The following is a 144,179-nucleotide window of genomic DNA, read 5'->3' as shown; positions in this document are numbered from 1 at the left end:
CCCGAGCTATCGCCGTTTACCCTCTCCTGAGAACAGGAAATAGCTGGAGGCCTCAGATATCACTTCTGGTAAATGCTGACTTGTTAATGGTGAATAAGAACCCGGTCCAAAGCCCACTGAACTCAGTAGAAAAGGTGTCCCCTGACTTCAGTGACCTTTGGATGAATCTCTGACATGCTGGAGCTGTAACGCCTACAACTCTCTTTGTCGGAAAGAGAAGGGAGACGGAGGCTCATTGGCAGAAACACGCTGCTTCTCTGGCAGCGGCTGGGTGCAGAGATTTATTGACCTGCTAGCAAATCAAAATGGTCTCAGCTGCTGGAAAAGACAGAAGAGGGGGCTTCAGAGCCTCATGCAATCCCCTGGAACTGCTGCAGAGTAGTGGCAAGGCAAGACGAAAGAAAGCCGAGCTTTTGCTCCTCCCTGACTTGTCCCTGTGATGCAACCACCTTCAGGGTCCCTGGGACACACAACCTCAGATAACATTGGGCTAAGGGAGGACATTTTCTCCTGCAGTGACCTTGGGTCCATCCTGTGAAATGAGATACCCAAAGCCATGCGGGGCCTGATCCAAAGCTCACTGAAGTGAACAGGAATGTTTCCATTGGCTTGCTTGGGCACTGGATCTCTAAATATTTGGTAACTCAAATCTAGAATGAAAGCTTTTTATTTTTTTGAAGTCTTAATTAAATTCCTGTGCTAATTCAGAAAAAGGATCATTTCAAGGTCAAGGACACTGCAATTACTTCTTTAAAATCTTGTTATGACTGACTGTTTATGGGGTTGACTCTTCTTTTTTTAAAGTTACTGCAAAGATCCTTATTTAAACTATAAATTGAATTAAAAACTCGCATTTAATATTTAGTTATGATGTGGTTAACAATTTTATGTGCCAGGCAGTTGCTCTTTTATTTGCTTACAATGTTGTCTTTAATGAATGCCAAAACCATGCAGCTCAAATGAGCAAGCAGATGCCAAGTTATTAACAATTATTACCTTTTACAGTAATTTTTGGCAGCCTTTCACTTTTTTGGTGGTCTAATAATTTCAAAACAGGGAACTTTGAAATATTACACCAAGACCAAACAGCACTGTGGATTGGTCGACTTCCTCTTTTCTGACTTATTCCAACTTGTTTCGTATTGTGAAATATTTTTCCACCCAACATTTGCCCAGCATGGAGTGAGGTTTACCCCTGCAGCTAAAAGCCATCTTCCTGATGAAAAATAACAACAGCAGAGGTCTACAGACCATGTCCAACTACTGTGTACAGCGTACAGAAAGGACAGTCAAAAGCACAGTGCAGGGCTCAAAGGCAGTTCTGAGCTCACTCTCAAAGTAAACAAAGGTGTATGAAATTAATGAGCCTGACTCTCCTCCCAAATCAGGATTAACTCTGCTATGTCAAAGCCCAGATTTAGAGCCCCAGGTGAGGCCCCTTTACTCTGCTAAAGCAAAGCAAAAAGTCCTAAGGCCAACAACAAGAGAGGTGGTTAAAGCTCATGTGCTTTCCAGAAGTGAGACACGACTTAAAGCTGGCTTGAAGCTAATTACTGCTCAGTGGTGTATGAGCAGGGCCAGGTAGTGCTGTGTCATCTACAGAGGCTCTGAGGATCATTTTTCTATCCCAGCTTTTTTAATGTTCAATTCCTGGTCTTCAGAGCCATTTCTTCACAATCCTTCAGCATGTTGTCTGGAAGCATCAAGACTAAGTCAGGTTGCACCCCCATGCAATAGGTATCTTATTTTCTGCTGTGGGAGCACATTGCTGTTAGTCTCCTGCATACTTTTCAGTTTCTTAATTCATCGCTAATAGTATTTTTTTCTGATACAGATTTTTTATCTTTTCAAGGGTTTTGCTTAATTTGTTTGTGGTTCTTAAATTTTATTATGGAAACAAGCATGAGCAACTTTAATGTGTCTTCTGCTTCCTCTTGGGTGTTGCTTCTTTCAAAAGTAAAACTTTCAGTCTTCATTTCTTCTTGGGAAGAAGAAAATTAGTTAATTGTATTTATTAAACTACAGGTGGCTGCACTGACAGTTACACCTTATAAATAGTACTATTGATAATGGGAACAACATTTGAGAAAAAAAAAAAAAAACAGAAAATGTCGGGAAGGCTGTGGTGTTGTCATATTCTCTGTATGCGTATGCTCACACACAAGTCTTTGTGTGGGCAATGGTATTTAATAAATATCTTTTCCTTCCTCTCTCTCCCCAGTCCTAAATTGCAATTAGCATCCCCTTGTCTTGGGACCTTGTTTGTGAAACTGCAGCAGAATGGAAAACAAGATGAAGTGCAATGTTGAAAGTCACAAAAATAGTGTTGATCACTCGTGAATGTCTGTAGGCCTTGTGCTTACTTCCAAAGAGCACAAGAATCATGGCCAAATTCAACCTTGGTCTAAATGGGGGGACCTCCTCCTTTTCTTGGGTTTGAATTTGACCTATACAGCTTACAAACCCTGGTGTCAGCATTACTTCGGATTTGTCTATTTTTTTTACCATGATGCTCATTCCTTTCAGTGTTGTGTCTCAGTTTCCATAGGTTCCCAGAGGTTTATTAGTTTTCCATCTGCCTCTGGAGTCAGCACAAATGCCTGTTTTTCCATGGTGGAAACCAAGGCTTTGCGGTAGCATGGCCATCCCTGTGGACATTGGTGGTAGCAGTCACAAAAGGCAAAATTTGCTCATCCACACCCCAAAAATTATCACCATATTAGCAAAAGTAGCAGTTAAATTTTGGGTCCATAGCCTTACCTACTATAGGAATAAGAGAAGGGCACATCTGTAGCAGTTATTTGGCTTTGAATTTTTTTGTTTCTCCCTAACTTCAGGTCCTGGGCACTGACATTTACTAAGAATCTCATACAGGGTGGGATTGTTTTAGCACTATTTAAATAACTTGATTCTTTTTTCTTCTTAATTCTCAGGCTAGAAGATTTCAGGCCAAAACAACCTCTTCAGTGCTTCACATTTTTAGTTAATTTGTCAGTGTCATAGATATTAGATTTTTAGGACAAAAAACATATGCTGAATGAAAAAAAAAAAAAATGAAAAAAATGAAAATGAAATACTGACCCTTTTTATCAGATATCAAAAGTACTTGTCTCCCTTTTGTGTGTGTCATATTTCATTCTGAAGAGAGGGTACGTTTTATTTATTTATTACACTTTAAAATAACTTGAGTGGATTAAATTCTGTTCCTCTAACCTAAACATTTGAAGGATGTTTCCTATTGCAAGATGATGTTGCATAACCAAAGTGAGATTTAAAAAGTCACCGGGGTAAAGTCTGTAAAATTTATGGTGTAATTTATTAAAGGGGCACAGTCTGCTACTTTTTACAGGGATGGGTGTATGCGCCGTGTACAAGGGTAGCAGTACCCCAGTGAGAAGCTCCAGGTGGGTATTGAGTCAGTGAACGGTTAGCATTTACACATGGTAGCACTTTATTAGGAAAGCAGTTTATTAGGGAAAGAGATTCAAATATTTAAAGTTCCACTGGGGGAAATCCTGAACCCCTCTTTCCCAGATTTATAAAAGAACTAGGGAGGCAAGCTTGGTTCCTGAGCTCTCCCATACTGTCCAGACTGGACCCTTCCCATGCAAATTCATCTTTCCAACAGAAACCTTCCAGACATCAAGACAAGAAATTGCTGCAGGTTTGCTTTCTCTGGAACATGATGCAGCCAATGCAAAACCTTTATATAAAATCCCAAGAGAAGAGCATAAATGACAACCACTGGGTGTGTGGCATGGCTCTGAACATTTATTCTTCTTTTTTGGTCCCTTCAACTGTTCAGAATCCACATGGCTTGATTTCCCAAGAAAACCCTTCCAAAGTTAAAGTCTTCCACTTAATAGTCCCTTACTAATATTGTTGCTTTTACTATCGTTATGCTTATCAATAATAATGCTCCCACACATGATGTAATTAGTTACTGTGTTACAGTAGCACCTACTTAATCCAAGATTAAGGCTTCGTTGTGCAAAGTGTTGCATGGACGAATAACAAAGAGGTCCCTTGTAACGATTCCTTTGAAAACAACATTTCCTGTTTCTACGCTGACCAGAAATGAGACCACACAAGATTTACAATGAGGGAAGAATTGATTACAGAGCTTAGCAGCCATTTTCATTTTTTAGGTTTATTTTTATTGTTCTTGTTATTATTAGTTCTAGGCTAAATAATTCAGGAAGAATATATTTCTCACTTGGACTTTCTAGCTCACAAAGAGCCTTTCATAGTACTTTGCATAATTTGCAAAAGTAATTTGCAAAGATAATTTGCAGAAGTATAAGAACAAGCTATATGCAGTGAACTACCTACCTTTATTTCACATGTGGTATTTGCACTCTATCCTGTACCTACTGGGGGCTTACAAAGGGTCATGTTCGGTCTTTGGTAAATTCTTCAGCTTTTGAACACCAAGACACCAAAATTATAGTTTGGACTTGTCTAGAAAATATATTTTAGACATTTAAATTACCCTTTCTGTAATTTTAAGCCCTGTATACTTACAGAGTCATGAACTCCACTGCAAGCAACAAAAAAATTTACCACTGACTTCAATCAGGGCAGTATTAAATCAAAGGTTATTGGGGGTGTTGGCTCTCTTGGCAGGGTTATAAGAAAAGTAGTTTCAATGGCTCTGCAGCAACCTTTAAAAACCTCCCTAGAAATGTCCTGCCGTGCACGCTGAGGTTGTGTCTTGGTTCACTGTGCTGTGTACCAGCTCTGTGCTTTTTGGAGTGCTCCGTACCCCCTAGATGGTTTCAGTGTCTTAAAATGCATTTCCATCCTCCTGCTGCCAGTCTGCTAGCCCCCACGTCCTAATATAGCTGTGTCCATCTGAATGCCTGACATCCATTCTCACCCACTAACAAACCCAACATAGATCTGACATATACTTTATGAGGAAAAAAAAAAAGAAAAAAGAAAAAAGAAAAAAAAAAGAAAAAAAAAAGAAAAAAAAAAAGAAAAAAAAAGAAAAAAAAAAGAAAAAAAGAAAGTGTGTTGTTATCAGAAAGGAGGGGGAAGTGATTTCTCCCACTCTTACCTTTGGAATGACTGAAGAAAGAGAAATTCACCAGGCAGCCAAATCTCACCAAATTCTGTTGAAGAACTGAAAATGGAATGTGTTTATTTAGAGAGAGACAAATTAAACTCCCTGCAATGGTACAGGATGGGAGCAGGAGGATTTCTTGTGTTATCCACAGGAGGTAAATAGCACAAGAAAATCACTACTAATTGCTTGTTTGTGTCCCTGGCATTTTGCAAAACCCTTCAAGGTGAGAAAGTCACTGGAAATGTGGGGGCCTTTGTAAAGGAGACAGATTTAGTGGAAATTCCCATTCTGTGTCCTATTCCCAGGCCTGGACAGGAATTTTCTGTCTGATTCATAGACTTAGCAGCCACACTTAGCAACTCACTCTCCCTTCTTGTCATGTTTCTTTCTTCTTTTTCTTTTTCTTTTTCTTTTTCTTTTCCTTTTTCTTTTTCTTTTTCTTTTTCTTTTTCTTTTTCTTTTTTCTTTTTCTTTTTCTTTTTCTTTTTCTTTTTCTTTTTCTTTTTCTTTTTCTTTTTCTTTTTCTTTTTCTTTTTCTTTTTCTTTTTCTTTTTCTTTTTCTTTTTCTTTTTCTTTTTCTTTTTCTTTTTCTTTTTCTTTTTTTCTTTTTCTTTTTCTTTTTCTTTTTCTTTTCTTTTCTTTTCTTTTCTTTTTCTTTTTCTTTTTCTTTTTCTTTTTCTTTTTCTTTTTCTTTTTCTTTTTCTTTTTCTTTTTCTTTTTCTTTTTCTTTTTCTTTTTCTTTTTCTTTTTCTTTTTCTTTTTCTTTTTTTCTTTTTCATCTTTTTCTGTTTTTTTTCTTATCTTCTTGTCTATTATTACCCATTTTTCTGCAGAGAGGGGATAGAAGGGAGAAGAGGTTTTTCTAGCCAGCAAAGTATATCACATCACTATATTTATAGGCAGAAAGGGAAGCAAAAATACTAAGCCGATACTTTCATACAGCTGCCTGGAAGAGGCAAGGTGGTCACTCTGGTATAGCTGGATCCATCACAGCATCTCCCTCCAGGGTCTGGGGGATGTGAGGGAGGATGCTCCCTTTATGGTCCATCTCTGCAGCCAGGGAATGGGGAGAGAAGCAAGAGGGCAGCGCTTGGGGAGCTTGTTATAACAGATTTCTCTGGGGCTGGAGGTTAAATATTTTATAATGCTATATGATGGTGTAAAATTGTTTAGGGGCACATTAAAGACTCCTTTTATAGCAATACTGGTAAAAATTTGCACATCCATAACCAATGCTTTTGTCACAAAATCAAGGCTAGTTCAGGCCTTAAATATTGCACTAATCCTTTTCCATTGGAGACTCTGTCTTCCAGAAAAACTGAATAAAGAAAAAATAAAAATCATGTCACTTCATTTAGTAATGAGGACAGAGAGCAAATAAACAATTCAATTATTTGGGTATCTAAAATCTGTATGCAGTAGTCATATTTTATATTAATGCTTCCCTTTGTAAATGACTTATAAATGGCAAATAAATATTTAAGAGATTTTTATAAGAAAATTGCAAACATGACTAGAATGTGTCAAACATCAGCTTAAACACGTCAAACAAGGTTTTATAGCTAGTTATAAACCTGGGTTATAAGCAAGGTTCTGGTCTCTATAAAAATGATTTGCCATTTATTAAGATGGTTATTTGGTACAAATAAATAAACTTACCCTTTGTTAACTATTTATAAATGCAACATTAATAGAAAGTGTTATGATACCATAGCAGAAATGTTGAATTTCTGACTTGCTCACTGCCAACGCTCTCAACCTGTGAAGAGCAGCAAAGCAAATTCCTTGCTCTAAGTGCAGTGTGACGAACTTCTGAACAGCAAAGGCTCCAGCACAAGCAGGGGCTACAGGCTTGAAACCGAGGGGAAACATCTTTGGCCTACGTTTTGCCTAGAAATGATCAAAAACATCCCTTCAAACCTACCGCAGCTCAGCTGACCGCAGCAATCTGCGAAGTAAACTGATCAGTAATCTGCTAATCTGTGTGCCAGGTTTTAGGACTCGAAAATTTGCTGTGACAGGGAATATGGTGTAGGGTACTACTGGTAGGCAAGAATAAAGCTAATTGTAATCCATAAGGATTTATTCCCCTTGTAATTAATGGTAAAAACCCCTCAGCTATGGTGTTTTGTGAGCAGTTTTTCAGTGTTTTGCCAAACCTGCGTGGTGGAATTTGCAGAAGGGCTGTGGACAGAAGCTCACCCATGGATTTCAGGATATATCTTCTGCCCCTCCCTAAACCCTGCGTGGCCTGGAAAGCAGCCCTAAGGGCACATACCATTGTTCTGAAGTCAACCTTTTTTTTTTTTTTTTTTTTTTTTGGTAAGAACAGGCTACTTGAGACCTCATCTTGTTTTGAACTAGGGAGAGCCCATATGTGAAGTAAAAAGATACGATATATCACCCTGCTAGTAACTTTTCCCCAACCATTGTTAAAGTTCAGTGTTAGTCTTCATCTGGATATGCATTATTAACAAATTAATACCACGGACTAGGATATGAAAAGTGCCCTTTCAGCCACAGTACAAACTTGCCTCCCTACCCCAAAAAGAATTGATATTTCAGGTCACATAGCAGCAGGATTTCAGGGCTGTGTGTAGAGGACAGAAGGCTTGGAGGGGGGTATTTCAGTCTTTTTAGCCACTGAATAAAAAATATTTTATAGGCAATTTTACACAGGAAACCAATTAAAACTGTTTTAATGTAATTGCCTTTTCTACAAATCTACAAATTTATCACAAGAAATAACATAGAGAAAACATTTTTATGATGAGCAGCATCCTCCAGTTGAGGAGGGGAATTGGAAGGTCACTGAGATAATTTGTTCTTGGAGATGTTGACACATTAATAATTACAGGTTGGCCACTGGTAGTAGGAGAAGATTGAAGCATTTTTTTTCAGAGGATCTTGCCACCATCTGATTTCTGATGTTACAGCAAACACGGTTTTGATCTCTTTGATATCTTTTTTCTCTCCTCCATTTTCTTTGAGGGAAGTCCAAGTTTTTAGTACTGGGCTGTGAATCAGGACTCTGTTGTTATGCGAACTGCAGGGAGACCTGTGGAAAGCCTCAGTGAAGGCTCCAGGGTCGTAAATCCACTCAAGCCCATCTTAAAAAGTCCTTGTCTTAACATCTTATGCTTCGTGGGTTCCCAAGGCACAGTCTGAACCCCCTGGACATGGAGCACATTTTTCGTCTAAGATGACAAGCCACCCTTCACAGCTTGCTTTCATCGCCATTTTGCAACTGAGAAGTGAGGCTTTGTTGTTTTTTCATACATTTCCAATATAGAAATGGAGAGGACTGAACTAATCTCAAAGAGCAACTTGGCAAATGGGATTAATATATAACGTGTTAATATTCACATAAGTTGCTTTCTCAAACACTGTGTCCTTCAGCAGGCAGGTTTCAGATGCTTTTGTGCATCACACACTCCATCACGCTTCCTGTTTTAAGGGTTCCCAGGCTGTTTAAGCGGAGATTTTTGATGGCTGGGACTTCTCAGTGACAAGGCCATTTGGAGCTCATCAATCCCCCTCTGAGGGCCGGCCCACGGCAGTGGAGATCCAGCAAAGCAGGGGAACTTGCTGGCCAGCACAGAAACATGCTGCTATAAATCCCAGCAGGCAGTCTGGGGAGCCCATACAGGAGCTCACCCGTATTTCTCCAAGCTATCATTTATTTTACAGTGTGGATAATAGTCCCATGTTATCTCGGAGAAGAAAGGCAGAATATAGCCCTTTCTGTGCCCTATGTCTACAATACACTTCCCAGGCTGTTTTGTCCCACGACGATCCCTGCTGTTGCCAAACCTGCTCCAGGATAAACCATCTGCCTGTAAATGTAGGCTGGAAATTTCTAGCCATTACAGCAGGAGCTGCCTTTCAGTGGGACGCTTGTCCTGCATCCCAGATGACCTCAGTAGTTAAGGACGGTGCAGTATGAAAGGTGCTGTGTGACACAGGGAGGACTCCTGAAGGTTTGGACTTTCTGCCTCTGGATAGCAGGAGATCCAAGGTGCTTGTCCAAGGCTGGATCAAGGCTGTAATTAAAACAATAAAACCTCCTATGCCATACCGTTCCATAATTATTGCTTATAGCCCCAGATGTGTTTAGCCATGGCTCATGATGTCAAACATATAACATGCATAAACCCAGTGGTGACAGAAGGCCTTTATAGCAGCTTGTTTGGCTTTGAAAATTGAAGATGTTGGGTAAAGCCGTCTCTTCCTCCACGAGTGGAACAAAGCAATAAATAACATGATGAAAGGAGTGGAAAGCTTTTTGATGGGATGTGCCATCTGCTGTGCACTGGAACAGGATGGGCTCTTCCCTGGTGGGGGGTGCTGAGCTTTCTGCATAGAAGGGGACTTGTTTGTGTGGGATACCTCGGGAACCCTCTGCTTGCCTTCACACAAGGGTTGCTGTCTGCTGCAGATAGTTTTCCAACCGAAGCCTCCATCTGTCTTAGATGCTTCCCAGTCTGATTACGAAATTCCCTTTCTACTGAGGTGGACTCAACATCGGGGAAAATAAGCAATAGCAGTAGTCATGGCAGGGAACAGGCAGAACATCTTCCGGTCTGAAAAGCATGGAAACCACACCAAAAATAATCCTCTGTTATGAGTGCTGCCTCTGTCTGACCCATGAAATGTGGGACAGATCCATGATCTTGAAGAGAGAATCTTCTTCATCTCACATGGGCTATGTTTTGGCAGAAATACATCTTTTTTTTTTTTTCCTGATTTAGAATTTTCAGGAGATTTAGTGTGGAGATGGGCTCTGGCCCCTGGATGCCCATGATGTCCATGACACTGGGCAACTACAGAGAAGGGAGCTTTCTCAGGGAAATAACATGATTTTCTCCTGATTAAACAGCCAGCTTTACTTGCTTGTTTACCTCTCATGGAGCTGCCTGATGGGAAAGGCTCAGTAGCACCGTTCCCCTTACGGAACACCCCAAATGACCATGAGATTGCACACACATTAATAAACTTTTCTTCACACCTTAAAGCATATTTATTTGAGTGGGAACACAGCAATATAGGGACATAAAAAATACCATCAGCTGTGCTCCACTAAGCTGCATAGAAGGCCACCTAGCTCTTTTGGCAAGCTCCCCTTGCTGTTGGCTGAACCTTGAGGTCCCTGTTAATAGGATAGTACTGTTTATTATCTCGTAGAGATCATTATAAATAGATGCTGTTAAAGATAATGCCACATTGTAAATAAAGGCGCCGTATGAAATCACAATATTTAACTAGCTGCTGTTGAGATATTTCTTTTCAGGAGAAAATATTCAACAGCCAACAATTTGCTGAGGTGAAACCATCCAAACCATGTCGGTGACAGATCCTTCATAAAAGTACTTTGATTTATATTTGAAATGGTTCCTTCCATGTTCCTTTTTTATCTAGTTCAGTGGACGTATTGATTTGGAACCCCAAAATGATTCAAAACCTGTCACTTCTAACAAAGTTTGTTCCTCAAACAGGAAAACGGAAACATAAGGAAACATAAACAGGTCATGTTGGCACCAGATTTTTTACAAGGCTGCAAATTCAGATTCAAATTTATTAGTCTGGAGACAAGTGTCTCTTTGGGGGGAATGGAAACCAAATGTTGCTGGCTTTTTAGACATCACATTCTCTACAGAAAACACAAGCTTAGCAAAAACTAGGAAATGTACCCCCTAAAAATGGCTACTCCATTTACCTCAAAAGTGCCAGACTTCATCAGACTCCCAAAACACATCCCATCCCTTTCTCCTCAGTTCCTAAATGAGCGGAAACCAAAAATTACTCGCAAATTGCCCCTTCCCTGGGATTTGATTGCATGCCCTCGGAACAGTTTGGCACTGCTATGAAGAGTGCGGGAAGCATCTTGGTCCCTGGCAGCCCGTGGCTTGCCAGGCACACGCACGCAGCAGCAGTCCAGCATCCCTAGTGAGGAGCAGCGAGGATTTGCCCTGAGCTGTGCAGTTCTCACTGCAGTTCACAGAGATGGCAATCGCTCCAGGAAGTCTGATAGCACCGAGAGGCTCTGGCTTCGGAGAGGGCAGGGGAGCAGAAGGGAGGGGAAGTTAACTCTTGCATCACTTGGACCAGCTCTAGAAAGCTCTTACGGGGTCAGCAGAATATTAAGTCTCATTTGCCTTTGGAGTTTTTATTGTTTGACTTGAGCAGAGGCAGTGGTGCAGCCCTCCACCATGTGAAACTGCTCTGTCACTTGGTGAAGAGCTTTACATAGGTAGGACGTAGCTCATACATCTATCCTTGTCAAATGATACCAACCGCAGAGACCAAAATCCCCAGCTCATATTCTTTGACCTGTCAAGACAGCCTTCAGAATCAGGATGAAGTTTTAATTATGCAGGATGAAGGATTTCACTTAACAGACCCTAGAGGAAGCCTGACTCAGGCAGAAGCAGCAGTATGATAAGTCAACCAGGGCAAAAGGTCTGATTGCTATTTCCCTTCTGGAGAACGGGAAGAGTCATATGGGAAGGGAGAAACAGCTTTTGTCCTGAGACAGAGTGTGCCTTTTCACTGTAGAATACCCACCACACCAAAAACGAGGCAGATGTTTCATGTAAATCTGCCATAGGACATGAATGTCCAGAAGGTCGGATGACCAGATGTACAGATAGGGATGGGGAGACAGAGGAAACCGCCTTTCCCCTGGAGGAGTACCAGGAAGGAGTTTTCATTAGCACTCTGGATGCAGGAAATGCAAAGCCTGAGAGCTATTAATAGAAATGGCCTCACACATGGATGCTGGAGAAGAACAGGCCTCCAGGAATGAGGAAATGACAAATCATTATGGATCTGCAGAGGCTGTTTCACCCAGGAGTGAGGCTGCAAGAAATTCCTACCCGTGTCCCTCCACCAGGAGTGACGGACTGGGCTGGTGTCATTCAGTTAACTTGGCAAACTCTCCGACTGGTCAATGTTCAGGAAAGAAGGGGAAGATGCAATTTGGCCACGGAAATGCTCATAGGGACATTTATCCAGAGCACACGAGACTGCTTAGTGCTAAGGCAGAAGAGATTTTGGAGAAAGGCAGCTGTCTTTGGGGAGTGAAGCAAGTGGTCCTGAAGATGGGGTGTGGATTTGAGGGGAATAAATGAGGGCACTGGATGAATCTGGGCACTGGATGAATCTGGGCACTGATCACGAAAAGAATTTAATATGGGTTCTTGAAAACCAAATAAACCCCTCTGCTTTGTCACAAACATCCTTGTAAACCTGCAAAGATATTGAAGCAGGTTGATATGTCTGTGTCAAGATTAAAAAAAAAAAAAAAAAAAAAAAAAGAAAAGCTCAGAAAGTTTTTTACTTTCAAAACTGCATAAGGCAGATGAGCATTCTTATGGATTGTCTTTTGCTCCTCAAGAGAGTATTCTGTGCTCCTAGCTGTGCTGTAGTGCTAATATTCTTTCAAGACTCTTGATAATCCTAGAGATTTGCTCTCTTCCTTTCTTTCCTAATCTGGGAAATGGAGATAATATTCAGCTACTGCACAGATTAATGTCACACTACTGCAGAGATGTAAAACATCCTGCGAGTACTACGTAATTACATTATTATGGTATTATAATAACACAGGCAAACCTATTTCATTTAAGTGTTGGCAAGAGTAAGATCCCACTGCATGCTAAAGATCATTCAATTTCTTTCCAGTCTGCTAAAATGGCAAAATAATTCTATTCCCTGTAGCAATAGCATTCATAGTAGTTAAAAATAGCAAAAGAAAATTAGTTCAAAATAATGAAAACAGAACATTATATTTTTATGCTACCTACCTTTCTGTTGCTGAAAGTTGGCAAGTTGGCATTGAGGAAGACAGAAAGGGAAAAAAAAACAACAACAAAAAAAAAAACCTGACACTGCCAATGGACCGTAGATATCAACAACCTTTTTGGGCAAAATTTCAGTTTTCCATTTTTTTGTGTACCTAAGTTGTTTCAGATACCTACCCTATCTTATCAGAGAAAAGATTCTTTGCCATTCTCATGTATGTCATCATTTGCATTTGTCACTTCTCCATTGCTTTACAGACCTGCCTCACATACCAAACTATGCTTTACTATACCTGCTTCACCTGGCTATCTATAGGCTAGGAAAAGAATGAGAAACACAGTAAGAATTAGGATGGTGGACCCTCCTATAGATTGAGTGGGGTTCTGGGTGGTGGGTGCCAGCCGGGGGTGTCTAAACACCAGTTGACCTGACAAACATTCTGTCAATTCATCTTTGATTCATCCCAAACCTCATCTAAGACGGAAAAACTGTGCAAAGGGGAAAAATCTGAAGGTCAGGTTTGCTAACATTGATTAATAGTGGACATCTTCTGCCTGGCTGATGTGGTTACCTTCATAAACTGTTCTGTGCCGCAAGGAGAAAACGATGCAGGAATGACTAATTCAGAGTAAATTAGGTTTCTCCAACCCACAGAAAGATGTGAGATCAATTGTGAACTAATTCTTTTTGTTGTGAAAGAAATCTTGCCACTTGTCTATAAAGGGTGTTGGCAGAGGAAAATTTGAAATCCATGGCTTTGGGAGCTATTGCAACATCAAACACTCAAGTATTACACACCTCACACATCCAGTATGCTGTCTACACACCCTAACATCAAGAAACAAGGCTCTGAGGGGTGTGAAGTCATACTTTCAGCTGGTGTCAGTAGTGACACCAATTTAAAATGCTCTTTATGGTATGAGAACAACTCCTGCTAATTTTGGTGACTCCTTTGCTTTGAACAATTTGCTCTGGTTGCAAACTGGATATTGAACTACAAATGGTTTAGGGTGTATTAGCCAGTAGATTTGTGACTTCCTGCTTATTTTTCTGGTTATGAAGGTGTTAGTTAACATTATGTGCTTTTTGAATCTCTTATTGAATTCCAAAAGTGCAAATAACTGCTTGAAATTTCAGATAAAAGTATTTTTCTTTTAAATCTTCCCTTTCTTATTCAAGGCTGTGAATTACACTGATTTGAGCCATTAGCTTCTAGAGCTTCTCTACCCATGTGTCATCCCATTCTGTTGCATCTTGTCATAGATCAAAATCTGAGTCTTTTCACTCTTTCTGTGGGTTTTTGACCAATTCTGTGAATCAGTGGCTGAACTTCATCTGCTGTGGTAGAAGTTCATGTGTAAGGTCTGATCAAAACCCTGCTGGAACCAAGGATCATTCAGGTACAAAATAGCTTCAGGAGCCCAGGGATTTTGGCGTGGACTCTGTGATATCAGACTGCCCATAGGGGCTACCAAGGGGTTGTGGATCCTTTCTCTGGAGACATTTACAACTTAACATCTGATGTTCTTCAAGCTATAACAACTCTTGGGTGCTACCACACAGAAGTCAGGCTGCTGAGGGCCACTGCGGTTTCACTCTCTGGCACTGAGGCTGTGAGCCACTGAAATGTACTTGCAAAATCTTGCAGGTCTTACATCCACATTCATGTTGGGGAAAGAAAAGAAAAAAGGAAAAAGAAAAAAAAAAAAAAAAAGGAGAGTGGAGAAATATGGTAAATTTTAGGAAAAAGAGACTGAGTATTTTTCCATCTTAGCCTGGCCCTGTTCAGAACGTGTGATTTTATTGGCCTATGCCAAAGGCTCATTTTTTGGGGGTTATATTTGTTTATATAAAGGAATATATTTCGCTGTTAATATTATAGCAGAGGAGAAAATCCTTTGGAAGAGACAAACCTGTTTGGTTGCTGGGCTTTATATCCTCTTCTTTTTTGTGCTTTCTATTTCTCAGCAACCTCCGTGCTCTCTCACTACAGGAAGTCACAACAGCTCTCATGCCAACAACCACCTTTCTTTTTCTTCTTCCCAAAGTGCTTTCAACTTCTCTCAATGTCTTCAGCAACTCCGTACCACCAGAGGTGAAAAAAGCCTTTAACGGCTTCCTATGCTGCAATGGCATGATTGAAGGATGCTCCATTCGAAGAGGCATCGCCAATCACGCCTCTTGGGTAGCTGATTGACATCGGTATTGTCAGCTCCCAGCTGGCTCCGGACAGACAAGCACCTGAATTCACCTGCGATCGAGGAACATGCATCACTGCTTGACAGCCTGAGCCCCATTAGCGAAGGAAGGGTCATTAAAGAAGCAAACTGCTGGCTTGTTCTTGCCATGACTGTGTTTCGTATGGTCCAACTAAAACAAATGTCCGAATTGACATTCCAAACATAATAAAGAGGTTTCCATATCCGTTGCACTTTCATTGCACAACACCCTTCAATAGAAGTGTTCAGCTAATGGAAAACCAAAATCGCTCAGCACAAAAAAAAAGAAGAAAAAAAAAAAAGAAAAAAAATTGTCCACTTTTTTAACGTCCTCTTTGCTTTCAGATGAGAAAGGAAAGGGGGATGTTGAGAAGAATGCAAAGAGCAAACATCTTAAAATGCCAGCAAGAGCCTTTTGGAAGCTGATTAGAACCATTTGTGTGTGGTCAACAAAAAAATTGGAGTTTGCAGAAAATGGAAGGGAGACAACCTCTGCTCTGTTCTGAGTCACAGAACAGATGCCAGCGTTTCTTCTGACTTTACAACTTTTTCTTGGCCTATCCATGTGAAAGACTGATTAAAAATGGGGGCTGAGAATGCTTGTTGAAAAACCTCCCAGATTGTAATCCTAGCACAAGGGCAAAGGCAGACTCACAGTAAATCATTTCTGGCTGTCTGGATTACTTATCAAACATAGCAAGCAAGGACACCCAGTCATGGTTGTAGGAAATCGCACGTCCAATGGTCTTCTCCTGAAAGGGGTTTTTGCCTTACATTCTGTGTGAAGCAGGGGGCAGAAAACAGATTATCCAAATTACAGCTGAAGGCCAATAAATAAATAAATAGAAATCATGAGAGAGAAAGAAAGAACAAGATTTTCTGTAAAAAAGCCATAGACATGGATGGAAAGAGATTTATCTCCTCCAAAACCATTTTTCCTTCAGTGGTGTCCTAGGTAAAACAAAATAAACCAAGAGGATTGAATTTCACTGGGAGAATGACTGTGAGGTCTGCTGTGCAAGCCAGATTTTCCAACCATACATTTAAAAGCGGTTACTCAAGTTTGGGTAAAAAAACACTTACCCAATTTCCGAGCAGTCTGTGAATTGTGAGGTTCAGTCAGAGGTGCAGAGAAACAGAGCGCTTATTTACAACTTGCACAGAGATCTTTCCGAAGGACAATCGAGTCAGGACTTTTTTTCTGCCCTCTTGACCTCTCCAGGGGGTTTGTGCCCCGCTATGTTTTATTTTTCACCATCAGGGGCTTTAGCAAACATAAAATTCCTTTCCCCATGAACACTCCCAAGAAAAACGGGCAGCCAACGCAAGCTGCCAAAGGTCTGCTAGGTGCAACAGCCATGAGCATTTTGAATTACTGGAGTGCCAGTTAATCAAAGGCGGCTCAAACTGGAAATATCATGCTCATGGTAAATTTAGCATCCATTATATCCACTAGTAAAACCAGCAGCAGCTGAAAACACTGGAGAGCGAAGCTTAAACTCCAGAAACCGAGGAATCCCATTCAAGAAATGTGTTCTCTATAAACGCAATAGGGCTGAAATATGGAAAGGTGGTGAATATGAGGGTAAAACTGAGAGCTCAAGGAGCATTGATTTATCGGCTGAGACCCATCAAGAAGTGGTGAAGGAAGGGTCTTTTTCATTTGGTTGATTTCTACAGGATTACAGGAGACAATTCACTTGTTACCATTTGTTACCATTACAACTTTTTAAAAAAGATGTTTGTCCCCCAGAACTAGTGATAACAATGTGACAGGGAATTAATATCCATCCAAAATTCAGACCTTTCAAATTATCCATAAAGTATGCTAAGTTTTTCATTAGCAATTAGCAATTCAGCCACGCTGCCTCAGTCTGAAACCAAAATGCAACAGTTATTGCTTTTTTTTTTCTTTCTATTTATTTCCAAATGCATCAGTATTGCAACAAAATGCAAGAGATTGAAACCCTGATTGTGGTTTTCATCTTTAAGACCTTGTTAACCTTTAAAACCTAGCTTCTATTTTCATGTAACATACCAGTTTTCCTTGTAGCACCTGTGCCCCTGTATGGACCAGTCAAACGATTGCATGTATTTTTCTTGTTGAAAGTTTTTTCCTAGCAAACCTTGTTTCTATTTTTAACCTGATTTTCAACAGCGTCATCACAGATTTTGTTTTTATACTGAATGTTTGCAACTTTTTGGCATATTATAATCTCTTGGCATGCCCTAATACTTCTAAATGGTGCTAAAATAAATCACTCCTTAGTCTTTTTCATCCAATGTGTTTTATGACTTGATCTGAAATAAAACAGTTGCTCATACTGTCCAGAAGTTTTTTAATGGTACAAAGCAAAGGAAGAAACCCAAAACGCAAGAAGGGGACAGTGCTCTTCATCTTTTTTCCCTAACTTTGCTGCTAATAGATATGAATTCAACAACGGTGAGAAACATATTCAAAACCAGAATGTACTGTAACAGAAAACAAGAGGGGCCATCGTTCAGTTTTTATTCAAAGAGAAAGGTAAAGGCATTGTATGTTCTGAATCTCTGAGCCCGTAGGTAAGTCTGTTGTAGAAAAAGTCTACTTGCTACCACTGCAAAACAGGAATGCACCGGGGGTTCTCCAGAACAAGAACTTTATTTTTAACCAGATAAGTCTTTTTAACCAGACAGAGCCTTTTATTTGTGCAAGCCCACCCTGTGTCACATTCGTGCTTGGAAATGCATTAGGTGGGAGGAGGGGAGGGGGAGGACTGTCCATCACCTCTGCATGCCCCACTGGTAGGTCCACAAAGCTGCTTCCATGGCTCACCACTGTTACTAATTAATTTCATCAAACAGTGAGAGCTTGGCATCAACATGCATTATTGACAAAGCAGGTGGGGCAGGTTTGCAAAATAATTGCTCCTTAAATGTAGCTATGTTAATGAGGAAAGGGGGGGGGGGGGGGGGGGGGGAAGGAAACGAGGGCATTACCCTTCTGATCTGTCTCCATAATTGCCAGCTGCTTAGATTTAAATGAGGTATTTATAAATTTGTGCAATGCTGCTCTTTGCAGCTTCTGCCTGAAAGATTTACGGGGAGGTTGTGCTGCTGCAGGGTCACCTCAGCTGAGGCTGCTCCTATGTTAGTGGTAGGCATATTTTCCAAGTTTTGCTGAAAACCAGCTCTCAGGAAGCAGGTAACAGTTCTCTCTTCTTCTTTCATTCTGATGCAGAAAATCATCTCTCTTCTCTCTTGTTTCCAAGGAAGTAGCTTTATTTTTATAAGCATTGCAGATAGAACTTAAACATCCTAAATTTTATTTTCTAGGCTTTCTTCTTATGATGATTTTTTTGTCTGTCTTGACAACATTAACCCAGCTGCAGTAATACTCTAACAAATAAATAACACCTTCAAAAGGGTGAGTTTTTTTGTTTTAATTTTTTTTTGTTGTTTTCTGGTAGGAGAGTGAGGGAAGATTTCAGCTTTTCAGCTGTTTCTCTTTATCTCTAATGAGAGATAAGAAAATTGATGGGTATATTACAATTTTTATCTTATTCCCTGCATCTCACATGCTTATGTTGTTGGAGGGAAATTGGGTTCAGGGAAAATGCTAAAAATAAAGGAAAGATAACTGTTCTGGAATGGAGATGGAATAGAGAGGCTCCTCTCATGAGAGGCTGGCTGCAGAGAGGTACAGCAGGGATCATTTCAAGTTCCTACTCTTCTTATGTGAAAAGAAAGAGCTGCCCCTTCCACTCTTTCCTTTTTTCCAGCTAAAAAGAAATTTGCTATCTTGCTTCCTAATTCACCAAGAGTGCAAAGTGCTGCCTCTCAGAAAATAAAAGCAGTGAAAACATCTACTTCCTTGGAAATATTGCTGATGGGCTCACCTTTTGTAATGAACCCTAGAGCAACATCCTGTTCTCTTTTTTTTGTATGTCCTTGGCTGCAAAATTTGGCTTCTATTGAATGGATATGTACGAAGCTTACTGATATATGAAAATATACATTTTTTTCCTCTGTCTTAATTCTGCAACACAACAACACTCTGAACTTATGTCCTAAATAGTCTCGCTATTGAAAAGGAAAATATTGGCACACATTAGGGTTGTAGCATTTATTCTTCTGGCCAGTTCAGAAACACCCTAATCTATAGCACTATCCTACCAGCCAGCAGAATGTATCCTATACATCATCAGTTTGCTCTCCTGAGGATGGATATCTTTGCTGTCCTCTTCGAAGAGAAAAAAATATTTTGCTAAGAGATATTAAGTCAAGCCTTTGATGGTTTTTGCTGACTTCTTGAGAATTCAAGAAACCCTGTCACTGCTGGGGGGGGGGAAGGGGGCATTCACTGATATCAGCCACAGAGCTGTGCAAGTAGTTGAATTACAGATTAAGGTTTCCAAACACACCTCCTTTCTAACACTCTGCAGAGTACTTCCTATTCTTCATATTGAATATTTTGTAAATATTCTGGTAATGGGTGAATAGAGTGTGAAGATTTGGAAGGAGGGGTAGAATCCTGTTTAGAAATAAAATATCATCCTGTCCAAAGAATTTTAATGTTTGTTTTTGGGGGAAAAAGTATTTCATGTGAGTTCCCCTTTCTTACTAAGTTCCATGCCATAATGTAGAAATCTGATGGAAAACTTTGAAATCCTGTAACATGGAGGAATGTTTTTCAGTGAGGAGTTGTGTGTTGATGCTCAGATACAGTGCACTCAAAACAGCACCTTTGGGCTGACACCAGTAGTGGTGCTTTGTCGATAAATTTGGCACCATAAATGTTTGCAATGAGGCAAAACTTGCTACCTCTGCCCTGTGAATGCAGACAGAGCTCTTAAAACTGTCAACTTTCCTCTCACTGCAATATCTTTTGCAGTAACAATACTTTCCTAGAAGGAGAAATCCTGCAAGCGAGGTCTGATTGTATGTGGAGCGCTGTCAGTTGTAATGGCAGTCAGGAGCGTGTGTCAGCACTTCTGTGTTTCTAAGCCACCTGATGTAATGGTATTAAGATGCTAACATGAGAGTCCACCTCTGCAATTTGCCAGCTGCTGGCTGCTCGAGTCGTTCTTGGTTCAGAGTTTTAACAAGATGTTTCTGGTCTGTAATCAATGTAAACTTCCCAAGCAGAATCTGGTGGAACATCCCGATTTCTGGATGAAACGCTTAGTGCTTTACTTTGATTGTAATGTTGCCCTGCTTTAGCTAAGGCATTGGAACAGAAAGCGGCTTCTAATCTTTGTCATCTATGCTTTTTAAAACAGGATAGAGCTGTCAGGTGAGATATCAAATAGAGACCAGCCAGTATGCTGGAACCAAAATGCATTATCAGAATGGTAACATCTCAGAGCATGTACTATTGATACATACCCTATGCTTTGGGTTATGTTTCTCATGCCAGAAAGCTGTTGGCATCAGTGGGACTGAGGCACATGAAGTTATTCATGTGCATAAATGTTATCTATCAGATTTCTACATTATGGCATGGAATCAGGGTTGTTCCTGGTGCTGGTTACAAAATCCATGAAGCCTCCAGCAATGAGCAAGCTGATGCCGTGCTCCTAATGTCTCATAGCATATTTGACAAAGTCCCATCCCTTCAGGCAGGCTTCGTGAGACAGATTTGCTTTTGCCCCTTCTCTGAGGGCTCAGAGGAGAAAGTGCTCCCCCACTCAGGGGAGAGAGGCTTGGACACCCCGGTAGGACTACAGGAGTCCCCAACCATGGTGCTCTCCCAGGATGTGTTACCGTAATACCGAACTGACTTCTTTCTCCTTGGTCTCAAGCAAGGCAACTTGCCTTTGCAGTGTTGCCCTCTCTCTTGACTTGAACCCAGGCCTCCCATCTGCAAATTCAATAGAAAGTGCCTGCTTTCTATTGCAAGCTGCTTAATTGGCTGCTGTTCTTGCTCCTTCAGCCGAATTTGCATTAAAGAAAGACCTGCGATCTTTGGCATTCCCTATGTAAAACTCCATATTTAGTGTATGGAGCTGGCAGTTCTCTTAACGCCCACATCTGTCTCTGCTCACCACAGCTGATTTATGTTTAATATCTTGAAGGCATGTGGTGCCAGTCCCACGTTGAGCTCTGGATTGTGGTGGTCCGTCTGTATTTGTTGAAATTGGGCCCAAAGAAGCTGGCTTGGAGCAGAGACTGCGAGGAATGCGAGCCAGTGGCCGTCCAGACAGCTCTGTCAGCAAGCTCAGGAAACTGGCTGAAAAATACTGGGAAGAGGCCCAGATTTCAAACAACCTGTGGAGCTCTCATGAGAACACACTGTTTTAAAACAGAAAGTTGACTGATACTCCTAATTACAGATTTTAAAAAATGAAGGTTAATGATGTCCCTGCCATGGCAGAATGCAAGGCATGTTCCCTAAATTGCAGTCATCGAACAAGCAGGCTTCGTCCTATTGCGCAGAAAGCACGTTTTTATGTGCTACGTTCTGCCATTTTCTCAGGCAGAGATAAAGATCAGGATGCTCTTGGGATCCCACAGCTATGGGTTGACCTTTAACTGCAGCAAAACTGGCCATATAGAGAAATCTTTGGTGCAGGGTTTGGTTTTTTGTGTGCCTGCCTGTGCAGGCAATGGTGGGTTTTGTGTGTTAAAACTGTCATTCCACAAAATAAAAAGCTATCAGCATGAGAGCAGCTTCATCTCCAGAATTAATGAGCTCTGTGGTCTTATATCAGGGATGGGGATACCTCGAACACGGAATGATTTAACCAAGTACAAGCTATAGGACTCAACAGTGGAGGAATGGGGTGAAATGCAAGAGTCTGGTTGTTTGCAAATGATCAGATAGTTCCTTTTGGGTCTTCAGTTTTATGCATCTAGAACATGATGGAGTCTGGTATATTGTATTGATCTAACTCTAGCCTGAGAATGAATTGCAACTTTTAATTGCAAAAAGACAGCTTTTACCCTGACTCCACTGTTAAAATAGTACTTAAATGTTTTCTCTTGAGAAATTCTCATTTTCTTAATTTATTGGTCTTGTGATTGGGTCAGCATATCTGGAGCTTGGGATATTGCACAGATTTAATATTGGGCTGCAATTCATTATAGTGAGTATTTAAGTCTATATACTGTGGGACAGTGCTTCATTGCTTTATCGAGTCAGGAAGCGACTATCCAGCATCCTGACTTGGACAGAGCTTACAAAAAAAGATCACTTAAACCTGTGTTCCTGAGATTTTATTCATAGTTCACTTCATTCTAAAAGATTTTATCTCAATTGAAAATCACACAATGTGAATTTTAAAACATTGAAACAGGCTGCTCATGACATGTGAACTGGGAAAAACCAAAAGTGAACTTCAGAGTAAACTCCTTTATTTAATTTGAAAACATTTCATATGAATGGAAAGAGATTTTTCTATCTTTAAAAACTGATCTTCTCATTATTTCCCATGTCAATGCTCTACAAACTTTTAAATGTTAGTGATGACATTAGAAAGGAGAGTAAACAGAACAACAACAACAACAAAAAAACACATTAAAAATATGCTCTTGATAGTGCCTCGAGGTTAAACAGGGTAAAGCTTTCCTTCTAATATTTGTTAGAGGCTAAAATTATGTAGCTCTTCAAAACTGTAAATATCACTGTTCCACAAAAATTATCTGTTAAATGTATGTTTCTTTTGCTCAGCAGCTTGGCTGCAATGATTTATGCCAACTGGCTTAGAAACCGTGAAAATTAATTTATGGCTCATTCCTAGTTCTCTGTTAATATGTCTGTTCAAAAAGTAGGGGTGGGAAGGAGAGGACTTCAGAAGTTTCAGAAGGAATGGAAACCCAGTGTTTCAGAGCACTAGGCTACTTAATAGCTATATTTAGTACCTCCTGATCCCTGATGGCTGTTATATGGACAGGTATAAAATGCTGGCCTTGACAGAGAGCAATGGAAGAAATTCTGCACAATTTAATAAGCTCTGGACAAAGCTTCCAGTTACTGGTCCAGAAATAAGGAACTGCAAAGAACTTCTGGGGTCTCTTTAGGCTTTTTAATTACTTTGCTCCTTACTCCACTACTTCTGCAGGAAGCTTGTTCCAGGGCCTCTTGCTGCCAATGGAAATGACTCGGTGTGAAGAGACCACTGCATTCAGTGAGCTAGATGTTCTCAGATTGTTTCTGCTCCTTCTGAACATGTAAATGCTTTTCTGGCCAGCAAGCGACACTTATGCTGATGCTGTTCTTTACCAGAGTGTTCTCTGTCCTCACCAGCATGTTTCCCTGGATGCAATGTCAGGGAATAGTTGTCTGCTCAGTCTCTGCTTTGCCAAACTGAAGAGGGCAAGATTGCTATTCCACTGAGCAGCCACACCCTCTGCGTTCATTCAGATCAGTGACTTGAAGGTATGGTGAACTTTAGGTGAGGACCAGTATCTTTCACGATTGCATTCCTGTCTTCCTCTTGGTTTGTTAGTGTTCCCCTGCCTCTCTCATAATCAAGCCACTTTAGCAACTGGTAGTCTTATTGAGAATGAGTATATACCTCAGGTCTGTCTTTTCTCACTGATAAATTCTGACTTGAGAAAATTTGCACTCATTTCCTCAACTTTTTGTATACCTTGAAGTCTTAAATCTCTTTTCTACTACTCCAATTGTCCAGGTCCTCTAGTTCTTTCTAAGTGCTTTCTTGAATTAATCATTACAGAAGAGGCTCTCTAGGGTTAAATTTGGTTCTTTGTCTAATTTTGTCTGAATTTTGGTACTACGGTAGATAGAACAACACTGTATTGGTCTCATGATTGATCTTTGGGAACAGCCTGTAACCTCCTACCATTTGTTTCAGACAATGTGATCAGTTTCTATTTAGCTGGTTTCTTACTGGGTTGCAGTCTGGTGCCAGCTCCCATCATCTTTGCTACTCAGGGACTTCCTCTGAAGCACTGCATGCTTCTTTAGCTCTGCTCAGAGAATGGAGAAAATCAGGGAAAGATGGCATGTTAGAATTGCTCAGGTAAACTCACTTCACATTTTCTTCCTTTTGTGTTTACCTTGATGTTTGTAATCACTCATTTTTTTCTAAAGCTTTTCAGATTACTGAGGACAGCAGCAGGCACGTGTAAATGTTCAGGTCACCCCAGCTGAATGCATTTATTTCTATCCTGACTAGTGGACTGTGCTAGCTTTCCCACTCTTCTGGGTGACCTTTTTTCCCCTCTGTACACTGATTTCAGCATATTGAGTCCTCTGAGTTTTCTTCCCTTCTCAGATGTGGTAACAACCATTTTCAGCCACTAATTCCTATGAGTGTCCAGCTTTTACCCTGTATTCCATACACTCTCACTGAAAGCACGTGTAATGTGTTCATTTAATTTGGGAGTTATACGCGCTTTCTTTTAATCTCAGCGTCATCCTTACTGCACAGCCAACCCATGTCTTTTCTTGTTCTCTTTTATTCTTCTGATTATAGAACTTTGTTTATTTTAATATCCTTTGCAAGGTCTAACTCAGCTTGACTTTTGGCAATTCTTACTTTACCCCTATGCCTGCTGACCTCTGAAATGCAGCTTCCTTTGCAGATTCATTTTTTTTCCCCATTCTTGTCCCTAGCAGAAGCTAACTAGTTCCCCAGTTAGCTCTGGACCCTCCAAGTTTTTCTCATATTTGCAGTGTAAATCCCACATCAGTTTCCTACTTCTGGTGCACAGAATTTCCAAAAATCTTACAAACATGTCACCAGAAGCTGTGCTGGAGCCAATTGCCCTACTCAGAGCCTTTGATTATTAAAGATCATGCTTTGGAATAAAAGTATGCGACCAGACCTGATAGCTACACACTTTTGGATCTTATTCCATCTCACAGTGGCTGAAATTTTATTCTGTCTCTTCTGCCAGAAGGTCCCCTCTAAGTGCCAAAACAAAGCTGAAAATTTATTTTATTTTGTGATTATTTGGTGAAGGTATCTAGTGATAATGACATCTTAGACCATCCAGGTCTTGCCATCACTAGTAATGTTTGTCCTCGTGTATATGGCAGTTAGATGCTCACATGTCGAAACAATTTGTGTTATATTTTCTAATACTTCAGATCTCTATTCAAACTCTGAAATGTGAAAGATTTTCTGAGAATTAGGTTTGTCACTACTTTGGTCTTAACACTAATTTTGTGATGATAGATAACATGGCAGAACTTTAATCAATGGACTAGGGTATTACAAGGGAAGGAATTAGGGTGTTATAAAATGAATAAAATAAAGGTATCTTTGGCTCAAGAGCTTACCAAATACTAATGATGCTAGTATTGAACTTGGGAATAATCTTCACATATGGCTGTTTACATCCTCTGTAACTTGAATCTCTATGCTTAGAGATTAAAAACAATTTCTCTTTAAATCTCAAATGAAAATGCACATAGAGCAAGTCTGAGCTGTATAATTATTAGTTTCAGAGGTGCTTTTGCATTTGAGCTATGGCTGTCCCAACACCTGAAAGCAGAACTACTTTCTTGGTTGAAAGAAAATTCTATGATACTGTCAAAGGGTTTGATTCCTGTAAGGAAGTAAAAAAAAAAAAAAGGCAAAGATGTTTCTTACTTGGGTTGCCTGAAAATATTCTCCAAACAACTAGTTAACCAAAATTACAGGCTTTAATACAGTGAGTTTCTCCAAAATGTGTCTGTGTTGGCTGCCTTCTTTTTTTAATTAAAAGCTTACAAACTTTTTACATATTTCCAATGAAAACCAAGAGATGTGGGTTTTCTTAGTCACTTTTCAATTTTTGTATTTACAGTAGCATTTTGATTTTGTGGCAAAAGTTTGTAAATGCATGAGTAACTTTCAGGAAAACATTTTTCCATTTTTTAACAAACACATCCTTGGGGTAACAATGTGCCAATGCCCAAGTTCTATACGGAACTGAGCTCCATTTTTCCTTCCCGGTGATGCCAGCTCAGTGTTTCTCAAACCTGTGAGGAACAAACAGCCCCTGTCCTACAGAAAAGCCAAACTGCAAATGAAGCTGAAGAGCTGCAACTCCCATTGAGATACATGGGAGATTGGGTTGCACAATCACGACTTAATCCAATGTTACTGTTTGTTTTATGCTTGCAAAATCTCAGCAAATATCCAGAGATCATATTTATTCAGCATCTCTGCCACAATGTCTTGGGGGCCAAAAGAATGCATTCAGGAAGGGATTAGACAAATTAATGGTGGATAAGTTCACTGGTGGCTACTGAACATGGGAGTCTGGATGCAATGTCTGGTTTGCTTTGTTCCTAAGCTGCTGGGAGTTGGAAGGACAAACCAGGGAAAGGATCATTCTGTTCCTGTCCTTGGTTTTTAACCTTTTTCCCTAACCAGTAAGTGTTGGCTGCTAACAGAGGCAGGATATAAAGATAAGGCCATGTTGGTTTTTATTCTTCAAATTTAAATAGTCACATAATACATTAATGGTTTATGTGGCACCTCTTGCCCAGGCTGTATCCTAGTACAATCACCCTTAGCACCTATTGCCCAGCTCTCTGAACCTTAATGTAATTGCAAGATCAAATATCTGTGGAATACTTTTCTTTGGTGTAAATATCTCCATTTGGTTTGTTAAAATTTGCTTGAATTCTCCCGTTAGCTCCTCCTTTGCAAGGTGAGTCACTAATTACATCACTTCTTTCCTTGCAAAGACAGTTTCACTTGAAGCATATAGGTATCATATCTCTGGCATTTTAATCTTTTCCTGAATCTTGAAAATGTCTTATTCTAAACAATGTGTTTATTTTAAATCTAAAAGTAATAGTATCCCACTGCATTGTCAGAATTATTTGTATTTTCTTGTGCCTCCTGAAATTCTGTAGTCTTCTGATCAAGACTAAGTTCTTAGTCAAAACATAATTTTATTGGGGAAAAAATATATTCACAACAGCATAATAGACAGCCTAATAATCCAATTTAACTTCAAATATCTTATTGTTTTTCATCAGAAATCATTTGTTTTCATCATTACTCAAGCATGAAAATATTTAGATGGAGGTCCTTCCTGATTTTGGCATTGTCCAAACATTCTTGGAAGTTATTGATAAGGCTTGCTCCTACAGCTGTTATTTACCTCATTGTTGCTCTGTCCATGTTTTTGTCCTAATCTATGTGAAAGTATACCAATCCTTGGATTACATTCTATTCTACTGCAACTCTGTCTACTATAGAGACAAGATCCAACCCCACAGGAGCTGAGCAGCATCAATACAAAAACAATGGTAGATATCCACTCTTAGTGTTTTGACTATTCAAACTGGATTAAAAAAGAAAACATAGAAAATGCCACCTTCCACTAGTCCAAAGGATCCTGTGCTTTACTGTACATAACCCATTTTCATACTCCTAAAATGTATATAAATGTTTGCAGTACTTGACTGAGATTAGTAAAACTGTTTTCAGAATGTATAATGAGTAAGTTGGTTTCTGGTTTACCAAATAAAAACAGAACAGAAAGAAACTCCTTTTTTAACTGACTAACATCTAGCCAGACAAAGCTGGATTGGCAGCCACAAAATACCATTATAATCAAAACTGATATAAACAAAAGGGGTTTTTATTTGCTAAATACCACTGGTAATTTTATGTCCACCACCACATAAAAATTAACAAATATCTAAGATTTCTTGAAATGTGCTTTTCTATTGGCTCATGGAATATCTGAACAGTTCTCAATACCCTCATATCTGTTCTGCTATTTTGATTGATAGCAATTTATCTGGATATCTTATTCCATCAGCCCCCATGTTTGTTCAGAAATATTGAAATTAGAACTTTGTTCACTTTTGACAACCACATATACTTTTTTAGTAAAAAAAAAAAAAAAGCTAGCAAGGACACTTGAACATGCAAATGTTTTAAGGTCTGGTTTCTATAATACCTTGCAAATTGCTTTCCACAAATATTTTCAGTATATTTCAATTCTTATAGCCTCTTATTAAGCCAAGTGCCTAAGGATTTGTTTAGATATTGAAGTGTTTTTATTAAAAGACTTAAGAACCATGCTTAAAGTAAGTACATAAGGAAATACTTTGAATAAGCCAAGTAACTACAAAGTGTGATTTTTATATTATTTTTGCCCACAGATTTGTATGAATACTCAGGGAAATATTTTTGCATTAATTTCCCTATCTTATTCGGATAAGAAAGCAGGGAGGCAGCACAGTCTGCCACACCACAAGTAAATATTGCGAAGCAGGCTTTGTGCTCTGGACCCATACTTTGCATGGACATGCAGGGAAATGGGGAGCCCAGCATGTTCTGGCACCAGGGAAGCAGCAGCAGTCCTGAGGGACCTGTTTTATTACTAATTACCTGGCAATCACCAGTGAAGGAACATTAGCTTGATTCAAAGAAGACTCATCTGAAGACTTAAATACTTTCATTTAAATATAAATATAAGATGATCCATAGAAAATACTGGTCGTATGCATGGGCATTAATGATGTGTTATTTAAATAACTTGCTTATCCAGGAGCTAATTTTGTAACTAATTGTCATGTTTCACTGTGGTATGTTTTGCTGCACAGTTGCACAGGAGATGTAAAATTGTGCCCCTGCTGGAAGGAATCTGTTGGTCAACAAACTTGGTTCAGGATGAAACTCGATGGCTGTGGGCCCACTAACATCATCCTTACACAGGTGAGCTTTCTGCTGGCTCTGAAGAGCATTTTGCCTTAGCAAAAGAATAATTAAGAGCCTCAGGATCAGGCCCGGGCCTACTTCCAAATCATGCAGCAAGTCTTTTTGGGCGAGCCAGTAGTTTCTGCTGTACCTCCCCTGCCCCAGTAGTTTGTTTTGCAGCCCCTTGGTGGAAAGAGAGCAGAAGGAAAGATTTGTTTCCAGCAAATGGATTCCTTTAATCCTTTCTGCAGTCTGTGCCTGAAGCTCAGCGGCTCTAGCTCCTACCGCTGGGCAGTGGGCATTCACTGCTTTCCTTTATTAAATTGGAGGCCTTGGTGGGCTGCTGGGGAAAAAAAGATTGGGAAGGGGGTACTGGGGAGGGGTGAGCGTGTGAGAGAACCACATGTTAAAGCTGCCTGTGTATGAACAGCAAGCTTTCTGGCTTGACATTTATTGAAAAAATAGATCTTAGGCTGTATCCACCCAACACCTGTTGAGAAACACTGACCCCATTACAGAGGTTGGATTTACACTGGCTCTGTATAACACCCTATAAAGGAGGCCACTGGTGCAAAAGATTAAAGAATGCTGTTAAGTAAGTTGTTTTATTTCTTTTGAGACTGAAAGAAAGCTGCAAAGTGAGAGAAAGCTTTCCTCAGTTATTTACTCTTCATTACTGGGGATCTTGAAGGGCCTTGTATAAACTGCTCTAGTCGGGTCATGACAACACTTTATAAGGTGCAAATGTTGAGGTGGAGCCAGTGCTATACTGTAGGGGAAGCAAATGGAACGGTCCCTCCCGACTAAATGGAAAGTTAGTGCTAATAAAAGCTCATGGCTTTGGCACAGCTTCCTAGGCACAAGGGGCCCATGAACACAGGCCTGCACTGGGCCTGCTGAGCCCCAAGCAAGTGCCCCCAGCCGGCACATGGCTGAAGGCAGGGCACGCTGCAGTTGAAGTTTCTCCATGTGAACTTCGTAAAGTCCTTGTTGGAGCTCAAAATCATATGTTTAAGGGCTAGGGGGAAAAAAAATCCCTTCTTTTTTACTAGCTGTGGTATAATGAATAGCCCATTTCAAGGAATGTGTGAGTTCCTATTAGGGCTGAGTGAATGTTGCAAAATATTTGCAGTCAGTGTGTCCCAGTTTTCAGACAAATGGCTTTCTGTGTGCTTGTTCCCTTCTGCTCCCTGCCTTCCTGTCATCTGTGGGAACTGGTTCTACCTGGGCAGAAGCTGTTGGGGACAGCTTGCATACTTACAGCAGCTGTAGGCCGAGGCTGAGCCTGCTCCTCATCCCCTTTCCATTCAGTGAAATTAGTGTTCATGAGGGGAACCTCTAGTTTTTCAGAGTTAAGCAGAGTGCCTGGAAGGTGAAACATGTCTTGTAAGGAGTTATGGACACAACAATGCCCAAGCAGGGCCATGGGGGATTGACCTTGACACAGCCATATATAGTTGGGCTTGAGTATATTGCATTGAGACATCCTGAAGTGTCTGAGACACCTACATGGGGCTGCCAAACTTGATACAGAACCTGTGTGAGATCCGTATCCTTTAGGAGTAACTGTTTGGTCAGGGAGACCCCTGAGGACATCTCAAACCACATTAAACAGCTACTTGGGGGTTGCTGACTTCAGCTGCTGTCTGAAGGCTGGCTGGAATCATAGAGGCTCAAAATCCCCAGCCAAGGAAGATAAACAGAAAAGAGATGGCCACTACTCAAACTGGGCAAACACAAAGGAGGCACAGAGGCAGGAGATATTGGCCTTCATCCACAAAACAGATTCTTTGGAAAGAGCAGGATGCCTGGTAAGGGACTGTTTCACTCAGTGTCTGCAGAAGCTTCAACTCTCCAGCAGTGCCTCAGGAGAAGCCCTGATGTAAAACCTAATTCTATTTCCCCTGTGTGCCTGGAAGAAGGAAAAAAAAAAAGAGCACAGCTACAGGAAGCTCTGAGGTGGGCAAGGCCCTCAGGAGCTTCTCTGCTGCCCTCAGGACATTTCATGTTTGAGCTGCCACATGTTGCATCAAAAGGGCCATTTTAGGCAACTAGTTCCTGTCCCTTTGCCCCCTGGCCCTGGGTGCTCCCATCACCATGTGCTCTCTCTGGTTATGGCCAGAGACGGATGGACTCTGGGCAGCAGATGTCCGGGTGTGAGAAAGTCTCCCTTTATTCAGCCGGCCTCTGAGGCAAGCTTCTTTCTCACCCCACCCTTTCCACAGCTCTGTTTGGACACAAACACAGTTTCTGTGCAGGAATAATTCCTTCAGAGCCAGGAAACATGCACTCAATGAGACCTTCTTAAAAAAAAAAAATTACCCATTTGAGTCCCTCAGGGCTGGGAATAGTCCCTTATTTCCCATGTAGAGATGTAAGACTGGCATGTGCTCTGCATTTGCAATAATCAGAGCAGCTGTGTGAAGCTTCCAGATTTGGGCTCCTTGTGTGTTAGGAGAACCAAGCCCTGCAGGTTCAATTAATAGGCTTTGGAAATGAACCAAAGCCTGACGATCCCCAGGCTTCTTTTAAGTGAGGGAAGGTGGCTGTTGGAGAAGAATTAGACCTGCCAGGGTCTTGATGCAGCTGGGACACACAGTGAGAGGCTGAAAAGCTGTGAGTCTGGAACCTGTCCTGTGATGGCTGCTGAGCCAAAAAGTCCCATTGCTGGGACAATAAACAAATGGTCTGTGTGGATGAATGCCTCGGCTTTTGGTTTGCATGGGCTGTAAAATCCATATGCTTCCCAAGTCACAAGTCCCAGCATTTCAGTCTGAGGTCTTTAATGAAAAGGATGAACAGAAAATAGTTTCACAAAGTGGGAAAAGGGTGAGATTTATAAATTTAAAAAAAAACAGTGCTTTTCAAACACTTACAGGCCCGTTAAGTTCAAAAATCTTTCCATTACTAAATTCAGTTAATTACCATCTTAAATAAAGACCTTGGTTACCAAGATCAAAGGCCAGGGCTTCAAGCTAAGGTGAATTCTCTTGAAGTCACAGATTCGGAAAAGGGCCTAAGCACACAGTGTGGAGCTGGTGGTGTAGGAGGCCAGAGAAGGTGAGCATCATGAGAGTTGACAGGGAAGGCAGCCCTGGCTCCATAACCCCTCTACCTCCACCTGGAACATGGGCACTCTCCCCCCTTGTTTCCACCATCCAGATCCAGAAGAAATCACAGGGCTACTTGCTGGCTGCTGTTCAGTTGAGTGTTTCTGTTCCCATCCTGCCAGTTAAGCCTTTAAATTTTGGCTCCAGCAAAGCCCAAGGTCAGAGTAAAATGTACGCGGCTGTTGATGATTGATGACTAATTTGGGGTGAAAAGTCCTGCATCAGGAGTTTTCCACCCAAGAACCTAAATTCTCTGTTTTGGCACTTCTTCTCTTAGAAGAAGGCCATTCAAAAACCAGATTTCAGGATGAATCGACTGAGCAAGAGGAAACTTGAGATGCTGGCTGCATATTTATTTGTTGTATCTGTAACAAGCAGTAAAAGACCAGGAGGAGGGAAGCAAGGACGGAGGAACAGAAATGCTCTGGGATGACTGGGAAATGCACAAGCTTTTATTTATCAATGTTGTTTACTTTAAAATACATCCAACTGGAGGGTTAGGTGCAGACATAAAAATTAAAATAGAAAACATCCTGGGCCAGACTCTTGGAGAATGCAAATTGGCATGGGAGTTCCCATGGCTTCCAGCAAAGCCCGCCACATTTACACCACCTGCATTTAGTTGCTCTCGGTTAAATAAAGTCAGCTCCACCTCTGCAGTGGATTTTGTGAGGAGAGGGAGGGAGAAAGAGGTGAGGTCTCTGAGGTACCTGTGAGCTAAACCGCGGGGGCACAGCGGGTCTGAATGAGACCAGCAATGAACAGGAAGCCACAGTATGGGTCAAGGAGCGCAGGTGGGCTCCAGATATGAGCAATGCTATGAAACACATGGGCAGCTGTGCTCAGCTTGTTGCTGTTCCTGGGTGGTCCAAAGGTGTAGTCCCACTGAGGGCTCATTGCAGTAAACCAAGCCCTCGCCTCCTGGACCCACCATGGACTCAAGGGAAGCAAGTTCAAGTGGGGTCACCAGAAATAATACGATCATTGAGTGGTAACAATGCATACAAATTACCAACAGACCATGAAATTCAGCCTCGGTCTGTTAAAAATGCTGAAAATGCAGCAAAAAAAAAATAATAATAATTGTACAGTTAAACATTATGTATCCAAAAGGTGACATTGAGGTATGTCTTAAAGTCTGCTTGACATTATTTGCATATTATTTATGTCATTTTAATAGAGTTAATCCCATGTTTCCTTACTGCATGGGTTAATCCCACGGTGAAGCATCAGAACGGCTGGACCAGGCACTGATGGAGCTCTGAGGGGCACCAAAAATGCTTCCCAATCTGTGGCAGCCCTGGCAGCTTTGAGTGACCACAAATAGCCATATCTGGAGTGGCAAATACGTATTTCCTCTTCTCAAACGGACAGGAGTCTCTGGGGAGACTGGGGTGGAGAAAAGCTGTTTTCCGCAGGAGTCTGGATTGTAAATCGTGGCTTAGTCCCATCTGGGCATTCCTATCAGTTTATAAATACTTTGCTCTTCTCCTAGCAGGGATTTTACACTTGCTGTGGATTTCTACAGAGCTTTTGATGGGGGACATGTGGACCTTTTTGTATTACACCATCTTACATACGTGTTAGTGGTTGTGAAGAACGGAGTTTCAGACACACAAACAGCCCTTTCCCCAATGAAACCTCTCTAGTTTATAGGTAGAGGAAGCAAAGCAGAGCCATTTCAAATTGAACAAAAGATGCAAGAAATAGCATGTTTACATTACCAAAAAAGCTCAAACGAAATTACGGTCAGTGCACGTTTGATCAATTTTGCCTGCTTAATGCACCTTAATTAGCTGAAGATAAGAGCCAGCCGACTGTGCTTGCAATAATACAGTCACAGAAAAATGCCCCAGTGAACTCTCTCTGAGATAACATCTTCAATAATCTTTCCGGTGTTAAATAAACAGCCAGAAAGGAAAACAGGAATGGATCCAAATATTCATTTCTCCCTGGCAGTTGTGTTTCTGGGAGTGGAATAGTTCTGGATGGAGAATCCTACATATGGCTTAGTTAATGGATCGTGATATGAGTGAAAACCTTCGTAAAGAGGAATTTAAAGATGAGGGCTCAAAGAAGAGTCTTGCTTGTGTAAAGAATGCAAATAATCCTTAGCAGACGTGACTGCCATTGACATCTATTAGAGTAGGAATTGCAAGAAGGGGAGCCAGGTCTGGCCTGCAGGGAGATGTTAGAGAAAGGTGGTGGCATGTGGTAGTCCCTTTAAGGAAACTATTAGCTGAGGAAGCAAATCACGTTTCTATAATTTTATTAGTATTGGCCAAATCTGGGAGTTCTCACCTAGACTTTAATTGGCCAATTTTTCTTGAAGTCAGTTGGAATTTGCTGGAGGTAGGAGATCTGTAACAGCTGAAAAAGGTCTTCAGGACTAAAACCCACTGTCTTTTCTTGTACCAGATGCTCTGAATAAGTGTCAAGAGGTCCCCATAAGGCGATTTATAGGCACGTAAAGTATATGGGCTTGTGAAGCTGTACAACCACTGTGGCTGACAGCGAACAATATTTTCCCTTGTATCTGAACACTATTAGTGGTAGAAAAGAAGACAGAACCGTACCTGAAAATGTGAAACAAAACTGAGATGGAGACGTTTCTGGGTATGCCAACACCATTAAGAGCATAAATTTTGCTATTTAGTCTCCATTTCTACCATTTTCCATAAAACAACATGTTAGCTTATTCTGGTTCCCAGGGGTAAAATAACCTCTAGGTAGAGAAGTAACCTCCATGAAAATTAACCATTTGAGGAGTAATACTTTTTTTTTTTTAAATGGGTTTCAGATTTTTAATCTCTGTGGTGAAAAGGTTACTCCTCCAAACAACTGCAAAGAAGAAGGATCAGAGTACAGAGCAGTAGGGGCTGCTCCTTCTCATGTACATTTGTAGAAGGGGACAACGCATGATATCTGTGACATGGTCAACACCCTCAAGGATTCCCTCTAAGCTGGATCTGAGTTAAGTTTGAATTAATTTGTGATAGACCCAAACTACTGAGCCATTTCTCAAGCAAAACCTTTTTTTTTTTTTTCCCCACTCAAGTGGTTGTACTTTGGTGTCCCCTTAGAAGCTGCTTACATCTGAGGTTTGAAGGCTGTGGAAAATGACTGACAATTAATCCAAATGAACAAAATTTGGAACCAAAATGCTATGGATACATTTGGGACTTGCAATGGAATTTTTGAAAGGCCTATAAAATACTGATGAGCGCAGTTTCAACTCTGTTGAGCTATGCTACTTGTACCACTTCTATGTTTGACTGAAACAGCTGTTTGATAGCTTATATTTCAGCATGCTTTATACACTCTTGATTTTATTTCATTTCCCTATTGATTTTTTATTATAAAAACATCAGTGCATGTGTTTTGATTTAAACAGCTAAAATGCTGGTTTGCATTGGTTATTTTAAATGGTCGAGGCTTGTTCAAATACTTGAAACTTTTCTTTCCTTGTCTATGGAAAATTGTAGTAAATTAAGAAAATATTCTTACTTTGGGCTCTTTAAGCTCATATAAAGATTTGGATATTAGTTGTGAGTGCATAGGAATATACATATAAGTGAATGTTTGCATGCATATGTGCATGAATAGAGAAGAGCCTTGAACATATTGGGAATTTCCTAGTAGTAGAAGTGATAGGCCATTTTTCTTCAGATTTTTATTGGGATCTTTTTTTGGGCTAAGGTGTGAAAATTGGCAGCTCGTTGCATTTTCTGACAGAGTGCTGAAGATTGGCTAATTAGAAATCAAGTCCGATTCCAAGTCAAACAAGCTGAGGCCACTAAGTCTTCATAGGATGTTTGTCTGAAGCATTTGAGTGAGCGCTAATATTTTCAGAAAGAACAATATTGTTAACCCAAGTTCACAAGTCCAATACAGCACTTGTTATAAAGCAAAACTGGTGTAAAATTTGCTCTGTGTGAGTGATCAGTCTTCACGATCCTTCCAGCCAGGAAATAGGGCCCAAATCATATGATTTGTTTGTTATTTATGTAAGTGGTAACACTGATTTAAGTGCAGGAGCTGGCTTTTTAGCAAGGTCCTGATGGTTTATTCGGTTTCCCAGCTGGGGTGATTAAGGTCAAAGGATTTCCCAAAGGTCTTTGGGAAAAGCACATTCAGTGATGCATCAACCCTCATAGAAGTCCCCCACCCTCCATCCGTTGTCACTCAGGCGGCTCCTCTCTGCTCTAACAAGCACCACACCAGTGAGGCTGAGGACAGAATTTTGGCCCTGTTTCCTCAACCTTATTAATTTCAAAGTGCTCTTCTACTAAATACACACCGCAGGCTTCACGAGTCCACATTCTGGCCTGAGAGACATGGCAAACAGTGAAATAATTTTCCCCAAAGACATGATGGAAGCTTCATAACTCAAATCAGGCAGAATTAGGTCTGACAAAGCATGGACGAATACGCTGGTGTGAACAGAGTTCCTTTGGCAGAAGGAGTCAGAGCAGAGGACTTAACATGCAATGGGCTCTCGTGCACCATTACTCACCCTGTGGTCTGCAAACCACTGGTGGTCCACGAGGCATCAAAACATGAACCATGAGATGATTGCAATTTCTTTGTTGTGTTTTTTTTTTTTTTAAGCATATTGAGAAACAAAATAAGTGTAAAGGGAGAAAATGTAAGCCTGAAGCATTTAAAATGTAGCCTGATTTTTATTTGGTTGCAAAGGAAAGTTCTTACAGCAGCACTACACACGATGGTCCTTGGATTATACATCCTGCAAAAGTGAGATTGATTGTGGATTTAAGTGCTGAAAAGCACCGGGGCAGTGGATGAAAATGAAGACTGGATTGGGAGAAGCTTTCTGCTCTTGTTCTGCACTGGGAGCAATATCAAAGTATCCAAACTGTTGGGCTTTTGTCTTTTCTGCCTTCTCTATCGTACTGAGGTGTTGGGTATAATACTATGTCAGCTTTAAGAGTCAAGAGTTCTGCTTTCTTCCCACCACAGCTGCCTTAATTCACTTGTCACTTATATGGCTTCTTGTGCCTCTGTTTGCTTGTTGTAAAACCAAGAACATTTTATTGAGGCTCTCCTCCTTCTGCTGTTTTCATGACTGTCTAAATAGTGCAAATTGATTGCAAATACCTGTCATTTCCATACCGATGGAAGGTCTCTTCCAGTGGTGCTGCCTGAGTACCTGGTTCATCACAGCCCTTTCATATTACATTGGATCCTGGTTGTAAAGTTTGTAGTGAAAATCTGGGGTTGGTGCACAAGGGACGAGTACTGTGAAAAGTGTAAAAGAGCAATGACAATTCTGTACTGCAAGTGAGCTTTTCCAGAAAACAACAAAATAATTTCATGAAATGTGAAGTTTTCCTGGATTCATAGTGGCAAAACAGAGGGGATTATTCTAAAGTATTTGAAGGATGAGACAAGAGTTTGGGAGAAAGCAAGGAGGGTAATTCTTTTTCTCTGAAATCAGCTGTTTTTATTCACTCCATGTTAAGACTGAACCCACAGAGAAAGAAATATCCATTTTTTCCAGTGTGAAGAGTTCACCAAAATAAAGCCGAAAGAATGGAATCCTCCTCCATCGCCTCAGCTCAGAAGTGATGGATTCCTTCAGCTTTGTACACTCTCCGATGATATTGAAGTGTCTGTGACTTCATGGCCACCACAGAGCCAAGCTGAGGTGGCCTTGGAGGTGATCTGCGTTCCCAAGAAGTGTGGTCCATACCATCCAGGCTTAAGAATGCTCTTCATGGTGCAAACATTAGGCCTGTTTTATTTATTCTGACCATTTAAACCACTATATGTTTTTGAATGTGGCCATTTTTTATAGATTGCGGAGATCATTATTTGCACGGTTATCTCTTCTCTCTTTTGTTTTCAACTGTTTTTCTTATATACATATGAAGTACTTTGGATCCAGCAGAGTTCATAGAGTACAAAGACTTGTGCTGGAAAAAAATATTTGCATTTCGCTAGTATTCACGAGAAAGGTCAATAAAATAAAGCAAGATGAGAAATCATGGGGTGAAATGCTGGCCCCACCATAGTCAATGGGAGTTTTGCCATTGACTTTAACAGGGGCCAGAATTTCACTCGTGTTGCCTCAGATATGGAGAATGACTCCTTTTTGTCCACATATTTCAAGCCTTAGGAGGCAAATGGAGTAGAAATAAATCAATACCCCATCAGAAATGCAGATTTCACTTTGTCCTCTATGTTTCTGAATCCATAAAACATAAATTCTGGGTAAACTTTGAACTCTGTGTTTGACTTAGATTTTTGTTATTTGGATTTCAGGAAGACTGACTGTTACAGGGGTTGCCTGGATGGGCTCTATAGGTGGAACAACCTGAACAACAGAAACACAGGGCATTCTTATAAGATGAAAGCATCCCTCTTATAGATCCAGGACCGGACAGGCTGTCTGCTCCGCACAGTAACAAAGACTTGAAACCGTATTGGCGCGATGCCTGATACAACACTAAATGCTTCCCTGTGGCTTTCTACTCCCAGGGAGAAAGAGCAAAGAAATCAGCAGGGAGACCAGTGGAAGTCATGGTTTGACAACATCAAAGAGCAGCTTGGACCCTATCCTTATAAAGAGAAAAAGGTTGCCAGGATCCCATGAGTTGGCTGACTAATAAGCGAAGTGCTGCCAATGCTCCGATTCAGATTGGCTTGGGCTGACCCAGTGAGTGATGGCCATTGCCGATGGAAGAAGTTAGCAGAAAAAGCAGGGAGATAAAGAAAAATAACCAAGCAAATACAGGAATTGTGAACTCATGGAGCACAGAGGGAGTCGCCTCTTGAATCAGAAACGTCTGTGTTAGTAGTAAGGTCAACAGTGACTTCTGAGAAGGCATTTGCAGCATTCGTTACCGCTTCCGTCCTCTGACAGAGACGCATTGGTGTGTGGTGCTATTTGTCTTGTCCACACTGATCAGAATAATGGACAACGTGGCGGGGGGAAGGAGGAAAATACATCATTTAAAAAACCAGGATGGCCAGATGTACATGTACACTGGGATTTCACATATTGCATGTGGGTCAGCCCCTTCCAGTTATTATAAATGACCTTGTGCTCCTTTATGAAGACCAGATCCCCAGTGAGGTCTGAGTGACTGGATTCACTCGTTTGCGCAACAAAAAGCAGTTACAGCACGAGGCAGTCCAAGTCACACTGCTTGCAGACAAGGGACAGGCAGCTGCCTTCGGGCAAGAAGAAGCTGTGTGACCATTTACTGGCTGAAGGACTGCCCAGGGAGTGTGGAAAATGTTTCCTAGTTCTCCTAAGGTGGAAAAATCCATAAAGTCAGCCTAAATGAATTGGATGAAAGGCGCTATAGTCTTGAAGATCTGCTTAAATGAGATATTCTGGGGAACGTGGTGAGCAGGGTGGCTCCCAGTTTGCTGTAAAATCATTTCTCCTTCCTCACTATGCCCGCATGCTCTGTCCCTGTAGCTCCTGAATTTTATCTCCCACTGAACGTCACTGCAAGACCTGGTTTTCCCCAGAGGGGTTTCCAGTGAAGCATTGAAGCCAACATCTGAGGAAGAGGAATGATTTTTGTGGAGGCATTGTGGTCACAAACACACATGCCTCTGCCACCTGGGTCTTGTCTTAGCTTGACCATGGGGTGACCAAGATGACAGGGACAGAGATCTGCTCCCAGCCTCACTATAATTTAGAAAAGTCACTTCCCTGTATTTCCCTATCTCTGATTTTTGCCTTATCTGTTTAAACTGTCAGCTGCTCAGGGGGGTTTTGTAAAGCACCTATTGCAATAGGGCCCCGATCTCTCCCGAGGCCTCTGAACACCATGGTAATATAAATAATAAGAAAGCATTTATCAAAGCATACAAAGGGAACTCTCTGTGCTTTGATTTAAAGCATGTAAAATGAGTCTTGGAAAACATTCCTCCAAAGGAGCAGAGGATTAATTAACACTTGTCCAGCCCGTTGCGACCACAGGCAGTGCTGGGAGTCCTCTGCACCGCTGACTTACCTCCAGAAAGAGCTTTCATCGAGGCGGGACACGGACAGGCACCAGAAATTACAGGACCTCTCCTTGCTTTAACTGGGTTTGCTTTTCCACACAAAGAAAAGAACACAAAAGACCCGAGGGAAATAGAAGGGACACAAAATTATGTCGTATTTACAGAGGTTGGGAAGGAGTAGTTTAGACCCTTGAGGCTTAGAGTGCTTATTGCTAAGCTTCGATGCCTTGCTGCACATTTGATTAACAGCCCCCCTGGAAAAAAAGCAATCCACGACCGCCCTCCTGGCCTGAGGTGCTGCCCGCAGAGCATCCGGCTGCTCGGCCGCGGGTCCTGGGGGAGCTGCGCTGTGACGCCGAGCGGCAACTGTGGGGACGTGGGGAGACCTCGCAGCTGCAGAGAGCCCAGTTCCCAAACGCCGCCTGGTCAGAGTTCATCAGTCTTCCTCGCTGAAAGACTCGAGAGTTGGAGTTTATCATCTCAGCTGGTTCAAATTGCAGAGCACGAGAAGGGAGAATGGTTTTCCAGCTTTTAAGCCAGGATAATTTGTTTGCTTTATTATTTTTTTTATTGTAAAAATGGTTTAAATCCATCAAGTCACTCTTCAGAGTTACAGAGTTGCAATAAATCCTAATCTGTTTGGACTCAGTTTCCGATTAATTTTTTTGCCAAACACCCTAATAAAAATGGATTAATTTAAAGCTATGCGGACAAAATATATATAGAATTTTACAGCAGCCATTTCTTTAGCTGGACTAAACTTTTGGGATATTCATGTTTGAATCATTACAATAACAATAAAAAGAACAGGTAATTACATTGCCTGTAAAAAGTCATTAGACGGGAATGGAAAATGGAAATTTATAAAACACTGCAATTATCGTTACATGAGTACATGCACATGCACATACGCATATGTACTTGAAAAAAAAAAAAGAATATTGAGGATAATTATGGGATATGGAGAGGAAAGGAGGCTGCTGTGAGGTCTGTATGAGTTATCTTCTAGCTTTCTGGGATTCTAGCAGTCTGATGGAGCCTCGTGTTCCCTAACAACGAAATTCTTGCTTCCATTTCCCTGCAGCAGACTCCTGGGCAGGGAGCAATGTGGAGTGCATGGGGGTGAAGAAAGGGTACCCCACTGAAGTGCAAGGAGCATCCTACCCTACACAGCTTGCTGGACATTGGATGGGAATGCCCGTGTCCCCAGCAGACCCTGAGAGCAGACGGGAGGGGTTAACGTGAGGAGGGAGCAGCCATAAGAGCAACCTGCCCTAATTTCTCAACTGATCTTTGTATAAAACTGCGAATGTCAGGGCTCGACATTTATTGTCCACAGTCCCGATCACTGTCTCGAATCAGGGACAGCAAATAAACACTCCTGGCCTGAAAGACTCTATTGTCTGCAGAGAGCTGAGCATTTCTCCGTGAGAGGATTTATGAACTGTGCTGGGACAAGGAGACAGTGCTCAGCATAAGGTTAGAAGGCAAAAAACATCCTTTGGGTAACCCAGGATCAAACCCAGCATGATGCAGGCTTTTTTTAGCATGTGTGCTGACAATGGGGAGCGACATCGTGGTGTTGCGGTGGGGCTACGGGGCTGGAGTAGCCACCCCAGCCGCTGGAGGGGAAAGTGGGAACGGAGCCACAAGGCTCGGGAAAGCAGAACCTGTGTCATCTCTGCTCAGCCACCCCGCTGCCACCTCCCCAGGGAAACGTGCTCGGGAAAGGTGGGGAGATACATTGCAGGGAGTGAAACTGTGGAAAGAGACGGGCTCCCGTCACCTGAGAGCAAAGCAGGGAGACCTCCGGCTTTCCCTGCACGTAGGTGGTCCTGGCCAGTTTAATGAATACATGGGAAATGCAAAGAAAAAGGCCAGGGGAGAAAAATCATCCCTCTTTCACTCAGACATCACAGCACAAGAGGATTATTCATAAACTTATGTTTTAAAAGCATTGTCAGATCTCGAGGCCAATTATTGTATTCTAAAAGGAGCAGCAGATGCTCAGAAGTTGAAGGGGGTTCATTTACATGTTCAATTCAAAGATTTTTTTTTTAATGTCAAACTTCAAGAAAAATAATCTCAAACAAGTGAGATTTTCTTGCCAAATTCATTCAAAGGATTTTTTCCCTCCTATCAGCTGCTCTTGTATCCAAGGACAATGTTATTTTCCCATTTTTAGAAAAGCTTTGGACAGACGTTTGTTTATAATGTCTTATTAGAATTTACTAAAATATTTTCAGCATAAGACCCGTGGCGTCAACTCATCTTTCCTCACTAAACCAATAAGCACGTATTAAGGCACAACGCGTTGGGCTTCCTGTTTACATCCGCAGATGGCAAATTAATGCTTGCTCATTCCTCTTCTGCATTAATCTCGCCTTTTCCCACATAATCCATAAATGAAGCCCAGATGGAGAGAATTAGCTTGAAATCTCTCCCTCTTTCTACTCCCCCCCTCAAAAAAAAAAAAAAATTGTTGGGCGAGGGGTTTTGGTAGCACTGATTACATAGCAAAATTGTTCTGTGATTCCCTAAGTCCTGGAGTATATTGTTATCTCCCAATCGCCATATAGGATTATCCTGCTGGTATAATGTACAGATTATATATTATGGTTTGTACGCTACTTCTCTTCTTGCAAGACCAGGGATATTAAAAAGAAACCATTGAAAATCTGAAAAGCAAATAACTAGAAATTAATAGACACTAATCCGAACTCAGGGAATCCAGCAAAGAGACTCTCAGACATGGGATTAAACTTCTCAAAGCCTCACAAAACTAGACTCAAAGTAGCTCGTAGGCTCTTCCATTGTTTATGTGCTTTTGACAGCGCTCTCACTGGATGTAAAAACATGTTCTGTGTTTGGTTTCCGGGGGAAAAAAATTGTCATGAGACGCCTATGATGCCTTCTGTCAATAGCTGCTGTTTCTTAGAGCATCTTTCCCAGGTGACGGACTGCCAAATCACTGTTAGCAGTTGTGCTTTAACCACCTCCAGGTTGTTGCACTATGTATTTCTCTCTGGTAGCTCACAGGACTTAAAGAGGGATGCCTTTCCCCAGCAACTTGGATACAGAGGGTTTTTTTAACACCCATTAAGCAAATGGACTGGGATTGTCCAGCATCCCTTCAGCATCACTGAGAGCAAATCAAAGCCAACAACAAATTTGTCTCTCTCTCTCCCCTCCGTACCAAATTCCTCATGCCTGTTAGGACACACCTGCCTTATTAGCAATATTCACCACTTTCCAGGCTTCAGGGGTCTGCCTGGACTTGTTGGTGCCCTGTCCCCACCTCCTGCTCTGCTCAGACCTCTCCAGCTCCCGAGATGTTGACTTGATCAGCCCTTCATGGGTGGGGACATCCCGCAGCGTTCATTTTATGCAGCCGCAGTTATGTCGCGGCCAATTCCTCATTCCTGATTCACACTCACCTCCTTGTAGTAAAAGCAAAACCACAGCCACATTATTTTAATCTGCAATTGTTAAATCGCTTAAAGGAGCTTACTGGAGCACCTCCGACGTGATGCCAGCATGCTGCTGGGAGGAGGGATGAGAAATGCTGGCAGGTGATGAGAAATATAAACCAAGAAGTCACCCCTTTTGGCTTTAGGTCACCATACACACCTCGAGGCAGGGCATTTTCCTGCACTATTTGTACAGAAGTTGGTGAATCTATGGAGAAATGACTCTTTCTTTAACAGCTGATGAACAGGAAAAGCTGAAAGATCAGAATTGTCATGAAAATTGCAACATTTTTTTTTTTTTAATGTATTGGTGATTTGGTGGCTCTTTTGATTTTTTATTTTACGTTATTGGCATTGTAATAGTCAGAAATGTTGTGCTGGTTGAATTTGTGAGGGTTTTATTTCAAAACATTTTTCTTTTTAACTTGAGTAACATCCCCCTTGGTGAGGAAACTGAGAAACCCATGTGGGCAATGAGGAAAACAGATCCAAACAAAACCAAATGAAAAATGAAAATCAAACTGAGCAAATAAAATTATCAAAAATATAGAAGTAAACTTAATTTTACAATAAACTGCGATCTTTGCTGTAATCACCAAAAAAGGGGGAAAAGTCTAGAAAATAAAACATTTGTGAGAAACTTATCTCTAGTTCACTAAGTTATCAAGATAGGATCCAGGGGAGGGATTTCATTATTTTTCATTATTTCTCATCCATAAATGCTCTGGAAAAAAAAAAAAAGAAAAAAAAAAAGGCAAAAGAAAAGAGTTACGCAACTTTAGGCTGTGTAGTTAGTTAGTTGTTGAAGGAAACAGATTTTCCTCCAAGGCTGATAAATACCATAAGCTATTTCAAACAACTGAGCAGTAAATCAAGGAGAAGTGCTGTTACATTATACAATGAAATCAAAGCGATCTGCAGAACCCTAAATGTTTCTTCATTATCCTTAATCCTATACCATTAAAGTAATGAGGAACTCTGATAAGGTTTTCAGACAGTGACAAGGGAACAGGAAAATTGTGGGCATTTTTATTTAAACCATTTCTCTCACTGCTTTTGGTTTAAAATATAATGAAATATTGTAAATACTCTATGAGGTCATAATAAAAGAAACTGGAAATGAACCTAAAACTGAAAGCTGTGTAAAAAGCTGAAAAAAGGACAGAGTCGGCTGCTAACCTGAATTAAAAATAAAAATAAAAATAAAAATCTTAGCATGCTTTATGCAAGGCAACAGATGCGGAATATTTTCAAAACCAAAACCATTATTGTGCGGTGGCACTTAAAGCATATTCAAAATGGAGATAACTAAAAATTAAGGGTTGTTTAACCAGTATGGAGAGGACAAGTGAATAATATTACGAGAGTTAGTTTCCTTCAGTCATGGATGTCGAGTACTTTCCGTACAATGCATAATGCACCAGATCTCTGCCCTACCGAGACTTGTCCGTCATCACCTGTAAGATATGATATAGCTGACACGTGCAGTGCGTGTGCCAGGATAGAAATCCCACCTGTTTTTATACAATCTCCTTGTGTGTGCATTCACTGTGAAAAGTGTATATTATGCTTCCTTTATGTTATGGGCAGGACGACAATATCCGTACTGACTTTTTCATCTGTGGGACTATATATGTACAGAGACACAGAAAGCAATTCAGAGCATCAGGCATGGCTTGACTTTCCTTTTTTTTATGAAGCTGGCTTTATTTCCCTGGCAGGACAGGGCACTGCTTGCTTTCTGGCTCAGTTTGGGCTCTGCCAATTGCTTGGAGATGGTCACGATAGCAGCTGATTTCTCGTAAATCAGAGCGGGGCCGCGAGCTCGGCCGAGCCCATCCATCTCCTTGCACGCCGCTGAGCAGCGCGGGAGCACCAACAGATCTTTCTCCCTGCCTTTCAGCACAAGCAATTCCTTTTTCTCATTCAGTGCCACCCGTCCAGCTCTGTGCAGATCCACTGGGAAAAGGGAGAGCAGGAGCCGGCCCTGGTGGGGACCAGAGGGCATTTATTTCTGACCCGTGATGGGAACGTGCAGCAAGACGGGCCCGCGGATGAATCCTGGTAACTATTACCTGGATCGTTTCGACAACCCCCTGCTCCCCGACGTGGAGAACACTGCTTTGATTCTTCTGAGCTGGCTTAGAAGGAACATGTGCCAATGGCGGGCTGGCTGTCGGCGCAGCTGCTGTGCGCGGCCCCGCGCAGCAGTGACAGAAGAGCCATAACTCACCGCTACCAGCGAGCTCACGGCTATTTATTTATTGAGTTCAGCCAACAGACTTCTAAGTGATTTAGATGTTCCCCAAGATAAAAACAGTATAGTAGTCAGGGGTTTTTGCAAATCTAGCGTTGCAGCAGCAACCGAAAGGGAACGAGCGGGAGGGCAGAGAGGGGGAAACGGCTTGTGTATAAATGAGCACGTTTCGGTCTTTCTGCTGACCAGCGTTAGCAAAGACCAGCAAGTTTTACTGCTCTTTAGGCACGTCTCCTGTGTGTTTTCAGTACAGCAAAGGAGACAATATAGGGATGAAGGAACGGAGCAGCACGCAAGATGTCAAATCAAAAGGAAAGTAATAAACGGCAAGAGTTAAAACAAGGGAGGCCTTGGGGAAAGGGAAAAAAAATCAGCTACTAAAGGGAATAAAAACATCACCCTCAGAGGATGACAGGAATTCCTAATATAAGGGATTTAGCAGTGAAGGACAGATTCCTTTTTTTTTTTTTTTTTTTTTTTACTTAAAGGCAAAATATATGTTAACTCTGACGAGCATTTTTGAACTTTGAACTCTCTGACCTTTAAAGCCTCCAAAATAAACCCGGGGCGACTCTAAAGAAACGGCACCAAATGGCAGAGTCAGTCCCTTGGTTGGCTTTGTCTCTCCTTTGCAAGCAATACAAGAAAGGCCCCTATTTTGCCCCATTTTGTACCTTTCTTCCCTCCTCCAGTTTGCCCGGTTTATGTCTGTATTAATCGCAGAAGACTTTATGCCCAGGTATAGAACACACAGAGCCATTTTACATTAAAGATCTTTTAGTCCAGCACAGCTGAATAAAATAAATAAATAAATAAAATACTTGCAATAACAAAAAGCTAATTTTAGCAACTCCATCAGTAACTGTGAGCCTCAGGGGAATGTTTCACCTTTTTTTATCCCAGTTTTAGCAATTTTCTGGGAGAAGACATCCTCTTACTAGTTTTGATGCTGACATTTGCTGCTGCCTGGGGCCAGCACACGAGACCATATGTAGTGGTTTAGGGATATTTTCTGAACACAATTAGCTCAGAGATGTTTAATAAATACACAAATTCATCTCGCAGGAATGGGAGCTTATCATCCCATAACAAGATCTGTAAATGCCAGAGACCATTCTTCAACCTGAGCCTGTGCAAGGGGCTCGGTGCAAGAACGAGTGGCAGCTGCATGGAGCAAACCCCTCACCTCTTTGTCGCTGGGTTTGCTGGAGCATTTTTGCATTGAGAAAGAGGAGACCGGTGTTTGCAACCTCTCCTGAGCTTTGCTGCTCGCTCCCTACCTGTACTGTCCTCATAAAGTATAAAATAGTGCCATCTACTGACATTGCATGTCCACGCTCTCCCAAACATCTGAAACAACCGCTGGGTACTCAGCAGGAAACCTCAAGAGCTGATTTTTCTATCCCTTGCTCATTGGGTGAACTCTCAGAGGCATGCTGTTTGGCTGGTACTAAAACAGCCATAAGCTAACATTTGCAAAGAACATGAATTTCTGATAACACCAAAGTCACGGGGTAAGCATGAGATCAGCCCCAAAGGTAAAAACACCCGGCATGTTTTCATGTCTTAAACCCCCAGTCACCCAAATGTCAACCCCAAGAGCAAACCAACATGATGTATGCATGCCTACTAACAGTAAGGAGGGTTTATTTTGAGATACATGTATAAAGCAAGTTTTTGAAGTACACAAACTACATAAAAATTGTGCACTCATCTCAGAAGAGCCTTGGTTTGGGAAAAACTGCAGCTTGCAGCACCTACAGCAGCATGTCCCAGAGGGTGTTTCCCAGCTCCCTGCAGAAGCTGGCATTTTCTCTATCTCCCCACGTGGGCGAGGAGCATGCAGCCCTCCCCAGGCTGGCTCCTGCAAGCCGCTCGGCTCTCCACGTCCCTGCTCCTCCGTCCTCCCACCCATCTAATTGCAGCAGGCTCCGGATCCTCGGCCAGAAGTCCCGGCGTGACAAATGAAGCTGTGTAACTTTCCATTTACCAGCCTCCTCGAAGAGGATATGCAAGCGCTTGATTACAGCACGTTATCAGATACCAGCACTGGGATTTTTCCCTCTCCTGTTGTTTTTACGGCGACGATAAGTTGTTACGATCTTTATTTTACAAGACAGCGCTCGTTGGCCGGGCCGACGGAGCGGGGTCGCTGATTGCCATGACTTCCCTGCAGGTATAAAGACCGGTGATTTATGGCAGGGGAAATTCATATTAACCATAAATATCTTAATAACCAGCCGTCTGGGGGAGAGAGCGGGCTGTGCATCCAGCGCAGACTAATTGCTGTTTAATGGGCAGCATCTACGGCACTCTCCAAAACAATGCTCCTGGCAGAGGGTGTTGCTGAGGTTATAGAAAGGGCTTTTAATCTGCAAGAGGAAACAAGCCACGGCAGTGCAGGCTGCTGCTCTGGGCTCAGCCCTGCTAGCCTGCAAGAGCTGGTTATCTCGTAGCAAACACAGAGATGCTGTCTCCTGCCCACAGCCAACAGCTGGACCCAAAACACCCAACTACCTCCAGCTACCGCTTGCCAAAAAGGGCCCTCAGACCTCCTGCACATCGAGATGAAGACTGGAAACACAATCTCTGGCTAATTTTGTAATATTCTGGGTGCTTTTCAGCCAGGAAGGCTTACCGGGAGCCTGGGGCTAAGTTGGAAGAGGAGGTGGAAGGTGGACGCCAGGATGCTGCGGTTTTCTACACAAGCTTCCTGCACAGTTAGGTGGGAGGTCTGGAGACCTCTCTGCTGTTTGACCACCTGCTGGGCCTCGTGTCCAAAAATAGCTGTTGCTCACCAGCTCACCCCATTGCTTTTTTGTTCTTAATTCAGCAGAGACTGCTCTTTGGAGCGCTGCCTTCCCCCAGGTACCTGCCTCCCCACTCCTCTCTCAACTCAGACTTCAAAGAAACCCAGTCCTTGTGGCACTTTCACTGAAGGGGGAGATAAATGAGCCTGAGGATAGCTCTCATTTTTTAACGTAAATCCCATGGCTTTTGGTTCACAGGATCTCTTTCAACCCATAGGGAGGTTTCATCTGCATTGCATCCTCTGCAGAGCTCTAAGCCAAAGGACCTCCTCAGGGTTTACCCCCAGATTAAGGTACTAATGAAAATAAAAGGACTAGGATGTGACCCATGGTTCTGCCTAGATGTAGGATCATTTACCGTTTCTTTGAGATCAGCTGGCAGGAAACACCACTCATATTTTAAATGTCTCCTGCCTTTCTATCCAGGATCGTTATTACGAGAGAGCTCTGCACAGAAGTGAGTGATGAGGAGCCACAAAAAGTAGTTCAAAGGTCTGGCCGTTTCCCTGTTTAGCCACGCTATTTGATGGTGTGTAGCTGAAAACATTGTTAAAGTACCTACTGTTTTAGCAAAACTCTTCCAAATTCCCTGGTTCAAGAGGAGCACAGCTTTCCACCGATCTTCACGTTCCTCAAATCTGATAAATTTAAAATCAAGAGCGATGAAATAAATGTTATCAATATTCTTGGACTTTAAATGATAGTTTGGGAAATACTCCACAAAAAACATTGTTTGGGTTACCTCTGGTACATGAATGTTAGGAGCAGCTGAAATAACGATGTTCTAGGGTGATGAGAAAAGTCCCTGTCTAGGAAAAAAAAGAAAAAAAGAAAAGAGAGAGAGAATAAAACCGGTGTACCCCAGGAGAGCAGAACATGCCTTACAAGGTGCCCATTGCATCACATTTTTTTAAGCTAATGGTTAAAACGAGATGTCACCAGCGAGCACAGCAGTTGGTGAAATGCTTGTGGAAGGTGATAAATGCTCCATCGTGCTGTATTTGTTTTCCAGCCCTGCACTCAGTCTGCATAAGCTGCACACAGCTCCTGGAGAGCCCGTCCTCAAATGCACCAGAGCCCTAAATGTGGGCTGCAGATGCTGCTTTACGGGACACTTGCATATGCCCAACAAATCCTTTCTGGGAAACATGGAAAGTGCAGAGATGTTGCTCCTCCTTTTCTATGTCTCCTTTTTTTGCTACTTGTCTCTCAGTTCTCACTCAATGCCTCCCATTTCAGCACCGACAGACCTGTGTGTTGGCTGCAGATAATTATAATTATTTAGGTGTTCAAATCCTGTCGGTCTCCTCAGTATCACCCGGAAGAGTTTAACAAGTCAGAACCTGATAGGAAAATTGCTGCCTTCATCACCACGATGTACAAAACCAGCCTCTTCCACGACCACCTGGAAAAATAAAATCCAGACCAATCTGCCCAGCACAAGTCAACGTTTCCTCCAGAGATATCAGTGCCTCGTGCTTCACTCTGCAACTCCGGCACAAGGCAATGGCAGATGCTGCCACCCCTTAGGGCTAGTTTTCACGGGCCAAAAAACAGCTTTTTCAGCTCTGCTGAAATCAGGCTGCAATGCAAAACCTCCTCAAGCCCTAACTTCTCAAATTGAAGTCCCTTTTCTATGTTGAAGGCCAATTACATGCATGAAGAAGCTTCCCTGCAAAATCATTTACTGGAAATGAGCACTCCACTTCCCTGCCCCTATTTAGATGATCAAAATGGAAATGACTCCAGTGCAGCTGCACGTTTGCCTTTTGGAAGCAAAGCCACTGCGAAAGCCCTGAGAATTAAAATCGCCTGGTGCACAGAGGTCAAACGTGCTCCCACCCCACGGCACACAAAACCACGTGCCAGGAAACAAAAGGGTGGTGAAATCATATCGTTTCATGTCAGGGCTTTTTGGCACGGCTCTCCTAGACATCAGAGAGGGCATGTGGTCCCACCCAGGTGTAAAAGCCCAGCCATATCTATTTCTGGTAGGTGCTGTGATGCACCCTGATGCGGAGCAGTGGTGGAGGGCCCCCGCTGCCGCACCTTGGGCCCACCCTCCAGCTCTTACTTAGCGAGGTGCATCAGCACAAGGCCTTCCGCCCCCTCTTGTTGTCTTGTTTTTAAACACTGAGATAACAAATGCATTATCACGGTGTAAAATGGGAAATGGAGGTGGAGGTTTGTGAAGGGAAGTTTTGCTCGGCTTTTATAAGACCAAGCGGGGAGAGATGAGCTCCAGGCGTGCTGACACCATCTGGGGGATGGACCAAGCTCCATCAGAGCTGAGCTTGCCCATTTTACTTCCCCAAAACACTGAATTTTCTCATCTCCGATAAAGTTTTGCAGTGGGAGAGGCAGTGTTTAACCCAAGGGATCAGAAAACCGACCACATCACTTTCACTAGCCAAGATGAAGACCAGAGGGTAGAGGTTTACCAAGCTACTGCCATCAGATGACCTCCCAGATCCAAGTGTCAGCAGATCTGGAGGCTGCCTTTCAGCACACTGCCTGAATTTCCAGCACATCCCAGATTTCTTCACCAGCTTTTCTTCTACCCTGTGATAAATGCACAGCAACTGCATGAGGCAGAGCAGTGTCTGCATGGGGTACGTTAACCTCTGGAAACCCATCCCACACTGCAAGTGAGCAGCTTTGTAGCCCACGCCTTGTTTGTTCTTTGAAATAAATCTGACTTGAAGAATTGGTATGATAAATGAGCACGCAGATTCGTGGCATGGAGGGTGATCCTTAAGAGGAGTGGAAAGAATACAGTTTGGCAGTAAAACGCTGGGTAGTTGGTGCATAAATTTCTCACAAGCATGAAGACAACTGGCAGGCAATGTCAAAGGCATTAACACCTACCATTGAGTGTAATTATTTCAGTCTGTTACCAGTCTCAGGGTTCATATGCATTTCAAAAACTCTGCGAGAAATCAAAGCCTGGGAGGTCTGTGCAAGCCATTTCAGGAGGCTGTAAATTTTATTTTAAAAGGAAGAATTTAGACTTGCATAAACAGTGAACCTTTTTTCTACCAAAGAGCAGAGCATTTTACAGCATCAGCTTTAGCCCATAATCAAGTTGTCTTTTGCATTAAAAAAAAATAATCTTCAAATTCAAAATTATATGCATGTTTCAGGGGAAAATACCTATAGTAAGTCTAAAACTCTAATGGAGAAAGCCTCGACAAAAAGTCTCCTCCCACACACATGTTTTTCCCATTAAACACAGTGTGGGGACTGTGATAAGACCCAATTGTAGATGCTTTACTTATGCTAATCTCTCCTATTCCCCTGAAAAATGTTATCCTCAGATACAGCCATCTCAGCTATGTATGACCTCCAGGGACCTGAAGAGCAGCCTGCTCATGAAAATGTCTTTATCCAAATAACAGCAAGGATAACGTTTTAACAACAGATACAACGGGAAAAACTCAGCTGATGGCTGCAGGGAGGATTCTCCCCACTGGATATCCACCCTGCAGAAGAGAGCCACTCTGCCGTCATTTTGACACTAGTTTGGGCTAGTTTTACACCTGGAGGTCAGATATAGTTAGCTGTGGCAATATGAAGCCATAGGGCAGGCTTTAAAACTTTTCTGAGATGTGGGGTACATATTTTGGTGTTTAGTTAACAACCAGTTTGAACCTGACACAATTATGGATACTATGCTATGGTTGCAGCCAAGGGACACAGAAGGACTTGAGCATCCACCTCTCAGAGCTTGGACTTGACCATCCACCTCTACTTAGAAGTGACGTATTCCAAGCAGTAATTTAAAGAGTCTTTAATAAGTGTACGCATAAGGAAAGAATGGCCAGCTGTCAGAGGAGATTATTTTTTTTAGATAGAGGATTTAAAAAATAAATAAAAAATCTGACACACAGCTTTTCCTCTCTTGTTCTAACAACAACCTTTTTGTATGTCCGAGGGAAAATCTATCACGTCTCTAGCAGTCTTCCTGCACTTTGTCCTCCTGCAATGAGGAATCACTGAAAGGAAGAGGAGAAATCTTTGTCAAGACTTTTATCTCAGCTTCTCCATTTCACTTCTGGCACGGACAGATGCAGTGCATCTTCGCCTTTCAGCATCCGCAGCCCCAGGGTTGCCAGTTCAAGGCTGCAGCATCACCAGTTGCAAAAAGCTGTATTTATCACTCTCCACATAGCTTAATTTCTCAAATCCAAGTGTTTTCACATGGTTCAGAGGCCACTTTTTCCAAATACCCGTTTCATCACTTTTCCTTTTTTCCCCCCAGCCTGCGACAGAGATCTGGCTGCACTTAAAACACTTCACTTCCCATCGTTTGTCCCTTCCAAAGGCACTTTGGGGATTCATTGCATACCAGGATCTTATCACCAGCTACTCCAGCACAGTCCTTGGCAGCAAGTGTGAAGGGGGTCCCAGCCCATCACAGCCTTCTGCAAAGTCCCTCTGTACCTATATATAAATATATAAATTTAAATATAAATATATGAATATATAGAGAGATATCAATCATTCTTTTCAAGCAGTTGTGCCAGTTTATTTCAGCACCAAATGGTCACTGGAATATTTTGTTGGGATATTTATCAGGGCTTAAAGCTATTTTGTCAGAGTAATGGTGATGTGGCACTGCACGCTGAAAGCCCCTGCAGCTATGGCAGCTACAGCAAGAAGAAATTCATCTCCTTGTACGTTCTGTGTCATTAATTGTCAGCAGAGCCAGTGGGTTGGTTAGCCTTCAAGTATCATTCACCCTTGAAATAGGTTTAATCTCTGAAGAGCAAGGCTGAGGAAGGTAATAAAGCACTCTGAAAATTATCTTCTTTCAGTGCTTTCAGCTCCCACCAGCGTCTGTTGATGTGTGGGAAGATGTAATTTCTTGTTTTCCTGTGTATGAATTCACCAAGATTAAACACCGCAAGCTAAATCCTTGTCTGATGGACGCCAAATTCAATGGGATAATGTTGATTTACACCGGCACAGGAGCTAAGCCTCTGAACCTGGACAGAAAGCATTTTCAGATCTTTGAGAAAAATAAAACCAACAGCAGCAATTCACTCTATTTTTTTAAAAAAAAAAAAGAAGTATAAATGGATAGATTAAATGATGCACGGGAGGGGAAACAACTCCCCCAACCAAAATCAAAGCTTGGGGCAATAGCCAAAAAGAAACGGTATCATTTAGGGGCAGATGAAAGAACATGTAAGTTCAGCATGATGTCATGGCTGTTTATGCAGTTAAATCGCTCTTTATCATACACCAGACACATAATGACTTTCTAAGGCTCCCACTGGACGGATGGTCCGTCTCTGTAATAAATGTTGACAAGTTTTATATAAAACTGTATATCATTTTCAATTCCCAGTGTAGCCATTTGAACCTGTGATTAATAGCCTCGCAAATCTTATCTGTTTGAAAATAAGAGGAGCTGGGTTTGTTTCCTTCAGATTAGGGTTCAGGGCTTAACAACAGGAAAATAGCCTGCTGAGATCACTCTGGTTTTCATGGCACATAAAAGTAAAAACCAAGAAAATAGAATTTAAAAATACGTTAAACACTCATATCACAAAGCAAATAAGATACTTCATGAGTCGTGATAACATTGATTCATGAAGCCTGTAACCAAACAATTGTTTTATATCAGGCAGAATAACTGTGAACGGAGAGATAGGCACTTGTACATTTAAATTAAAACAGTAATTGGCCGATAAGATGTACCACAAAAAATAATATCCAGACCCAAACTTCTTGGTGGTTTGTCAAAGTGAAATGAAAAAGCTTTATGCATAGACAGAGAGCAAAATGGGGCAAGAATTTGGGATTCCAGACCCAGATCTGGCCTGGCTAAGGTCGATACACAGGACTGCAAAAGGGAGAGTCTTTGCGAATCAGAGTCCCTGGGATGCTACCACGTCAAAGGCAACATTTTGGCAGAGGTAAAGCTGGCAGGTGCTCCGTGGTTCCTTTAGCTTAATCTGGGTGTCAGAACTTCCCATCCTTTCCCACTGTTCCTGCTCGACCAACGGCGGTCATAACTTTGTTTTAGTTTAGGCTTAAAACTCAGTATTTAAAGCATTCCTAGCGTGCTTTCAGAAAAGGAGAGCTAGCTCTCAACCTCGACAACTTTATCCCGTTCTTCCAAATTCCTCCATTAGCATTTTGCACTGACAACCAAAGCCACCACTTGCCAATGGCCGATGAAAAAGTGCTGCTCGGTCCTTTTCCCTGTAGCGAACCAGCAGAAAATATATTAAAAAAAAAAAATCCAATCTTTGTTTTTCCCCTGGCATGTATAAAAATGTATTCAGCTGAAATACGTCCCGCTAGTTTGGTTTTCAGCTCTCCGCTACACTGCACTTTTTTCCTGAGAAATCAGGCACTTTGTGCCAAGATTTTAATTTATTTTGAAATGCTGCTTTCTGCCCAAAATTGTCAGCAGATTTTCTCTTAAAAGTGCTTAGAGTTATTGCAATATTAAAAAGAAAAATTACCTTGCTTTTTTTACTTGCTCCACACAGTGAGCTACTCACAGAGGCCGAAGATAAGCACTGAGAACTGAGTGCACTTTTTAATTATATCTCCTTAATATAAACCCTCTTGTCTGCCGTTGGTTTTATGGCACTTCCATGCAAAGCCAGGGTTGGGAAGAAAGCAACCACTTCTCCTTTTGCTTTCTGTTAAGAGAAAACTTTGAGTGTTACCAGTAATTCACATCGGTGAGGACACGATGGAACTGAAAAATGAGGTGGATTTTGGAAAACTTGAATAACTTCTGGAAAAAAACATAAATTATCCCTGTACGGACAGAAGGGTGTACATGTGGATTTGGGGACAACACAGTTGTCTCACAGGAGGCACCTCTCAGGGCCCAGATCTGATCACCTTCACACATTTCTCAGTGAAAATCTTTGAAAAAATTTCATCGGTAAATAAAAATTTAAACGCCGATTTATTTATTTTAAGACTGCTGTTTTTCAACCATATAACACCTCTTCCTGGCAGCCTGAGAAATGCGCAGTAACCTCCAGGTTTCTCCCTGGTTGATGGTAATTTTCTGCTTTTTGACAGAGGAAAAAATATCATTGAAAAATGGTGGGAAACAGTCAATATAATCAGCCTGCTTGACTATGAGTGTGCAGGAATAATATTTAGTATTGCTGTTTTAATTTGTCCTCCTGTAGCATCTGTATTGTCTAACAAGGATATATATATATATATAAACATAAATATACAGAAACTCTCAAACCCATTTTTATCAAGGGCAATATGGCAGCTACATAAATCTGAATTATTTCACTGCCTATACCACTTTAGAATACAAAAAAAAAAAAAAGTATTCTAAAAATTGTAGAATATGGTAAAGTGAGAAAGTAGACAAAAATATTCAAAGATTCTTTCGCCTGAGCAGCACCACAGGACCAGGATCAGCTGTTGTGTCACCATGGACCACCAATGATGCCAAACTGGGTTAAAGCTTGGGAAATAAATGCACCCTATCTCTAATTCAAACGTAGCGTGAAGGAAACAAATGTGTTTGTCCACGAGAGGTCCCCAGAGCCCTTTATAATCGCAGGATATTCCATGAATTCCTCTTGTCTTGAAATGCGAGGGGTGTTTGAGATGTGTTTAGCTTTGCTCACCCATGCACCTTTGGAGGGAGGAGAGCAAGAGGCATTAGAGGTCCTCACAACCACGCACTCATAGTGATGGGTTAACCCTCAATCCTCCTTCATGTATGTGCCCATAGCATAGCATCGAGCCAGGCATGGTCTGAACCCACCATGGTCAGCCCACCATAGCCTGAGACTAGCCACTGGGATGCAGAGGGAGCAGCAAGTTTTGGGGCCTCTGTTCATTGCACCAGCACTTTCCCAGGGGGGTTTGGATGCTCATGCCCCCTCATCAGCTCATGGTGAACCCCATGCGAGCCCGCTATGAAGCCAGCTTGTTTTGGCCTTCCTCAGCTGGGAGGAAGAGGACGGATGAGGCATGTGAAGAAGCGGTGGGGAAATAACACCAAAAGGGGGAAACAATTTGTGACAGCAAATGGTTGCATCTCTGCTGTCCAAGGGCAGAAAAATACACATTAGCCCATGGTTTTTTAAAAAAGCAGCTAAGGAAGAGAGCAAATATCACTCAATATTCCCAGTTTCTGGGATGCATTACTTAATTACACATTTTATAAGTTTTGGGGCAGTTTCTTTAGAGGCAATATTAGCTTTAAGATTTGTTTTGATGCTCTCTAGGACCAGAACAAAGCAGCACATCATAAAGCCAACCCAGAAGGAGCAGGTCACTGAAAGCTGCCCATGGCATTCACAGCTAGCCAGGGGAAAAGGTATTCTTCCTTGTGAAAGCATCTCAACTAGTACGAAATAACTGGTCAGTCAATGGTGGCACTGCAAGCTGGAAGAAGTGTCAAGTCCTTTTTTTTTTATCAGTTTTAACTGGTCAGTGGTGGCACTGCAAGCTGGGAGAAGTGCCAAGTCTTTTTTTTTTTTTTTTATCAGTTTTAACTGGAGACTTCTAATATGCTGCAGGACGTTTGCAAAAGATCCTGTCTTAACAAATAAGCTATTACTTTAGCAATTTCTCTGCCAAAATAATGGTAATTCCCTAGAAGCTGTTGACCTTTCAAGACTGTCAACATTTTTAAGAGTTTGCAAAACTTTATTATTGAAACATTAATACTGAATTCCTTACAAACATTTTTTTTATACATCTTGCAGAATAGTCACATATGGTACATTTTGATTCATAACATTTAAAAATCAAATGGCATTAAGTTTTGTTTCTATAATTGCCAAATATTTCTGCTTTAATTAGTTACTGACCAGGAAGCAGAGTTCCTAAATGTTTACCACGCAAACATTATTATATGTAAATCCCCATCCAAGAAGACTTTGTAGAACAAACATGTTCTGAAAGTATTTATACATGATAATGTGATGTTTTGAGGATCTATTCTCAAAACATCACAAGAAATGATTGTGTTTCTTTCTGTCTGTCTAAACTTTAAGATCCATATTGTTTGCTAGTCCCATCACTTACTTCCTGAGGCATATTGTTTCTTCAGCCTCAGTAACTGCTCTTCTGAGTAAAGGGAAGGACGAAATCCAGCCTACGTATATGATTCCCACAAAATATATCTCTGTCCTGAAGAGCCACCTTTCTCAGCACCTACAGATTCCTTCTAGCATCCTGTGAACAAAGAGTAAAACAGAAGAAACAAATTAAATAACTTATTTTTAAAAACAACACAAGACTATTTTTGTAGCTCTTCATTTTCTCTGTTAGTCACAGTGACTGGGATTCACAGACGGTAAGAATCGAGGCCCAAAGGGGCACAGGAGCTGCAATATGCTGAATTAGCACTGGTTTTACCAAGTGCAGGTGATCTCCAAAAAGCCATGTAAACATAGATAGAATATGGATATTGGTGACCATTTCAAACTGAGTTTGGGCTACGGTTTGAAACTTGAACTGCCTGCAAAAGGCCCAGAGAAAAGGTGGGGAGGAGCTCAGCTTTCTCTCACCACAGGCCTCAGACCAAGACGGAGGCCTTTTGAAAGGCCCCGCAACCATTTTTGCCTTTGGCCAGCCTTTTTAATCATAAAGTTTCATCAGACAATGCCACAAGGACAGCAGACCTCCACCCCTCGAGTTTGAAAGAGGAATAAAATAAACCTTTACCTCCTGTAACGCTTATTTCACCAAATCCCTGTCGGCTGTCGTAAGCAGGGCATAAATCTCCATAGCTAATACCTTTGAATATTCTTCCCTGGAAATCTTTTTGCTCGTTTCCTTTACCGAAAATGGAAACAGATCTCTGAAAGATAAACACGGTGTGTGAGAGCGTGGGCTCGGCGCACCCGCAGGCCCCAGGGAGCGGTGTCGCGGGGCTCGGTGCTCAGCACCAACTTCCTCAGATCACGGCCCTGTGGAGCCTTCACAAGGGCAGAGGCCCCCCAAAGATCTGGGCTTCGAACAATGAATGCCTTAAGTGTGGTTTTCGACTTTTTTTTTTCCTGATTTGTGGACCATTAAAAGCGTTCCAGCAGGGATACAGGATACCCTTTAAAATATGGAGATTTCTGTGTAGCATATGTGAACTCTTCTTTCTTTCTCCCCTTTCATGGAGCCCCAGGGAGCTGCTGAAAATGCTGGCCCTGGGAGATCAAACAAGCTCAGGCTCTGTGAATCAGACAGGGGAAACAAATTCAAGAGACAAGACCCTACCGGAAACACCCTCCGGAGTTGTTCGAAAAGACAAATTGGAAGTGCAGGTCCCAGCTGGCCAAAGGGGGAGAGACAGCAAAACCATCCTGAACTCGTGGAAGGAGAAGGCCGCAACCTGAAGGAATGCTTTTCTGTGGGACCGCATTGCCAGCAGTGACTGTGCAGTGACAACTGCTGACATGGAAGGCAATGAACACATCTGGGTGTTTTCCTGCTCCTGCACAAGTTCGTCCATCCACTTGCACAAAATTATCTGAGGTCCTTGCTCCTCAGTCGGTGCGAGCTGATGAAGTGCCACAGACACCATGAGAAACAGCTGAACAATCACAGCAAACAGTACTTAAACAAATGTACCGTGTACATGTGAGCAAGAAAGGATTTAAATTTAAAAAAAAAAAAATAATAAAAATCAGAAAGTCTTCAAATAATGCTTCGATATTTTTTCCTTGAGAAAAAACCCACTTCCAGAACTTCCCTCTTCCAGTCCTCTTAGTCAGTGGAGCCGGGGCATGGCAAAGCTCTGGGCTACACTAAGTTCCTATCGGTAACTCCTGAATATTAGAGCAAAATGAGTGTCCTAAGAGTTCAGCCCAGACTGGTCCTGGTGAAGGAAACTCAGCACAAGCTGGAACAATGGAAGAACCAGATGTTTCAGTCAGACGAAGTCCATGAACCCAATTAGCATCCACTTGCCCTGTCACAGCAGAAACATTTGCTGTTTACTTGGCTTGTCCATGGGAAACCACCAAGTTTTGAAGGAAGAGATGATAAATGTAAATGCAGAGCTGAAGTATTCCTGTGAACATCATCTCATGCCTGCTTGTGTCCAGAGCTCTTTTGCATTTTGCATCCTTTGCCACTTTGTCCTGCTAGTGATGATCAGGAAATGTTTATATCATTACTATCAAGCTGTAATCCTTCCAAAAATACTTTAATAATTGTCAGTGCTTCATTGCACATCACCCTTGCAGAGTAGCACATAGCACTTCCATTATCCTACGGGGCATGTGATGAATATTTTCTCTCTGAGGCAAATGTAACAACATGGAAATAATGTTTAAGGAACATTTTATCCACAGTTCATTAAGATGAGGGATAATTGAGCTAATCATCACTCATTTCAGTACTTCTCCATTCTTTCCAGGGTACCGGATCATCCAGGAGCAAGTTGCTGTACTAAATACCCAGAAAATGCCAACTGCAGCTTGAGCTGATCCAGCCATCACTATGAAACCCAAACACAGTAGTGATTTGAAGGAAAAAAACCTTGGTATTACCATCAGGGTGTATTCAAAGTGGACATTCGAAATGGGGGATTATTCATAACCATTGGGCTCTCCACAGTCCAAGACAATAATTTCCCATCCAGGACATGCAATACAACCTCTGCAAAAATAGTTTGATCATGACACATGTCCCACCCCAGAACATGTAAAGGCTGCTGTAGGTCTGGGCAGAGCTCACCAGAGGCCACGAGGGCCCACAGGGAAGCTGCGACGAAAGGAAAGTAAACTCTTGGGTTAACTTCTAAAGAATGCTGCTATAGAATTGGCTAGACGGTTTCTTCTCTAGAGTTTTCCCATGGGTAAAATGCAGACCATAGCTCTTCCTTCCCATGAAAGGCACTTTGATCTCCTTTGATGAAATGCTTTATGTATTTTGGGAGTTAGTGTAATTGGCTCTGATGGCTCAAGGCTCTTCCTCATCCCCAAAACTCCTTTGTGTCGGTATTTGTTCTGAAAGCCTCACACAGCACATGGCTGCTCTAAGTGCACACCAGATCAAGAGCAGTGTATTTATGGCTTTGGGAAAATCTCATTATAGATCATTTAAAATATTATGAAAAGCGTTTTGTGTGGCTGTCTTGTCTTCATGCGAGTCAAACCCCATGTAGTCACAAGGCTGCCTGACATGTACAATTAGCCAACCTCCGCATGAACACCAGAGTAACTTGTCATGCAAATGACAAATGGATTCTGTGTGTAGTTGTCAGGCATTTTTCACCTGGGGACTTTCTTAGGTCTGGGCCTCTGTACCAGGAACTCCTGTACTTCATAAAAGGAACCGGGCTGTCCCCCATATCCAGAGACAGAGGCTCACCAGGGGGTTGTGAGACCCTTCACAGTCCCAGCTTCAGAAAAATGCCTTTTTCAGTTTCTGCCTAAATTTCTTCCCACTCAGGCTTGCTGCATTTCCACCATGAACACGTGGCAGCAAATCGCGCTGTTAGTCCTATTGACCAGATATCCCACAAACAGCTGCAGAAGGACCCAGTCATGTCTAATGGGACTTATCCTTTGGTATTTGGACTAAACAATGCGTAACCCCTTCTGTCAGCCCAGCAAAAAGCAGCAAGGCGATACTGGGGCTCCCACGAGGAGAACACCATCAGGAGAGCAGAACATTTCTCGTCAGAACTGAGATGCACAGATAAGTCTTACATCTGCATCGATGCCAAGCAACTCTGATTTTCTCACCTCTCTGTGAGTTATGACATTTATTCACAACTGTTGTTTTGGTGTGGAGAGTGTGGTAAACAAGGCTGTATCTGAAAAGTCACTCATTTTGTTAATCTAATAGAGGAAGCAAAACATTCCTGGCATTATGGTTTTATCAGCTTATAAACATGTGGTAGAAGCCTACATGCCTTAGAATAACAGCAGAAACAAGACTGGGAAAGGAAACATTGAGCTCTGGATGCTTTGGTAAAGACAACCAGCAGCACAGCACATCGTGTAACCTCAGAGCGTTTCCCACTCCTCATCTCTGCAAAATACGATTAAATATTCCTAAAATTTAGGGGCCCCTAATTAATTTTTTTTTGAATTCCTTATCAACTGATTATCCAGCCTTTACTTGAACGAATTTCCCATGCTTCATCCCAAAGGAAGGGTTAGAAAGTTAATCAAAATGTATTAAGTGTGCATAATTTGGGCCATTTTGCAGACGGAAAAAAAGGATCTTTTCCAAGGAAAACGTTTCACAGAACCAGCAGCAAATATCTAATGCCTAATTTTTTTGAATGCAGCAGAATGCAACATTTTTTGAATGTTGACTGAAGAGAACTGTTCACAGACTTAAACGCATTCATGTTTGAAACAAACCAACAAATGAACAAAAAAACACCTAAATATTTTAACTTTTATTGACTGCAGAAAATAAAAATACATCATTATCTCCTTGCTTGGTACCGTGCCTTCAGCCGTGACATTGTTCACGGGTGCTCCTGCCCCAGCTGCTCAGCCCTGTGCTTTTTGGGTAGCTAGATATTTTATCTTCCTGGAGCTGGGCTTAAGGCATATCGAGATGTGTTGTTCCTGGCCCTTCAAGGTGCAAGCAGGATGAGACCAAAGGCTTTCATCCTTCTCCCATCCTTTTCATCCTTTCATGCCTCCTGACACATGGAAATTTGCTGGGTTCGGTGAAGCAGGGCTTGCTCAAATGACAGTCGTGTGAGGGTTGAAACCAAGGTAGCATCTGTGCTGAGGTTTATTAGCTTATAAAAGTGATGTTCCCTCCTATCTGAGACTGAGAGGTTTGGGAAATTACAGGTCTCTTCTTCATAGCACCCAAGGTTACCTCTCACTTCATCCCAGGTCTAGGAGAAACTCATTTGTATGGTGTTCATTGGTATTCAAGTCACTCATGTAGTAGCAGGAATTTTTATATTTTTTAATGTATAATTTAACATTTATAATTTTGTTAATTTCCAAAAAAATCTTAAATTATGGTTTGGGTTGCTGAGTTTAAATTGGTCTTTTCTTAAAAGACAGGATCAAGAGTCCAAGAAATAACAAAGAATTTGAAAGTCTCAATTTTTGGTGGTGAATGGCACCACCTTAAAACTACCGGAATTAGCTTATGCTGTCTTCTCCTTGTGTGGGTGTTTTTTTCACCAGTGCTGAGTTCCTGCTTTGGCAGAGATTGGCCAAGATCCCCTTTCAGCCCTGTTTTGAAGAGTTGAACTTTACAGGGATATGGGCGGCTATTTATACTTGCAATTGAAAACTTCTAATTAACAATTTTTAAAGGCAGTTTTACGGAGTGAGCTCTCTGCGTGCCACAGAAGGTTCCTCCATAGTCATGAGACCACAAAGGCTATAAATTTACAATGTATTTTAGAAAAAATAAAAGACAAACAGATGACAATAAAGGGAAAAAATAAGAAAGAAAAAAAAAGCGAAAAAAAAAAGCTTTCAAGACTAAAGGCTGGGTGGGAAAACTAAGGCCAGCTCTCAAGCAGAAGGGAAAAAAGGAGGGCAAAAAGTTAGTCGTGATGGAGCCTGGATATGCTGGAGATGCCTATGAATGTGGAAACCAGAGTCACTTGGTCACATGCAAAAGAAATCTCCACCTTTTTGAGCCTCTCCAGATGGCAAGTCATTCTGCAGAGGCAAAACTTCACCCCAGGGCTGGCACAGCATGGGCTGCAACCATCCCTTCTCTTCTGTCAACATCGTCTTGCTCAAATCACATCCAACGGGCGTCCGTCTGCAGACCCCAGTTCTGACACCTCTCCCAAGTGGGTGGCATTGCTCCAGAAGTCCCTCACCAGGCTCAGATGTCACAGGGGATGTGACAAGAGCCTCAGCCATGAACCAGCCCCAGGTTTATCCTGCACGGGGCCATTTCTGAGTTGCTCTGACCAAAGCGTTTGGGGTCGTCCCTCAAGACGTGCTGTCCCACATGCAGCTACCGAGCAATATATAAGAGGACACTCCAGAAGAGCGCGGCACTCCTACTTTCCACTCGATATCTTTCCTGGAAAACACGATAAATATGTGAGCGAAGCTGCTGGGACATGTCAGATAAGCATCTCCACCCCCTGCTGCGGATTAAGGAAAAGAAAAAAAAAAAAAAGCCATTCACTGCTCAGCATATTTGGAAAGTCTCTTGTACACAGAGCAGACACCTCCAGACGTCTCCATCGGTGACGTTATTTATAAGTGGACCAAACAGCTTGTTAGGCTAATTGCTCCTGGAGGGATTTAACTCTATTGAGAAGGCCTGAACAGGGCTCAACTGTTCCAGAGCATTAGCTGCCACTCCTCCCTTTGATTTACATCACTCGTAAAATTTTATGGCCAGATTAGAATGAACTTCACTTGCACTGTGTTTTTAGGAAGGTTTTTGTGCCGAATAAAAGCAAAAATCAATGCTGTAACTAATTACAACCTCAACCAGGAAAGGAAAATCCCTCCAATGGAGGGGGGGACGACCCAAAAACCCCCAGAACAGATGCCTTTGGAGGCCCTGCTTCGGACACCTGAGCTCTTAGTCTAAGCATGTTAGGAAAGCAGCAATAATAAAAAAAGCCACAATTTAGGGAAGAGCAATTTTGGACAGAGAAAGACCAATGTGGCTTTTTATGGTAAACAAGAGGGAGCACAAGGGTTCCAGTAAATAGGAGAAGGGAGTGGGTGGTTATCAGTCACTTAGTCTGGAATGTCTTTGAGTCATTTGGCTGCTGAGCTCATTTTTATGGAGGGAAAAGTCTACTTTTGAAATAATTGGTTGCTTTGCCGAGATAATTTGGCCATAGTGTGCATTTTTTTTTTGATAAATTATGGAACTCCCTGGGCTTCAGTTAATCAGTCACCTTGCTTCACCAACTGTAAAGCTAGGACATAAATCCAAACAAAAAAAATAACTTTTTCTCTTCTTTCTTTTTACCAGTGAAATACAGCATCGCTGCAAATGGCCTTTATATCTATGCATACATGAAAGGCTGCAAAAAGGAAGGAGAATAAATAAGCCTAGTAAAATATTTACCATTCTAGACATCAGTAGCCAGGGCCAGATTGATGGGAAATGCTTAGTTTGGGGCTGACAGCCTCTAAATGACCTCGTTACAAGTGTCTCAGTCTTGAAATTTAACGTGCACACAAGCTCCAGAGGGACGTGCAAGCATTTTGTGCAAGGATTTTGCCGTGTCAGGCACTGGCCCATTGACAGCAGCAGGAATTACAGGTGCTCGGTTCCTCCCAGATGTGCAAAATGCAGATGCTGGAGAGCAGCTCATCCCGACAACGCTCCAGCTGCCCCCCTTCGTGCCGGACGAGAGCAGATCGTATGCTACATTTCACTTCTGGCCAGGATTTTCCTCCATTTACTGCTTTTTTGCTCAAAATTAATGCTTTTGGGCTGCAGAAGCATTTCCCAAGATGGATTTTTCCACCAAGAAAGGAGCCACAAGAGAAGGACCACTTCATACGGTCAAAGCGTGGGGCTTGGTAGATTTATTTTAAATTAAATAAGTTCTTCCATGTGTCCTGGACACAAGCTCACTATAAACTAATTTGAAATCCATGGAGAAAACCCCCAACAGTCAATTTTTCAGTCCTTCAAGCTGAAATACCTTACCAGTAGTTCATCACCTGGCAAATAAACCTGCCAGCTGAAAACTTTATTAATCATTTTCTGTACCCTACTTGAACTTTTCTAAACTGAACTCGGGAGTACTCTAATTCTCCATCCACTGGTACCAAAAGAAACAAGTAAAAAGCACATAAGGAGAGGAGTGAAGGCATCATCCTCCTCCTCTACTTCCTCCACTGCTGGAACAACTTCAGAGATGATATTTTGGGGGAGATAACTGCCGTGTGTCCCACGGTATTCCTAGACGTAGCCCAATTACTGCAAGTTAGAAAGCCAATACCTTGCTTGATGAGATGGATTTTAAGTTTTTGACCTGGACGGGGAAATTTTTTACATCAATTTCTCCAATTATGACTCCAGCGTAACAATTCACAATTTTTCTCATTATCTACGTTCGCTGAGAGAAGCACACCTCAAAAGACCTTGCTTGATTATGTGCCTATATATCTTCTTCTAAATTTTAATATTTTAATCTAAAAAGAAAAAAAAAAAAAAAAAAAAAAGGAGAGATGATAAAAATTCCACAGAAAAAGTAGCAGATGTTCCTGAGATCATAGCAAAACAAAGCCACATACTTAGTAGGAACAAATTGTGATGTACAACATTGTTATTTTTCTAACCTTTCTAAAATTACCTATTTGACTGATTTCTTATGTGTAAAAAGAGGCATAAGGCCTTTGCTTCTGTCAAAGTACCATTGTCTCGAATAATTTAGAAGCTCTCTGTTTCAGTGCAATGAGGCTTCCAGCAGACAGACAGATTTAAGACACCTTTAAATTTGTGCAAGACTCCCAAGAATGTGTTTCTTAATACCACTGTAACCAGAGATGTATTTATCGGAGAAGTCCGGCTAAGATCCAAAGCTCTGAATCAATGCCTGTCCCAAAAGAGACGCAGTCATAAGGCTGCTTCATGCACACAGCCGATGGCTCGGGGGATAAGGAGGGGCTCCATGGCCAAATCTGTGTGGGGTGCAGCTCTCGGCCACCAGTTCCACCAGTATAGCACCACAGCCTTGAGAAACTGCTAACTGGGAGGGCTGTATAAATGACAAAAGCCATATTTGCCCAAAGCCCTTTGTTCAATAACACATACCAAATTTGAAATCATGGCTGTGGTATACATAGGCTCAATGATTTTACATTCCAGCACTGGACACCTCTTCTGCTATAACATTGCTGTAGCAATAAGTGCAAAAACTCTTTTCAAAAAGGAGAAAGTCTTCTTAAAGTCTATTTAAATCTCCTTCAGTGTTAACAGAAGCAGATATTAAAATATGTATGTAATGTATATGTACATGTATAAAATATATGTATATAATCTTCCATGTAACTATTTTCTGTTTTGACGTATTATAAGTAAGCTTAATTTGCAGTACATAATGGCAAGATGTAACTGGGTAGAGAATGGACTGTAGTTTACTTTGGCCAGTGGCTAACATGGACGTTGTGATGAATATGGCATCTAAGTTCAAGTGAATGATGAGAAATTCAGCTTGTTATTGTAATTGAACTACCAGACCCTGGCTTCCCTTCAGACAAGGGAAAATGTGTTTGTATCACTTATTTCATTAGCCTATACATAAACGCTTTTCCTAGAGGACACCTCATTTAGATGCATTTTCTCCTAGTTCTTCAACTTCTCATGCAGTTATAGACAAGACTGTCAAATCAGTGTAGTTTCCTGTAAAAGCTTATGCCCATGTTTTAATGACTGTAACAACCAGAGAGTTCAGAAAGACAGAGCTTTTATTTCAAAAACAAATCTGAAAGGACAGAGGAACTGCTATGTGGGTGAGAGTTCCATGTAGCCCCATGTCCTGGTCTTCACGGTGGGGAGCAGATGGCAGTTCAGGAAAAATACCAAAAGACAGAGCATAGAGCAATCCTTCCTTGTGCAAACTTTCTGCAGTCAGCTGTTCAGAAATTTCCTCTAAATCGCCTCCAGACCACCACGGTTAGCAACCACTAAGAGATCCACAAGTAAAAATGTATCTCATTTTTCTCCAAATCCTCTCACAAATTCTTTTTCTCCAAATCCTTCCACACCCTTGACCTCCTGTGACTTTGAGTCCCATACTCAAAACTGTGCATTTTGCAGGAAATAGCATTTCTTGAAAGCTGCTGCCTGTTAATACCGCTGGGACAAGCTTGCAAAAGCTCACGGAGGAGAGCCGTCGCTCACAGGGCGCTGGGAGGAAAGGTTGGGTCCGTTGGCTTTGGAACCGAGCTGCAAATTCGGAACCAGCTGGGCGGCTTCATCCCTGCAAGAAGAGCAGAGATGCTGAGCTGGCATCCTGCAGTGATGGGGTAGAACCAGATCCCCCCTCTCGCCCTTTGTATTTTCTGACATGGTTTTGATTTGGAAGTAGATATGAGATAGGTGACTAGGCAGATTTTGTCAGTATTGTCAAATTAAGCCTGCCTGGGGTAGGTGTAGAAATCTCCAGGACAGTCTGGACTTAGAGAGCATGCCTTGTTTAAGTTGTACCCAAGACTTTCCATGCTGGGTCATCTCCTCCACAATGCAGCATTTAACAGCCCATGAAGGGAGTGAAACAGATACCTGGCAGCATCTACAGGCCAAGGTTTTCAAGTTCAGTCAGTGTGCATTTTGGGGCTTAGTGGCCTATTTTATGTGCTTTAGAAGTGTCTGCTTTTCAGAAGGAGCTGAGCTCTCAATTTTCTGAAAGTCATCCATGGCATCTGCTCTGACAGCCAATTATCGGTGTTTATTTTAAAAGGCACTCTAAACGTAAACAAGCAAACTTGTCTTTTTTATGAGAGAAAAGACTCAACAGGGAAAAGGCTCCAGTAAAAGATGGAGGTAATTGTGGCAGGAGAAACAGCAACTCACTGAAAAGCATGTATTTTGTCGATATAACCCTCTCCCCTAGAAGAGGCATTCCTGTATTGATTTTCTGAACATTTATCTGTTGTTCTCTAGCCTGACACATACTTGTGTGAGCAAACTTCACCCCATAAATGGTTAGCCTGCTGTTTCAGGTAGAGAACTCATTCTATTTAAAATGTGAAAGATTGCCTAAACAAGATTTTCTCCAGAGTAAAACATCCACTCACAATACAAACCTATATGGAGACCTATATAAATACCTACATAAACCTATATAACAAACAGCTGAACAAGTGCCTATGGTTTGTTTGCATGCACAAAGTGCTTGCACAATCATTCTTTTTCAAATAAGGTATTTTTCAAATTAATAAACACATTAAGCATTAAATAAACATTTCTTTACACAAAATAAAAAATCTGTGCACGTACACTTCAACTATGTATGGAGCTGTAGCCACATGGGTCAATGGAAGAGGATGGGAATTCTCTACCTCTTCTTGCCCATCATTATTTTACCTGTAATAAAATTCAGCCAAGCCCCAGCCGTGCGTTAACCCGTTCAGCTGGAAATCTGCAATGCACTCATGGAAAACGCCACTTCCAGTCAGGCCATTATACACCACAGGGCAAGCTTGCTTATCCAGCCTCGCAGAAACATCAAAGTATTTGCCACCTTTGGTAAGAGTAAAAAGGGAAGAGTGTCTCCAGTCTTCAGTCATGTTTAATCTACAAAAATTACAAGACCTACTATTTCTACTTATGGTTCTCTTCTGATGCTTTAGTAAAGAGCAATACTTTTCCTCTCTGCTTTGTAAATTGCCTAAGATCTTTGACCAAGGCATATTTTCAGAACCGCATTTAGCTTACCAGCCGTAAAACTGACTCTGTATTCATCCCTGATAACACCATCATCAGCCATCTCGGCCAGCGAGGCGTTGGACCACTCAATCCCGGCCTTCTTCCCATCAGGGAAAAAAACATAACCTACAGTAAGGCTGAAGGGGAAAGAAATGGAGCAGAGCTAAAGTTCAATCAAAGCTCAAATGGACCAGCACGCTGGCCTTCCAGGGGAGCTCAACATCAAGCACGGCCTTCACCCTGGCCAGCAGCAGGAGTACATAAAAATGGTTATATTTTGGGATCTTGTGAAGGCTGAGTAGGGGATGCCATGCATGCAGAAAAGGAGATGAGGAGCGCAGGATGGATTGTGAAGTGGGAAGGGTGGACAGGCAGGTCACTTGGTCCCACTTGGTCACAGAGCTGAAGGGCCAGGAATGCAGGGATTTAAGCTCTCCACCCTTCCCAGAAGCGTAACATTAGGCTGAAAAATAGCTGGAAGTGCTCGATTTGTAGCTCTAAATCATCTTGACAGTAAGACAGACAGCTGCATCAGCCAAACAATAATTGAGTGGAAAGGAAGCAATCAGAGGTAAAAGCTGTCCTTCTAACTAATTGCAAATGGAAAACTCGGCAGAGGGAGTGGAAGGCATGAAAAAAAGGGTGTGGATGGAAATCTGGCTACGCAGGTTTAAAGCAAGAATGTGCATAAAGTTATCTTGCAGAGCAACTTCTGTCACCTTTGAGATGCATGTTTTCATCCGTGTAAACTTCCTTGGTTACTTACTTAGTTGTGGTAGCTGGCATATTTATAACTGTTAAATGTGCTGCAGTCCCATCCTGAAAGACAGCAATAAAGAAAAAGCAGCCTGATTTGTATGGATCATATGCTGACTTGACTAAGAAGACACTGGATACAACTCAGATTACGCAGGGTGCTATTACTTGATACTTTTAAATCTTCTCAGTACATCTTCCATGAAAATCTGGCTGCAAATGAGAGTCCAAGAATACAAACCAGACACATTAAGGACAAATTAAGGACAGTAATGCAATTAAAAGTCCACAGAAGGCAGACATAAAAGGAGGGAAAAAATACGTGCAGAGATCTCAGCTAGCTGCATTCAGAACTGCTGGGCAGCCTCTCAAAATTGGCCCTGCTTTGACCAGACACCTCTTCTAACCTTACTATTCTATGCCTCAGAGCAGTATGCAGGAAAAAAAAGTTAAATAAGAAGGAGCTGGAATCTCATGGTTTTATTCATTTCTATTCCGTCCTTGAGTCTGAATCCCTCCATGCTCTGCTGGAGCTGCTTGAAGGCAAGTCTAAGCCTATGCTGCCATGTTACAAATGTACACATACTCCAAACTTCAATCAGTGATTAATTCCTTTTTAACAAACAGTCAGATGGCTTTTAATTAGGAGGGGAAAAGCAACAGCCATTTTGAGTCCTGAATAACTATAAAGAAAAAGGAGAGGTTAATGACCAATTAGGCACACCACAGCACAAATCCAGAGTCTTATTACAAGGTACACAGGCCTAAGTTCAATCACATCAGTGACTGGATCTGCACGTATGTGGGATTTTCCAAGGTGTGTTTTTCTCTTGGCCAACATATACCCAGGAAAGATTTTTTCTTCTGCCTTCTGTATTAACTTCTGTAATGCTGCCTCTAACAGTGAGTTTAGACTTCTTTACGCCTGCACTGGTGAAGGAAATGCCTTTTCAGAAGCATCTGCTCGGGTTTCATGCCAGCTTGTATTGCCAGGGTTCAGAATTTCCCCAGGCTGTGCTCCCAGCGGCCACTCCTCCAGCACAGCCACAACGGCAAAGCAGGGAATTAGAGCTGAGCACAGGCAGAAATATTTGCTGACTGTTGTCATAAGGGCTTAAGATGCTTACAAATATCTCAGGCTCTCAGTTACTGTGAATCAGCACTGCATTACCTCCACTGAGCCCTGGGTATCTGCAGCAGGAGAGAATCTGTCCTGTAAAGCTGCCTTTTTTTTTTTTTTTTCCTAAAAAAGCCAAACCAAACAGTTTCAAATTGCCAAAACAATTCTTGGTTCAACCCATGTAGCAAAATCTCATTTTTTACACACCTGGCTCTGCTTTTGAGAGGTGCTTGCAACATTGATACGTGATAATGAGAGCACCAGTTAGCACTGCTGATTGCACACCATGGGTGATCCCAATGCCTTATGTCAGGATACTCAACTATGACTGATAAGTTCAGAAACACCTCCAATGCCATGGTTAAATAGCATGTTGGCATGTTAATACCTACCTCAAAACGTGCCAAAATCATAACATAACGGTAAATCTCAGACCAGTTCCGGACACCTGCAAAGAAGAACAAAGTCACCGACCCTCAAGTTTGCCATTGCTGGAAAACATGAAACAATATACCTGAATTAACATTAACTTTGGATAAAGAAGTCCTCCACTAGCTGATACATGCTAAGCATCTGCACGTCCCCAAAACAGCAATGGAATTGTTCCTCTTTTTCCATTAATTCAAGGTTACTAGAATTGAAAGGGGAGCAGAGTAACGTGCCAAGTCAGACTGGCAACAGGTTTACATATTGACCAAAACTAGGAAAATGTCACCAAAAATACTTTAATATCTCCAAGTGTGTCAGTGCCTTTGCAGCAGCTCAGGAGGCTTGAATGAACCAAATTCCCTCCATCGCAAATCTCTACGTTCATCTGACCCAGCTGACAAATGACATTTAGCCATCAAAATAGAATTTCCTGTGAAATGTCTTTATTTATGCCCCTTTGTGAAACTGGCTATTTCTAAAGACAATCTTTAGCCTGACTGTCCTAGCAGTAACAGCAAGCAGTAAAGGCTGCTGAGCAAGGGAATTGTTTCTGCTGCTCTTACCATAAGAGTGGCTCCGAATGCCTTTGAGGGAAAGTTCAGTTTTCTCATGATTTTCTATTTCAATTTCTCCAACAGACTGGCCCCACTGCTCATGTCGGAAATGTTGTTCCCTTTGTCTAGAAGAAAGAAAACAGTGAATTGACACAGGCAAAATCAAAAAAGCTGCTGGTAAGGAGGCCACAGTGATGATCTGTTGGATTTACATCCCAAAATGAAGGAGAGATTTCAAGAGCATCTGGACCACAGCTATGCCAGATTCTACACATTAGCAACCACTTTCACATTTCCCAGTTATAGTACAAAATGCCTGTTACCTGTAACAACAGAGGCCAGACCCTCAAGAGGTCTGTAGATTAATTACTATTAACCCCAGAAGACCTTACTCTTGCCTCTCACTTTTTGACCCTTTGGAAAAACTCAATGGTCCATGGTTCCTGGGCAAAAGCACGGGCAAATGTGCTGGGGTGACTGTCGACACTGAAGTTGAAGACTTCTGTGAAGTTCTCCCAGCTAGGAAAAGAAGGGAAAAACCAAAAGCCATTATTAGCTTGCAGGTCGCACAAGGCCAAGTTGTGCACTCGCTACTCTGACCATGGTGACCATTGCATGTTATTGTGTTAGGAAATTTCTGATTTATGTAATTTTTAGTGTTTCATTAGTTTTCAAGAAAACAAATGAAAGGAAACAGAGCATGGAAATGATGGCCTGTAGAACAGCACAGCAAGGATCCACAGATTACCAAGGAAGGGAAGCTGGAAGGGCAGAGCTTCAAGCAAAAGGATAAAGATGCTGTTTTCTCTCATGTGGTCTGTTCAGAGGTACACGTGCAGCACTGTGCCAGAAATGCTGAGCTACTTTGATAGCAAATCATTTTTAATCAGACAACTAGAGTCCATAAAGCAGGTAGAATTTGCATTGCTGGGAAGTGATGGCAGAACAAGAAAGCAGAGGCAAGGGTTTACTTTGTACACATGACCCTTTGAAAACAGTAACTATGTGGAAAAGAGAAACAAAACCACAAATAAATATTTCTGAATAAAGAATGTGGTTTGGAGCTCTCTTTCTTATGTACTGTTCCCTAGTTGTGTGAACAGAGCCCCTATGGAAATGTATGCTAGAATCATTCCATGACTGTTAATTGCTCACATTTTATTTCTACTATTAATAGGAAAAATGCAGGAAACAATGCCGGACAACAGCACCAATGTATTTTGGGACTATAGCACTCTGTAGAAGCTCTAAAATCCTTTTAAAGCAGTTTCTCCAAATAAAAATACACCAGACATTGAAGTCTTTGGTGTGATAACTTCCTAAATAACAAATACTGAGGTTACCACTTTGCAGTCAGTTTGGTTTCATTTCCTGAAGAACCAAACCTCTAACCACAAACCTCCTATACATCCCAAAGCAAAGTGAAATGCTCTTACTGAAAAGAGAATTTAACTGGTACAAGTTCTCCTTCTTCTTCACTCCACTGCTGTCGGTAGGGACCTTTTCTGTAAGACAAAGCACTATAATTTTGTAACATCCCTAGAGAGCTAAATGTTCCTTACACATTTGATAATGGAATCAACAAGACACTGCAGAAGAATGATGTCATTGTGTGCTAAGGTAGAATAGTAATCCTCTATTACAACCCAACACTGGCTGTAGATATTACCAGCTGTATTTTCATTGCATAGAAAGCATCGTGTGCTATTGTTACCAAGTTGCATTTGGTTCAAGTTGGTTAATTAAATTTTCAGGTAGTGTTCACAAAGCCTTGGTCTTCTGTGTATGAAACGATAAAGTGCTGTAGTACCTAAGTAATCCATCGAAGCTTATTTTCCAGCGTGCTTGGAGCTCTAAGTACTCAATAGTGAGCCCTCCTCCACTCCAAATCTCTTCAGATTCGTCACTCACCATCATGTTTGGATGTTGTGGGTGCTAAAAAGACATTTCAGGGAAAACATTTGTGTAAGTCATATGTGGGGATGCAACACGGGTGAATTTGTCTCTGATAGTCCTCTGCAGGAGGAACGTATGATTGAATTGGCTTTTCAGTTCTGCCTGCTTTCTGGTAACCACATATTGGAAAAGGAAAATTCTATCTAAAACACCAGAGTTATCAGATAGCATGTTATTGCTTCAAATGATACAACTGAATTACTTGTGTGGAGGGAGGCCACTGTAAAAGCCCAGCTACTTATGCTAGTGACTCTGTCAAACTTACATCCAAGCAGATACAGGACTCAGGGCCTGTTTTTCTGCCAGTGACTGCTGCTGTTATCTCTGGAAAGGAACTCCAGAGACAGGCTTTATGAAGCAAGACAAGACCAAGCATCACTTGTAACATCAGTGCCTTTAGTCACAGCACCAACGCTTTACTGCTAGGATGTTAATGTAGTGAAGATGCAGAGCACATTAATTTTTGCTCGGGCCCCTAACACAAGTTCAAAATAGGAGTTAAGCACTGCTTTTGAATGTCAGCCCACTCCACCACTTACTTCAAACTCTCCTATTCCATCTACCCTCAGGAACAGCCACATCTCACAGATCCCATGAGGACGTTTGGCAAGGCGAGCAATCACAAAGGTCTTGTTGGTCTCCACAAAGCCCGTGAAGTAAACCGAATCGAACGCCTAGGGAAAGGAAATGGACTTCAGCTCCAGCTGGAGGCAGGAAGGGAGGGGGAGAAGACGAGTAATTCTTTGTTTTCCATGTTTCTTTTTAGGAGCTGAATTTTACTTTCACTTTCTCTATCTAATACCACACCGTTCATTGACCCAAAAGCTTTATCCCTTTCTTCTTTGCCCATTTCCTCATCAGGACCAACACGGAAAGCAGAAAGGGAGCAGGTGAGAAACAGTTTTAGAGAGGGACCATAATTATTGCATGATAGCCACAGACAAGGAGAACTATTACTGAGAAGTAAGATGACTATTTTGCAATGGGATTTTCCTTCGACCAAAATCCTTACAAAATGTGTCCTAAAAGACTGTCTGTGTAAAGGGAATTGAGCCTCAAATATGCTGCTCCCCCATCTAGCTCCAAATTGAATACAGGACAACTTATATTTACAGGAAACATAGAACTAAAAGTGAAAAAGAAAGGAAAAGAGAGCAAGCCATAGAAAACCTAGCACTTCACTACCATGATTACCACTTGGGCTATGGACAGAAGTCCACAACTTCAAATTCAGATGTGTATTTTAACGTATATGTGCGGAACACAAAGTGAACTTTCCCAAGCTGGAACGTGGAAATTAAGATTTATGTATGCATGTTTGGGCATGGATAAAGTTCTGCTTCCGAAAATTTATCCATCGTAAGATGCCAAAAATACTAAAACCTGATGATTATAGTACTTATGTACACAGGTAAGGGGGTATTTTGACAGCACAGAGTGAGCCTACTGGATGCCAGAGGGATCATTTCTGGAAGGTTTTTCCGGATCATTTTTTGGCCTGTCTTGTAAATGTTGCTCCAGGTCAAAAAATGATCTGGAAAAAACTTCCTTCTGGAAGGTTTCCTTTCTGGAAAAAAACTGCAAGGGACAGTCAAGGTGAAATGCCCACCGTGCCCTCCCAGGGATGTGTAAAGCGGAGAAGAAGGATGTGGGTGAGGCGGTGAGGGATGCCCAGCATCAGGATGCAGGGGCTGGGGGCTCCTGGGGGTGCAGGTCCTAGAGGTGCTGGGGTGCAGGGGATGCAGAGGGGTGCAGGGGACGCAGAGGGATGCAGGGGACGCAGAGGGGTGCGGGTCCTGCACACAGTGTTCCTAGGGGTGTGTGTCTAGGGGGAATGGGAGCTCTGGGGGTATGTGCATCCATGGGGATGGAGGGGATGGTGGTGCTGGGGATGGGGTTGCAGCGGGATAGGGGTGCTGGGGAGATGGGGTGCCAAGGAAAGGGAGTGCCAGGGAAAGGGGTGCCAGGGAAAAGGGTGCCAGGGAAGGGGGTGCCAGGGAAAGGGGTGCCAAGGAAAGGGGTGCCAGGGAAGGGGGTGCCAGTGAAAGGAGTGCCAGGGGCGCTGCAGGACACTCACATGAGGGTCAGGCCAGAGCAGGCGCGGCCTGCGGGGCTCCTCGGTCCCTCCGGCGACCACCCGCTGCCGCCAAGCTCCGTGGAAGAGCAGGAGCCCGGCCAGAGCCCAGCGCTTCAGCGGGACCCGAGCTCCGGGGCCGGCCGCCCTCAGCGCCCCGAGCAGCGCCAGCAGCGCGGCCGCCAGCAGCGCCAGCAGCGCCGGCATCGCGGGGCCGGCCTGGGGGGGTCCCGAGCCGGGCCGGCGGGGGGGTCCAAGAGCCGGGATGAGGGGGCTCAGAGCCGGGCTGGGGGTCCCGGAGCCGGGATGGGGGGCTCGGAGCCGGGCTGGGAGCCGCAACAGGGCCTCGCCCGCAAGGGCAGCGCCGGCTCCGGCTGCCGCCAAACCCCGCCTCGGAGCCGGCGCTGAGGGCGCTTTCGTCGGCTCGGCCCTACGGCTGAAGGTTGAGGCCGTTCCCGGCCCCTGGGTCGGGATATCAGCGGCTGGTTTGGGGTTTCTGGACCGGTTTCGCTCGGCTTTCAGCTTCTGTGGGTGCTCATTGCCAGCTCCAGGCGATGGGCATGGAAAAGGCTTGGCAGCGCTCTCTGGACAAGCCACGAGCAAGACTGGCAGCAGGCAGCGTTTCAGCCTCCTTCGCAGGTGCCATTTCTGGAAGCCGTATTTTTGATGGCTTTTGGCAGGCTGCACAATAGGTCCCTTTATTCCCCCTCTCATTTCCCTGCTCTGCATTAAATCCAGTCTCTGGAAAGGTTGAAGTGCAGATGCTCTTGCTTTGGAGAAAGATGGGGCTCACTGCTTCCACGCTTTCATTTTCTGAGTGTCTGGGCTCTGCTAGTCCTACAGATTTCTCATTGGGATTATACAGTTTTTAGGGAACTGCAGTGCATTTCCTCTGCCCCTATGTTCATGTTTCTATCCTTCAAAAGTCTTTAGTTGCTTAATGTTCATTTTATCTTCTTAAAAAGCTTCCTTACTTCTACGCAGTTCCCTTTTTCTGAGACTGGGCACAACAGCAAATTATTGCTTTATTGCTATCATCAGGCATCAAGAGTAGAAGGGCAGGAACTGAAACGCAGAAGGCACCAGAGACAACAAGGTTCAGAAATTTATTTCGGTAAATCGCCATCGCTTCAGTTAATATTCAAGGAGCAAGTGTTAAAGTTAACCACACAACAGTAGGCAGAGAGCCAGAGAGGAAAAAAAAAAAAAGAAAAAAAAAAAGATTATTTTCTTGTTTCAGATTGTGCCACAGAGGGACAGAAAACAGTCACAAAATAGGAGATGTGTCACAATGTTATCACTCTGTACCTGCAACAGAGTAGATAATAGTTCAAAACAGAGAAAGGCTGCAAGGGAACGGATTATGAAAAACAGCTTTTATTTTTAGTTAAAATGTAAATAAAACATTGACACAAAGCAGCGTTTAATGGGGAAGCATCCACACAAATAACAAATCTTTGGCACCTTGCAAACATGCATAATTAAACCTTCAACAGTGCTAGTCGGCTTGAGATGTAAGGGCCTATGGCAAACGACATATTCCTGTAAACACTTTATTTTTTTCCTAATGCAATCTGCGAGCAGCTTTACTGCCCTTTGCCAAACCGTTGGAGTCCTTATACAAATCATTTGAATTTCAGTATTTGCATTTCTAAGGGCAGGGACAACGGGACATGCATATTTCATATGTTCCTCTGATACGTGAAGTATTCAAAAACTCCCGCAATTTAAACAACACGTTGGTTAAGGTATTGTGGCTGTCTCTGTGGAATCTATAACAGAGATAAGCCCCGTTCCTTCCTACGAGGACAGGAAGCATGGAAACAATTTGCTTCGTACAGCATTATGTTTCAACATTTCTTAGGTAATTTGTTTGAGGACTTGAAGTTATCTCTGGCAAACAATTTATCTTGGCAGCATTGCTTGCCGGAGAAGTGGGTTCCAAAACAGCAGGACTTGCAGAAGAACCGAAGTCCTGACATGTCTGGTAATGCTTTTCACATGGCAAAAACAACACCGTGCATATTAAAATGAGCCTGCCTAAGCTCTGCTCTGCACACTTAGCAAAAATGTGGGGAGGAAAATATTTGACTGATTTGTTTGTTTTTGAGTTCAGGAGGAAATGAGAAACCTGCACAGTGCTAAAAATACAGAGAACAAAGTAAGATGAATCTAAGGCTTTCTGGTTAGCATAAATTTGCTGACTTGCCCTTAAGCATCTGCCATATTGACTGTGAAAATTCCCATTGTGTAGTCAACATAGTGAACACTGCGCCTTTTAAAACCATCTGACTGGCAACAGAAATTGGTACAGTACAACTATATTCTATCAAAATGCCTCAGCACCCTCAGAAATTGAGGTTAAAAATTCTGCAATATCAGATTGAGTCCCTCAAGGAAGCTCTGAGGTCCAAACTGGTTCTCTAGATCTTTGCACAAACTATTTGCTGTTCGAAGCTATCCAATCTCTCTAGCAGTGTTTGAGCAGAAATCAGAGCTAACATGAAAAAAAATGCTTCCTGGTCTCGAATCCTTAGAGAGCTGCAAATGAAAGTGGATTTTCAGAACTACATCCACAAATAATGGCTAGTGTCACGTGTATAGTACAAGACCCAGATGTGACTGAACTTTGAGAAGGCTCAGATGTGGGAGAGAATGTCCTAGTTTCAGCCTAACTTCACGTCACGTGACATTATATAATATATTTTTTTAATTGTCAAATAACTGCTTTGTCTTTACACCTTTTCTCCTTCAATTTGCATCTGGAGAAGTGTACACTGTCTGCCAATGTCAGCACGGCATAAGACTAGCACATTTTAAGATGCCCTACAGCTGTGGAAGTAAGTGAGACACCATCCAGTGGACAAAAGCAGTGACATGAAGGGACACTGAAGTGACAAGTTATTAAACATCATTTCCACTGAAATGGATTGCAACACTTCCACTGATTTAGAAGCTCTTCCTGGTAAAGCACATGCAGGAACCGCTGGAGCAAGTAACCAACCTTTTGGGCACAACAACATGCAGAGTCCTGTCTTGTCAATACTGCTAAATATTAAAAAAAAATAGAGAATTCATCTTTTTTTGTGTCTTCTGGGTAACTGTTGTGTATCAGTCATCCTAACATAGAAGCACAAGCAAGGCAGTATGCTTCAGTTTTCTTGAGGGGTAAGCTTATTGAGCGCTGCATCATCTTAAGTATCTATCCAAGAAAATTTGTTTTGCTTTATTTTGTTTGGATAAATGACGTATTCGTTATATTAAGGGAGAATATGGAGAGAGAAGGAAGTTTTAGGAAAAGGTCAACTCCTATGATTTTGTGTGCATACATGTTTGCATACTGTCATTTCAATAGCAGAGTTTGGCAATAGAATAATTTCTTCCAGCTGAAGCCCAGCTGTTGGGAAATAGAAGACTACACACAAAAGCAAGCTCTCCTGAAATCCTTAATATTTCAGGACAGAAGCAGAAGAAAATGAAAATAAATAAATAAATAAATAGGAACACAGAGAGACATGTAGGCGGCTGTATATTATTGCACTTATCAGCATGCAGAACTCGTTTTGCACTTGCTGCCGATGTCCCACTAGATGGTGTTCATGCTACAAGAAGAAAAAAATCAGGATGGTAAGTGTACCCGAGTTGTGATAATGTCATCCTTCAGCATTTTTTTTAAATGTGTTTTAAAATGCATCTTCAGCTCACACACTGGCAAGATTGCTATTTTGCATCTCATTTTCAAGGCTACCGGGTATCTACTTTTCCTAATACGCTGTGGAAAATACTGAATGATAGTCATGTGCTAGTATTTCCCTGTGAAACAGTTCATCTAATTTAACTACAGATGTTGAGCCTAAACCAAATTGGTTCACCAATTTTGGTTCACCAAATTTAGTAAACGGGAACTGAAAAAGCTGCTGACTTAGGTGCCTAAAATCGTTCTCCTGAGACTCCCTGAACTAAATAGCCATGAAGAAACAAGGTTTCTCCTTAACTAAAGAGGAGCCGCGAAGAAACTCCACTGTGACACTGAGCATGGAACATCACGCAAAAACCCTTGGTGGACATCCTGAGGTAAAACCCCTGGGATCTGCAGCCAGGTATTACAGGGGCAGGTAGATGTGATGCTGCGGGACTATAATGCCACACAGAGGTATCACTGTAGAAGCTGTGAACACACTTTTAACCCAAAATGATGATTTTATTGAACATTTGTGGGGTAAAACGCCAAGCTGCTAACTTAGGCGCCTCAAATCCTTCTCCTGAGACTTCTTGAACTAAAGAGCCACGAAGAAACAAGATTTCCTGAACTAAAGAAGAGACACGAAGAAACACCACTGCGACACCAAGCGTAGGACATCACAGAAGAAAAGCCTTGGTGGACATCTAAAGGTAAAACCCCTGGGATCTGCAGCCAGTTATCACAGTGCCAGGTAGATGTGGTTCTGCTGGGCTGTAATGCCATACAGAGGTATCACTTTAGAATCTGTAAACACATTTTTAACCCAAAATTATGATTTTATTGAACGTTTGCGGCGAAAAACGCCAAGATTCTGGAGCCACAAGGAGGAAAGCACCCCATTTCCCCCAAGCTCAGACCCCCTCCTCCCCACCACTGAGGCGAAGCCCCGCCCACACGGGCATCAAAACCTCCCCGCCGGCGTCGCGCGCTTGCGCAAACCCCCTCCGCTAACCAACGCCTGCGCAGCGCACAGAGGGACGGACCCTGCCCTGCGCCGCGCATGCGCAGCGCGGGCTGGTGGGGAGGGGGGAGCTCCGGGCTTCCGCCTCCCGCCGGCGCCGCCCCGGCCGCTTCCGGGAGTCGTCGGCTCCGCCGAGCGCCCGGCCCCGGCCCCGGGCACGGCGGCGGCCCCGGCCCGGCCCGGCCCGGCCCTGCAGCGGCGGGGCTCGGCCCCAGGAGGCCGCTGAAGGAGGAGCCGGGAAGGTCGGTGAGGAGCCGGGAAGGTCAGTGCTGGAAAGGAGAGGGGTCGAACCCTGTGGGAAGGAGGGGGGTCGAGCCCCGGAGCGCTGCGAGGGGGGGAATCGGGCCCTGAGGGGACGCCGGGTGGTGTCTGCGGTGCTTGCAGCGCTGTGTGACGGGCTCGGGTGCTCTGGCACGGGGATGTGACTGCGAGCCTCGCCGCGGGTGTGATGGGGTCGGAGGCTCGGTGGCTGCTCGCGTTAACGGGGTTAGAGGAGGTCTTTGGGAGCTGACGCTCTCCTGCTTCGGAAATGTACCGGTAAAGGAGGGCTGTGCTAATCCGTCAGTAAATTAAATGGGAACTTAGGGCTTTTAGGTCAGATTTTAATGGCAGAAAGCTCGTGGTGGCCAAAAGAGATTGATAACACTTCTTATCGCTCTTTAAACTTCTCTTGCTTTTGCCCTAGCTTAATATACTTCGTGCCGTACTTTTCCCATGAATTCCCTGTTTATGCTTTTTCTCAAAGCATAGGGAAACAAATCGGTAGTGTACTGCAGCAGTTGGAAGGCTGAAGACAAAGAATGGAAAGAAAATGTGAGAGTTTATTTTTAATTGCTGTGAGGAGCCGTTGAAAACAAAGGCTTTAGCGTTCTCGTAATCGATGTTGAAAATCGCCAGTGCAAATATTTTAGCTTTGATCTGTGACGTTACTTTCTGTAACCTTGAAGGAAAAATCATATGTGGATATAATAAGTGGCAGTCCCTGGTACTGCCACCTGGATACTGCAGTGCACTCAGTGAATGAGATACCCAGGCTCATCCTCAAGTGAACGTGAGGATATGGAATAAATTTATCGATGTAAAAACCACAATAAAAAAAAAAATAAACTCTAAAGAAGAACGTGAGGCAGTTGCCATTGGCAAAGGAGTAAAACTTACAGTTGCCACATAGCGATGTGATATTTGCTTAAGCTTTCTGGAGTCTAATCTGAACTTGAGCCTGTGGCCCTGTTCCAGAAGAGGTAAGACACAAACCCCAGCCGTAGCTCCCACATACCGTGCTTGTGTCCTTTCTGGAGTAAAGGTTGTTTGCTAATCCAGAAGTGTTCTGTCCTTGCTGTAGAAACTCAGTGAACTCGTCGTGTATTGGATCGTGTACATCTTTGGTGGGCTCTGAAGTCTTGTGAAATGTGTTCCCTTTGATTTCCATATTCATGGAGGGGAAAAAATTATTAAAAAAAGATGCCTTGTGCAGCATCTCAGAAGCTACTTGGTATTTTGCTGAATATGGAAAAGTGACTTGGTACTGCAGATTTATCAGGTTTGTTGCTGACAAGCAAAGCGCTTTAATACGTTTTATAGATGTGTGTTCTGAAGGTGTGAAGAGTTTTTTTTCTTTCACTTTGCATTTTTCATTTTTGTTTTACCCAGAAATCACATTTCTGTTTTTTTGTGGATGCTTCTGAAGATGCTGCCAGCATAAAGACACGAGCAATTAGACGAGCGGCTTACCTGTAAGACATCCATACTTACGCTGAGTTACTGTATGCCTTTTTTCTGAGGTCATGTAGCACATCCCCTTTTCAGAGCTGAAAAGAAACTCTTCCAGTGTTTTCTGTGGCTTTCCGCTTGCTGTAGAGACTGGCGTAAGGAGAACCATTACAATAGTTTTAAACTTGCCTGTGAAATATGTAATTTACTGAAGATCATCTCTTGAATTCGTCCACGGATGTGTGCATGTAGACAGCATCACGTTGGTGCTGTGTTTCCACTGTAAATCGTCAGTGTGCCTGCAGCAGAGCAGGTGGGTTTCAGTAAAAGGAAGGGTTACAAGGCATAAACGAGAAATTCCCAAGATAAGTACAGTACAAAATACGTTAGAGCAAAGGCAAGAAGGTTTTTAGAGAGGTGATGAGCCGTGTCACAGAGGGCATGAGACAGGATCGGGGTTGTAGTTGATGGATTTATTTGGATTGTATTTGTTGGACTGGTCCTGCTGAGCGCTGGCTGCTCCAAGCAGTTCTTGCACATTTCATGGTTGCTGAGAAAGCTTAACCTTGAAGTCGTAGTACCGAGCAGAGTTCCCTGCTGCAGAGCTTCCTGCTGCAGAGCTAGGCTGTTGCTGGGGCTGACCTAAAGGCTTTTCAGTACAGTTAATGGTCAATGTAGTTATTGGAGTAGCTTTATTTGTTTGCTGGGAGGTTGTTTGCCAGGTAAGTCACTGAGCAGGGGTTGAAATGAGCCACAGTTGACTTAAGTGGCTTTGCAGTTGGGATTGTATGTATCTGTAGTGAAAAGTAAGTTACCCAAATCAGGCGTGATTACCTCTAGATGCTGGCTGATGGATATTTATTTATCTGTCAGCAGTGAGTGGTCCAAACTGCTGATGATTTCAGATACAGTAACAGGTTTGCCCATTTGGCTTACTTCTAAATTCTGCAGTTTTATTGAAGTTAATGTTTAAGCTATCTTGTTTTAGTGAGACTATGGTTCTGTAATCTCGATTTGCCACCAATGCTGTGTTTGCTCTGTAGGGTTTAAATCAATCGTATGTGAGTGCTGCGCAATTGTTACCCTAGTGTGCGGTATCTGACAGCATCCCTACGACTTTTCACTTATCAGTACTTAGTCAGCAAAGTTGAAATAAAAGCATTCTCTTTGCTTCATTGAAACTGAAGTACGAGGAATCATAAGAACTGTCTTGTTGTATAACTAGAAAGAAAAAGCAACCAAAAAAGATTTGGGCTTTAATGACTGATAGATTTTAAACCTGTACGTTAATTCTTATCTGTTTATCTGTTAAAAAAAGTGTTTTTCTTCTAGATCAGTGTTTTTGCTTTCTTCCCCAAAATACGGTGGGGAAAAGGACTGTACTTAATTCTAAAGTGCTCTTTTTTATTTAACTGACAGCAGAGGGGGCTTCGTGGTGCAATAGTTGTGGATATCATTCATCCTTCTGAAGCCTGTAGTACCCTTATTTCACTAAACCTACTGAAGGGAGACTGGTGCAGTGCTCTTTAGCCTCGTTGGAGCCCTACAATCACGTTAGGCCCAGTCATTTTACAAGACCATCTTTCCAGTGATCTCGAGTTTGTAACGTAACATCAGATTTATTTTTTTATATATTGCCACGTGCTTTCTAAGCAGTCCTCTTGTCACTTCTTAGTAGTGTTATTCCAATGGTCTCTCTGCTGTTGGGGCCTGTGTTTCATTAACAATGAGAGCAGGTCAGATAAGACATACTTAACCTGAGAATTTCAAATAACACCTAAGAGGGGAGCTATATCAGATTAGATTTAATATAATCACCTGTGCAAATAGAGGACATTTTGCATGAAATGTTGAATAATTCAGTGTTATCTTCCAGTGCCAGCTAATGACTTTTAAAAGGTCAAATGAAAATCTTTGCTCGGAGTATTAGGGTTTAAAGCATCACGCTGTGCCTGGAGATTTGGACTTCAAACGTGTAACAAAGATGCGATGTAGATTTTGGTTAGGACAGGCGGCAAAAAAATTCGCAGTCAACGGGAAAGCTGTGAGCATCTCAGTGGGGGCGCAAAGCTCTTTGTAAAGTGTAAGTGCTTTTCAGACGTTGATCCCCTTCCCCTTGAAGAGGGACCGAGGTGGGGGGTAACGGTGGAGACAGCCAGAGAGGAGAACAATGTGCAGGAGCAGGGGAGGTGGACGTGGAGGGAGGGATCACATGAGAATGAATCCGTTCTTGCACAAGCTGGAGCGTGATGGCGCTTCCATGTAAACCAGTCGGGGGGATGCTACGAGGAACCTTGACATTTTGCACAGATGATTAGGGAACTGACCAAACGAATCATGTCCCTGTCTTGTCAATGAGTTCGCTGCTCATAATTTCAAATGATTACTCTGACTTCAATATTTCACCTGCAGAGGCTTAGCAAGTCGTCTTCTATTGCTTGTCATCCTCAGCTCGGAGAGCGGGTGGGTGATGCTGCAAATGAATGTGACATACACTCAGCGTGTCTTCTTTTTGTGAGTTTCTGCTCTGCCTCCACAAAATGCCATGTCAATGACAACTTAATGACTGTGGGTTTCACAACATTGTGAAAAGTTGTTTAACAAAAATATAAAAGGTTATTTATAAAGCAAAACAGAAAGCAGTCAGGAGCCTTGCTTAGTTATACGTGCATAAAAAGCACTCCCTTACCTTTTAGGCTTCTATAGATTATACAAGTTTGTTTAAATAAGACACGAGTCTTCTAATTTCCAGGGGATTTCTGTCTTGGTATAACTTTCTTTGAACTGGGAAAAATTGAACATGAGTACTGAAGAACTCAGTAGTGTTGCATTTGAAATAGTCAACTACTTTCAGAAGCTTTCCATTAAAGTGGCTTCATATTTGCTTTAGCTGTTAAATGCCAGAATCCTTACATTACTCTCAAAATGCCTTAATTTAAATCCTTCCAAGTAAGAGTGAAGCTTCACAGAGGTTATTTTAAATACTATAAAACAACAGAGGAAATAAACCTAGGTACTTCCTCAGCCCTAGTTAGACACAAATTTGAAATTCCTTCTACAAGCTGGTCATCTTACCCTGTACTACATAAAAACAAAGGAAAAAGTCATCCTTGGTTGGGTATGGGAGATTTAATTGCAAGGCAGATGTTTGTTTGCAGCAGTAGGACTGGGTAAGAGAAGGGCAATGGCAATAAAAGTCCTTGTGCAGGGATCCCAACTTAGTTTTTGGGAACAGCAACACTTTGTGAGCGTGCGTGTTCTCGCTAACACTTCTAGTCAGAAACTCAGACTCACACCTCTGCCGTTCTCTTCCCCAACTAGGCATTTAACTCAGGGTTTTGTTCTCCAGTCCTGCTTCAAATGCCACGTGGCGATTTCCAAACTTTAACCACTGAATTTTTCAAGCTTTGAAGTACCTGGCTCTCTAAATAAACTTTCTCCTCTTCTTTCATGATGGAAAAAAGTAAACCTCTAGACTGCTTAAAAAAATGTCGTCGCTTCACACGGTCTGTGTGTTGGGCTTGAGTATTGCGTCCTTGTGAAAAAGAAGGAATGTGATTCAAGTTTGCGAAATGTTCATGTTGTGAAATCAGCATGGTTAGAACAGCTCCTGCCAGCGTTTCAGTCCTTATGCTGCCCTGTGTAGCGTAAGTCTCGTGGTAGTTATTTGCCTCTCTGGTGGAATTCCAGCAAGGAGAACTTTCAGAGTGGATATTGCCCTTTGCATAATTGTGGGCCATTTTCTTTTATATACAGATTCTGGAAGGAGTAGCTTCTTTATTTTAAATTGGCCATAGCTGGGTCTAATAATCGTTTAAAATAAATTTTCATAGTTTATCTTAAAATTACAAAAATAGTGCTATTCATGCCTGTTACCAAAAAAAAAAAAGCTTACTGTAAGCAATGAAGTCAGTCAAAGTCTGGGATTTTTTGGTATACTTTAACTCCTAATCATAGGGGAACAGCAAACAGGAAAAACAAACTTTTTGACTACGTTAGTTTGTAATGTTAAAATCTGGATACCCAACTCGTCTAAAACAAAAGTATGAACAGGATAGATCTTGTTTAGTGTTACCCGAAACACTGTTTAGAGTTTTTTAGAATGTTGTTTATCATAGCTTAAGCAGTGTAAAAATTTTTTCCTGTGGTCAGAAACTTGCTTGCTGTAATTACATGCAGCATATTTCAAAGTGCTCCTATCATCGTGCATTATTTGTGCTTGACATTTTCCTGACGAAGCGAGAGTCCTTTACTAATGAGTTTTTTGACGATGTCTTTTCAGATTACATCAGATATGACTATGTGAATAGCCTAGTATAGCCCAAAGGAAGGACATGATGTCAGAATAACATACAAAACATTTGTGAGGTATGCAGTTTTTTTTCCTGTTGTGTTAAAAATTTCTCGTTTGCCTTTTATGCGGTTAAACAAAATAAATACAGTAATTTCATGCCATTCTATTTGCATGCTGCAGTAGTTGTTTGCAGAATTAATCAAAAATTCATGTCATGGCGTACACAACTATTGATTTATTTCTTTTCAGAATCTTGATGTCCCGATTTATGATAACTTGTTGGTTTGAGCAACTGAAAACTTGCCTTGATTGAAAAATAATTGCATGTTTCTGCTGCTGTCGCACCCTAGGTGGAGGGAATTCCAAATTTGTGTTCTATATGAGGCTTCAGATTGGGAGCTTGATTTTTTTTTTTTTTTTTGGTTCATTGATTCCTCTAAAACACTTCAAAGCATCTATACAGCAAGAGGTCTTGGAGGAATAACAGTTAAAAATGTTGTGTTTGAATCTTCACACTGCAGTCTGCATGCGTTGCTGTCATTTCTAGTCTTTAAGATTATCCCAGCCTGGTTCTAGCCATTAGACCTGAAGGATCAGAATATGTTTATCTGACTTGATTCCCATAGATAAGACTGGGAGTGTTTTAAAGGGTTTAAAACTGTATAGCTTCATCTGAAACCTATGTCAAATGTGAGTCTTGGTGATGGTCACTTTGACCATTTTAGACTAACAAAGTGATCCTGTATTCAAGGTCTTGGGATGTAACCTGAAGTCTCGTATAGGCTGCTATTATTATGGGGAAAGACCTGAGACTTCTACGTAGCTGCCAGCAATCAATATAATGCTTTCAAGTTTCCCTTCGATATGGCCTTTAATAGGATGAATCAATATAATTTTTAGAGCACAGTATACTTCTAAGGCAGCAGTCTAATATTGATGCATGCTATTTAAGCTTTAATTTGTCTCCAGTTTGTTGGTAGCACTTCAGTTCCACCATTCCGTGTCTTTGCCTGTTAGAGTTGTCTGGAAAATAATCCTGTTTTCCTGAAGGCTGTTAAGGCTTCAAGTCATGTTTTTGTTCCACATTGGAACAACAACAAAGCCCTAAAAGCGTTTTCATGAAATTAATTAATATGTTCTTTGAAAATCTGATTCATGTAATCTGTTGCCACGTTAATTTAGCCACTGCCATTTGTTTCCCTTAAATCTGGTCTGATCTGAAATCGTTTTGTCAGTTATCCAATGTATTTTTGTAACTGTTTTGTTGTCTTTTTTTTTTCTTTAAATACAATAGCACTTTTGTCAACAAACTTACTTGCTTTCTAACTTGCTCTGTTTTCCATTAACAGTGTACTGGAACAGCTTTGTTTCCATTCTGTTTTTTCCTTCTGCTTTTTCCTCGGGTTGCAGAAGCAGTACAAAAACTCAACAGGCTGGTGCCATAGTTTGCTGTTTTCTGAGAAACATAAGCTGTAATTTTAGGAAGAGCTTGCCATTTGGAATAGTCCGAGATAAAAGAAAGAGGTTGCATTTTTAACACAAGGAGAATGGATTACAGGCATAGCAAGGTGGAAATAAAATCATTCAGGCATTGAAGTAGCATGATAAAAAAAAAAATATAGTTATGGGATTATAACACTCAGTGAATAGCTTACAGAAACTTTGAAACTTTGTAAATGAGTCTCTTCTGATAACAATTTTTTTCTTCTGATGACAAATATTTTATCCTTATGCTGTCGCAGAACTGTTTAGTTTTTGATCAAAAAAAAAATCCCATTAAATATTTTGAAGCTGGATATGTTTTATCTTACAAAAATAGGAAAGGAGAGCGCCCATATTTCTGGTTTCCTCACGCGTAATAATGGTATCTTTGCTTCCTGCAGGGCAAGTCTGGAAAACCATGCAGTCATCAGGGCACAGGTTCCGTGATGTTGAGCACCACCCGCTTCTCGCCGAAAATGACAGCTACGATTCCTCTTCCTCAGAGGCTGACATGGCAGAGAGGGTTTGGTTCATCCGAGATGGCTGTGGTATGGTCTGTGCTATAATGACATGGCTTCTGGTTGTCTATGCAGACTTCGTAGTGACTTTTGTCATGCTGCTGCCTTCCAAAGACTTTTGGTACTCTGTGATCAACGGTGTTCTCTTTAACTGCTTGGCAGTGCTAGCTTTGTCATCGCATCTGAGAACTATGCTAACAGATCCAGTAAGTATGCGATCGCTCCTTGGTGTTGGAGTACTCTTTCATATAGCTCATCGGCTGCAGACAGATTTGGAAATGTGGTATCTGTGCCTTCCTGCCAGGGAAAGAAAGTAGTGTTAGATGCAAACTCCTCGAGTTGGAGGGACCGTATTTATGCTTTGCATATTGTTCTGTCAGTGAAACTACAAATAAGCTTTGACTTGAGGAGCAGGCGGCGGCGTAAAATGAATTACAAGGGAGAGGTAGGCTTATGAGAAATGCATTACATTTGTTAAATATTAACCCAGTATCTGAAGACGCTGATAAAGACACTGATAAAGCTTTAGGCTTTTTTTTATTCTCGCTTCTCCTTTTTTCCCCAGATTTATTTTCGAAACTTCATAAAAAGCTGTAGTTACATCCTGTTGATCGTTTGAAATGTCTTCCATTTATGGCATGTGGAAGAACTTTTAGACATAAACATGCTGAAAAACCTCAGTCACATACCCACATAAAGTCACAAGTACTGTACTACGTCGCTTGTGTTATCTCATTTAGATATGTGGAGTCATTGGGAAGCAAGATGTAAGTTTAACAAGCATGTGGTTGTAAGAATTGATGTGAGAGGTCTCAGAAGCATTCATTTCTTAGGACTTTTACATTCAGGAATTCAAGAGGTTAAATTGTTTATGTTGTACAAAAATCTATCACTCTTCTAGGAAAGAAATCTGTGGAGAGAGGATTGAGGGGGAGAAAAAATATTTTCTCCATGATTTTGAGACAGTAACAGTATATAAAAATCAGGGAGTGGCCCAAATACACAGCAGGGTGTTACAGCTAATGGTTTACTAGATTGTTGATTTATTTCTGAGTCCACACCCAGTGATGAAAATGTTATGACTTCTACAGACTGTGACAGCTACGAAAGTTAATAGTTTAAGGTTAGGTTACTTAAAAATACGTACTGTTAATACTGTATGTCTTTCTAGACCCATGTTTTTCTTTATGGATAAAACATGATTGAAACTGAGATGATTCACCACCTTTTTTCTTCACTCCTCTCCCATCTCCCAGAACGGAAGACATGACTATGTGATAGATGCTAAGATTGAAGGAAGGAGGAATAAACCACCTGTAAACACATGTGAATTATAACATACTCTCATAAATATGTATTTTTCATTGAAAACAATTAACAGTCTGAGATTAGAAAAGATATTATGGAAATAGTGTATTTTATCATCAAAATGCTAAAGGCGTGACCTGAGGATGCAATCCTTATTGACAAGTGAATAGGTGAATTTGAGAGATGTTTTTTAAGGCTAAATTTACCCAGAACAAGATAAGTTTACGCATTTAGGAATTATCTCTTCGAGATAATTCACTATGTCTACAGTAAAGTACTTTCCTAACTTAAATGTGAACATTCATACTGAAAAACAAAACACAAAAGCAACACACCATGGTGTTTAGAAGCTCTCTCTTTTGTACCCCTTCAAAGACAGCTGGCTCAAGTTTGAATCACCATTTAGCCAAAGAGCCCTGTTGTGGTGCGAAGAGTCCGTCAGGGTCAGGACTTGGACTGCCTCTCAAGCAGGATAAACGCAAGGTTGTTACTCCAGGCCATGGACAACAAAAACAAGTGAAGAGTCTGCCCAAGTCTAAAGTTATTTTACAGTTGAATGTAAAGTGCCTGCTGGTTTGTTAATCCTGTCTCAAAAACTTAAGGTGTGTACATAAGTGATGATGTTGCCAGTGGGCTTTTTTTTCTACTGAGAGACAATTATAGACCATTGCAGTTGGTTCAAGCCAAGCTGGAGAAAGTTATCCCTGTGTGAAGTAAGTGATGGCCTGGAGGAGTTGGTACAGAAAAGCAGTAGCACTTTCGTTTCACATCATGCTTTATTTCAAAATCACTTCCTGCCACAGATATGCGTTTAACTCCATAAATAAGCAAAGTGACAATGGTACTTTGCATTGTTTTCTTCCTACTAATCCAAAGTTATATTCTGATATCTTGAGGCTATGGACCAATAGTGTTATTGGAAGAAGCAATTCTGCCTCTTCCTGGCTGTTCATCGTCATTCTCTGTGTCAGAGCAGCTGCTAATGCAGCTCTGAAATGCAGCAGTGAAAATTCAGAGAACTAATAACCTAAAAAAGAACTTTTTCCTGTTGGCTTATTTTTCTTCTGGATCAGTTCCTTCAGCATGTTTGCCGTGCATATACGCAAACTTTAACAGTAGCAAAAGGCAGAAGGAAATGCTAGGTGCAGGCTGAAGAAGCTGATGGTGGTACATGACAGCGTACAAGTCAAAACTTTGAGTGTAAAGGGGGAAAATAACGGTGATTTGTGGTTCTAGAAAACTTGGGTACATGGGGCAGGTGGCAAAATCTTGGGTTTGGAGAGTTGAAGTGAAATCTTACAAGTAGCTGTGGCTGAGCTAACTTGTGGATGGCTTGGCCTAATAACGGAAAGTCACAATTAACATGAGAAATCATAGTGCTGAGTAGTGCTCGCTTGGAGTAACTTGTAAGCAAATAGCGTACCTGCCATGCCTATGTCTGCATGTAAAGATGCCTTCCTCTTCATCCTATTTAAGTGACTACAGATTCCATCAGAATTATGCTAATACCTGGCCACGGGTGAGACTCGCTGAAATGAAACTGAACTTGAGGTCAAGCAGAGGTAGCTTACTCATTTGGAAGTGATTCTGGCTTATGGCAGACTAACTTTAAGTAAATTAACTTATTTCAGCAGTTATGTGGAGATTACTGGCCTGAAGTCTGTAAAATGTATTTTTAAATGGTCTTATACCATTTAAGCAGCTTTTTCTCTTTTAATTGAAATGATTTCAGGGGGCTGTACCCAAAGGAAATGCCACTAAAGAATACATGGATAATTTGCAACTAAAACCAGGAGAAGTGATCTACAAATGTCCAAAGTGCTGTAGTATCAAACCTGAACGTGCACACCATTGCAGGTATGGCATAGTTTTTTTAAAGCAATTACTCATGTTTAATCTTGGAATAATGTTCCTGTTTTCCATGCTAATTTTTGCCCACAAATTTCTTTCAGTATCCAATAAACTTTTCAGATCTGTACATTGCAGAGTGTCTTTTAGCATATTATGACTGAAAACATGGATGAGAGGAAGGAAGCAAGAGATACAATAATAAAAAAAAATCTGTGTGGCATCTCGAATATTTTTTGATCTGCGAATATTTCCTGTACATCATTCTAATTTAATTGTGCCATACTTGTGATAACGCAGGGCAAAGGAAAGAACGTCAAAGAATTTTCTGATAGAAGCAGATTAAAGAAGACTCCTGCAATCTTAAATTAAAAAAAGATACAGATGGGTTTTTAACTATTGCTTTAATTTGTATTCTTCTTGTCTTTTTAGTGCTTCATTTGAAACTGTATGTGAATTGCTTGGTTATTTTCCCAAAGTTGCATGAAAAATCAGTTAAATGTGCTGCTGCTTGTTGGAGACTTCATTTTCATTGGGACAGAAGTGATGATAATTTGAACTTAGTGTGCTATGCAAGAGATAGTAAATGTGTCCATTTTTAATTCTCAGTCTTTTGAGTTTTCAGGCACTGTGGACATGCATTTGTAATATTTATAGTGTGAGAGTTGAAAATAGATATGCCTGCATAATTAAGGCTTACATAAGTACGTAAATATTCTAGTGGCCCTTCCTAGGTGTGAGGGGTGATGTGTATTGAATTGTGTGGCGTATTCAATTTAAGTCTCTGAGTTAGTAGCCGTCAAAAGAACAGAAGTCTTGTCAGGGCTCTCAAATATTCTGTAAATGTGTGGTTTCTAAATTAAAAGTCTCAGTGTATGTCACTTATCCGTGTGAAAGTTACGGCTGAGAATCCATTTCCACTATAAATATTCTGCCTTGGCACTGAAATCTTGTTCTCATCTCAGATGTGAGTGGGTTTGTGTATCTGGAGCGTGAAGGGAGAAGTTTCATATATAATTGAGTAGAGAATGCTCTTCAGTTAATTTATCTGTGTTCCAGGTTAGCTGCAGCATGGATACAGGTACCGGGCCTGGCTTCATGTGCAGTGAGCCGCCTTGATGAGCTCCAGCCGAGCATTGTGTGAACACAGCTGTACTGCTTGCTGGGCAGGCTTGGGGGCAGGAGCAGGGCAGCTGCTTTCTTGTGGCAGAATGTAAGCCGTTACCCTCTGGGGATGCAAAATAGCTTTGTGCAATCTGCTCACGTGTCTGAGCGTTGTGTTCATGGGATGCAGTAAAGGGATGCAGAGGCTCTGCTGCATGTAGGTTGGATCTGGTTGATTTGCTCATTTTAGATTTAGGCCGGCTTCCACGGGGACTTTGCAGGTATCTTTGTGAAGTGTTTCCCCCATCTTCGTTCCCTATAGAATTGGCTAATTTTGAAATAACCCTAAATGAAGACATCTTACGTTGAACTCTGCATAGGAATAAAGAAGCTGGAGGACTGGAGAGCCTAGAGCCTGTACAGCTGCAAGGCTCTGCTTGTGTGGTGGATGTGCAGCTAACAGCTACAGAGGCTTCAGATGAGTACTGCAGAGTCCCTGGGCTACATCTGGGCTGTCAACCTCGGGAGCCGTTACGTTGGGTGTTGCAGTAGCCTGTGATCCCAGAGGAGGCAATATTGATTGAAAAACGAGTATTTCTTCACGGAAAAATAATAAAAGTATGCTAAGGAAGGACTTCATATGCCTGGAAGTGCACATGCTATCTGTTGTAATCCTGCTGTCATCTTTTCCTCAGGAGTTGGATATCTGGTTTAACTCCACTTATTTGTTACCCATAGCATGCTGCTAGTAATTTCAGTTAACTTTTCCAAAGTAAAACAAAGGATTTTTCTTGTAGTTTCTTGAATGTTGGATACATGATGCCAGGACAGACAAATGAGCTGGAAATCACATACCAGAATCTGCTTCTTTGCTGTATATTTAGCGCTGCAGAAGTGTATCAGATAGCAAAAAAAGGTTTGCTTGATTACACTGCCAGCTTTTTATTGGCTTACAAACCCATTCCGAGGATATTAAAAAGACAGTCTAGTCCCAGATAGTCAAAGTGGCAATTTTGTGATAGAAGAGAGTTGAAAATGGAAATTGAAGTTGGTTCCTGTTGGGAAATAGTTACACTCAAAGCCACAGCGCAGGTTTTGAGTAGTAAATTATTAATAGAAGAGGCTCTTATGCTGTAGTTATCAAAACTGTTGTGCAACGCTGCAGAAGTTCTTTTGAGGAAGAAAAATAGTTTCATAACACACATTAGCAATGGGAAAACAAGCAAGAAGCCTTTATTTACAGCTAAGTAGCCTCCATGAAATACTTGAAACTAAGATTATACCGAGCAGTTAACATTTTCAGCATAAGAAGGAGGCTTAGCCCACGTGAATGTTTTATCAGTTTCACCGAAGGAGCACAGCTGTCGTTATTTCCAGCCTGTGTTTGTGTGCAGGGAACTGTTATTCAGAACCAGGTCACTGAAATGTTTGCATGAGTTTTTCTGTGAATTTCTGTCACCCAGACAAGCTTCTTTTCAGCCACTAGCTGTGTCTTTCTGAAAGGTACCTTCGGCATTCAAGTATAATTTCACCTGCAGTTGCCTGAGCGTGTTCAGCAGCAGCACTGAGCTGGAGAAGACCTTTCTTTGACCACAGCTGCATTTTCTCACTGCCGTACTGCTCCTTCCTCCTGAGTAGGCGTGAGGATTCTTGCAGCTAAAGGAGCGAATTCCCCAAACTCTTTGCTGCACGAACATCTGTGCTGGGAGAAGGGAAGGAGCAGAATACCGGCAACCGGGGTAGGAAGCAAGCTGCCCCGCTGTCGGCAGCATCACTGCCAGTTTGTTTGTTGGCTGGAAGCGTTGGCTGAATCGTGGCGTTAAATGAGAAATGAAGGCAGGGTTCCAGACATCTGATGTCTTGGAAGAGCTGAGTAGGCTTGTGAGAAATACTGAATGAGCAAAAGTGAGTCCTGCCCACTTCGCATCCTTCATGTTTGGCTTGGTTCGAATCCGGGTATGATTTTATTCAGTACTTTACCTTAATAGTCGTATTAATAAATAGTAGGGTGACAGCATATCTTCTGTGTTACATCAGAAGTTTTGCATGGCTCTGCTAGCGTTAGCTCACCTTCCCCAGCCTCTCGGGAGGTAACGAGGGGCTGACTTACAGGCTCACGCTGTGAAAAGAGAATCTTCTGGAGAGCCTTCTGAATGCCTCCTCTTGAACAGTACCTGCTTCTTCCGTGCTAGAGAATGGTTGCAGTGTTTGCTTGTGGTGTTGGTTTTCTGTGTGTGACTGGCACCATTTGAAAAGCAATTTGCATCAGCGGAGTTATCGTCTTCAGTGCTGATAAACCAAGAGGCAGCAGGAATACAGGGACTGGGTCATGATAGCCCAGAGCGATGGGAGCTTTGGAAGAGCAGTTTGAGATTTGGGACTCCTTTCTGTTACCTGCACAGGAGCACGTTCTGCCTCTTGCTGAATTACTTTGTAGTCATGCACATGCAATGACTTAAAAATGATTTTATGCCTGTGAGTACTGATTATTTTCCACCTTTCTTCACTCTAGTGACAATCATCTAGCCTTGCTTTGTGGCTTGTTCCTGCAGCACTCGTAGATATTACACACAAATATTAAAAACAAAGGGTTTTGAATAACGGTGTCTGAATTTGTGAGGCTTATTTGGCTCTGTTTGCTGAAATGAAAATGCGTAACAGTTTGGATGTTTTGCAGGGGAATATGAAACGCTTTGGGTCTGTGCCTATCCAAAGTACAAAGCTAGGAAAATGAAGTAATAGCGTTATTTAAGCTATTGATGATACAAGGAAGAAGTTCAACACGTTGCAGCTGTTCTGTTTTTCTTGCATAACTGTTCACATTTGGTCGCAGATGGGCCTGAATGTAAGAGTAATGAGCCCTCCAGTGCCTTATGGCCTAGCAGATGCAAAATGGAGTTATTGAAATATTTGACTTTTTCTGGAAATAGCCGTGACTCAGAACTGAGCAGAAACTAAGCAATTAGTTGCAGAACTAACAAAGAACCATTAGTGTTTAAGTATCCATTAATAAGTAGACAAAGAATGTGTGCCGTGTATAGTTTTAATTTCTTGTTTTATGTTGAAGTGAATTGTGACATAGTAAGCAGTTGTTTGTTGGAGATTTTGATTGTATGTGTTTGGAGTTGTATGGCCAGTTGATACCTTGAGTAACGTTTTTTTTCTTGAACGTGTAAAATATTTTTCCACATTCAAAAACTACTCTTACAGCTTGTAACCCTATAGATTGGAAATAATGATTTCGTCTTTTAAAAAAAAAAAAGTTTTTTAATAATCTTGAATCTAGAAAAGACTGAGGCTTTGTTCATTCAGTGCTGCAAGTGTCTAAAACAAGTTACTGGATTCACTTGGTTGTGTGTTTGTCTGCAATGATTCTCTGGAGTAAGTGAGAATACATACATTGTTTATCTTATGTGAAGAGCATCTTACCTATTTGGTCGGCTTTAAAACAGGCAAAAGTGACCAAATATTTTATTTGCATTACTTTAAAGAAACTGGTAGTGGAATCACTGTTTTCAGTTTGTCAGGAAAATATATTTCAGCCTGTTGTATTTTGGCAACTGGATTTCTATTTCAAAATCTTACTGTTTCTCAACAAATGTCTCTTTTCCTTTCCCTTAGTATTTGCAAACGATGTATTCGAAAGATGGATCACCACTGCCCATGGGTGAATAATTGTGTGGGGGAGAAAAATCAGAGGTTTTTTGTTCTGTTTACGGTAAGTGAAAGTCAACAGCAGCATGATCTCAGTTTGAACCTACCTTGTTTATAACTATTTTGGTTATGCTTATTAGAGAGTAATGGCTTAAGGGCACAACTGCTTTATGTTGTTTGTTTGGTTTTTTTTCTCCTTCTACCCAAGATATCCTCCAGGTGGGAAGATATTTCTACCCATATTCATTTTAGTATGTTTTGTAAAGTGCTGTTCTAAGTCGTCATGGTTTTGTATAGTAAAAATTAGTGAATTTGTAGTGTGATTTAGGGACCTGATCTTTATACACTTTCATCGTTGCCCATGTTTTTAGATTCAGACTTAATTAAAATTTACATCATTGTAAAATGATTGGATTAAAAATTGAAGTGGGAAGGTATGTTCATTGTGCAGTGGTGAAGGCTGGCTGAAAAGAATCTTTAGTTTGCTACCTGGCAGCAGTCAAAATTAAGTTCTCTCTCTCATTTCCAGATGTACATAGCCCTAATTTCAGCTCATGCGCTCATACTGTGTGGGTTTCAGTTTTTCTCCTGTGTCCGAGGGCAGTGGACTGGTAAGCAAATACTTAACTTTCACTATCTTAATCCAGCAGGTACTAAGTAAAAGTCATCATTTTCCACTTATTTCAGTCCCATGTATGAAGTATTATGGGACTTCAAGTGAGGTCCTAAAAACATTTTGAAACCTGTTAAGTTTCTTAAAATTGTGAAATGTTGCTTCAAGTGTCAAATAGCTAGCTTTTATTGCGGTTTGTTGAAGAGATGTCTTAGCATGAACATAATCTATAGATCTATTTTTTTTATAACAACATATGTTGTTTTCACAGAATGCAGTGACTTCTCCCCACCTGTAACTGTGATCCTGATGATCTTCTTGTGCCTTGAGGGTTTTCTGTTTCTCACTTTCACTGCAGTCATGTTTGGCACCCAAATCCACTCAATATGCAATGATGAAACGGTAAGGACTGCTACTTCTATAAACTGTGACAATTCTACTGGGAAAATGTGATAATATATAATTTTTATTTACATGAGGGAAAATTCTTATTTTGTAGGAAAATAATTTGAAATATAGTGTTTATTTTCTACAGTTGTAAAATGGTGAGACGTCTTTGGTATTTGCTTTCTAACAGACATTCTTGTATTGTTTGCTCTTCTGACAAATTCTGTAGTTAGGTTTTCAGTTACACAGATTGCACAACTTCAGTTTGGACTTCTAGTTCTCAACCATCGCGAACTCCTAAAATGTCATGAGAAGTGACTGCTTTCTTCAGCTGTTCGCTTAAACTAGCTATCTTGTTTCAACTCTTCACCCTTTCCTACTTTGATATATTTTATTAGAATATACCCATAGTTAGGACATTTGGCTCCCTTGCCCTGAGATCTGCAGTGTTAAGCCTTGAGAGGATGTTTTGCGCCAGATAATTGACTAGAAACGTAAGAAATTTGAGTATTGTGACTGTTGAGAATTTTCTCATCTGGGGCTGTTTAAAAATGTACTTTGTACTGAAGAGCTTTGTGTGTTACAGAAATGAAAAACAATGGGTAAATATCCAGCTTTCATTAGGAGAAAGATTTAAAAAAAAAAAATTGAAGTAATGCATTTGGGAGAGTAAGCCTAGCTTCAGTAATTAGAGTACAAAGTCGTCTTGGAAGCCTTATTACATGGTTTCATTAAATGAGTAAACAACTTTTAGTGTACACGTATCGTGTGCAGATGTTCTGGTTTCCAGATCAGCTTTTCTGCTCATTTTATCTTTCAGTTTGGGAGGCTGGGGGAAAAGGAAGGGGTAGACCAAGCTGTCCTGTATACACTGTACATTCCAAGTCTTCTGCCTCGTATCCACAAGGCTAAATCAGCCATTCTTATTTCTTCCTTACTGAATAAATAGTAAGAAACTAATCGGCTCATAGCTATTAATTAAAAGAATGTGAAATTGTCATTGGCTTTGATAATTCCGATTAGATGTCATTAAACTTTGGACTTTCAGTGTGTCACTGCATGTCTGTTTACATACAGGAGATTGAAAGACTGAAGAGTGAAAAGCCAACATGGGAGCGGAGACTACGCTGGGAAGGAATGAAATCTGTTTTTGGGGGTCAGCCTTCACTCCTGTGGATCAATCCTTTTGCAGGATTTCGAATCAGGCGAATTCTACTGAGAGCAAAGAAAGGAGGACCTGAATTTTCTGTTTGAGTCTAGTTATGCTGGAACTTGCAAGAATACTATATAATATTTATTTGGGGCCAGAAAAGGCTGTCTACATATAATCTGTGACCAGGTGAAACTGATATCAGACATTTGCTTGTAGCAAGCAGAGTTTTATACGTTTATCGTCACAGACATCTCATTAACTTTCAGAGAGACAAACTGGATCTGTAATGGTCTTAACAGCAAGATAACAAAGGAAAAGCACGTGGTCACACTAAAGAAGCCAAATGTTGTCATGCTACTGTAATTTATTTTATGAGATTAATTATGCATTTTTGTTAAACCCTTTTTATTTGACAAATGTTTGGGTAATTACCAGTGTGTTTTTATAAAAATTATATACTTAGGTGCAGTTGTCAATCAAGGAGGAGCATTATGGTGAAAGTTGATCTCAAATGAGACCTAGCTTTCTAAATCCAGTTTTCAGGGAATAGTGGTTTGTTCAGTTTTGATTTCTATTTCAGCTTGTCCTAATAAACAGAGCTGTACTTGTGTCCCACTTCAGACACACATTCCTCATATGCAAGTGATTCAAGGGACTTGTGCACACGACAGCATAACACGTCAGAGGCACTATTACACCCCTGCCAAATGTCTTCCCAGGCTCACAAAAGCATGTCCTGTGTTTGGCAGTTTTAATCTCGTGTGGCATTTCGGTAAGTTCTAAATCCTCAGTAAACAACACTTTTAACTAACAACTGCGGGCCGAGTTCTGCCCTCAGATATGCATCTCCAATTCTTAATGCATTGATTCTAGAGGAACTGAAGTGTATGTGTTTGAGGATTGTATCTTGTCCTTTCAGCAGGGGTAAGTGGGACCAGTGGCTATATCACCCTGTGCGGGATTTAAATGAAAATACTGGAGATTGGAGTTAATCGACTGAAAACAGTTGTCTATAAGATCTTGTTGTGCCCTTTTTTTTTTTTTTTTACTGTATAGGCTTTTCATAGATGGAAAGCTATTGACTCAGTTATCCCGTGAACAAAGAGTGGAAGAACAAGGAAGGTTCCTCTAGTGCTGACAGAACTTGCCTCTTTCTCAAGGATTTTAAATGTAGAAGAATCTGCAATAAAATTATTTTTAATTTCACCGTTTTCCAACCAAAACTAAGAAAAGATCTAGAACTGCTTTATGTGGGCCTGACAAACAACAGTAGTGCTAAGAAATGTTTGTAAATCTTCAAGTAATTAAATGCAAACTGCAAGTAATGAAATTCAACTAACAGTGGATTCTTGAAAAATTACATTTAGACTATTTTTTGTATTGTTAATTTGTTCTATAAATTACTGACAATATAAAGGATAAAACAGGAGCCTTGATGCATAGCTTGAAATCGTGCCTAGAAAGTAAATAGCTCCCTGTTCTGGGACTTGCCTTAAAATTGTCCTGTTCTTGCTTTTGCTTTGCGAGTTGCACTGATCTGTCCCACCTCAAGCAGTTCAATGTGCTGAAGAATCTTGCATTTAGTAAGTTTACTTACTACAGAAGTTATACCTTCTTTTTTCAGTTACCGGCTTCTCCATTTCTTTGTAACTGTTTGTGGCATCTTGGTCCCTGCTTCATCAGGTTTTATACCATTAGGTGGGTGAACTTACTAAGGGGTCCATTTATTATCGACGACCCTGCAAACAGAACCGTGCAATACTACGTAGTAGGTTCACTTTGCTTGGGGGGGATGGTGTGTAAGGCTGGAGAATCTGGAGGTGGACACATCCAATGGAATTGCAGCCAAATGAACAAAAGTACATCTCATGTAAGTCAGGGGAATGTTGGAACTTCCACAAGAATCTTTGCATATTCAGTTGCACATCTTAAAGATGGGGAAAAAATGTGTCTGGCTTTGTCATGATTGTCATGAGGCTCTTAATGTGTATATTGTTTAATAAAATATCCTGATGAAAATCAGAAAATATCACTTCAAGCGGATGAACTCTGTGACTTAGCAAGTGTGTGCGTGTGTGAAATCAGGTTTACTTGGCTTTTCAAACCCTTGTTACGTTGTAATTTTTTAATGTAAAAAAATAAAGTAATGAATTGAAGACTTACAGTTGATTAACTTCTGCTCTGTATATGTTGCGTTTTTGCACATATACATCCATATTCACATGTATTTAGATTTCAGAAACTGCAGAGTAATGGTCTTGCATCCTTTGGCCTGTAATCTATCAACTAACAGTAGATACTAATTACAAATTAAGGATGCTACTCTGCTTAGTAAGGATTTTAGGCTATGCTAAAGGCTTAACTGCGTCCTCTGGAGTAACTCCTTATCTTACTAGTATCTGCTTGTCTAAGGCAAGTGTGATAAACATGCAGTGAATGCTTTCTGTTTGAAGACGCTTTACACCTTCAAGGTGTTTCTGTAAAAACAGGTTTGGACTCCCTAGTTTCTCTACCCAAATATTGACCTTTTTCCCCCAGTTCTGTAGTTTGAGATGCAAACTATAAACAAACAGAGCCAAATGTTACAGTTGGCAAGGAAATGCATCCCTTACAGAGCAATAGGTAAGACTTTATTACTTGAGATGCATGGTGCATGTTTTCTGACAAACAGCTGGCATTTTACTGGACTACTAAAATATTTTTAAGTTATGGTTTTGAGCTTTTCATTACCAGAAATTATTAGTCCAATAAAGCAGAAATTAATGAAGTACTGACTTCCAAGAACATAGGTTTAATTTAGAGTGGGATTTGACATAGGAAAGCCAGGAGGAGATTTTTGCTATGAATCTATTCTGGCCCTAAATGCAGGCCTGTTGTGAGTTAATGACATCAGTGTCAAGTGAAATCAGGGCTTTGCAGCCACAGATTATTATTTTTTTATGAAACAGGTGAAAATCCCTAGGGTATTTGTGATGGAGAAATCAACAGAGAAACTTTAAAACTTGGTTTTGAATTAAAAAAAAAAAGCCAAGCTTTCCTTTGAGAATTGTGGACCATATGGAATTTATTTCCACTCGATTTATTTTCTTACCATTAATGAGTATAAATGTACATTTAATTTCTAGAAAAGTAATCTGCATGATGGAGGAACTGGAAGCAATGTTACACAAGTACAGATGCAGCAGGAATGCTTGCAGTGGGACTTGTTTTCCAGATATAGCTGTTTCTAATCAAAGTTATCAGCATTTATATCAGATCAAGTTCATCATAGACAGTAGAAAAATAAAACATTGTGATGTTAGGTCAAATTCAACCCAGTCCTCAATGGTTTTCAAATCTCTCTTATGCTGTAGAATGGCAACTCTAAAATATCTCCCCGACCACTGAAATGACCTGAGTACAAAGTGTTCCCCTTTTGGTGCAGGTTCGGATGCTCTTCCCAACTCCTCTTTCACTCAATCAGACTGCATTGTCATGGTGTCCTCCATCCGAGGACCTCAAAGTGTTTCACAAGCGTCAGTGAAAACAAGCCGTGGCTGGTCACCATCGTTTCATCTTTGTGATGAGCAGGGATGGTGCTTGGGGGGTGGCAGATCTGTGTGATGCGACGGAACAAAGAATTCTCCATCATGTCCTAGATTCAGTGTGAGACCATCCTTAATGTATTGAGAGCTGCCCGATGGAGGTCATTGGACTTTGCAGAAAAGAACATAAGCTTTGTAGAAATCCAGCAGTTGTCTTTCTAATGATGGTCAATTCATATGAATAAATGCTGTACCGCAGAGACTGCTCCTTGGGAACTTTAGAGGTTGTATATGCATCTATTGAGATTATTTTCAGTAGCTGTAGCACAGTTAATAACTGGTCACTGCTGACTGAGATTTACACTAAATTCAGAAAGATCTTATGTTTTAAATACAAACATTTTTAAATGCATGGATCACAAAAGACCTGCCTCCTCCTTATCTGGCAAATTCAGAGCTATGAAGTTTAGGTTACAGACATTACAAAGATTTAGAAAACTGCAGCAAAATCACACCTCTGTAGTTGGAAAAGCTTTTTTGGTATTTTTGCTAGGACTGTTGCTTCTTCCAAATATGGTTGCAGTAAAAGTTTTCAGGAAAGGCAAAGAAGTGATTTGGTAAGTCGATGGCTTCTTGAGCTTGCTGCCAGTTGTGGGTTTTACCAGACTGGGCAGCCATGGACAGATGCAGAGGTCTTTCTGCCATCTCAGAGTGGTGTTAGACATACACACAAGAAAGTAGGATGCAGCAAATGAATCACAAATGGACTCCATATATGTTGGAAATCATGGAATACAACAAAATAATGACCAGCACTAAAGGTTGGCTGGTCTACAGGGGATAAGCATTACTCACATCACTGTGGAGTAAGAAAGCGTGTAAGGGTTATGAAGATATTCATCCTAAAGCTTAACTTGCAGCAAGAGAAATGGGAGTGTAATTAATTTTTTAATGGAGATAGGCCTTTCCATACTGACAATTCAAGACAGACTGTATTCATTAACAATTAACAGGAGCTGTGTAAGGCATTTGTTTTTACAAGATGGCAGCCAAAGGCTTCAAAGGGGTGGTGATCACACTGAGCTAGGTGACGATACATGCAGTCAAAAGCCCTGCTCCAAAGAGCTTACAGTCTTGGTCCTACTGAAAGGAGCATTAACCCCAATCCCTTGTGAACTGGGGGTGACAAATGAGGGTGGCAGAGGCGGGATGACCCATGGCGAGGCTCCTGCTGCAGTCTGGTGTCTGGTGCTTTACTCACGGTCAGGAAAGAGTGTGACCGACAGGTCCGGTGACAGGCAGGGGGTTGCCGTGCTTTGCCTCTGCAAAAAGAAAGGGCCCGATTCACTTTCAGCACGGTTTCCACATTGCTCCCAGCTTCTCCTTCCACTCTCCCTATAAAATCTCCTGCTTGGGTATAACTGTCTGAGGCAAGAGCTGCGCTACAGCGCTGGGGCCTGCGCTAGGGCCTAGTTTATAGTCTTCACTGCCTGTGCTTGTAGAAGGAGATGGAAGGGATGGTTCAGGAGATGCTGTGGGAGAGAAAAGAAACAGAATTAGAATGGTCTTTGCTGCTGGTCAATAGAGCAGTGCCCGTACAAAATCAGCAAACCATCCTATGAACCAAGGAGCAGGAGCTTTGGGGTGGTGGGGGGAATCCAGCCCCAGTTCAGGCATGTTCTTCCTTCTTGGGTTGTAAAGAGGCCTAGGGGGGTGCTGATAGGCACACACCAGCTCTTCCCAGTATTTTGCCCTTGGGAAATGCTTGTACCCAGTTGCTTTTTATTCCTTATGCTCTTAATCAGAAGAAAGCTCAACCTGCTGGCAACTAGACTTCATTTACAGAACTCAGTGTCTACATCATCATTGCTCTTAATTTCCCTTGCTGCAAGGTGGCTTTAAAAGAAAGAAGAGACAGAAAGCTAAAACACACAATACCTGCATTTATATGGCCAAGAAGCAGGAAAATACACTATAAGAGGTGTATGAGCAAAACTTGCAAGAGGAAACTGTGTAAGACATTGTGATTACATGGCAGCAGTAATTGTGAAACTACAAATCATGTTCTGCCTTTTTTTTTTTTTTTTAAATAACATAGTCTGCTACTACAGTGGATAAATGCCTTAACAAATAGCGATTGCCTGGCAGCAGTGTCTGGAGTTGTTGAAGATGGTCAGGTGTTCAGACTGTATGGTATTGTGGCTGACAGCAACCAGGATGCTTTACTTAAGGAAACTCTTGCCACTAATAACTGTCTGTGCACCATTGTGGTATTCCCCAGTGCTGTCTACATTAATAGACACTCACCGTCACCACTATTGATTTTATTTATTTATTTGTTTGTTTGTTTGTTTGTTTGTTTGTTGTTGTGATGTTTAGTAGCATCTCAAAATCCCTTTGGCTCATGCTATTAATTGAAAATCTCAGCTTCTCTGTGGAGCATGTTTCCAGACTTCACGGTAAAGGACGTCAGCAAGGGGGAGATGTGAACTCAGATCTAAGTGTAATGCTTAAATATATAAATAAACTTAAACTTCATTTCCTTAACCATTTCTCCTATCCAGTCCCTTCATTAGGCTGACACTAGTAGCGTAAAAATGGACACATACGGTCTGGGACAGTGTGAATCACAGAGCTCATGCTGCTTGGGAGGACGTGTCCTGGCAGCGGTTCCAGGTTGAGGCTAGAAGGTCCGGACTGGTACTGGAGGTCGATGGTGGATCCTGCAGAGGAATTGGATAAGGACATCGTTCTTTGCATAGTTACCGAGAAGCCAGATGCTCTGGCACAAGCCTCTTTTTTTCAGGGAATGCGGGAGACCTCTGTGGGTGGGGGTTAATGTCTTGGCTCCTCTTTGCTTCCTTCCTGCTCTCAGCCCTTTCACTGTCCAGAGACAGCCCTCCCGGATGGCTGGGGTTTCAGCTAATAACCAACTGCGCTGTTCATCTCTGTGTGTGCTTTGCAATTACCGCTCATATCAGGGTTTCCCATATAGTTATGACTTTTGCATAGTGCTAGCAAAGAAGTGTTGTCTCCCTGCAAACTGCATCAGTTTCGCAGGTTGCCAAAAAGTCAAGCTCCCAGTGGTGTGAAGCACACAGGGTGTACCTGCTTCTAAACTGTCCCTGGGTCAGATTTTCAGAGATAGATTGGAAGAGAACAGCCTGGGGATTGGACTTGAGTGAGAAGATCCCATGTTTGAGCTAAAATTCAACCTGAGCCTTCACTTCCTCTCCTCCCAGGACCGTGTTCTCCCTACCATACATCTGCCAGAGGAAAAAAACCCTGGCAAGAAGCCCCATAATGGCTTCAAAATAAAAACAGCTCTGCCGTCCTTTCTCAGCAGGGTTCATACCTCCCAGCAGCATCTCCTGCAGCAAGCTGTCGATCCTTGCCACGCCAAAGAGCTTCACAAACTGGACCTGCTCTATCATCTGCCAGGTGATGCTCTGCAGCGGCGGCAGCAGGAGCAGGATGTCGCTGAACCGGCCTCGGGAGTCGTACTGGCGGTCGTTGATGTAGTCCTCCAGGTTGACTTGGACCTGGAATCGCATGTTCTTCACCTTCCCGGGCTCACTCAGGCCTTTGCAGTCTGGGGAGGGGCGGAAGAAATGAAGTTAGTTGATGGCCTTTGCAGCCAAAAAGTGTTACTCTGGCACTCGGGCTCTGTAGAGGAAAAAGGTTGAGACACAAGTGACTCGACAATTTCTCTCCGAGTGTACAAGCTTATCTGATAGATTTACATTAGGCTGTCACTACTTCATATCTTACATGAAATAAGCTGTTTGAGGGGAAATAGTAAGAGCTTGGTTCAGATGGATATGTCTTGCAACTGCCATAAGTGAAGAGGAAGGATTTAAAAGCTGAACTGTATTTGTCCTTCTAAGTAAACAGCCTGGGATTTTCACCTGAAAGTTTTGAGTCCCAACTACTGCCGCTAAATCCATGCAGGTTTAGAGTTTATCTGTTGTAAACACATGAGCTCTAGCATCAGATTCTTCTCTGGATTTCCTGTCTTTGACCTGTGGTCAATCCATTTTCCATGCACAACCAGTCCAGTTTTGCTTAATCAAGTAAATTTTCAAGGGTAGGCTGAAGTGTCAGGATTTACAGCTTTCCTGTCCTGCTTTTCCTGCTATCTAAAATTGAGATTTCTGGCTCGCTGGACCATTTCCTTCAGTCTACAAAGAACCGCCAAGCAATACATTTTAGGGATCATCATGCCAAGAGATTAAATAGAGTAGTTAGCAAGTTATTGTATGTCAATGTGTAACTCCATGGACAAGCCTACTTGTTAGCATGAATGAATTTCACTTCTGTAGAACTTTGCACTTTTTCCTTTCAGATGAAATCACAGCTCATTGTTGCAATGATCTAAAGCTTCATTGAGATACTAATCAGCTGAGAAGGTAATTTGTCAGACTACTTTTGATTACACCCATCCTCACACAGGTTTGCGGCCAAACTTTAGCAAGCCAAAGTTCATGATGTTTGTAAAACTCCTGCATCTCGATTTTAAATCGGAGAACACAGCAAAAAATGATTAATGGGAGATTATACAGTAATTTTCCATGCTAATAGATGCCAAAGACAAAAGGGTGTTGTTCTCAACTTGGTATTGTTTCCCATCTCTTCTCCAAGCTACAAGGCAATACACAATAAAGGGGTTCAAATGCGGTACCAAGGGCATCGTACCTAAGCTGGAATGAAAACCCCCATGTTTGAGGAATGAGAATATAGCAAAGGCTCAAAGCAAACTTTTCTTTGCCTCTGTGTGTTTCCCTGCTCCCCTCTCCACCCTGAGCTGCTCAGCCCTGCCCTCGGCCAGGACTGGCTGCCAGAAAGATCCATTAACAAACATCCTTGATATTTCTGCGTACTCAATACCCCAAACAGTCCAGCTGCCTGTGGTTTTTAAAACTCCTTTCTGAACTCTGATGGATGCTTCAAGCTGCCGCTCAATTGATTCGCCTAGCTTATGCATAATTCAATATAAGCATATATATCCTCAGTAGGCATCTCTTTCATTTCAGACTGATGGGCTTTCCTGAAGCCACCCTACAGAAGCAGAAAAACTCCTCTAAGGTCTGCTGAGACTTGCACATTGGTCTGGCTGGTGTTACTACTTGCTAAACAGTAAAGTGCTCGGGAAGAGGCCATTTCCAACATGTCCTCACTGCACTGCTAAATATTGCTCATCACAGCAGAGACAGAGTGAAATACAGAGCTGCTGCCAAGGGGGTTTTCCTGGTTATCAGAGCGTCCTCAACCTCCCTGGGCTTCACAGCCTGTACCTCTGGCAGCTTCCCCCACTGCTTCTGCTGCCTCCTAATATCACTTTTTTTGCAAGTGTGCTTTTCAGGGCACTCTGAGGGAGAAAGGAATGTAGCTCAGAACCAACAAGAGCAGTGTTTTACAGAAATGTCATGAAAGATGTTTCCCTGCCCAGATATTATGCTCCACACTGATGGGTGAAACAGTAACTCCCTGCATTGTGCCTGTGGCACCCATCGCACTCCAATCCATGGGGTGAAGCTCTGTAGAGCTCCTGCTTCACCCAAGAGGCAAGAAAGCAGTTCAGGGATTTTCCTTTACTCTGCTGAACAGATCGCTAACCTTGATGTGAATCTGAAGTTAGACATTACATTTAGGATTGCAAAAGTAGGAGGAAGAGCTGCATTTCCCCACCTGTTGCCCCATTTCCTGTATCTTTCTGTAACACAGCAACTCCTTCTCAAGCCCCGAGCTTGCCCTAGCAAGCAGGAAGGAAGCTCACCTGGATCGAAGAAGATGATGGCTTTAAGGCAAGCATACTCATTGTCATCGATCTGGATGTCCCGCAAGGGCTTCACCAGCTCATCCAAGATCCTGGTGGCCACGCGAGCGATTTCCAGCTCCGGGCAGTGCATGGGGATGATGAAGTCATTCCCTGGGGAGACGAGAAATCCGGATTTGGACATTTGCTCCAGCTCTGCAGACACGGCCTCACCCAAAAGTTACCCAGACCCCTATTGCCAAGTAGTCCCACTGCCCACGCACAGCAGATTTCCAGTATGCAGATTGCTACGCAGATTGATGGAGAAGCAAGCCATGGATGTGATTCTTTGGTCCTTAATTATCTATTTTGCACATGTCGGTGCAGTCACACCATACACAAAGCCTGCTCCATCTTCTGCTCTGATTTACCCTCTGTTATACCTAGCATCTGTTTGCAAGTGGTGTTGTATCTTTATTTTTGGTGCATTTTTTTAAACAATATTCTCCCTCCCACTCTTGCGTTAACATGTTGCTGTCAAGGGCAGTATTCTCCTATTCCCAAGAATAATCCCATCTGTATTTTTGGTGGCAGAGAGTTACATGAAAAGGCTACTTATTCGCACTATAATTTTTAATAGGCCTGCGCGCTAAATTTTTCAGCACCGATACCCAAATAGCTCACTGCCTGGACTCTGGCAATTTGTTATAAAAAAAAAAAAAAAGGCAAAACAGTTTGAGATCCCACTTAATATTGGGGTTCTCTCAGCCACAATTTCATGTGTGCAAATTATAAAAGCAGGAAAGCTTTCACTACTTTACCTAGTAGTAGAAAATCAGTGTACGGTATGGATCGCTTGGCTACCCCCAGGAGCAGGTGTTCCCCTGCGTGGGCTCTGAGCAAGGCGACCTGGAGGTGGCACAGAAGACAGAAATGGCATTAAGTTTTAGAAGCAGAGAGCAAAATGGTGAGCTGTTGCTGTTTAGAGTCAGCCAAATTCAGTGGTTATTTAGTCATGTCAGTTCGACAGATTAAGTACTATTAAGAGCTAGAAATTATTAGGAAATCTTCACTTTCCAGAAGTTCTAGAAATTATTGGGATATCTTCACTTTTCAGAAGTGCTATGTTCACGACAAATAAAAAGTTTTCAGCTGAAAGGGCAGAGAAGAGTTTGGTTTATTGGAGTTATTATGAAATAAATGGTTTTTATACTCATCCACCAGGTTTCAATAAAGGGAACACCTTTTTGTCTGGGTCCTTGTGCATCTTGGAGTGATGAGCTCTATATTTTTGGGCATTTTGGCTACTGGACTCATTGTTAATCACTCCCTTGTCCATTATTCTTCTTCCTCTCCTGCAAGTTTATTGCTCTGTGCAGGGTGGAAGGTAGGGCTGGGAATTTGTGTGGAAGGCAGTAGGTGTGCAGGGGCAAGGCATTTGCACGTTACCTGGTCGTCCAGCGGCAGCTCACAAAACGCCGGGATGTATTTTGCCCATTCGACCAGCACCAGGAGCTGCTGTTTCATGGATTCGCACACGTCGTTGATTGTCGCAACCTTCTTCATGGCGATGTCCGCGCTGTGCACCGGGCTCAGCGACGCGTACTGAAAGAGAAGCGACCCCGTTTAGCGCTGGGACCGCGATCAGCATGATTTTCCCAACCGAGCATCCATTCCCATGCTCTTAACCACATCCTCCCTCAACAGCAGCCATCCACGGGTAACGTGGGGAGCATTCCCGGACAAAAACCTCATCGGGCCGTTGACCAGAGGCTTGCAGCTGGGGCTGCTCATTTATTCCCCAGCCCAGGGCGAAGCCTCCACGAGGTGGTGCTCGGTCCCAGCAGACACCCGCCCTCCGGCTTCTTCCCCCCGGCTGCCTCAGGACAAAATTTGCTTCATGTTCCTACTACAGTAGCCAGCAAATATGGGGCTCAGCTTCACTGCAAGCCAGCAAAATGCATGAAATGCATCCAGCTTTTCCCCCCAAGGTGGCTGTCTAGGACACAAAACATCCATTTTGCTCTCTAAATTGCTGCAAGCAGGGGAGAGGGTTAAAATGTAATAATTTTTGGGAAGGAAGCGGACGCATTGTTGCATGTAATATGTAACATCTGGACCATGTGTCTCAGTGGAGAAAGGCTATTTGCATAAGAATTTAAAGGCCACGCAGGGTGAGATTCATTGTGGAACGTGAAGTAAGAAAGCTATCAGCGTTAGTTTAGGCCCAGCGGTTTTATTAGCTTTATTTTTCTCCCCTAAAATTTTTGTCCTGGCAATAAAAAAAAAAAAGAAAAAAAAAAAGTAGAAATGAAAGATATAATTGAGCATGACAGGAACGTTGTGTTCAGACCAGGGCACATGAAGAGGGCTAAATTTCTGCACGGGATGCGGGGAGTTTTCAGGGGGGGTGGCAATAATTTAGGTGGGGGCAGAGGGGACCTGGGCTCTGCAGCACCCCTCAGCCCTTGGAATTTCAGTTCTGCATCTCACACCCCAAAGACCCCACCTGCTTCTTTCAGGACAAGCTGTCTTGAGAAAACGCTGAGGATTTTTGCTGCCTGATTTTGGGTATCTTTAAAGCATTTTCTTCCCTCTGGCTCTGTGCAAGAGAGAGCCAAAGGAGGAAAACGTGGTGGGTTTTAGCGAGTTCCTAAGCCGGGAGGAATAGCTGAAGGCCATATACTTATCTAAGGAGCTGAACCCAAGTTTCATACCTGCTGCGCCATGGCCTCGGCCTGGGTGAGCACGTTGATGGACAGCGAGCCGTTGTCCTCGTAGCTGCTCCGGCGGATGCTGATCCTGTCCCGCTCGTTCTGCACGGCTGAAACGAGAGCGCGCAGCGCCGCTGTTAGCTGGCAGACCCTGCACGACTGACCGCAGGGTTGATAGGGCTCAGGGGGAGCTGGGGCTTTTGGGACGTCTGCTCCCAAGCCTCATCTCATCTCACGGCATTGGAAAAGTCGTTCTCTGATCCCACCTCACAGCCTCCATGTCCCCCTGTCCCTGAGGCTTCACAGGGGGGGTCCTCAGGGGACATCACTGCTGCTCACAGGGGGCAGGAAGAGTCACTTTGTTAAAGCAGCTTAAAGGAAAGAAAGCTTCAATCCACTGGCACCCCCTTAGTATCATCCCTTGTTCCTGAGACCCCCAAGGAGCCCGTGCCTTACTGACAGTGATGCAGCAGGTTTTGGACACCTTACAGTGACCCTGCAGACTGAAGATCAGCCCCAGGTCTTTGCAAACAGAAAGGTACGGCTGTTAGAAAAATTAGAAAATAGGCTGATTTGGGGTTTAAGATTGTTCTACCCTTTAAATCACCCTTTCCCAGAAACACAAGCTGCATCCAGCTTCTTGCTCTGCCAGCCCTGCATGTGGGACATCAGGGATTCACTGCACGTCAGCAGCTTCTTTTTGCACCATGCAACTGCTTCGCCTCTGCTGCAGCCATCGAGCAAAGCAGCAGCAAGGGAACGTGCAGGGTTTAGACTTAAAGCAGCCGTGGCTTCAGTGTTAGTTTCTCTCCTGAGCCCTATTGGCTCTGTCCAGCAGCAAACAAGCCCCCAGGGGCTGGGGGATGGAGCCAGGACCTGGGCTTGGTGTTTTCCTGACAGCTCCTCCATCTCGGCCACGTACAGCTCCGAAAGGCGACTGCCATCAGGGCAGAGGGAGCGGGAAGATTGAGTATGTGGTGCTAATAGAGCACAGCCCTCCTTCTTCCTCCAGCAGTTCCAGGCTGCTTTTCTTTTTTTTTTTAGGGGGAATGACTCAGGCTGAGCTGTCACAGCACTCCTTAATGGGCTTTAACTCATCGGACACCACCAACCAGTGCAGCATTTGTCTCAAAACTGCTGCAGATTTTTCCAGCAAAGATTTTTTTAGTTTATTTCTTTTCAGATTCAGCAAAATCTGTCCCATTTGCCCGCCCCTCTTTCAAAGAATTTGCCTCGATGTTGGGCCTTGCTTCAGAGCGAGAGCCCTTAATTTCTCCGAGTTCCCAGAGGAGACGTGGGCACCCTTTCTCACATGGGGTGGGAAGGTGGCTGGTTTTATGGGCTTCTTTTGCCTGCTCAGGTCAAACCTCTTATCTCTTTTCCCAACTGGCCTCTGATGGGAGGCCAACAAAGTGAAAGGGCAGAAAACAGGCAACAGCGACAAGATCAATATTTCCCATTATTGGCAGAAGCGCGTTGTTTGTTTTCCAGGATTTGGGACACAGCCTTGCTGGCAGCCTGGGCCTGCTGGCGGCTGAACAGAGCGTGCTGGGCACGGGGCTGCTGGGATCAAAAGCCAAAGCCACTTTTGGGCTTTTTTTCACCCCCTCCATGAAAGATTGAATGATGGGTACATCGATTTGGAAAAGGTGTGATGCACACTTATGTAGCCATGGAGCCTTTTCAGTCTACAGATACTTTCTGGAGGCAATTAAATATTGATTTAAACAAATATATATATATATATATAGTAGGTTAAGGTAGGAGGCTCCACTAACCTACCTGAGATATCAGCATGTGTTATCATAAGCATGGGGGCAGTGGAAGAAGGCACTCGGGCAGGGCTTCCCCCAAGTCTGAGGGTGGTTATAGGAAATACACGCGTTGCCTATGATTAATCTTCAGCACAGATTAAGCCCTCACAGCTTTTCTCTGTCCACCAAAAAGCATCCAGCCTTGACCAGAAGCCAGCCCGCCTGCACATATGGCATCGCTGCCATCCTTGGAAAGTCCCTGCCCAGCCTTTCACGGCTGCCTTAGTAGCAGATGCTCTCTGGGGGCGAATGGGCTCTTTTATGCAATTCCAGAAAAGTTACCAGTTCTGCCTTTCTAATCAAACAACACACATTACACGGGTCCCACAAACCAGTCCTGGGCCCTGACAGACTCCTTTAAGAGCCTGCAGCCTGTTTTTCTCCTGGGTGCTTTTATGGCACATATTTGAGTGCTTCCCTCATGCCCTGATAAGACCAATCTTCAAGTGTAAGTGGATGGCACCGGCCGACTTTCTCAAGGTGATTTGGGTGTTATCACTGAAAGTACCCAAGATGCTGTGGAATTAGATACAAAAGGGAGTTAATATTTTACCTGCCACAAAAATTAATCTGTTGCTGTGGGGTAATTATATTGCTATATTTATTGTGCTTGTAAAAGGGAAGGGGTAGGTCACCCGTGGTGAGGCATTGCTGGTGCTGAGGGCGCTCAGGCTCAGACGTGATCGTGGCTGTGCAGTGAGTAACTTTAAGCAAACATGTAGGAAGAACTAAAACCCCAGTGCTGTCTCCCACTATTTCCAGAAGAAGAAGCTTTTCTCCCCCATCTTTTTTTTCTCTTCCCGTCCTTTGCCCAGTGCTCTGGTTTCCAAAGCCAGTACATCCGAGGGTCATGGTCAGGCTCCCAGCGGAGGGGCAATGCGCAGCCCATGATGTCTGCGGTGTGCGCGGCTCTGGGCCCCAGCCCAAAATAGCTCGGGGGCCCCGCAAGGAGTCCAGAGCCATGCAGCTGGGTGCCAGGGATGGGAAGGGCCACTGCAGCCCCGCGCAAGGTGACGTCAGCAGGAAAATGTCCCTGTGATACTGCTGGCCAGAGACAGCGTGTCCCCAGCCCGGACTTTTCCCCCAGGGAATTTAGAGGGAAGGCAGGACGATGCCCACAGCGCTCTCCAGGGAATTTGACACATCTCAGCTGTGGGAAGCAAACGGGAAAACAAATATCTCCTCCATCTGACATTTTAATATTCAGAGCAAGCCCAGGCCCTTTTGCCATGAGCACATCGAGGATGACAGCGGGTGGGCTGTGGAGCTCGCTGCAGCTCTTGAGCAAACAGCAGTGTGTTTGTGGGATTGCAACAAGCCCGCATTTCCCAAACATTTTGTCCTTGCTACCTTGGCACATCGGTTCAGAGCATGTGACAAGGAACCTCCGGGGAATCCAATAAATACGAACAGAGGCATTGATTTGATGGGAACAGCACCAAACCAGTAACTTTCCATGGTAACTGCTGAGGTTAAAACCCTCCTTTGCCACCTGCCTACATGGGAGGTACCATTTCTATTATTAATCCGCTAAAAAAAATAATCCCCATTCAGTGTTGATGGGATTGGAAGTGTATTAAATGAGATGTGCATGTGTGTGTGCACAAATGGAGAGCAGGAGGAGGAAGATGCAGTGCCCCAGCATGGTGCTGGCACTCACCAGCTCTCACAGTGCTTCCATCTCCACTGACAGATTTACTCCTTCTTGCTGCTGAGTTAATTTATATGTACAAGTTTGTTTTTTTTTTCCCTAGGCTATCTCTGATTTTGTAGGTGTGGTATATTTTATTTGCACGTAAAACCCAATGGTACATGCACGTTTAATCCTTTCACGTGCTGTGGGCTGATTTATGACTATCGCAAAGTGGGGAAGATCCTTCAACTCTTCCATCTCCCTTTCCAATAAACTGTGGTCCCAGACTGCTGCAAGCTGGCAGAAGAGACTCACAAAGAAAAGGCACGAAACAAGATAGAGGCCCTGTGAAACACTAATAAAACCACTCCATAAACCTATCCCATTTAACAAGAATAAATGAATAATAGCCTCTAGTCCTCCTATTGTGATGTGGCAGTGATACAATAATTCTTTCTACTTCTGCATAAATCTAAAGGATTTCATCTACATTCATAAACTACTTTAAAGGGGATGAGAGGTTAAATATTAACCTCTCTTTTTTCACCAGCAAACTGAATCCTGACAGTGCGGTGTTGGACATTTCAAAAGGCTTCAAGGTTATTAGGTGCCCAGCTCCATGTGAGCTGGTAGCCTGGCTCGTTGGAAAAATCACACCCTGCTAATTTATTCAAGGTTAAACATGATCTCAATAAGATGCTAAAAATAGTCTCCTGTTGTATATTTTTTTGAGGGGTGGTTAGATATCAGATGCACTCCTCATTCACTGGCACCGTAGTGACCAAAAACCTGTCCAGTAGCATTGTGCAAAACAATAGAAATCGAACCTTCTCCTGTGCAAAGAGAAAAAAGTAGAGAGAACAGACAGAAAAGTAAAAAAGAAGAATAAAGAAAAGAAAAAACCAACACCCAGCCCTGCCATTGTTACACATCGACCATCCTGTGGAACTGTCCCAGCCCTAATCACAAAACGAGACGAAGGGAGTGAATCTCCTGCAGAAACCCTTAACCGCAGTCATAATCATAAGTCTTTTCCTCCTCATTTGTCTCAATTTTAATGATTGGTTATTTATTAAAATGAATTATTGATATCAAAAATGTAATTGCGATAGGAGTGTTTCCGAATGAGCTAATTTCTAGGAAATCTGGAGATGGGATTTTCCACAAGCCTCAAGTTTTGGCCCTTTTTGCTCCTGCTGGCTCCGATGGGACCTGGATCCCTTCTGGCACGACCAGTAGCTGGATGCTTTGGACATTCCTTCTCCAAGATTTCTCACTGGAGGCGTAGGGTTCATGTGGGACATTCCTGGTCCTTTCCAAAAGCAGAATCAAATCCAGAGCATACAACCAGGACAATCTAAAGAACCCTACTGATGCTTTTCTCAATGAACTCTGCCCAGCTGCCCCAAACTTATGGTGAACATACAGCCTGGAAATACCATGCTCCCAGGACCAGCCCACAACGATACCTTCAGCCATGCACCTACATCACTGCCACTATAGAGAGCCAGTCTAAAGCTAGTTCAAGTTTTTGCATCATCCAGCTTTTTCATTAGGCAGAAATTTCCATTCTGCCAGGCTGGTTAATATAGCCCCTCTCCTTCTCATATGCATTAGAGAAGTTTCCAGCAGGGGAACAAAGAGAAAGAAAGATCCAAATGTGTCACGTCACGTCTTACAACACAGGAAGACTGGGGAAAAATAAAAAACAAAAAAATCTCAGAATCCAAATCTCCATTTTATCAGTTAGTTTTTCCAGGATGAGAACATCTGGGGAGCAGCAAGTTTTCCAACATTGCACATAAAGCCATCGAGCAGTGGGTCAGCAGGGTGCTGGTGGTGGGAACGGGTGAGGGTGACACAACCCCACTGGCCCCACCCCAGGTGTATTGTCATGCACAGGCCGGGAAAATGATCATTTCCAGCTTCTTCCCCTCTACAGTGAATAAACAGTGTTGTTACCACACCCTGGAAAGTCTGATTGCTATTACACGGGCTGTTTGAAAAATGATGCGACAGAGAAAAAGTTTCAAGGTGCTGTGTGCCAGTGCTGGGACAACCTGACATAACAACCTGAGTGTGGATGTCACAACTCTGACATAAATCAGTGAACACCACTGGAAAAAGATTATGTACAAACATTTGTATCATCCTTATACTGCTCTATCCTAAGACGTGGCTTCTCTTTTTTCCCCCAATGCTTTGCAATACTGTTTAATATTAATCTAGAACCACCCTAAAGCAAATAACTGTGTTCTTTTTGTGCACACAATTGTGCAAGAAATATTTTTTTTTTCACAGTTCTGCACACGTTTTGGATACAGCTCCGGTCAGCTAAGCTAATTTCTGCAAAGCAGTTGCTCAAGGTGCCTTAAAAATCTTCTGTACCAAACACATGAGCACTTTGCAAGCACACAACCTGACCACGCACTCATAAAAACGTTGCAAAGAATGTGGCTATGTGGAACTTGAAATGAGTCATCTTCCATCAAGCTGCAATCAATAATGGAGGAACGAGCCAAGGTTTTATAACTTTTACTATAAAACCAATAAAAATCATGCTTCAGCTGAAAGAAAGGAGCTGATAACCAGATTTCAGCTTTTCCAAGCTGTAGAGCATACCGCATTGGCAATTGGTTTTGTCTCCATCTAGAACTCACCAGATCAGCTTTGGTTTGTTAATTTTACTATGAGGGTTACGTTTTTTCCCTGATATTGTATTTACTCCATTTCTCCTAAATTAAGCCAACAGACATTTTTGCTACATCTGTGAACTATGCCAAACTCCAAGACACCCTGTTCTACAGAAAAACATATGTTCAGAAGTTTGGAAAGAGATTCTTTTCATCATTCATGAAATCTTATGGATTACCAGAAATAAGTGACAAATTTCTCCCTGGTTTCAGTGGAATTGTGATTTAACCCCTTAGGTGAGGGTTATTTAACTAGGTAATATGGATTTTTACTGTCTAGTTTCCTCCTAGCTCCCTAATTCTTACACTGCTGGTGGGCTGGAAAACTGCCCAAGTGAAGAGTGAATTGCTGTAGCCATCACCCAACTACCTGCATGTCAGGGGGGGGGATGTCCCATCTGCCATGGGTTTGGCCCCTACTTTGCTCAGTACTTAGCACAGTAGGTCGGTCTCTGCCCAGGAAGCTTGGAGTAAATAAAAGAGTATCACCCATTCTCTCCCTCTGTGCAAACACCAAATGACCAGAAATCACAAGTGCTATGATATGTCCCGAACTTTTCCAGGAAAGGTGCTCGTAGGGAGCTAAGGACTAGGTTAACTGGAAGGTTTTTCCCCTCACTTAAGCATTAGGCATTATAACATCTAGTATTTCCTTCAGTGCATTGGAAAGACATTTCCTGATGGTCACTGGTATACCCAGATGTTCAACAACACCTAACTCTTAGTACAGCCAGTGTGAATGGCACCAAAAGGCACCAGACGATATTGGGCTGGCCCATCAGTACTGGTACTGCTTGGCCCTGTAGTCATGCCATAGACACCACGAGGACAGCACTACTGAAGGGGTTGACTCTGGCTCAGATCCCATCTTGGGTGGGTACGCGAGTAAGCTGCCTCCAGGAGTGCTGCCTGTGTGCCCTGTGCCATGGAGGAGCAGCTCTGGAGCTGCAAAGCATCGTGTTTGGGCTGAACCTCTCTCTAGCGGTTGCACCAAGCTAGATCTCTAGATTCATCTAGTTGAGAAATGCCTCCTACAGGCAGTCCAGAGCCAGAATCTGGTTTTAGGTGCCCTGAAATATTCCCTGAAGATGACAATCCCTTTCCCAGAATTAAAATATCCTGAAGAGACCAGCCTCCCAGGATGTGTGAATACTGGCACAGGGCTGTAGCTGAAATTCCAATCTGAAGAGATGGGAATCAGGGTTTTCAGCCGCAACACGAAGATATCTCTCACTGAGACACACAAGCACCACTGTGGGCCAGGGCTGCTGCTGCTCTCTGCTATCCTCCGCAGTGGGAGTAGGGCCAGAAACAGCAGCAGGCAGTTTTAAACAGCCTCTTTGCACCTACCTTCCTTCTTCATGCCAGCTCTGAAGCACTTCTTCAGCCTGCAGTACCTGCACTGGTTCCTCTTGTCTTTGTCTATCACACACTGTCGGCTGAACCTGGGAAGAGATGGGAAAAGATGGAGCAACCAGGCTGGCTTGTACCCTGCTCCCCCCGAGCAGCCCCAAATACAGTCCCAGTCCTCACTGGGCTATACAATGCTCTAGCCCAGGGAAGAGCCAAAGGGTTTGCAAGGAATTAATTGAATCAGCGTTGGCTTGGCCCACTTCCTCCTCCTCCCCACATCCATCTGGGAGAGCAGCGATTTCAGACCACCCACCCTGTGAGGACTGTGAGGATTTTGGCTGTGAAAGCGTGACTGTGACTCAAGTTGTGCTGGAGCCTGGTGGTGCGGGGACTCCATCTCCTACTTTCAGATGGTTATTGGGTGGTTTTTGTTGAGGCTGGTTGGTCCCTCTTGTTAACACTGTCTTACTTTGCGTAGAATAATTGTACTGTGGCCTCCAAGTCCTTTTGTATCTATAGCCTAGGTTTGAAGCAAGTGGCTTCCCAATTCCCGTTGATTTCAACAGGAGATTTAGGAGCGCATGTGCTGTTCAAGGGGTGGCACATGTAGATTGGGCAGCTCTTGTGGGTGAAACGATAGAAGAGGAATCTCCCAGGCAGAGAGCAGACAATGCAGGTTGCTCTGGGACCATCATTAGGCTGTAAAAGCTGAGGCACTCTCCCAGGCTGGTAAAAAGCCAAAGGTACAAAGGCCCGAAGACTTTCCAAGGAATTCATGTCTGCGATAAACAACAGAGCTCCGAGCTGGGCTAAATAGAGCACGGCTCACCAAATAAGGATTCCCAGACAGGCAAGCATTTACCATTCCCTTGGCTTCGACCCTGCATGTCCTCCCCAAACTGCCAAATATTGCAGTGATTCATCGATTCCTGGGGAGGGGCAACAACTCCGCTCCCGGGAGAATAAGAGCCAAAATTTCAAAGAAATCAGTAGTAGCTGTTGCTTCCTCCTGCTGGGATCCCACAGTGCCAGGGATGGGCCCTGTGCATGTGGACACTGATATCAGACTGGGTGTCTTTTGTGCCTGGTGTGTCCAAGGGTGATAAGTACCCCAGGAGCATTTTGAAAAAGGAGGGTGACTCGCGCTGCAAAAATGTGAAATGCCTGGGAGGAAGAACCCTGGAACAGAAAGAAAACTTCCAGGTTTTAATTAGAGATGAAAAGGTTGAGGGTGGATCATTGTGTGGTGTTTTTTTTTCTTTTTTTCCTTTTTCCTCTGTTAAAATAAACACCATTTTTCTAAGGTCAACCAAGATATAGTTTTAGATATATAAATTTATACTTTGTAATGTCCTCCTGGTAAAAAAAAAAAAAAAAAAAAAAAAAAAGTGTCTCAAATGTATACCTGTGTGCCAAAGTGGCTGTGAATCACCTCTGGTCCATGCTACATTCTCAGAATGATTGTAAAATAATCAGTGATATGTCAGTGTACATAGTTTAATGTGTTTGAAATAAAAAATGGAGAAGCTGTGGGGGAGGTAGCGGCTCTGGGAGTGACACGTTCTAAGATATTTCTTGCTTTCATGTTGAGTGTCACTAGGAAAATCAAGACCATTTTGAGAAGAAATCTCTCAAGTTTTGGTCCTTTGCCAGCACATCTTTCCCTTGCTGGGCTGTGACGAGGTTGCGGTGTCACTCCACACCTGGAAGCTGTACTTGGGTTTTACACACACCAGTTAAACCTCAGGACTATGTTTCCCCTGAGTCATAGCATGAGGAAAGCAGTGACAGCTCACAAAATGGATTGTGCAGTGTCACAAAAGGTGTCGGCATCTAAGATGAGACAGGGCTTAGCTCCCTGTCTTCTGGCCAAAGGCTAAGCTGCAGTATTGATGCTTGCATTCATGGCATGGTGATTCAGCTTCTGGGACAGGAGCCCCATTGTACAACCTGATCTTCACCCCAATTTATTTACAGTGTCAATAAATTGTAGTTATTTATCACAGAGAGGGCAGGTACCTGCAGGAATAGACGTGGTTCTTGCGGACGCTCCTCCTGAAGAAGCCTTTGCAGCCGTCGCAGCTGGATGCCCCGTAGTGTTTGCCGGTCGCCCGGTCCCCGCAGATGGAGCAGAGGGAGCCGATGCCGTTGGCGAGCACGTTGGTGTTTGCTGATTCGGCTGCGATGGTCTCTGCGGGCAGAGAACAGGGCCCATTAGACGTCTCTGTGGTGGAGACCAGAAGGAGCTGATAGCAGGTTGGTTTTTTCAAGCAGATCGTACACTCAGCCTGCCCTCCCCACATGTGTGCACGCATTGTGCTGCTGGTAAAGCCTCCAGATCACAGCCCTGCTGTTCTCAGCCTCAGCTGAGCGTTGGCTTTGCTTCTTAAACCAGTATTTACCTTCACCTCACTGAACAGAGAGATTTCAGTGCACCTAACCCAGCTCACTCACAAGAACTGAATGATTACTACTACTTTTTCTTGACAAGTGCAGTGTATCCATAAAATATAGTGGAAAAAACATCATTAACTTGAATAAATAGAAAGCAGAGAAGAGACAGAAGAGACAGAAAGGATGAACTGCTTCATGCACAGGACAAGTGACAGAGAAGAAAAACACCTTGAGACCTCCTCTTGAGACCATCTCAGGAGAGACAGCAGCTCCTACAAGAGGCACTTGGGTTCTCCTGAGTCTGGTTCCTTCTCCGATTTGCCCTCTGAAGGGTGCCATTACTTTCCACTGGATACAGAGGGGTGCAGGAAGATCCGCCTTCTAAATTAGGCACCTAAAATTAGGTCGCATGAATGCCCACTGTCATGTCCCCTGTTTGCAGCCACTCATTTGGGGCAGGAATAGCTCTGCCCGGGCCATGTGTGTACACCACTGAAAACTCCCCTTTAAACTTCTCCCTTGGCCTTAACCACCAGACTTGCTGCTCTCTTAATCCTCCTAATTTGAGGCACAGCTTGGGGAAAAAAAAAAAAGGAGACACATGAGAAGGCGCAGATGACAGTGTTTACATCTTGCTGAGAGGAGGAATGTTTGTGGAGTCTGTCCTGACCTGGGCACTCGCTGCAGGATGATTTATGAATTTATCACTCCTCTGGGAGCATGTTCGTTGCTCCAGAGGGGCCAATCTCGTGCTACAACGACCTAGGCAAAGGCTCTAGGATGAGACATGTCCCGCCTCACATTAGAGCTGGGCAGAAATGAGAACAGCTCAGCTGGTGTCGTATTGAGCAATGAGAAAACGAGAAAATTGCTCAAACGGGAGGAACTGGCACCTGATCTGGGTAGTCTCGAGAAAGTTTTCTGCTGCATAATGCATAAAAATAGCTTTGGGTCATCCTCACACAACACTTATATATACCCAGAGAGAAAATGTTATTTTTGTATGTGAACACACATCAAAGATTTCTAGGGAAAATATTTGCTATGCAATGAAAATTGTAATCAAAAGCCAAAAAAAAAAAAAAAAAAGCCAATAAAGCTTTAGTTTTTCAAAAACTGGAAAGTTTGTTAGCTATGGCTAAGATGAAGACATTTTTAGCTAAGACTTGACAAATGTGAAGGTCAGGTCTTCTTTTGCCCCCTCAAAAAGACACTTCTCATCTTTATTTCAGCTTCTAACATAGGGATGAATAAGTAAGTAGGTTGTAGTGAGATGGGAGCATCATGAGAATAAAAAATGACAGCACTGAAATAATTCTTAGGTTGTAATGACAGAAATTGTGATTCACCTGCTCCCAAAATCCATGTAAGATGCTCCAGCTCTGACTTTTGTCAGTAGGTAAGTGGCACTTGGGCCCTTTGCAAAAATTGTATGTCAGAGGTGCTTAATGGTAATTCAAATTGATTTTTATTTTTCTTTATATTTATTTTATTTTTTATGTTGATTTGATAACTTTTTATTAAATAGACTGTACTAGGACACTCCTTCAAGGGTAACTGTGCTGCTAAACATTTTTGCGTCTGTTGCTCCATCTATTTTTTTGAAGGAACATACGAACACAAACAAATGCACTGAATGTGCTGGATTCCATTAAAAAATTGCACAACAAAAATGATGATAAGAAAGCCAATTTTATCCTTGCTCCACCCATGCTTTCTCTTCTGACTTCAGAATCAAGCCAAGGTCATACAATGTGGGTTTCCAATGGACTCTTCATTCTTCAGCTGGGTCCGGATTGCAAAATGTTCCCTGATGCTGGAAAGCATTTACTCACCAGAGAAGTTTTTTTTTTTTCTTTTTTTTTTTTGTCCCTTACGTGAGTAAGATGTGTGAGGAACTATTTGTTAAAGCAAGTAAGAAATTCATAATCTAGCTTTAAACCAAGTATTACAGGAGGCAAGACCATCAGCTCTGAGCACGTGAGAGCCCATGGAAGTTATCGAATCAAATTTTGCCCTCACTTTTACCCATGAAAGCACCATAATAATAGTTCAGTCCCTGTTAGGTAGCCACATGTGCTGTTCAGCTGAGTTGGATGAGAATAGAAATTTTTAAAGATAAAGGAAAGCCTTAAGCCAGCATGCACGTTATTTACGATGATTAATTTTAATTACAAAATCCTGTCACCAGCTAATAATGAGTTCCAAATGAGAATTAGCTCAGAAGAAAAGGCACAAACAAGATCGTATGCATCAGTTGATTTTTGGCGGGGCTTTCAAACCTACCCAGTATTTGGGAAATGTCTGGCTTTTTCCTGGACTGATCACTACTAAGAAAGGCAGAGGAAAGCCAAGACCCCTGCTGGCACTGTTGTGTGCCTGTGAAATTAGCTGAAAACTGCAGACCATTTATTTCAGCCCTGCCTGACACAAGCCAATGACCTGCTCAGTGTTATTTAACACATTGTGCCTCTCTAGAGGGGTTGCTGCCTGGAGCTCAGCATCACACTGAGATGTTCAGATGAATCTGGTCAGAGTACAGCTGGCTCACAATTGAAACAAGCTCACGACTGTCCTCGCCACCCAGGAGAGAGATGCTCAGAGACATGCATCAGTTATAGCTGTTAATCACCGTGGTATTACAGAAAAACAACTAATCCACGCCAACACAGTATCTCTGAAATTTCTGCTGGAGAGGCGCAACCGATGATGTTCCCCCAGCAGATACTCATCTCAACATGGTTTGAATCCTGAGCTGAGCTGAAGACCTGTGGTTGCGGCCAGACTCCTCACTTGGATTGTCCCTGACGTTCACCAGCATTAAAACTTGGGGTTTCAAGTACATGTTTTTTTTTGAGTTACGTATAAGCAGTGTGCAGTGCAGGAACCACAGCCTGCCTGGATGGTTGGACTTGATGATCTTAAGGGTCCTTTCCAGCCTAACCAATTCAATGATTCTACCTATCATTCAAGCAATGATAAGAGCATCTCAGTGGCTTCATCACCTTTGGGGGCACCAAGCTCGCAAACAGAATGCATACAATTTTTGTTACATACTGCCTCAGTATGTAGGTCATTACCAAACCAGGTTTGAAATGAGGATGCCAAGTTTTAGAATGATATGAAATAGCAGTAAGGATGGTCTCATGCTGCTGGGGAGTGATATCTGGCTTTCATTCAGAGTTGGAGCTCTGCATGATACCTGACCCCTCAGAGCTCTTTGCTGCTTTTCCTTTCAGTTACGTTACTGGCTATTAAGCTCTTCAAGGTAATCCCTATCTCTTCTGAATGCACACTGTGAAGGAGAATTACCTTGCCGTACTTTCCAGATTTTGCTTACATGCACCCAGAAATCCAAGTGAGTCTTGGCTCATATCTTGGAAGCACATAATTTGCACCCTCCAATGGGCAAAATATCTTTGACGTTTTTTTTCACAGTTTGAGCTGGGCCAGGCTGCAGTGGAGTTGGGAATGTTTTTTTGCCAACATTGTGCCAAATTCTCAGGGAATAGCATGGTGCTTGAGTGCTGAGAAAGGAAAACGAGCACAACCATGGGGAGAAAGTGTTCACTGACACTTGACTAAAGAATTAGTGCAATATTTTAATATTGCTTCATATTTTAAGCAAGATGACAACTCTGACGAGCGCAAGGAAATGGGTATTAGCAGCACATAAAAACCAAGTGAGAATACAGCTTGTAATGTCAGCCAAGGTAAAGGAAACAACTTTGTACCAAACGGGAAAATTTCTGCAGTTACAACACATATTTTATAAAGGGAAAAAGAAAGGATTAGCATTGATTTTCATTCATTTCCTTTTGCCTTCTTTCTATTTAAAACAGTTTTTTAAACTCCCCCTCTGCTCCCACAAAGGACTCTATTCTTCATTTTGAATTAGTTAGTCTCAAAATGTTTGGCAAATTATGAGTAACTTAGAGGTAGAAAATACAAAATATATATCTAGGCAAATCTCAAAACTATAGCAGCTTCCTGAAGCAGAAAACTTAGCACCAGAATTATTCCACATCATTAATCAACCTCAAAATTTTGATGAAATAATGTTCCAAAGAAGGAAAGAGTTGTTTTTAATGAAGAATTGCCTTATTTGAAAATATGTTCACTTTAACATTGCTTAGCGTGTAAGAAACAGTTTCAATACTATTAAAATATATCCTGTTCATTTTTACATACACAGCAAAACTACCACTAGATTTAATAAGGGAAGTACAGAATAATCTCCCACAAAGAAATATATCTCTCATAAGAAAGATATGGTTTAAAACAAACCAATATATTTTAAAAAAATAACTAAAATTGATTTCAAACAATTTAAAAATATTTCTGAAACCACAGAATTTCTGTCAACTGCTATTTAAGGTTACCTACAGGAGATGACTTGGTTGGTTAGCAATATATTTCAATGCATGGACATTTGAGGTCTTTTTTAAAGTTATTTTTACAAACTGTAGGACACTTACCCAAGACAAACAAGCTAATTTCAAAACAGCTAGTTCCTGAGAGAACCAGTTACTCATTAACAGCTAGACAAATAACCCAAGACTGATCTAGATAAACTTCAGAAAAACTCAACCTGTCAGTTCCACTGAATGAAAAAAAAAAAAAGAAATACATAAAGAACTCCAAACAGGTTTTGGTACTGAATCTGAAAAATTATATTGGATTTGGAGGAAATCTGTACCACTCCAAAAAGTAAAAATATCTAGTTTTTCAGCAGTGAGTGATAAAATGAAATATTTGTGTTAAATAACATTTCTGGAGTAGAGTGTTGGATGTAAAACTTCCTTCAAAAATAAGAAATAAGATCCAGTCTATCTGGATCTGGGAAAAAAAAAAAAATCCTTTATTTAGGGGCAGAGAGAGCTTTTCCTGAAGTCAACTTTAAATTTAAATTTATTCAGGCCTTTTAACTTTACTCGTCTCCTGACATATTCCATGTCCAACAATAATAAGTCTAAACATTTTATGTTATAGGCTATAGCCCTTCTGAAACTCTGATTTTTTTTGATGAGACATCTAATCAGAAAATGTGAAACAAAATCCCATCTCAAGTTCACTAAGCTTCTTAACAAATTAAACGAAATGTTGCCAAAACTCTTCAAAGGCATTGCTAACATCAGGATTTCATTCAGTTACATGATTGGTTCTATGTTATATGGCTAAAGTGTCCTTTATATTTCAGGCAGTGAACAGTTAATGTCCCATAAAAGTGTTTGCTTTAAGTTAGAATACCTTTGACTATTCAAATCCCAAATATCACAGAACACGCTTTATTTCTGTGATCAAGCGGAAGTCTCTTTATATAAAACTTCATGACTCCTAGCCAAGTTCTTTATATGGCCTAAGGGCTTACGGACAATCTTGGTAGCAACGAATAATAATAATAATAATAAAAAAGGCAAGTGATCACTTGCATATCGCTTCTCTATCTAAGTACCTAGGAACAACTTACATCAGACACATGGTGTATTGTGTGAGTTACAATGCAGGTGGCATTTTTTTCCAAGGATTAAATACGAACCTAAGTCATATTTGGGAATAAAACATAAATTTTAAGACATAAATATTAATAATAACTCCTCACATAAGTCATACAGGGAGACAAATGCATGGTGTGCCATCAAGAGCTCTGCCAACATTTGAAATACCTTGCTGGCTCTTCAGGACATGATGCTCAGCACACCAAGGAAAGGAATAACCTAAAAAGGACCAGGAAGTGAAGGGGGCCCATTTCAGCCCAAATGTAACTGCAGATGCAAGAGAGGTTGGCAGGTCAGCTGCTTAAATATTACCCTTTCCACCCTTTGCCCCACACCTCCTACCTGTCTTTCCTAGGCGTTCAGCTTTTTAACAAAGGCAATAAAGGTTATTCAAGAGGAAGCGAACAGAAATCTCACCAGCATTGTTCGGAAGCACCCGAAGGTTTTCAAATTCTAGCATGGTATAAGAGGAGTCCAAGGAGTCGACGTAATCTGGCATATCCATGTCCATGATGGACTGACAAAGCTTCATTATTACTTGTCAACTGCAAGGGAAGCGGCAAAAACAGCCCTGCTGTCAATCACGGCCAAGTTTTTCCTCCACAAAGAGACACCCCAGCCTTTGCGCTGACAAATCATTACCCAGCTCTGCCCGCAGTCCCCTCCCCGTGCCAGGAGAGAAGGGACGAAGCCTTTCCTTCTCTCGCGCTCAGTCCCCTCCCTTCCCGGGGTGCATCTGTGCTCTCGGTCCTGATAATATGATGTAGATAAGGCCTAGACTCAAACAACTTGGATTGCATCTTTGGGTCAATACAGCCTGGTTTATGGCTGTTCCTGCACAAACATTTTGAAAAGGGCTGCAGAGAGGCGTTCACACATGCACTGCTCTTCCAGGGTGAAGTGGTGGTCACGTCAAATCATGCCCGTGCCGCGAAGGTGTCACCTTGCTTGGCTACCAGCCCTTGGGAAGAAGATCAAGTGATGTCACTTGAAGCTGGCAAAGACAATGAGTCAGTGTCACCACTGGCTAAAGACCATTAAGACAGGTCAGTGTTTAGAGCCGGAGGTACTGCCAATAGGCACTAGTGGTGCCTCTTGGAACAACTGGAAGGGAAAAATGAGGTTTTGTTACAGCCGGTTTCATGCTTTCACCCTGCCCCACACGTAGAGGTGAGGTAACTTCTCCCACTGGCTCCATCACTTGGGTCTTCCTCCTCCTCCCTCCAGGCAGCCCTAGTTTCCCAGAGCTCCCACCCAACAAAGGCTTGGCTGTGGTTTCAGGTTGCTACGGCAGAAGGTTTCAAGTGATGGCAAATGATGGAAATGGGAAAGGCTGGAAGGAACCGGGTAGACTCCCTCACAGATGTGTGGTGTTGCATTTCATGATGACCCATGCCTGGCTTTTCTGGGAAAGGCCTGTATTATGGAAGTACAATTCTAGCTTCTCCCCCAGGACCGTGTGTGTTTTTTTTTTAATTTAATGAATTTTGCACAGAAGTTCTTTCACTGTTAGGGACTCATGAGTTGTACTGAAAAAGACTGGAAATAAGACACAGCCATGAATTTCCCCATAGCATTACACCTGGAAGTGGTTGGTTTGCTCCTGGTTTCATCCTCCAGATGCCTTCCCTGACATTAAAGTTCACCCTCCAGTGACGTTGTTTTGTGTCAGAGAGCCTTTCCTTTCCATGAGCTGTTCTGTGAGATCCAGTTCAACATCCTGTTGAATCTGGAGGAAAGAAGTCTTGAGAAACAGGGAAATGTGTTGCCAGAAAAAAAAGAGCCTTGGCCAAAGGAAGGGGATTGCCAGACGGCCTGAACTCTCACTGAACCAAAGAGCAGGGCAGCCCATGTATCCTAGCAAACTCCAAACAGCAATAAATGTGCCAAAACTGCATTTTGAAATATCTTAGATATACTCATTTTTATTTCATCTACGCAGTCTCCATTTTAAATGCAAGCTGTCAGGATTTGTCCATATCCTGGGGACTTACAGTAGACTTTGCAATGGGTTAACTGTAGATGGGCTTTTCCCCTATAAAGATTGGGTGCAGGAACACTTAACTTTATTTTCTTATCATTTCTGGGGCATAAAATAATTTCATGTGCCATAGATATTTTTTTTCTTTCTTTCCTTTTTTAAGTACATGTTGTAACTAGTGGTGCACAAATGACTCCTTGGTTAGATAAGACATTATGTTTTTATCCTTGGACTATGCCCCCAGGCTTTCAGTAATGCCAGCATCAGCTAAGTTAGCATCTGATTAGTCGTTCTTGCCTCTTACTCAATGTCAGTCTTGATTATGCCTATTAATCTGGCACATTTTTTTGAACTGAGCTATGGACATGATCCTGCTTGGTTCTCAGCACTCTGCTACTATCACAGCCAAGTAAAGAGACTTAGAGTTCTCTGCTTTGAGTGGGTTTTGTATGGGTTAATCACCGTTGAAATAGCCATCTATATATTCACCGTGCTTTCAGGCAGTTGTGGCCCAGAGAGAAGACACTGGGGCTCCTGCTGTTCTCAGTTTCTTAGTACAAAGTGAGGGTTAAGTCTCTTTTCCAAAGAAATCTGGGCAGTGAGGACATGCTTGAACACTTCTTGTTCTGGGAACAAGAAAAAAGTATTAGGAACAAGAAAAGGTTATTGAGCAAATTTTACAGTTCAGGATCAGGCTTTCAACATCGCATCCATATTGATGTCAGGGTTGACTTATGGAAGGTGGTGCTGGAGTGATAAAATGAAATTCTACCCATTTCAAACAGAAGTCAGCACCCTGTTCCAAACTTTGCCAGCACAAAAGCAACCCTGAAGAGTATTGAAACTTTGCTGAGGGCTGAACAATTTCTTCTTTTTCCTCTTTTTGTTTTCTTGCATCAATTTCTCAGCCACAGCTACACCTTCGCTATGATGTATTCAAGGCTGGGATTGAGTTTTATTAACTTTGGGAGAAATCTAGCTCACTTTGAGGTGCCCTCACATCTACTCAGCACCATTCATTATCCCTATGAAGCAAACACCTGTCCCAGCCAAGAGCCAGCAAACCTCTGGTTTCTTCCTTACCATAAAATGATTTAACCTTTAATTAAGAGCAGACCAATTGGGAAGCTAGGGAGGGATCTCTCTCCAGCTGATCTCAAGCTAGTGTTAGACATATAAATATGCCCAGGAAAGAGGCTGGTGGTAAGTGGGAGAGGGGGGGTGGTGTTTGAGTGGTAATTTCCCCCAGTTAGGGCCCCTATGTCCCACACATGGGTCCTAGCAAGTTGTTTTATGAGGTGGGGAAGAGTTTTTATGTAAGGGCACTCCTTTGGGGCTGTAGAAGTGATACCTACCTAGGTAAGTTTACCACAATGTATTGTGTGTTTTAATATCTTCATTTTTTTCCAAAACATCTTGTTGGTGTTTTATCTCCATAGGGAGTTAATGTTGATTTGTCCTTTTTTTCACTTTTTTGACTCTGAGACTGGAGGTAGCTGGAGAGTGCAGGGAAAATGGAGAAAAAATGTGGAGTTTTGTTTAATAAAAGTAATATGTATGTTCAAAGGCAGTGCTCTGGGAATTAATCTATGTGGTTTCTTATATGTGCTGTGGCAAGGACAGAGGGCAAGCTCTGACGAGCACATGGTCTCTATAAAACAACAAGCTTATTCCTAGAAATAAAATCAGATGTCTTTGGGAGTTCTTATTAGACAAGTTGAAGTGCAGAAAAGATAAGAACTCTTTGATGAATTAAGTAAGAACACAGAACACCAAAAACATGCTGTCAGAAGCAACACTTTTTTGGCAATGTAAGTGGTGGGAGAAGATGTTTGTAAGCTATGGCAGTTGCATGCTGGTCTGTGGATGCTGTTTTTTCAAAGAAAGTGAGACTGCTGCATATGGGGGGAGGTGTCAAAGACACTGAAACTGAGGACAGACCTTTGCTATACAAAATGGTGAGGCAGACTTCAGACCCTAACTGTTTCTTTTGGCACAGAAATTTAAGTATTCTTCCTTCATTCTTAAAAGCACACTGAAATGCCCTATTGCTAATTTATAGATTTTCTTCACCTGAAAAGTGGCAATAATTATATTCTTTCCTGAATTTGCAAGTCTTTGTGAGTATGTACTCAACAATCCTCAGGTGGTTCTCAGATACCAGAAGCATCAGTAGCCCATAAACTTGAATAAAAACAATAATTGAAAGGCAGAAGTCAGTAAGGCCTTTTTTTTTTTCTGGGTAATGTATAATTAGAAACAGTGTGCTGCTGGGATTGTAAGCAGTGTGAAATCATATCATTAGCGTATAATTACAACTGCAGACATGACAAATTTACCCAGACCAGATGTCTACTAGATCCATTCCCTATTTTCTTGAAAGCAGTTTCATATGGCGTATAAGACTGAATTGCACTAGCAGCAGAATCTATTTACATTATCAGGCACTTCTTATGATTAATCATTTGGTACTGTGACTTTTACTGCATAGTGAAGGGCTGCCTGTTCTTCCAGTTGTATTGCCTAAATTGCTTGCAAAGTTAAAAACAGCTTAATACGCTTCTTGGCCAGCATCTTTGTTTTTCCAAACAGCATCAGGCCAATTCATTTACTGTGCTGTAAACTCACTGAATATTTAAAAATCAGGACAGCAGATACCCATTAGGAATGTCTGTCACCACAGCCTAAATTGAAAGTTGCAAAGTTGAATTATCCATGGGGGAGGCTCACAAGGTTTAAAGATGACAGTTACTTAGGTGGGTTTTATTTTCTTGCTCTTGACTACATTTGGAGAGGGGAGTGTTGCAGAGTTTCTCCATGGTTTATTTTCACCCTTCATTTGGGGATGTTGGGTTCTGCACAGCATGATGGGCAGGTCGATCACTTCTCAAGAGTCTCTGAATGCTATAGTCCCCAAAAGGCCACTCCACCCCCAAGCTAATACCATTCTCATTGAAGCTAATGGCAACCAGCCAACTAACAACACATTCCTCCTCAAAAAAAAAAGTTAGCCAAAATTGTCAAACCTTTGGTTTGGCTCGGTGATGGCTTTGCATTAGAGCTCCTTTGATTCCCCTGTTGGAAATCCATGCTTCAGTCTTTGTGTTTCAAAGACCTCTGGATGTGACAGATCCGTCAGAGTTTAAGTCCACCAAATCTGGGGTTGTTTAGAGACCAAATTTCTGGAGCCGGACAATGGTCAGCCAATGAGTCATATCCTGCAGCAGTGAACAAAACCTGAGTAAGGACATAGGTTTTTTCTCCACAATGCCTTGACAGCATCTGTAGCTGGAATGGCTTTAACCATCCAGCATTCCTCAAATCTTCATGATGGACCTGAATGTGATAGATGATGTGGTGGATGTGGGATAACATCACCCATGGCAGGACAATATCCACCCATATAGGAGGATACCCTCTCTGAAGGAGGAACAGTTCCACTGAAGGTGGAGGGTATCACAGTGCCTACTGCACAGAAAGCTCTGGCCATTTTATTTTGAATCAAAGAAAATGGCTAGAAAAAAAATAAAATTATTCTTGTTTTTCTATTTCTTGCATTCCTTCATAATTAGCTTAAAAAACAACAACAAAAAACACATACTTCTAAGATTGAGGAATTAATATCAGGTACAACATTTGTTCTAGCAAAGGGATCCTTTGGTATGCTCACAACCAGCCTGCTTTGCTCCTGTGGCTGGAGGTGGCCCAGGATGGGTACTTGTGCCAGCTCTAGCAAGCAGTGAAGATGTAACTGCACAGTTCTGGATATTTTGAGAATATAATCTGCATCACCAGCAACTTGTATGTATGTGCTGAAGTGAGCCTTGTGCATCTGCTACCACAAACCAGTATCCTAGTCCTCCAGCACCTTCCCATGTTCACACTTCCAGGTGTTCAGAAAGGACAGTGCCAGGGAAGCTCATGGAGCAGATTGAGTGTCATCACATGGCACTTACAGGGCAACCAGGTGATCAGGCCCAGTCAGCATGGGTTTATGAAAGGCAGGTCCTGATCTCCTTCTATGACAAAGTGATATGCTTAGTGGATGAGGGAAAAGCTGTGGATGTGGTGTGCCTTGATTTCAGTAAGGCTTTTGACGCCATTTCCCACAATATTCTCCTCAAGAAACTGGCTGCTCATGGCTTGGACTGGCATATGCTTCATTGGGTTAAAAACTGGCTGGATAGCCAGGCCCAAAGAGTTGTGGTGAATGGAGTCAAATCTGGTTGGAGGCTGGTCACTAGTAGAGTCCCCCAGGGCTCAGTGCTGGGGCCGGTCCTCTTTAATATCTTTGTCGATGACCTGGATGAGGGGATCGAGTGCACCCTCAGTAAGTTTGCAGATGACACCAAGTTAGGTGCATGTGTCAATCTGCTCGAGGGTAGGAAGGCTCTGCAGGAGGATCTGGATAGGCTGGGCTGAGGCCAACTGTATGAAGTTCAACAAGGCCAAGTGCCGGGTCCTGCACCTTGGGCACAATAACCCCAAGCAGAGTTACAGGCTGGGAGATGAGTGGTTGAAAAACTGCCTGGCAGAGAAGGGAAGTACTGGGAGTACTGGTTGATAGGCAGCTGAATATGAGCCAGCAGTGTGCTCAGGTGGCCAAGAAGGCCAACAGCATCCTGGCTTGTATAAGAAGCAGTGTGGCCAGCAGGTCTAGGGAAGTGATTGTCCCCCTGTACTCGGCTCTGGTGAGGCCGCACCTTGAGTACTGTGTTCAGTTTGGGGCCCCTCACTACAAGAAGGACATGAAGGTGCTTGAGAGAGTCCAGAGAAGGGCAATGAAGCTGGTGAGGGGTCTGGAGAACAAGTCTTACGAGGAGCGGCTGAGGGAGCTGGGGTTGTTCAGCCTGGAGAAGAGGAGGCTCAGGGGCGACATTATCACTCTCTATAGGTACATTAAAGGAGGCTGCAGCGAGGTAGGGATTGGTCTATTCTCCCACGTGCCTGGTGACAGGACGAGGGGGAATGGGCTAAAGTTGCACCAGGGGAGGTTTAGGTTGGATGTTAGGAAGAACTTCTTTACCGAAAGGGTTGTTAGGCATTGGAATGGGCTGCCCAGGGAAGTGGTTGAGTCACCATCCCTGGAGGGCTTTAAGAGACGTTTAGATGTTGATCTTAGTGATATGGTTTAGTGAAGGACTTGTTAGTGTTAGGTCAGAGGTTGGACTAGGTGATCTTGGAGGTCTCTTCCAACCTAGATGATTCTGTGACAGACCCTTCTATGGTGGGGGGAAAAAAAGAGCCTAGAGGTCTCAGAAGCCATCACTGGTGTACACAGGAGCAGCAGAGCCAACACAGAAGCTCAAGGACTTGAGCCAGGCTCCCTGGAACACTGGTTACATGAGCCAATCTCTGGCAGTAATTTTTCCATAGGTACCGCATCTCCTTAGCACACAACCAGGAGCAGAAAATCTAGACATAAGGACCTGGACTTTCACCCCCTCTCTCTCCAGACGAACTTATTTTGGTTTGCTGCTGCCAAACACGTTCATTTAGCAATTACTTATTTTGCTTTTAGATTAATTAAATTCAATCTTCCATAGTAACCCTTTGGGGAAAATAGAAAGTTAAGCAAGCTTCAACCAGTATGCTGAAACAATTCCTTTAGGATAATTTAAAAATCAAACAACAGAAAATCCAAAGACCTTTCTGGGGGCTGGGTGCATTTTCCACCAGGCGTGAATGATGGATTCTTGTCTTTACAAATCGTCAAACATAAATCACAAAGCCCATACTGACCAATGGTTTCAGGTCAGTGAATTTATGAAATTCTCAATTATTTCAGTGATGTACTGACTGTTCAACACAGCTGAAACCTGTACTGGATTTGGGGAATAAATCTGAGATGTTTTACATTCTTGCAGTGACCAAGGATTAACCTGATGGTTTGTTCTGTCTGAGTTCATGTGACTTTTGTTCTTGGATATGATGCGTTTGGCCAAGGCCAGAACTTCAGAAGTGCTAAGTGCTCATTTAGGTTTCTAAATATGAAACAGCCTGAATTTCACATCTGTCGAGAAACAGGAGCTCCCACTGGGAATAATGACTGAATTTGTAGATATCTTCATGTAGCCACAGGCCATTCATGTTCTGCAAATATATCCCCTGTTTTGGACACCTGAGTAAAATCTCATTTCCTGGCCTACTTGGGTCTTTTGGAGTCTGATGCCCCTTGCAGACTTGTCCCTTCTTGGCAGATGCTTCGTAGCAAACACCTGTTGCCTGCATACACCAGTTTGCATTTATTTTCTCCACAAGCAGCAACAATTTCTCAGAAAGAGGAAACGCTTCCAATATTTTTCAAACTGCAACTTTTTCCTCTCATCAAAAAATACTTCTATTGAGGGAATTCTTTGGAGATATTACAGAGAACTTCTTGTTTCTTCTCTTTACTTGAAAAAGGTCAATTGGTCAACACTTGAAATCAATTATAAAGGAAAGGGAACAAGCTTCTTTGTTAAATACCTTTTGGGGAAAATAATGTTTGTTGATTTCAAAATGACTGTTCATTTCAAATTGAAACGAAAGTTTATTGAAGTTTAAAAGTCACAGAAGAAAGGAGTGAAAGTTTAAATATTTGGTAGTGAACCAAAAGAAATGTACTAAAAGGACAGAAATAAAACAGTTATTGCTGTTGTTTGCAACTGTCAGCCATGGTACAGCTTCTGATTAACATTTGAGGCTGATGGTAAGTTGCTTTCAGCTTTGCTTTCTATAACTGAGTGGAAAGTTATGTCCCATGTAGCAAACCCCATAACTATTGGTGTACAGCATGTTATGTCTGAAATCATAAGGGTTTCAGAATAGATTGTATCTGATACCATCAGTTTATGAATGATATTAAAATGTTTGTGAAACTGCAGCTCACTCACCATGTAACATATTTTAATGAATTTACTTTAATGTAAGTATGTCTTGTTCGGATATGACTCCTCACAAAGTTCCCCTCTTTGACAGGGAGATAATCTGTTTCCACCTGCTTTCTATGAAGACAAAGTCTGACTAAAGCAAATACCTGAGCCTGAACAAGAGCTGGCAGCGGGATAGGAGAGAGGAGCCAGGGAGATGGGAGCAACATTACCTCACCTGATGCTGCTTAGAGTAGGCATGGGACTCATCTGCAGAGCACCGCTGCCAAGATTTTGGCTTTTCTTGCTGAAAACTACATGCCTTTAGTCAGGAGTAAGCAACCTTGAAAAGTGTATTTGCTATGACTCCAATCTCCCCTGTGAACGACATTCCTGCTGCTTCAAGCTTTTTTGGTTGCAGTGTTGACACTTCTTCAGATCTGTCATTAGCTTAGCTGAAGAGAAAACAGAAATGCTATTCAAGACCCAGATCCAATGTGGGAGGTTAGGAGTGCAAATTCTCACTTCACACTGAAAGCACGATGAATGTTTTATGTCACTGTTGTTCTTTCTATTTTAGGGGATGCCTTTATTTTATAAGCCCTTTGCTGTCATATAAAGCACCTTTTTTAAGGTAACCTACCGAAATCATGTTCACATAACTTAAAATGAGATCTTTCACATTGCTAAGAGTTAGTCTGGCAGTTGTTAGACTTTCGCTTGTACTTTATAAATTTCTACCTCTGGTTTTGAAGGTATCTAACTTTTTTGCTGTTTTTTTTTTTATTTTTCTGTATTTTAAGACTTCTGTGGTGAAATCTGATTCAGCTCTATACCATGAGTATTCCATTTTCTTTCAAACCCACCTTTTCTGGTTGTAAGCTGTTGATTCCACCCTCACTCGGCATCTTCACGTTGTATTTTCATTATATGAGATAAAAATCAACAGATTTTTGGCTTAGTTGCAGAGAATTGTTAAGAATATGAACTGACCTTTAGTTGTGATCAAGTGAATCATTGTCTGTGTTCCAGTAAATAGAGGAGTTGAAAGCAAGTTTCTTACCTGGAAAATCACGCAGCGTTTCTGGAGAGTGGTTTTGGTTTCTGTTCTTGGCCCCAAGATTTTCTAGCTTTGCCATTGTGCAGACAAATTAATAGCTCAGAACAAATGTGGAATTCCTCCATATCACTCATTTCAGTGTTGTTTCCTAAGAAAACATTTAGCAATATCATTTTTCGTGATTGTTTCTCTAGTTTCCCTTCCCTCTGCATTTTTTTCTCTCATCCTCCTAACAGTGAGCCTTTTCCACTGGGATTGTCCCTTTCTCTGGGACATTACAAGACCTAATTTGATTGGGCTCTGCCAGTAATGATGGATTATCTTAACTGGTTGTTGTACCAAAATTAATGCAGCTTGGGGGTGATATCTGAGAGTCTTAATGGATAACGTTAAAGAGAGAAACCAATAAGAAAAATGAAAAAAAAATATTTAAAAAGATAGTTTAACCTAAGGAACTGGACAATGGGAGAATCCCTCATTTTTTCTGCTTTTAAAACAGGAAACAAGGAAACACAGTAGTCCTTAAGAATCAGTGCCTCTCCCCCTCTACAGAAATATGTCCAGAAGTGGTCGTTATAAACCATTCGTCTCAGCTAGACATTGAAAGATAGGAAAAAGAGTATCATCAGCAAATATTTAATCCAGCAGTGTCGTTCAGTAGTTTATCCTGTGGTTCCTTCACGATCCAAAGCTCTGAGTAACACTAACAGTGCTCCAATCTCTGTGAATGCTGGAAAGAAATGCTAGCACCGGTTGGGGTGCGTATTTCTAACCTTATAGTCTTTAACATAGTCCAGTGCACTTAAAAGCTCTACTAAACCATCAGTCCTATATCCCATGAGGACTCTTTCTTATTTCTAGTAGGCATGTCATTAAAAAAGTGCCTTAGTGACTGTGAAAAAATCTGACATAACGTAGTGATTCAACAACATCCATAAACTGAGTAGTAGTTGTTCATCAAAATTACTGAGTACAAGATGCATCTTGCTCAACTCTTGAAGTTTCAGGATTATTGCATTCACCTACAGGCGGATATGTTCTGCCTTCTCATCCAAACTGAGAAGTTATTTTAAAACTATTTGGGACAAATTCAGACATTTTCTTTCTTAAAGATTCTCCCACAAAAAAATGTGTTAAGTAAACACATTGACGTGTTGGAAAGATGCTTTTTATGAGTTTAAATTGGAGAAATTATTGTAAACATCAGGCTATATTTTCCCCATAATACTCATTTTTGAATATTTTAGTCTTTTCCAGACTGCCTTATTCATAATTGCTGTTCTCTTAGACTGGTGGGAATAGTAAAAGAAAGTGACTCTTTACTGAGTGACAAATACATCCATATACAAAACTCCTAGTTTCACAGATGTTTCCAGGAAGTTATAACCCCTGATAACTCTTTGCAGACCACAGAGATGAATAATATTTGTGGATGCATTTTTGAGGCTACCAAACTGGAGAGGTGTTTGTGGCTGTGGGCTTTACCACTCACACAGAAAAGTATGTTTTCCTTATATCCGTCATATAGGCTATATTTTGCACATCTTTAATTAGACCAATTTCATATCTTAAAGAGTATGTGACATCAAATAAATTATTTAGAAACTGGAATTAACCATCAAAAGACAGGGTCAAAATATGCTCATAGCAGAATTTTTAACAAATCCTCTGAACCGAAATGCACAGTAAATGTCACATCAGGGACAGACCTTACATGCGTTTTTATGCCATCAATCAGTTTATGTAACTGTGGGTCATGCTGAAACATGTATTTTATAAGGGAAAAAGATGGAAATTGGGAGGTTTTTGCAGGTCATAATCTGATCCACTTAGCCCTGTAAGACTGCATGGATTCAAAAAGCACTCAGATCTAACCTAAATCTAGTCTAAACAGATGTGCTTATTAGGAGGCAAGTTGCACAAAAGTCTTCTTTTTATCAAAATTATCTCATGGACCTGAGGCAAGTTTTTCCATCATCTAATTCCGTCTCTAACATGAAAAGCCCTTCCTAATTTGGAGCAGTACACACTCATCAAAGTGAAGCTGGTGACCATTATCTCACAGTGCAGACAACACCGTGAGCATAGCTATCAATTTTAATAGAAGACTTCACCCAATGAGTTCAATAGTTATAGTTTGGGAAGAGTGCAAAGGAGGAAGCTCATCTCCGTTCTTCATGGTTGTACTGGGAAAGGAATTTCTTTTTATTATGATGACTATGACCGTGATGATTTAGGCTGAACCAAATATGCAACAACCCACAGCACCCTTCCACCAGTTCTCTGACTCAAAAATGACCATTTGCAACCTCCAGATGCTGAAGTCATTTTCAGCCTGAACTGTTTCATGATCATCTGCCTTTTCCTAAGAGTAAGGTGGGGGGGTTAAAATTATGTTTCACACCAAACTTCAAATTCTGAACACCACCAGCATTTCAGAAAATGATTCTGTCAATCCTGCAGTCTGTGCTGCTAATCCATGAAGACCAGGAAACAAAAAAATTTGTCTGCATTTTCCTTCTCCCCTACTAGGTGTGCTCATGCATTTGTTCACTTTAATGAACAGTTCCTAGAAAGCTCTGCACTTGCTTACCTTGACAGTCAGGGCAGTTATCCCTTAGATGTTGGCAGTTGTGTTTATGCAACAGTGACCCCAGGGGTAAAAGTCCCATTGCGCTCACAGGCTCAGTGTCACTGGATTACCTGCTGTAAATTAGAAATGCATTCAAAGAAAAAAAAAAAGTGACATTTACAATATATTTAGAGAGAGAAAGGAGAAAAATGTCTAGAATATGTACAAGTACACACATGGGATGTAAAAGGTGTCTTTCCCACCCTTGCTTTGCCTCCTACCTTGTGTCACGGCCCGGAGCAGAAGGGACAGGGAAGTCTGTGGCTTCCTCTGCAGGTGCTGGTCTGATGAACCCAGTTACAACCTGGCCACATATGCCTTTACTTTTTCTGTCTAACCTGTTTTGATCATGCCTCCTCACATCACATAAAGTTTTGAAAGAGGAAAGGAAAAATTAACAGAGGAAAAAGTAATGAAAGATAAATGAAAAGTCTTCACCAGCTCTAATAATAATTTCCTTTAGAATTCCACACACAGGGGGAAGGAGAGGCAGGATTTGTGTTAACACAGTGATCTGTGGGGGCACAGCTGAAGTGCAATGTCAAATAATGCACTCAGGCTCCTAGTATGACAGCTATTTTTCCCCTGCCATGTGGAAGAACCTGACTTCTGACCTCCTGTTTTTTTTTCCAGATATTTGGGGTGGTGGTGGTAGGGAACCATCTTAAATCCTGGAGAAGTGCTTAGACCCAAGCTTTATTTCTCAATTCAGTTATGTTTAGAGCATAACATGGGTTTGTTATTCTCTGGTCCCCTGCTGACATAGGTCAATGTGGCCTTCGTAGTTAAAAGCTGTCTGCCAATTATACTTTGCTCCAAGCCAAATTTCTGCATAAAAACACTGTTGAAATATTAGTACAGGGAAAAAGTTCTTTATTACTCTTATTTATATTCCAGCAGCACTTAGGGGTTGGATGCTTCTACACCAGGTGCTGTTCAGAAATGCAGTAAGAAGCAGTCCCTCCTTGTGATAAACAAAGCAGACAGAAGGTAAAAAGGAAAACTCAAGTGTGAAACAAGTTGTCCAGGCTGAAAACAGAGGCCAGATGTGCTCAGCTACTGATGCATGTCGCCATGTCCAACAAATCATTCTGCTGCTTTATGAGATGCACTTGAATCTACACCTCACAGGGTGGGAGAATTTTTGATCACGCATCTAATCATTTAAACTTAAAGAGGCACCAAAGAGCTGATCATCAGTACTGATTCCTTTATGCAAAAGACCATGACAAGTACTGAAAATAATTTAGCAACATCTTACAAGCCAAGAAGCTGTCCTCAAGCTTAGATAGAGTGAATCACCAACAGCATGAAATGAAATACATCTATTTTGGCAAAAATTTCATTGACACATATAGAAGGTAAATATAAAAGAAGATAAATATCACTACTATTTTTCTGATTCTATAAAATAGATCATTGCACCTTTCTCCAGGACCTCCAGCAGCTCTGCTTGCTTCCAGTTAGGACTTTCTAACCTACATCAGCCCCCATGAAAAACCATTCCAACAGGAGAAGACAATTTACACTCCATAACCACAATATTCTGTTCAAGCATATAGGGATTTTTGGCCCATTTTTCTACTTAGAAAAATGTGGAACACTAATTAGGTTCATTTCTTTCTTTTGTTTTTTTCTTCCAGGAGAGTTAATGGAAGCACAGCCAAAAGGCATATTTCCCTAGGCAATAGTCTGCTTTAGTGAACTCTTATTGCACTGGAAATATTTGCATTTTAATCTGTCTGAAATAGAGATTAGGGAAACAGTTCTCGTATTGCATAAACACTTAATGCCAGGCAATTTCATTCTATTTTAAAGAGAGAGTATGATTCATTACTTTTTGTGATCCTGAGCAAGGGTGGATAATTTTCCTTCCCTTTTGTATTTCTGTTATCAATGACACATGACATGACGATATTTTCCACGAACAACCTAATGCCAAAGCCCTTCACACTGTCTTTGCTCTGTTCCCATTTTACTGTAGGAATATGTAGTATCAAATCTTATCCTTGTTTAAAGTAAAAGGATAAATCAGGAGCAACTCCACTGCTGTAACTGGAGTTATTCCAGTTGTATATTGACATAACTGATAGCTGAGTTTAGTTCAAAATATTTAGAAGCAAATAAACACTTGCTGACACTCTGATATGCATCACTAAACCACATATGACTGCTCAAATATACTTGATCTTTTTACAGAAATTTAATCTAAATCCCTGCTTGAAAAATAAATCACAGACAAAAGCAATAATGATAAGGGGCTTTTCAGAGAAAGAAATGCTTATTCAGCCAAGTCCACAACTTGGATACATTAAAAAATGAAGTCCACACCTTCAAAAATTGTTTTTATATCTATGTACATAGACAAATGTAATCAAATCCCTATGCATCTTGAAAATCTATAGATGATTAGGTTCAGGTTGCTGGCTAACTTACCAACAGTGAGAAATTACCAAAAATGGGGGGAAAAAATCATTCTCTTTATTATGAATGTGTAAATCTACACCAGCACTACAGAAATCAGCTCACCTAAAACAGGGTTATTCAAGATTTATCATAACTTTGAACAGAATCCAGCCCAGTTAAATTCATCCAGAACAAAAAGAAATCTTGCTTGCAATGATACAGGAAGAAAAGGGCATGTAAAGTGTAGCATTTACGTTTCATTTATTATTAGTTTTTACTGGCAAAAGGACACTCGTCATCAGCCACGGATACCATGAAGCACCGAGTTCATGGTAACCTTTCCTGGCTCAAACAGAGGCTTCACAACACATTGCACATCAGATATCACTTTGGCCTGGCTAATTTAACAAAAGCCACTCTGAGCAGCTCAGTCAAACAGGAAAATGTTGATTTGATGCTCAGACTTTCCTCTTACTCAAGATGGCAGCAGAGATACTATGAGTCACTTAGCAGAGCTGGCTCTAGGATTTATTTTCTGCACCTCTAATAGGTCTACTCTTAAGTCACTGGAAACGGATTTATTTTGTGTTGGAGCAAGGCAGAATCTAATAGAAAATAAAACAAGAGAGTCAGGAGATGTTCCCAGATGTTACTTACTGTGTCCTGTTGCTCCTGGCCTTCTCCACCTCTTTCCACGTAGGAACACATGATGTTTGCACAGCCTCATTAGAGAAGTGACTTGTCTCCAGGTTGCAGTATCAGAGAGACACAGTGGAGGAGTATCCTGGAAAAGAAGAAATGGACTATGTGAAACAGATGTTTTCCTTTAATTGCTTATTGCAGATGCAGCCCAGTAACTAATCCACCTGCTATCTTCCCACAGGGATAATTACTTACCCCATGATCCTAGCCAACTGAATTTATGTTTTCCATGCCTCATTATACACATCTCCACTTTGCCCAACAATATGCACCAAAGTGCTGCACAAACGCAAACTTTTATGAACAGCTACATCCTTCTGAACCTCTATCTATATTTAGGAAGCTTTTTCTACCTTACTTCATATCATCTTTCAAAAGTAAAGCCCCTCGTAGAGCTCTTCCCCCAAAGTGTTGCTTCTGATGGGCTTTTGGGGATCATGAAGCTTTCAAAAAGAAGAAAAAGTCCCTAATCATAATGAAGTATCGTTAAAATACAAGCATTTTTGATGTGGTTACTTATATAGAGAGATTCATATGGGAAGTAGAGTTTTCCAGAGAACCTATGGATGTTAATTGAAATTAATAGTGGAATCAAGATACTTTGCAGTACTAAATGAGGCACAATTCACATCTGAAATCTGTGTTACTTCTACAAGCAGTTTTGTCATAAGAACTGAACAGAAAGACACAGTGAAAGTTTCTGAACATTCTTAATTAACATTAAGGTTGATTTTTATTTTGCTTCTATTCTATCCTTAAATGCATTTAGGGTAGAGCAAGGGCCAGTGTTTACATATAATTTTCCCCATACATTTCAAAACTTACACTCAATGATGCTGGTCAGTGTGGGTAGATAACAGTCTCACGTTGTGCCAGGGGAAGTTTAGATTGGATATTAGGAAAAATTTTTTCATGGAGTGCTTGGTTAAGCATTGGAACAGGAAGCCCAGGGAAGTATTAAATACCCTGGAGGTATTTCAGAGATGTGTGGATTTGGCACTAAAGGACATAGTTTAGTGATGGGACTCAGTAGGTCAGGTCAATGGCTGGACATGATGATCTTGAAGGTCTTTTCCAACTAGATGATTCTGTGATTCAAAGCACTTAGCAGCAACTTCTGTTTATGCTTAATATGCAATTAACACTTAAAACCAGCTAACTGAATCAAGAACAATGCAAGCTGAAAAGAATCTCAGTGTGTCACCTATATGAAGCCACCCCTGAAAGCAGGGTCAGCTCATGTCTCTGATGCTGCATGGTGGCACGGCTGTTCTTCTTACTGCCAAGGAAACTGGGCTTTGGTAGAGCAGCTGGCAGGCAAGCAACGGGAGCTGAGATATTCTTTGACTGAACTTGATAGGACTGGAAAAAGAACGTGACCTGAACTACAAGTTTTGTTATGGTCCTCATTAACACAGCCTTCATCTTTTCTTCTTTTCAAGGGAGCTACTTATTTCTTTGCCTCAGGCAAGAGCAAGAGACAGATGGAGATAATTTAGTCCTACTTCACTAATGTTGATGTCTCTGGATTTAATATTGGCCTTTCTGGAACCCTACTATGACTCTTTGGCTTGGCGAGGTGGCTCAGGTAGTTATCCTGAGAATAATATTTTGTTAACCAACTGGCTGCAGATCTATTTCAAACATGAAACAGGAATCTGGTCAGCCAGGACTAACAAAACCTCCTCAAGCTCTTCCACTGCTTGATGCTCAGCAGCCACCAACTCTGGGGAATGTCTTCAAAAGCTTTTCAGTGAGCAGCTTAACTAATGCCTGCTGGAGAAACACACAAAGCAAAATGAAGTCTTCAGAGAGAAAGTCCAATGGCCGGAGAGATGGGTGGATGCTGCTGGGTACAGCAGAGAGGGAGCTGCATAGAGCAGACTCGAGCTTTGTGTCATAACAAGGGATGTCACCATGGACTAGGCTCAGCAGAAGGCACGTCCAGATTCAGCCAGCCTGAATGCCGCAGCTGCCCCTGTGCCTAGCATTTCCCAGTGCCTCTGGGGGCCTATAAATACCTGATTCAAAGTGTCTAAACAATGGGCAAAAGAGAAACTGGGGAAGAGCCCAGATACAGCAGGTCTTAAGAATAGACAATAAAAGGCCAAGACACATCACAAAAGCCTTTGTTCACACTGCCATACCTGGGGACAGTGGCATGTCACAAGCAAGAAACTAAACATCGATATCCCTGCCAAACCAGCAGGACTGAAAAAAATGTTCCATACAAGATTGCTCAGGCAATATTTTACCTGCTCTATCCAGGGATGGTGTTAGCTTTGCATTGTCTGCTGTTCCTCGTTTGCAGGATAATTTGGTACAGAAGAACATCAGTGATGGGAAGGAGTTACAAGGTATGGCCCCACCTGTGTTACACAGACCTTCATGGGTATTGGTGCACCAGGACAATGAAGGAGCATGGTGATTTGGAACCTGTAAAAAAAAACACACCCCTGTTAACTTACAATGACTTTAACTTCACCTAACAGCACCTAGACTTCCCTCAAATGTGTTCAGTACAAGAGCAAAGACAGGTTTAAAACATCTTTTTTTTATTTCAGTTTCAGTAGCTCAGCTCCAATTCATGTGCTATATATAACAAATTGAGATAAATTTCATTGGAGCATCTCAAACTCTCACCTGCTACATCAGTGGCTGTTATTACACAGCTTACAGACAGGTAACTGCAGTCCCATTGCTTGCCAGTGGTGTGGAAAAACCCTGGACATAACCGAGCAGTTTCAATGTCTGCTTTCACAAAGCAAAATTAGCTGTAATACTTCAGATGAAAGAAATAAGACCGATATGAAACTCTATCTAATCAAACTACATGAAAGTAGCCTTTTAGAATAAGCTTATC

The 144,179-nt window shown here is 42.0% G+C and overlaps 3 protein-coding genes and 2 long non-coding RNA genes across 7 annotated transcripts; 3 read left to right on the top strand and 2 right to left on the bottom strand.

Annotated features, from left to right (window-relative positions):
* Positions 1-18,101: 18,101 nt before the first annotated feature.
* On the top strand, positions 18,102-40,434 carry LOC310905377. Of its 2 annotated transcripts, XR_014588977.1 has the most exons (4): positions 18,102-18,277; positions 28,601-28,712; positions 37,326-37,484; positions 38,090-40,434. It is a non-coding gene; the product is annotated as an uncharacterized lncRNA (long non-coding RNA). The 2 variants fall into 2 exon arrangements; XR_014588978.1 differs by lacking the exon at positions 38,090-40,434 and having other exon boundaries at positions 18,120-18,277; positions 37,326-38,064.
* Positions 40,435-66,662: 26,228 nt separating this feature from the next.
* On the bottom strand, positions 66,663-76,261 carry LOC310905447 (uncharacterized protein; the record flags this gene model as incomplete). The annotated part of the gene is made up of 11 exons (XM_083851735.1): positions 66,663-67,195; positions 68,302-68,458; positions 68,653-68,780; positions 69,410-69,462; positions 70,912-70,967; positions 71,512-71,627; positions 71,908-72,021; positions 72,939-73,007; positions 73,313-73,437; positions 73,998-74,132; positions 75,536-76,261. 11 exons carry the CDS (start codon positions 76,259-76,261, stop codon positions 67,093-67,095), a joined length of 1,782 nt encoding a protein of 593 aa, XP_083707861.1. The 3' UTR covers positions 66,663-67,092.
* Positions 76,262-80,226: 3,965 nt separating this feature from the next.
* ZDHHC7 (zDHHC palmitoyltransferase 7) lies at positions 80,227-100,466 on the top strand. Of its 2 annotated transcripts, XM_083851861.1 has the most exons (8): positions 80,319-80,497; positions 86,228-86,313; positions 88,123-88,445; positions 91,280-91,404; positions 96,121-96,217; positions 96,683-96,764; positions 97,038-97,168; positions 98,231-100,466. In XM_083851861.1, exons 3-8 carry the CDS (start codon positions 88,140-88,142, stop codon positions 98,405-98,407), a joined length of 918 nt encoding a protein of 305 aa, XP_083707987.1. In that variant the 5' UTR covers positions 80,319-80,497; positions 86,228-86,313; positions 88,123-88,139; the 3' UTR covers positions 98,408-100,466. The 2 variants fall into 2 exon arrangements, with proteins under 2 accessions (XP_083707986.1, XP_083707987.1); XM_083851860.1 differs by lacking the exon at positions 86,228-86,313 and having other exon boundaries at positions 80,227-80,497.
* A 903-nt stretch (positions 100,467-101,369) lies between these two features.
* Positions 101,370-135,713, bottom strand: LOC310905503 (hepatocyte nuclear factor 4-beta-like). The gene is made up of 14 exons (XM_083851859.1): positions 135,580-135,713; positions 130,692-130,883; positions 129,021-129,161; positions 128,155-128,291; positions 126,102-126,229; positions 119,812-119,983; positions 117,790-117,884; positions 110,303-110,409; positions 109,035-109,190; positions 108,407-108,494; positions 107,607-107,759; positions 105,186-105,422; positions 104,440-104,553; positions 101,370-103,362 (listed from the first exon to the last, which is right to left on the bottom strand). The coding sequence occupies exons 5-14, from the start codon at positions 126,214-126,216 to the stop codon at positions 103,226-103,228; spliced, it is 1,374 nt and encodes a 457-aa protein (XP_083707985.1). The 5' UTR covers positions 126,217-126,229; positions 128,155-128,291; positions 129,021-129,161; positions 130,692-130,883; positions 135,580-135,713; the 3' UTR covers positions 101,370-103,225.
* Positions 128,305-135,263, top strand: LOC310905506. Its single transcript, XR_014589123.1, has 2 exons — positions 128,305-129,024; positions 134,626-135,263. It is a non-coding gene; the product is annotated as an uncharacterized lncRNA (long non-coding RNA).
* Positions 135,714-144,179: the final 8,466 nt, after the last annotated feature.

Source organism: Anser anser (assembly GCF_964211835.1).
Source record: "Anser anser genome assembly, chromosome: 11".
NCBI lineage: Eukaryota > Metazoa > Chordata > Aves > Anseriformes > Anatidae > Anser > Anser anser.
This window is presented reverse-complemented; position numbering and strand designations above follow the sequence as displayed.

Bases quoted from the DNA above. Each gene is read 5' to 3' on its own strand.
- ZDHHC7 (XM_083851860.1), top strand. From the start codon at position 80,275: ATGCGCAGCGCGGGCTGGTGGGGAGGGGGGAGCTCCGGGCTTCCGCCT. The intron at 80,498-88,122 runs GTCAGTGCTGGA...TGCTTCCTGCAG, and splicing joins GTCGGTGAGGAGCCGGGAAG to GGCAAGTCTGGAAAACCATG. The intron at 91,405-96,120 runs GTATGGCATAGT...CCTTTCCCTTAG, and splicing joins GAACGTGCACACCATTGCAG to TATTTGCAAACGATGTATTC.
- LOC310905503 (XM_083851859.1), bottom strand. From the start codon at position 126,216: ATGAAGCTTTGTCAGTCCATCATGGACATGGATATGCCAGATTACGTC. The intron at 119,984-126,101 runs GTGAGATTTCTG...CTCTGCCCGCAG, and splicing joins GGTGCTTCCGAACAATGCTG to AGACCATCGCAGCCGAATCA. The intron at 104,554-105,185 runs GTATGAACCCTG...ATTCCTCTGCAG, and splicing joins GCAGGAGATGCTGCTGGGAG to GATCCACCATCGACCTCCAG.